The sequence below is a fragment of the Indicator indicator genome, chromosome 2 (genome assembly GCF_027791375.1).
Source record: "Indicator indicator isolate 239-I01 chromosome 2, UM_Iind_1.1, whole genome shotgun sequence".
Lineage (NCBI taxonomy): Eukaryota > Metazoa > Chordata > Aves > Piciformes > Indicatoridae > Indicator > Indicator indicator.
In genome coordinates, this window is record NC_072011.1 from 50,560,651 (window position 1) to 50,704,829 (window position 144,179).

Below are 144,179 nucleotides of genomic sequence, written 5' to 3' on the forward strand. Positions count from 1 at the left end.
GTATTGAGAATTATATACTCATTAAATTTTTACAAAAGCCTTTTAAAAGCATGGTAGGTGTAAATACATATAAATGTTTCACAGCATAGTTAAATGTATATTATTATTTAAAAATTTTCAGCTATATCTTAAACTAATTTCCTAGCATTTGTTTTTCTAGATGGAAAAAAAATCTTTTTATGTCATCACATAAAATAATGTTTTATAAATAAGATGTCTGGGATACTTCAGCATGTCTAGACTAGAGAGTTGGTCTAGATTATTTCATTGGAACTACTTATGGAGTAAATGGTGAATACAGAAAGACTGAAAGTGCAGTCCACAGTATTTGTCTCTTCATTTACCCTTTTGCCTCAATTGACAAGGCATCAGAAAAATTGCTTCCTCTCTGCAGATGTGTCTTAAGTAGTTTGTTTAAGAGGTTTTACTGAGAGAGTCTGGTTTCAGCAAGTGAGAACTGTGTGCTGTCTTGTCTAGATTACTTGATCTCATACATCACTCTGAAGCAGATGTCCTTCAAAGAGAGTAAGGAGTGTGTCATGATATGCCCTGATTTGCCAGCAGCAAGGTTACTAAATTCCCCTTCTGAAGCTTGCAGCTACGAAAATTTCAGAGGGAAGGTTGGGTAGAGTTTGCATGGCAGCTGGTTCAAGATACGCCAGGCTGTCTCCATTCTCCCAGGTCAAGAAGACTTTGCAATGCCACCTTATCTGGTTTGAGCTTCCAGGGTTAAAACCCACTGGACAGAATTATAGGTTACCCCCTCTTCCCCTCCCTCTCTCCCTGTAGGGAAAAGATAGGCAAGGAAAGGTAAAAGGGTAAACAAAAAGACCTGCACCTAATTGGAAGTGAAAAAAAATATTTTCAACAAAAAAATAAAAGGCATTAAGGCAAAAGGGATGTACATAGATATAAGGGAAGGGAAGTAGATACAGAAATATATACAAAACCAGAATTGTCAATGGGATTAGGCTGGCTATGTGGCAAAGCAGCTCCCAGCCAGCAAGAAGCTCCCCACCACACAGCAAAAGTGAGAGAGAACTCTCCAGAATTTCCTGCCTCTTAAGTAGAGGGTATGCAGGGCAGGGAATAACATGATCCGTTGTCACCCCTGGGTGGCATTTTCTACCCTAGGGTCCAGCAGTCAACCCTTAACCTACAACATCCCCATTGTTCAGAGCCAACATCCTAAAAAGTCCTTCACCTCTTTATTCTATTTCATTTCCTGCAACAGTCATTTATCAAATTAGGAACTATCTCTGTATGATAATCAGTGGAGTCCAGGTTGCAGGTCATTCTTTATCTCAGCCGTCTTTCCGGGCAGTTTGTGTCTCAGGTACAGGTTGGTCTAGGTTGTGTCCAAGCAGGTCAGGAATGTGGGGGAAATCAGGAAACTGTCCTTTCTCTCAGCAGGTGAGATGATACAGGTCTCTCTGCCTACCTAGGTCAGGTTTCTTTGTCCACCTGAGGCTATTTTTTTTCTAGCCCACCCCTCCTGGGCTGAGCTTAACCTAGCACATAGGGGAAGGGGGTTTTGGAGCACCCTAGAACAAAGAGTCAGGGGCCCACTGGGCTAAAAACAGTTCACCTTGTTGTTTCCAGTCCAAGTTTATTTGGGAGACTTTAGCAGCTAAATCTGCCTGGTGGTTGTGTTGACATTCTTCAGTGTCTCTGCTTTTAGGTATATGTGCATCTATGTGTTGTACCTTTACTAGCAGTTTGTCCAGACAGGTAGCAATGTCTTGTTACAGGTCAGCAGCTCAGGCCACTTCTCCTGTTCAGCTATGTCCAAGGCCAGTTGGGTGGCTTTTACCTTTGCAAATTGGCTTGACTTACCTTCTCCACCCCTTGCTTTTGCAACTCTCTGTGTAGGACTCCAAACAGCAGCTTTCCATCTCTGCTTACTTCCTACAAGATGGCAGGATCCGTCTGTAAACAAAGCATAGTTCTTTTCGTTATCAGAAAGATCATTATTTGGGGGCACTTCCTCAGCACAAGTTACAGTTTCTTCTGGCGGCATTCCAAAGTCTATAACTTTTGGCAAGTTGGTAATCACGCCCACAATGCCAGGGCATTCGAGGCTCCCCATTCAAGCTTGCTGGGTTATCAGACCCATCCACTTACGCCAAGTGGCATCTGTTGCATGGTGTGGAGATGCACCTTTCCCTTTAAACATCCAGGACAGGACTGGTAGTCTGGGTGCCAGAAGGAGCTGTGACTTGGTTCAAATCACCTCAGAAGCACCTAGAACTCCCTCATAGGCAGACAGAATTTCCTTTTCTGCTGGAGTGTAATTGGTCTGTGAGCCTTTATATGCCCAGCTTCAGAATCCAAGTGGGTGACCTTGTGTCTCCCCTAGTGCCTTCAGCCATAGGCTCCAGGTCAGACCATTTTCACTGGCAGCAGTATAAAGTACTGTTGTGAAATGTAAATTCTCGACGAAAATAAGCAGCAGAGATATTTATAAAGGTTTAATAAATATTTATTAACACTATATTACAAGTGATATACAATTGGTATTTACAGGTTCTAGTATTCAGTCAGAAAGAATCAATTCTGCAGAATGTATATATACAGGCAATTTAAATGATTTGAGGAAATCTATATGTTTAGAACGTGAAACTAAATTGGAGTGAGGTAGCGAGGGGAGGGGGGGTGAGTGCTTGTCGGGAATCGGCAAACCCACAAACAGGCAGTTTGCACAAACTGCCCCAGAAACTCTAGGAAGAAATATTTGGTTTACTCACTAACTGAAGAAATTTCTCGAGATTCTTTTCTTGATACTGTTTTATATTCCCGGAAATCGTAGCACGGATGTATCGTAATAACACGATTGAAATGGCGCCAACCGCGTGGTGCCGTGCTGTGTGGTAGGGCTTCTCTCGGAACAAAGGGTCCTGGAAGATTACCGGTGAATACCGGAGGCTTTGCAAGTCAGTTCGCTGAGTGCGCTGTGTAAACAAGCTTGCCGCTCCAGGGGAAAACCCTTGTCGCTGCGGTCACAGGATACGGCCAAAGCGGCTCCTCTGCGAAGCTGGGGCGACCCTTTCCACGATCTTAGGGAGATCGGCTGGGGAGGTGTGATGGTTTGAAACTGTCTTTTTAATTTTTTTCCTTGCAAAGTTCAAAACAGAGAAAGTGAAAGAGTGTAAATAAGTCACTATTGGGTGTAAGAAAGCAAAATAACGATTGTTCTAAACACTTCCATTGGATAGATAGAAATGTTTAAGAACTATTACCCAAAACAAAGTAGGCACTCTGCACATTCTGCGTTCGGCAGTGGGGGCAGTTGCTGGGCTGTCTGGCTGCTGTTTCTTCTTCTCTTCTGGCTGAAGATAACACGTACTGACCTTGGCAGCTAAGTTAACAACTTTCTGCTTAACTAACTCTGCTTCTCTGTCCAGGGGGGTCTGGGGGGAAGCTCCTGGGAGAGAGAGAGGCCCCTCTGGGAGGGTCCCCTTGGGGGGAAGCAAAGGGAGATCGGTTGTGTTTTTCTGTTGATTGTATATATTTCTAAATGTTGTGAATTTTGTATATTTGTACATATTCATTGCATTTCTCTGGTTGTAAATACAGCCTTCATTTGCTTCCAGACTGGGCTAGCCTGGTTATTGTCGGTGGGGGAGGGAATTTCAGCTCACACTGACACAGGAGGGTGCCGGTCCTTTGGGCAGAAGCGGCGACTTGCGGCAATGCACTCGAACCCTGCTGGTTCGAGTCCCGGGCAAAAGCGGATCTCTCGGCAGCAGAAGGCATGAGGCAAACACGGGCACGCACACGGGAACAGGCGCGGGTATAAACACGGAGTACCGAACATGGATACCGGGCACGGAACACGAGTTTACCAAAACAACCCCTATTTAACATTTGCCGCACAGACACTGGTCCAGTGAGCATCCTTGTTAAACAGAGCAATTGACCAATGAAATTATGTTTCACCAAATATAATGTGAGCATAACTTTTGAACAAAGCCAGCATGGGCATGTCGCCTGAGTGCCATTGTCCCAAATGACCCAGGAAATTGTCTTACTCAGACAAAGTGGTGCCCAGACTTCCCCCCCAACTCCAGAGGGGAGAGGGGGTTCCAGCTGGACATGTAGGCTCACGTCCTGTCACTTTAAGGACATAGCCTTGGGCATAGGCATCATTCACCACAAGTACATTCTTAATTTCTGGTCCAGTTCAGACAGGTCCCAAAGCCTGTCTGGGACTATTTCTCGTTTTATCTGGTCAAAGGCTTCTTGTTGCTCAGGTCCCCATTCAAAATTATTTCTCTTTTGGGTTACGTCCTAGAGAGGTTTCACAATTTGACTATATCTGGGAATGTGCACTCTCCAAAATCCTACCACCCCCAAGAAGGCTTGTGTTTCCTTCTTGTTAGTGGGTTGTACCATGGTAGCTATCTTATTCACCACATCCAGAGGGATGTAACGATGACCATCTTGCCACGAAAATCCCCAAAATTGGATTTTTTTGGCAGGCCCCTTTACCTTGCTTCTCTTTATAGCAAAATTGGCTTCCAACAGAATATCAATTATCTTCTTACACTTCTCAAAGACTTTCTCTGCAGAGTTAACCCATACAATGATGTCATCAATATACTGCAGATGTTCTGGAGCTCCACCCTTCTCCAGTGCAGTCTGGATCATTCCATGGCAGATTGTCAGATTGTTTCCACCCCTGGGGCAATTGATTCCAGGTGTACTGGATGCCATTCCAGGTGAAAGCAAATTGCAGTCTGCATTCTTCTGTGATGAGAACAGAGAAGAAAATGTTAGCAATGTCTATTGTGGCATACCATTTAGCCTCCTTGGCTTCCAGTTTATACTGGAGTTCCAATATGTCTGGTACAGCTGTGCTGATCGGAGGTATGACTTCATTCAGGCCATGGTAAGCTATTGTCAGCCTCCATTTCCCATCTGGACTGTTGAAGGGTGAGTCTTGTGGATGACCTTCTGACTCTCTAGTTGATGGGTCAATTGATGTATGGGGAGCAGGGAGTCTCTATTGGTTCGGTATTGCCTGCAGCATACAGTATGAGAAGCAATTGGTAGTTTCACATCCTGCACCTTGTGCAGGCCCACTACAGAAGGGTCGTCTGAAAGGTTGGGTCTAGTAGACAGCTGGTCTCCACCTTCAGTCTCCACAGCTGCTATGGCAAAAGCCCACTTATTCTCTTTTGGGTCCTTAAAGTTTCCCTCCCACAGAAAGTCAATACCAAGGATGCAAGGAGCATTGGGACCAGTCACTATGGTGTGTTTTTCCTAGTCATTCCCAGTCAGGCTTATTTCAGTTTGCAATGTAGTCAACTCTTGGGACCCTCCTGTAATTCCTGATATGGTTATGGATTCTGCCCCTCTATGACTCGAAGGTATCAGGGTGCATTGTGCCCCTGCGTCCACTAGGCCTTCGTACTTTTGTACTTCTAAAGTGCCAGGCCATCTAACAAATACATCCCAGTAGACTCTTGTTATCCCTCTCCTCCTCCTGGCTGGAGGCAGGGCCCCCCTAACGTTGAGCATGGCATCTGCACGTAACACATGGACTTGTGTCACTGCCAGAGCCATCTCTTCTATTTACATTTGTTTCTGAGGGCCATCTACATGGTTGAATGGAATTTCCTTGGGAAACTGAGGCGGCCACTCTCTCCTAGAAGAATTACCTGTATTGTTGCCACCTTGCAGTTCCCTTACTCTCACCCAGAGAGCAGAGATGGGTTGGCCATGCCACCTGTCCATGTTTTCGTCATGGTCACATAAGATTCTCCACAGTGACCCTCATGTTTGCCCTTGTCTAGCTTGAATTGGTCTCCTAGGAGGATGTCTATTTCTAATGGCTGAGACATGAATCCATTCAGAAGGAGAAGGGGAGGTGTTATTCCCCTTCTCCAATCTGGACATGGATGCCTTCAGCTCCTTTATGTCTTCAGCTGTAGCCTCTATGGCTGAGACCAACACAGAACATGAAACATTGTCTTCAAATTGCCTTAGTTGGTTGGCCAAGTCGCTGACACTAGGGGGGGTTTCCTCCATCTCCTCCCAATGTATGAGCATATGTAGGAGGAGCACAATAAATAAGTTTCTTTAAGAGAGACCTCTGCATAGGGATCTCATCAGTCTCCAAAGGGAGCTGACTATCTCCATAAATTACTTCTCTCACAGCCATCTCTCTTAAATACTTAATACTCTGCTCTGTGATGATCCACTTTGAAGGGTGCCACACCATATCATCTTTGGAAGGATAACAATGTTTTTCATCAGCAAGAAGACATGCCCAGAGGGTGTGGATTCCATCAAGCCTTCCTACATGCTTATCAATACCCCCATCTCTGGACATGGATCCCAGCTGTTTGGCTTCTCTGTTTTCAAGTTTGAGGGTCTCTGCACCTCTATCCCAACATCTTAACAGCCAGGCCATTAAAGATTCGCCATCCCCCCTTGTAAAGTCTTGCCCCACATGCCTCAGCTCCTTTCTGGGAATAGACATTGTTATTACCTCTCTGTCTGAATCACTGCCATCTGCTGGTCATTTCTGAGAAGTGCTTGGTCCCTGAGAAGTACTTGGACTCTAAGAAGTGCCTTCTTCCACTTCATTGTCTGAGTCATTTTTAACCGGCCTGTTTTTCAGTCTTTTTCTGCCAGTGACTGGAACGAGGCAAGCTGCAGCAGAAGCAATTAGGGACAGGGAAGACATGGCCAGAATGGCAGGAGTAGCCCGGACTGCCGCTGCAGTACTGGCGCCACCACTGCCGTCAGCGAGGAAAGCAGCCCCACCACCCGCAGCTGGAGCTGTGCAAGCCTTGGCAGAAACTGCAGCAGCACTGCTGCCGCTGCTGGCACAGCAAGCCACGCCAGAAGCAGCTGCAGCCAAAACTATGTCCCCCCATGCTGTTGCCGGGAGGGGAGCGGGGGGAAGCCTGTGTCCCCCCTGCTGCCTTTGTCACTACTGTGCCGTTTCTGCCGTTGGGGAGAGGAAGCCCTTAAGCTAATACCCACCAAAGCATAAAGTTAGAAAGACATTCAAGCATAGGGAAAAAAATGCATAATGCCAACTCTCCCTGAAACCATCTGCCTCTGGGAGGCCAAATTAGTAGTAAATCTTATTAGCAAAGTTCCCCCTGTGGCTGGCACCCATGAAATGCATCTCAAGGAGGTGCCCAGGCAAACCCTTCAGCCATTGCATCCTGCAATTAACAATACACCAAAACACATGGAATAACACAGAGGAAATCAGCCACTTACAAAAGAATAAACTGAAACCATGAAATGTCAGAGTCAGCAGAAATTGCAGTTTGATTTTTAACTTCCATTTTTTTTTTCCCAACCAAAGAAGATATTGTTTTGTATTCAAGCCCCACATTTATAGGGCAGCAATTAATTCTGTCCTGGTTTGAGCTTCCAGGGCTAAAACCCACTGGACAGAATTATAGGTTACCCTCTCTTCTCCTCCCTCTTCCTCTGTAGGGAGAAGATAGGCAGGGTGTGATGGTTTGAAACTGTCTTTTTAATTTTTCCTTGCAAAGTTCGGAACAGAGAAAGTGAAAGAGTGTAAATAAGTCACTATTGGGTGTAAGAAAGCAAAATAACGATTGTTCTAAACACTTCCATTGGATAAATAGAAATGTTTAAGAACTATTACCCAAAACAAAGTAGGCATTCAGCACATTCTGCGTTCGGCAGTGGGGGCAGTTGCTGGGCTGTCTGGCTGCTGTTTCTTCTTCTCTTCTGGCTGAAGATAACACGTACTGACCTTGGCAGCTAAGTTAACAACTTTCTGCTTAACTAACTCTGCTTCTCTGTCCAGGGGGGTCTGGGGGGAAGCTCCTGGGAGAGAGAGGACCCTTTGGGAGGGTGCCCTTGGGGGGAAGCAAAGGGAGATCGGTTGTGCTTTTCTGTTGATTGTATATATTTCTAAATGTTGTGAAGTTTCTATATTTGTACATATTCATTGCATTTCATCGTAGATTTTAGACTCTGCTTGTAAATACAGTCTTCATTTGCTTCCAGACTGAGCTAGCCTGGTTATTGTCGGTGGGGGGGGGAATTTCAGCTCACACTGACACACAGGGAAAGGTGAAAGGGTAAAAAAAAAAAAGACTTGAACCTAATTGGAAGTCAAAAAAAGTAATTAAAAATTTTAAAAGGCATTAAGGCCTTTTAAAGGGATGTACATAGATATCAGGGAAGGGAAATAGATACAGAAATATATACAAAACCAGAATTGTCAATGGGATTAGGCTGGCCATGTGGCAAAGCAGCTCCCAGCCAGCAAGAGGCTCCCCACCACACAGCAAAAGTGAAAGTGAGAGAGAACTCTCCAGAATTTCCTGCCTCTTAAATAGAGGGTATGCAGGGCAGGGAATAGCATGATCCGTTGTCACCCCTGGGTGGCATTTTCCACCCTAGGGTCCAGCAGTTAACCCTTAACCTACAACATCCCCATTGTTCAGAGCCAACATCCTAAAAAGTCCCTCACCAGCTTTCTTGTAGGCCCCCTTCAGATATTGGAAGGCCACAATAAGGTGTCCTTGGAGCCTTCTCTTCTCCAGACTGAACAACCCCAACCCTCTCAGCCTGTCTTCATGGGAGAACTCATGCTCAGTTTCTTCCCTTGGAGCAATTAGACATGCTGACACATGAAGAAAACACCTGGTAGCCTCTTCTGGGCCAGAAGCCAGGATTACTTTGTGCCTAGCATGCAAAGTAGAGCTTGCAAAAATCCTCTCCCTCAGGGATCCATGGGGCAAGAGTTACTTTGTTTAGGAAGCTTTGTGCAAGCCTATGCTCTGAGCAGGTTTCATGCCTGAGTGGGTAGCAGGTAACATCTGTGGAAACCAAGAGTTGACAGATAAAATGAATGTGAGACTGACCTTCAGATTATATGGGAGACTGTAGTGATAATGGAAAACTGTATTGTGGGCGTACGGGAAAAGCAGGCTGGGAAGCCACCTATGAGAGTGAAAGGAGGAGTGTGATTAATAAACATGTATCTGAGGGTCAGTAGGATGTGGGAAGGGAAGTAAATCATGTAAACATCTTCTAATAAATTAGAGCTTGCTTACAGGGTGATGTCATTTGTTCACCTCTGGCAAGTGACCACCTCTCCCCAAACTTGTATGAGTTTGTATTTCAGCACAGCGCTGTGGGGATTTGTCTGGCTTGACCCTGAGATATCGGAAGTGATGGTCCCTGCAAACATCAGCCTCACAATTGTGCTACAGGCAGGGCAGCAGGCAGAACTGCTGTGAAAACAATTTGGTGTCAAGATACCTTGCTTAGTAGCAAGATGGAGGACTGAAAACATGATTCAACAGAGAAAACAATTTAAAAGGAGCCCATTGAATGAGCATGTTCAAGGATGGTAATTCCCCAGCTACTTAAGAGCACCAACAGCATGGCTTTGTCTCCATCTGCAAAAAGTTCATTGATGTGACCTGCATGGTGGCTAGATTCACATAACCTGCCTAATGCAAGACTGAAGCTAACAGTCTCCTCAAAAACTCTAGCTCTGCTTTCAATCTCAATGCCACCAAAACAATGAAGGAACTTATTAGAAAGACATACCCTAGAGAAATTAATTATGCTTAGGCATTAGAAGGGCCTGAAAAACAAATGCCTGCCAGTGACACGGTTGTGAAGATCTTGTGAGAATAACAGGGGATTTAATAAATGTTTTTAAATATCTGAGGGCTGGGAGTCAAGAGTAAGGGTACAGGCTCTTCTCCATTGCACCCTGTGATAGGACAAGGGGTAATGGATATAAACTACAGCACAAGAGGTTCCACCTCAACGTGAGGAGGAACTTCTTCACTGTGAGGATCACAGAGCACTGGAACAGGATCCCCAGAAGGGTTGTGGAGTCAAGACCCATCTGGATGCATTCCTGTGTGACCTGGACTAGATTCTATGGTCCTGCTCTGGCAGGGGCGTTGGACTTGGTGGTCTCTGGAGGTCCCTTCCAACCTCTAACATCCTGTGATCCTGTGATCCTATTTAAATGAAAGAAGGCTAGATATAAAGAGAATGCAAATAACTCCACTTTTATTCCAGGCATTCAAAGAAGCAGGTGCAGACAGAGGGAAACATCTGGACTCCAGCGGCAACCAGTGGTGTCAGTCCCTCTTAGAATGGACCTCCAGGTGAGATGGTGGCCTCACTGGAAGCAGCAACAAAGCTCTCAGCTGGACATAGTAGATTCTGGTGTGGGCTCTAGGAGAATTGTTTTGTAAAAAAAACAGGTAAGAATTATGAGCAGAAGAGAATTTCTTACGCACTTTCATGGATTATATTTTTGAGGGCTTGAATATTTTTTGAACTATTTTTTGTTTTGTTTTGTTGGGTTTTTTTCAAAGTTTTTTTCTATGTAAGCAAAGGCTATATATAGATAAGGATGAAATCTCAGGTTTTTTACCCGTAATTGCTTCGGATATTACAAAATAATTGCATACAACCCTGCCCCCACTATCCACCCTTCATATACATCTTACTACTTCTTTCAAGTGGATTTCTCCCAGCATACAAGAGTGGGATCTGAGGGCGAATTGGTTGGATTTGAGAACTGTATGCGGAGAAATAAATTTTTTAACCTCCTTTATGCATTGTTCTTTTGCTGGCCAGCTCTGACCCTTTACCTCCTACTTTCCATCAGATTCTCTCTATTTCTTGTCACTGTGGCCTTTTTTCTATGCAGCTTTCCCATTACGGCCATTGGATCTGCACAAGAAGGCTCATAGCTAGGACTGTACTAAAAAGCCAGGTTCATTACATACAAGGAAAGATAGGAATAGCATGGAAAAAATTATCTGTGCAACATGTGGAATTTCAGCATTTCCATTCACATTGTGATCTGATTTATCTGGCTCCCTTGATGATTGTCTCTTTTATTGGGCTGTTTTCCAGCAGTAATGACTACTGTGAGCCTTTTGTAAACTTCTTTCAAGACCTAACATATGTTTTCCTGTTTCTGCAATTATAAATAATGATTTATAACTCTTGCTTTTCCAGCACAAAACACTACACCCTAAGTATCACATTAATACAAATACTCATACTGAGCATCTTGAGGTTCAAAGAAACACTGTTTTGTGAACATGTTACCCACACTATGGATAAGGATGGCTGAAATGCTGGGAACTACCCGGAGCAAAACCACACCGAAGCTCCCTCAGTGTATAGTCCGGGAGCCACAGGGTCCAGGACATCAAATCACCCTTCCTAGGGTGTACAACAGCCTCAGCAGTGAATTTAGCAACTTGCCTCTGTTTCAGCCTCAGGACAGTCACCTCACATGCCACAAAAATAGTAGCCTAACGAGTCACTTGTGTGCACAGGAGGTAAAAAAAGAGTCATAAATCAGATTTTTCTCCACCTGTTACTCAAATAATATGGTACAGCTGTTTCATTACATCGTTACTCAGGAGAGTCTCTGTACACACCACACAGTTACAAGTACAAGGATGAGCAAAAACATAAGCTACAGTGCATAAACATACCTCTTATCTCTACACAATAACTGGTACAACCAGACATCTTCATGCTTGTAGTGAAACTTAACTGCTTCTGAGGAAAGAAAAGAAAAAAGAACCCAAGAAAGCCATGTTTCATATCACTGAGCAACATGGAAGAAAGAATGGGCCAGGAAATAAGTTTTTTAACCATCTGAAAGTACTTCCATCATTTAGGCAAATAGAATATGCTTATATAAAGGGAATTTGCCTTTTGTGTCTCATATTCCTGAAGATTGAAAGAGTATGGCTGGTCCAGGATTGGGCAGCAGACTGTACAGCGAATACCAGATTGAATTGTCTGCATCAAAAGTAACTTATTCTTCCTTCTTAACACTACAAGGTAAGCTTGTTGCTTTTGTTTAGGCTAGCAGGCATAGATTTTGGGGAAGGTATCAATACTGAACTTTTATTAATGTAAATTATACATTTTAAACAATATTTTTCATTTGAAGACATGCATTGTGAGATCAATAATAATTTGAATATTTTATTCTGCCATTTTTTTGTTCCAAATGGCATATGAATTATACATTTTGGTTTAACAGGCAACCTCTGAGGACACCATTAACCCATATGTTCTTGTAGCAATTAGCTTTTGTTTGCTATGGATGTATTTCAATACTTGCTATTTGAAGTAGAAGGCTGTAGGAAGTCTGCCCAGTTAAGGAAAATCCCAGCCAAAATAAAGATTTGTTAGAAAAGCAGATGCCAAGCAAAATCAGTTTTTCATGCTGTCCACATCTCAAAACACTTCTCAATGATTGCCCATAACCTTTCTCTTTGTTAGGTCACCTGCTTGAGACAGACCTCGGCTTACCAGTTTGTGCTGAAGCATGCACAGAGCTCTTCAGTTCTGTCTGGAATAAGCTGGAAGCCTTAACTCCACACTTTTGAAAGTATTAACTTCATTTTTTTGAAGGAAGCATGAAAGTACAGATTACTGTCTCTGGTTCCCTTTAAAGTTTCCAAGCACGGTGAATTGACTTCTGGCAGTGAACTATTGAAACTACAGTAATAAATACAGCGAATTTCCAAATCTGTGATGTTTTGCTTGTGTTGATTGCTCTCTGTGATGACTTTAAAGGTGTTATCTGAAGTCTCCATGGTCTAATTAGTATCTGAGTGTCCCTTCCTGAGCATTGGGTGAATCACTCATCATTGCCAGGAAGACTTCAAGTATTTAGGAGGGGTTCAGCAGGACCTCTCCTGTTACTGTCATTTGAGGAGGAGTGGATCAGTGAGCCCTGAAGCAGGTAGAGGAACCAACATGAAAAGGCTATGCTGGACCTTGTTCTCACCAATAGAGAAGGGTTGGTGACCATTGTGAGGCTCAGGGATAACCTTGGCTGCAGTGACCATAAAGCAATAGAATTTAAGATCCTCAGAGCAATTAGGTGGATGTATCCCAAGCTAACAACCCTGGACTTTAGGCATGCAGACTTTGAATGCTTCAGGGATCCGCTGGCCAAAATATCATGGGACAAAGCCCTAGTGGAAAGAGGGGCCCAGGACAGCTGGTCAGTATTCAAGGATCACCTTCTCCATGCCCAGGAGCAAAGTATCCCCACAAAGAGGAAAGCAAGAAAGAATGTTAGGAGACCTGCCTGGATGAGCAAGGAGTTCCTGGACACACTGTCACACAAAAAGAAACTCTACAAGGAGAGGAAGAAAGGACAGCTAGAATGGGGGGGTGTATAATGAAGCTGCCTGAGCAGCAAGAGACCTGGTTAGAAAAGCTAACGCTCAGTTAGAATTAAATCTAGCCAGGGAGATCAAGGGGAACAGTAAAAATTTCTATAGGTATATTAATGGTAAAAAGAAGACTAGGGAAGGTGTGGGCCCCCTCAGAAAGGAAACAGGGGAGCTGGTGACAAGAGATATGGAGAAGGCTGAGGTTCTCAATGGCTTCTTTACCTCAGTCTTCACTGGCAAGGGCTCCAGCTGCACTCCTGAAGTAACAGAAGATAATGGCAGGGACTGGAAGAAGGAACTGCCCATTGTGAGTGAAGGACAGATTTCTGACCATCTGAAGAAACTGAAAGTGTTCAAGTCCATGGGACCTGATGAGATACACCCACGGGTGCTGAGGGAACTGGTGGATGAGGTTGATAAACCACTCTCTATTATATTCCAAAAGTCATTGCAGTCTGGGGAGGTCCCCACTGACTGGAAAAAGAAAAACATGACTCCCATTTTCAAAAAGGGAAAGAAGGATGACCCAGGGAACTATAGACCAGTCAGTCTCACCTCTGTGCCTGGTAAGATCATGGAGCAGATCCTCCTGGAGACACTGCTGAGACAGAAGAATAACAAAGAGGTGATTTGGTACGATCTTTGTTGGCGACATGAACAGTGGCATTGAGTGCACCCTCAGCAAGTTTGCTGATAACACCAAGCTGTGTGGTGCAGCAGACACGCTCGAGGGAAGGGATGCCATCCAGAGGAACCTAGACAGGCTGGAGAGGTTGGCCCACGACAACTTCATGAGGTTCAACAAGACCAAATGCAAGGTTCTGCATCTGTATCGGGGCAATCCCAAGCACTGATACAGGCTGGGCAGGGACTGGCTTGAGAGCAGCCCTGAAGAAAAGGACTTGGGGTGCTGGTGGATGAGAAGCTCAACAGGAGCCAGCAGTGTGCACTTGCAGCCCAGAAAGCCAATCACATCCTGGGCTGAATCAAGAGAAGCATAGCCAGCAGGTCAAGGGAGGTGATTCTCCTCCTCTGCTCTGCTCTGGTGAGATCCCACATGGAGTACTGCGTCCAGTTCTGGAGCCACTATTACAGGAAAGATATGGACCTGCTGGAATACATCCAGAGAAGGGCCATGAGGATGATCAGAGGGCTGGAGCACCTCTCCTGTGAGGGCAGACTGAAAGAGTTGGGGCTGTTCAGTCTGGAGAAGTCTCTGAAGAGACCTTATTGTGGCCTTCCAGTATCTTAAAGAGGCCTACAAGAAAGCTGGGGAGGGACTTTGTATGGTGTCTGGTAGTGATAGGACTAGGGGGAAATGGAAAAAAAATAGAAATGGGTAGATTCAGATTAGCTGTCAGGAAGAAGTTTTTCACCATGAGGGTGGTGAGACACTGGAACAGTTTGCCCAGGGAGGTGGTTGAGGCCCCATCCCTGGAGGTGTTTAAGGCCAGGCTGGATGTGGGTCTGGGCAACCTGATCTAGTATGAGGTGTCTCTGCCCACAGCAGGGGGGTTGGAACTAGATGATCCTTTAGGTCCCTTCCAACCCTAACAATTCTATGATTCTATGTGCTGCATGGACTATGTCACTATTTGTATTTCTGGTTACCAGGAAGCACTCTAGCATATACAATGATATGGTTTTGCTACATCTGCATGTTAATTAAATTAAATTAATGGATACTCAGCCCATCATCTGTACTCCTGAATATAAGCTTCCCAATATCCAGAGCAACATCAAGCTTCTATCTGCTATGGGCAGGTTTACTATTTCTTGTCCTATTAATTGCACTGCAGAACATATTTCACTGTATATCTTCATGATCCATAGACCTGATGAAAAATTCTTTTTCACTTTATCTAGAATGTCACTCTGTCATCACTAACAAGAAATAGTTTCAAGCTTGTTTGTCTGGAATTAACTTCAGGATGTCAGATAAATACATCTTCCAAACTATCTTGTATTTCCTATGTGAGTATTGGAGGAGTCAATGAGTTGTAGTAATGTGCTCTGCAAGGTTATGGGATATTTTGTCAAGAAGCCAGGAGAGATGTTATTTCAGTGCTATGGCTTATGGCACAAAAATTCTTAACAGGCTTTTCCAGGAAACAGCTTTTTTTGTCTACTTTGTGGCCAGAAGAGAGAGTAGCCCCCAGGGATAATTGCCTTCCTCTTTTCCCCTTACACGTTCCCCCTTCACCTGTAAGGTTAGGAGCAATGCAAACAACCAGGCCTGCTTTAGGAAGACCTTATTTACCATCTCATCTCCAGATCACTGCAGTAGCACCTGGATGGGCCAGGAAAGGTCCATTGCAAAAACCTATTAGCATAGGGAAAAGTACCAGTTTGATACAGCTTTTGTATTTACTCAATTAAAAGATGCATATGTGTGGTGCTGAGGGATATTGTTTAGCACCAGACTTGGCAGACTTAAATAATGGTTGGACTCACTGATCTGAAAGATCTTCCTGAAGTGATTTTATGATTCTATTCTATGATTCCATTAAGAAACCTCTAATATTCCAGGATCTCAAACAGTAAATGAACAGCACCCATGGTACCTTGCAGCAGCTGATGACCAAAATCAGAGGTTTCAGTGAATTAAAACAAAAATAAATTATGATTATTATTTTTGACAGATGCCTTCCTCCTGGGCTGATGTCTTTGCGCTCCCCTCGGGACTGGCCAGCCATGCTGCTGGCAGCCACTAGAGGATGCCCCCAGGGCACTCTGGAGGCAGCAGCAGCAGCAGCAGGTCAGGTGGGTTTGGGCCAGGGCATAGACTCTTGGTTCTTCTCCCAGGGCTGCTCCTTCCTCACCTGCAGCATTAGCACCCACGCCTTCACACACCTACAGGTTCATTTTACATTGCTTGAGGTTGCCTGAGGCTAATTTTGTCTGCAGTGGGTGGTGAGCCAGTGCAGGAATTTCCCCAAAAGCTTTGAACCTCTGCAGGGTGAGGGGAGGAGCAGGAGGTAGTGTTTCAAAGTGTGTAGAACTTCTAAAGCATTGGAAAGAGCAACAGCCCAGCATCCGTGCTTGCCTGAAACAGCATGTGCTGTACGGAGGAAGGCCACCACTGAAGGAGGAAGTGGCATCCCTCCTTTTCTGCCCACTACAGCATGAAAGCAGAGCCGGGCTGCAGGTCCCTCAGCAGACCCTAAGGACCTCAGGGGTGCCTCCCTTTCCCTGGTTAGTGAACACAGCCTGAGGGTTCCTCCCCAGTTGCTGGGTCAAATTCCTCCCTGGTGTAAGCTCCTGATTCCCCTCGGGCAGCCCTGCTCCCTTCCTAGGCTCCATGATTATCCAGTAAGCTGACCACGTCAGCTCCCTTTTTATAAAAGCATCTCTAGATCTCAGCCAAGAGTTTATTTGTTGAGTTTCTCTGAACTTTTCCTTTCTCCTTGCCTCCTGCCAAGGCCTAGAGATGGTACAAGCCCTGGAAGTAAATACAAAATGCCAAGCTTAGCTTTTTTAAGGTCACCGTAAACTGCGTGCTTATCTGCTTCCAGAATGTATAAGCCACAGATGTCATGTTGGGTCAGCCCAGAAGGATAAGGACTTGAAAGGTGGTTTTGGCTGTAAATATGAATAAATCAGGATCATGTAGGGGAAGTATGTTCTTGTATTCAAATAGCCTTTTATAATGTCAGACCTCTCCTTTTCCCTTAAAGGATCCATGTTCTTCTGGCAGCAAAGATCTTTTTATATCTCTGGGTTTTCACACTCTGCCCAGCAGCCTATCATAGGAAAGCACAAATCTACTAAATAGTAAAATGAGGGATTATTTCCACTCATCTGTTGACAGACATTTCTCCAAATTGGATCAAATGATTAAAGGTATTAGAATGACGTCTTGCAGATTGAGATCAAACCATTTGAAACCTTGAGACTGTTTCTCCTTTGCTTGGAAGGAACCACCAGAAATAGTTGTAGGTGCTAATTTCCCATTATTCTCACTAATGTGAAATTGTTAATTGGGATCTTTGAATATTTTACTTGCTTGAATCCTAACTGGGGGAGCTCAAGATGAAAGGACCGTGCAGTGGCTTGCTTCCCATCATGCTGTTTGGGGTCTCTTCCAATGCCTGAATGGTTCTTCCTCAAGTTGCTTACAACAAGAAGAGGGGTCCAGGCTGTGAAATATTCCAACATCTCACATTACGAAGATGGCACTGCTGAAAGTCAAATTCAATCAGAAGAAACGGGTAAAACTAGCACAGGGGCTATGGCTCATGAACTGGTTTTCGGTGTTTGCTGGAATCCTTGTTTTTAGCATGGGGCTGTTCCTCAAAATTGAACTCCGGAAGCGAAGTGAAGTGATGGACAATTCTGAAAGCCATTTTGTGCCCAATTCTTTGATATTGATGGGTATATTATCCTGCGCCTTCAATGGTTTTGCTGGCAAAATTTGTTACGATTCTCTGGATCCCGCTAAATTTGCCAAGTGGAAGCCTTTGCTGAAACCTTACCTGGCATTGTGTTTCTTCTTTAACATACTCCTTTTCTTTGTTGCTCTGATTTGCTTCCTCATGCGGGGCTCTCTGGAGAGCACGCTGGCACAGGGGCTCAAGAATGGTATGAAGTTCTACCGGGACACAGACACCCCTGGAAGATGCTTCATGAAGAAGACCATTGACATGCTTCAGATTGAGTTCAAATGCTGTGGGAACAGCGGCTTCAAAGATTGGTTTGAAATTCAGTGGATCAGCAACAGATATCTGGACTTCAGCTCCAAAGAAGTGAAAGAGTAAGTGACTTAGTGGGGCTTCTCTAGTGTAGTATCATTATTTTATCAGCATTATACTAAAGAAATGTATATCCCAGCAAACACTAACTGGAAGGGGGTTCGTATCAATTGGGTTTTCTCTCTACTCTTGCTCACGAAGCATCCCAAGTGATCAGGTAGTTTGCTTCCTCCCCTGACAAATTCCTCTAACATTATCCAGAACATAAAAATATAAAGTATCAAAATACAAGCCACACATACCTACTACCAAAACCAACAGGAAAGTATCAGAACTTCACTTGAATAGTGAAGATTTAAGAAATTTTGAAATAGTGAATTGTTGGTGGATAGAAAGTGAAGGTCTAGGAAATCTTCCTAAAGCACATTTCAATGCAACTTATTAAGTTCCTAAAAAAAGAATTCCCTGTATGTATACAGTTGATACCAATTTTAATAGAAACAGTAATGCTTTACCAGTAACTTGGGAGGGTTAATTTTTTATTACTATTTTTATTTTTGCTGAATGGATTACTTCAGTGCTGTGACAACATTGTCAACATCTGTTGATCTTCCTACCTTTTCACAGAATCCCTTACAACCAAATGCATTTCAAATTCTCCTCTGTCTAAAAACATGCTTAATAGCAACATATTTCAATATATATACTTGTGCCACATTTTTTTAAAACCTCATATGAAAACAGCCCTGGTTTCTTCTATACAAAACAGAACAGACTGTTGACCAGAAACACCTTAATACCTCTGATGTCAGTGCCTAAAGATGCAGTAATCTCAAAATCAGGTTAGGTCCAGTAAGCACAAGTGAAAAATAAACATGAGAACAAACAAACTTTTGAAATTAAAAAATGAGCACTAAGCAAAAATACCCACAATATTTTAAAATATTAACCACTGGGTGAAGAGGTCATTAGTGTTCTTTAGAAACTTAATTCATTAATATTCAGACTCTCTGGTTGCACAAAGGGTCTTGTAAACTGGAAGCAATCTGAGTTTTAAGTATACTGCCTTAACTAAAAATGTCTGAAGTAATTTTGGAAAAAGCTTTGTGTATCTCTAGTGACCCTGCCTGGCAGTGTAAATGGTATTTCACCTTTTTGTCTCTCTGCACATCGTTTTGATTGGTTGGGTGGTCAGGTTGTTTTTGCAATTCTGAACTAGAACTTTGTAGTGTTACAGACTCAACCTATTGCACTGTGGGGTTCTAACAAATACATTCACTATTTAACAAGATAGTATTCACATTGAGAAGTTCTGTCCATGGGTATAAATAACTACTGGAAAACATAACAAGTTCACCTTGCCAGTATTATATGGAGATTTGAGAGCAGTAACTTAATCCAGCAGCAGAGGAAGGGCAAAGCACAGAGAGAAAATGAGGTTATATTGTCCTTAATAAACACTATCTTGTTTGTGGCTGAGACTCAGGGCAATTTCTTTGTATGACTGAGGCAGGAAGTAGGGCATTAAAAATCCATAAATGGATGTTGATGAGTAAATTAAAGGTTTGAACCATCAGTGGTTCACAATCTCTTCTCACGTTCCTAGTGGGATATTCTGGGCCCTTTGAAGTCAGTAGCAAAATTCTTCCTAATTCCAGGGAAAGTGGAAGTCCATCCTCAGCACTTTGTAGAGCAAAGGAATGATCTAATCTCTCTGAAAACAATGGCACATTTACACATCAATGGAAATTAGACCAAACTCTGAGCACACTCCACATTTAGAGGTGAGACCTCAGCTGCATTTGGTGTTTAGATATATTTAGGTCAGAGCATGAAGTGAAATTTTGGTTCAGCAGGCTCTTGCAATCATCTCTCTATGGTACAGCTTTTAAATATCTACAAGCTACAAGCAACTCAGATTTTTTTTTTCACTTTTCTAGATCACTGATGATCATTCTGTCATTTTCTATGCAAAATGGCATTTTTTAGAGTTGCAGTCCTCTTATTATAGTTTTGGTTTGTTTTTGTTTTTTTGCAGTGCCAGATATATGTATTTTGCAGATATACTTCTAAGAGTGTCACATCTAAACACCTCCTAAGACAACAAAATAAAGGGCACAGACTCAAATGAACAATAGTTGGTGAGATACTGCAAGGACTCAGAAATTTTTCAACATTCTGATGCTGAAGCATGTTTCATGTTTTAAGTACTGGCTACCTTCCCAAGCCAAGAATAAATGCATATCCCTTTCCTGGAGCTATTATCATCAAAGAGGAGCTATTAGATTTACTGGATCAATGGCTTAACTGGATACGGTGGGTCCTAACACTGTTATGGGTCCTCTTCCAAGCTCAGGTCACTTCCAGCTTCTCTCTTACACCCTTACTATACTGTGATCACTCTCTTCTGACTGCCCTTCCTGAACTTTCTCTCTGCAACTCATTTAAAAATTAATGTCTTTGAAGTAGCGACCCAAGAGGGCACATTTCCATCATGAAGAGCTAATTATAGACCCAAGGTAGCCTTGACATAGAGAAGGATTTCAGAAAGGAGAAATACTCAGGACAAACACTGCTGTATAATCAGGAGATGCAAAGAAATGACATGGCCAGGAGGCAATGGAAAATCTGTGTTGCCTTTGCTTTCCTTTCTCATGCCAGTTTGCTCCAGTGTGTCTTTATATGCGTGTGTTGTATTCATGCTTCCTTCTGCCCTTGCCCATAGTCGGATCAAAAGCAATGTGGATGGAAGGTACTTGGTGGACGGCGTCCCTTTCAGCTGCTGCAACCCCAGCTCCCCAAGACCCTGCATCCAGTACCAGGTCACCAACAACTCAGCTCACTACAGCTACGACTACCAAACGGAGGAGCTGAACCTCTGGCGCCGTGGCTGCCGAGAAGCCCTCCTGCAATACTACAGCAGCATGATGAGCTCTATGGGTGCTGTTGTCCTCCTCGTCTGGCTTTTTGAGGTAACCCTCCTCCCTCAGCTCTGCTTTGCTGAAGTGCCAGTTCCAGGGGACAGTGTTTTTCAGCGTGGACTTTTGAGTTAAAAGATCATATCTATTTAAAATAAACTGTTTGCCACTGTTCGTTGGCTGAGAGAACACCTAATAGTGATCATCTGTGTAAGGCATGAAAGGTCTCAGGCTGCAGACGCATCTGGGAAGCATGAGGTTTGGGTTAGATTACAGAACCCTCCCTTCAGAGCAAGGGGTCAGAGTCTCAACTCTCTCACAGCAAGAGGGAAAAAGGGACTGATTTTCTTCCAAATGCAGAGCAAAACAGATGCTAATACAGCCCAGAGAAGATGCTTGTGGGCACCACAACGCAAAGTGCAGCTTTGCTGGTAAAATACCGTTCATTTGATGTGAGGAAACAGTGTCCTTCTGTTCTGGGAGACGGCCAGTTTTCTAGCTGGGGTGTTTAATCAACACTAATATGAAGGGAGCTTGGGCTGGCAGTGGCACGAGGGCTGGCATGTGAGGTGCTGGATATGGAAGTAGGGCAGGACTAGATGGCAAACAGAGAGAGTGCAGCTCACTGTGAGACATGGAGAGCAGCAGATCCTTTCTAACCCTGGAAATGGCTGCTGAAAATGGCATTGCCTATGTTAAATAATTTAGCCAGCTTTAAAAAAATTCAGATAAATGGAAATTTTAAAAAATATTCATTATATTTCAATAAAAGCACTGGCCTACATCCTTCTGGGAGTGAGGATGCTTTTTAGAAGATAAACACCTACCCAAATAATCTGTGAACTCAAAAAATCACCATAAAGTTATTTCATGGTGTATTATTTAAAAATAACTTTACTGCACAGCTGGGAAATTAACTACCTCCTTGAAGTGTTCATATTCTGGTAAGAAAAGAAAGAGAAACTCCTGTCTCAGCCTTGATTCAAATGAAAGTTCTGAAAGAGAGAAGAATTTCAACTGTATAAGAAAATCAGAAGGAAATTTTTAAACTGTGCAGGAAAATGCACTGAAATACTAATGCCAGCTGTGAAAAGTCATGATTGGGAGCCTATCTCTGCTGACTCGTAGGAGATTAATGACAGTGGCATGTCAACATTAACAGTAGTGATAAAAATACAGTTTATGTTCTAACTCTTCAAACTATAGTTAGTTGTTTTTGTTTTTTTTCGACTTGTGGCATAATGAGAAATACAATCTTCTCTTTTCTTCGTTGTCTTTCAAAATACAAGGCAAGCTTTTTTTTTTTTTTTCAGGCAATTAGATACTTGGGGCAAAACTTTAAAGAAATACGACAATCTTCAGTTGTATTAATCCGCTCTCCTGAATATTTATGACTTCCTTGGTATTCTACTAGTTCTGGGTCTCAAACTCCATCTGCTTTGAAGGCAGACTTTGAAGGGAGGAAGCAAAGCAAGAACCAAATACTAATTTTGTCCCCTTTGAAATATAACTACTTTCTCTAAGTTGCAGTCAGTGTAGGAAACAGTTTTATACTGAGTAGAAATGCAGCAGAGGCCCTGACTCCTGGCCAAGGCAAGATGTGGGTCTGACTAGTGTGTGACCCAGTGGGCTTCTGGCTCCATGCTCCCCATTTTCCCTTTGACTGTCTTGCTGAGAAGTTAAAGGAAAGTTCAAAAGCAAAGGAGCAGCCTGATTTGCTTTGCACATAGAGCTGCTGTGAACTCAGGCCAAGTGGCATGGCCACAGCATCTGCCCAGCAAAGCCCTTCTGGGAGCCAGCTGAGGACTATCCCAGCTGGGTGGGTGGTATTGAGGTGGGGAAGTGAGGACAGAGCATGGAGGGAAACACTAACTGCAGCTGTTACTTTGAACTGTGGAAAAATGCAACATGCCAAATGGGTGCAGGAACCTCAGGGAAGGCCTTGTAGGTTTAACATTTCTATATTCAATGCAAGAAAGACCAAACCTATTTTGAAGCATCAAAATTTCTGTTTGGAAAAAAAAAGCAGCATGTCATATTTTCTGGAAATATGCTATTATCCACATGTTGCTTTTACTAGCAAAAGCTGTAGGCTTCCCATGATTGATAACCAGTCATGAGAGTGACAGAAAAAGATCACACCCTGCTCTAGCTAAGCCGCCTCAGGGTAAACCCTGGCAAACAGATGGGTTTTGCTGCAGAAGGTCAATTAGAGCAAGCTTGGCTGTCTTCTTGACCTGCCTTGGGCAGCAAAGAGGAAATGGGGGGTTCAAGGGTGCTCTGAATGAAACATTCAGGGAGGGCAGTAGCTGGTTCCTGAGATGCTCCCTGTCCTTCACCTGCATGTGTGGCTCTCAATAGATTACAGTCACTGACTGCAGTGGATGAGACCCTGACATTCATCTTAGATATGGTGTCGCAGAGGGAGCCCAGCACCGAGCTCCAGGAGGTGGGAACCCAGGAAAGCTATGAGACACGATCTGAAGGTGCATTGCACATCATGTGCTGAAGAGTAAACTCTCTGGTGTACTAAATACTAGGAGTGAACTCCTGATTATCCTGAAAGCAGCCCACAGGCAGCAGGGACCCTCCAGAAGGACACAGTTTGATCTACTGGCACAGAGTGAGGGGCTGAGCATGCAGTGGTGCAGGGAGGTGCACCAACCCAGCCCGCCCATAGCTAGCTCTTGAGAAACACTTGTTCTTCCTGCCACTTTAAAGTTGATGTAAAATGACAGGAGTTTGCATGACTGTTTGTCCATTGGCTAGGGGAAATCATCACTCAGCAAGACTGGGCTAGCTTTGGGACCCTCATGGCCAAGCCTTCTCTGATGGATTGTAATTAAGCACAGGTCTACAGACTGGTTGAGGCTGAAAAGGACTCTTGTCCACAACCCCCTGCTCAAGCAGGGGCACCTGGAGCTGGTGGTTCAGAATCATGTCCAGATGGCTTTTGAGTAGCTCCGCGGAGGAACCTGGGCAACCTGTCCCAGTGCTCGCTCACCCTCACAGTAAAGAAGTGTCTCCTGACATTCAAACAGAAGTTCCTGTGTTTCAGTTTGTGCACACAACCTCTTGTCCTGCTGCTGGACACCACTTAAAAGAGCCTGGCTCCATCTTCTTTGCATCCTCCCTTCGGGTACTTGCACACATTGATGAGAATCCCCTTGAGCCATCTGTTCTCCAGGCTGAACATTCCCAGATCTCTCAGCCTTTTCATACAGAAGGGGCGCTCTGATCTCTTCATCACCTCAGTAGCCCTTTATTGGACTCCTCTCAGTAATCCTACATCCCTCTTGTGCTGAGGAACCCAGAACCCAGACACAGCACTCCTGCTGTGGTCTCACAAGTGCTGAGTAAAATGATAGGATCACCTTCCCCAACCTGCTGTCAGTGCTTTGTCTAACATAACCCAGGATACCATTCACCTTCATTGACGCTGCTGCTGCCTCACGTTCAACTCGGTGTCCACTATGACCACAAAGCCCTTTACTGCCAAGCTGCTTTCATCCAGTCATACCCAGACTATACTGGTGTGGGGGAGTGTTCCTTCCCTGGTGAAGATGAACTGATGGTCCAAGTATAGAGCAACATGGAGGCCATCTTTTGCATCCAGACCTATTAATCTTCACTTGCAACAGACACTAATATGGAGGATATTGGTCTTGTGACTGAAAGCAGCAAAACTGGAGCTCAGATTGAAAGGAAGATGTTGAAGGTTTTAAATCCCAAGGCTAGTGTGTCACTTCTTATGAGTTTTGTAGAATAGTGGTTGAGCTGATTTAAGTCATCATAACATTGGGTAGATCCACAACAAAATGAGACTTCTTCCATATCCAGGGGCAGCAGAAACTCAAAGGAGAACCAAGGTGTTGCAAAATATGTAGTCCTATGCTAAACAGGATGAAAATTTGCCTTTGGATATGGAAGCATTTGATGAAGCTTGTTTGTTTGATCAATATTTTTTCCTTTCCTGGTCTTGAATGAAGGCAAAGAAGCATGAACATCTGAAAATTTTGAGAGTAACCAATGGTAATTTCAATCTTCTAAGAGTTTCCAAACACTGATCATACATAAACAGGATGGCCAAGGTAGATAGGGTAATGAATGGTCCACAAAGTATACGCCTGAGCAGTCCCATGAGTCAAAAAGACATATGTGAATTTTGCTGTTGGCCATGTGATGTAGCCAAATCCCAAATCTAAATGTGCCCAGGTGCCTGATGCTGTAATACTACATGACAGTTTGCAAGCTTTCTTCATCTCTAGTTCAAAAGCTTCAACAAAGAGCAGCACATTTCAGATGCAGGGAAGCTTTCCATGTGGCCTCAGCTGTGTCACCAGGTAGGCATTCCACTGGGATGTAGAACTTTTGAGCCATTAGGGTTTAGGATGACCAGAGGTAATCACTTCCTTGGGAATTTGTATAGAGAAGCATCATACTTCCCTTAGAGAACAAATCCTATGAGGTTGTAAACAACAATAAGTGGCCTCAATCTTAGTTTTCTATCTATCACACAAAAGACTAAACTGGTCCTGCTGTGGTCCCATCCTTAGCAGCTGTTCTACCACCTCCCTCTTCTGGGCACTGTCTTTCTCTCCTTCACAGATGAATCACTTTTCTTCAAAAGCACCACAATGGTGGAAGTCAGATTGTTCTGAAGGGTGGCAGAAGGCAGGAGACTGGCTAAAAACATTCTTTCCCTCTGGAGGCAGGTTTGGGTTGTTGCCAGTATCAGGGGTGTTACACCAGCATAATGCAGTAGAAAAAGTCTGGGCCAGGACTGCTGGGATTGCTAAGTATTGTATTAGAAATATAAATTTGTTTTAGATGGAGCCAGTGACAGACACAGACCACCTGCTCCCTTCTTTTCCTTATTTGCACCTACCTATATAAAAGCAAAATCAAGATTTGAAGTAGTCAAGTTGATGGTTCAAATCCTACTGCTGCTCTGCTCTGCACAGATGCCAATTCATGAATACATTTCCTTGGTCAGATTAATGGACATAATAAACATATTAAGGTCAATGTGAAGTGAAAATATTTAGAGTTAAAACTGAGAGGATAGCATTGCACATATAAAGAGCCTTATGGATATCTAGTGCACAGGGGCAGTGGTTTCATTAAAATTTCCCAGGAGGCACCAACTCTGTGAAAGGATGTGGGGACAAGCTCCTTGTGCACATGGCCACATTAAGCTGCTGTTCCTTCAGCAGCCAGCACATACTTTTTTGTAAGTTGATGCATCCACTTATTGCTTATCAACCATCACACTTCCCATGGTGCTCATGAATTCAGACCTCCACCCTCTCCTTTCTGACTTGTGAAGGAACATTTTCCCCCCACCAGCTGTCCCTCATCCCTCCTGGCCCTCTCAAGGAGGAAGGCTGTTCAGTATCTCCTCTTGTGTGAAGAGGCTGTTTGGTGCCTAGGGCTTTTTGCTCAAGCTACCAGCCTGGGCTGCTGATAGCAGCAGATAGTGAAAGATGTAGACAAGGGTATAAAGTTCACCTGATGCTCTTTGTCTTTTCCATTGCATGATACAGATGTCTGTGATGGTTGGCTTGCGTCTCCTGCACACCTCTCTAGAAAGCATTCCGAATCCTGAAGACCCTGAATGTGAAAGCGAAGGGTGGGTCCTGGAGAACAGCCTGAAGGACACTTTCAAGTCTGCACTGGAGAATTTAAAAAAGATTGGTAAGTTCAATCAGGTGGAAGCAGGCACCGAAGGGGCCGAAGGAGAAGAAGGTGGGAAGACACAAACTGTTGCAACAGTCAGTTGAGCTTCTAATTGATGTGGACTTTTTATCAAAGAGGAATAAAAAAAAAAACAAAAACTGAGAATTGAGAATATCTATGTTTCCAAAGCTATGTATCAACCATCAGAATACACATTTCTACACATGCAAGTTTTTTGTGTATGGGAGTATACAATATAGTGCACCTTGGGAGAGCACACTTATCCACATTAATACGGTGAGTACACCATATTAATATCTTCTTGGGGAAGCACCCCACTTGTTTTCATCAGGAACAGTGAATTTAAAATAAACTAAAATTCCTAGCATCATGCAGTGACCCATTCCATCATATTTTGAAATTAAAAGTGGAATTTGGAAATTTTTTTCCCCTCAAGTTGTTTTTCAGCATACTTTATATACTTCAATTGTTTTTCTGGGGAGTAACATGGCTAGAAGTCAAAGTAAAAAGGATTTCCAGAATTGTATATAACTTAGTATACAGGTATTTTTACAAGCCTCTCATACCATGTGATTTTTGTTCATGTGCTCCACAATGGTACTTTCTGCTGTATTCTTAAGATGTACATAGAACAAAATGCAAACCTCATGCTGAGAATGTACGCATCAAGCAAAAACTGTAATTTAATGAAACAGCACAAGCATCATGGAAACATTAAGGTAAGAATGATGTGGTTTGTTTCCCAGCGTGTTTTCAGCATGTATATCTTCAATGAGTGTGTTGTAGACTCATGCTTCGCCTTGTATTTAAACAAGCAGAAGCTTAGAAGATTCCTCTTGTAACAGGTGGAATTGATGATGTGAGCATGTGCTTGTTATGGTAATTCTGGACATTTTAAAAAGTGTGTAATCTCAGAGCTTGCTCCAGAGTATTCAAGCCCAACTATTAAAAAAACCCCAAAAAAACAAACAACAAAATACCAAAAAGCTACCTAGAATTAACACTTCAAATGTTTTCCAGGGTGCTAGAAAATGGATAACCATTCATCTGCAAGTACATCAAGCCTCAAACTTAGAGGCCAGGGAAAAGTAAGTTTAAATCAGCCCCCAGTGTATGAATTTTACAAGTTTTGTTTTTCTTTATCAGTGATAAGGGTACCCTCCATTATATTTTTTTAAGTCAAAGGGAAGGTACATTTTGCCTATGTTTCATCTCTCCAAACATATTGTCATAGAATCATAGAATGCAAGGTTGGGAGAGACCTCAAGGATCATCTGGTCCAACCTTTCTAGTTAATAGTATAATTTAAATGAGATGGCCCAGCACCCTGTCAAGCTGAGTGTTAAAAACTGTGCAATGTAAGGGAATTCACTGGTCCCCCTGGGAGATTATTGCACTAATTGTTGTCATGGTGAAAAATTTTCTTCTGGAGTCCAAGAAGTGGGAGGACCCTGTTCTCATATACAAAGTTGGAATAAAACATGGAAAGAGTTTGCTGTGGTGCATGGCCTCTAGTAAGAACAGAGAATCATCTTGAGTTTATCTGCAGCTGCCAGATATTTGAAACTAAGGGGAAAAAAAGCCTAAGAGAGCAAGCCCAACCTCCAGATGCAGACATCTCAATACTTCAGCTACAAGCCAGGCACAACACTTACTTTTTATCCTGGTTGTGCAAAACCTCTAGTTCTCTGCAGTATACCTGAGTCTTCTCAGTGAGTTCCTTCCACCTGGCTGGTGGTTGATCTTCAAACAAAGCCATGTTTGCAACTGCTTGATCATTGCATAGCCTCTTAGTTTTCACTCTTAATCACTTGTATACTTGGCCCAGCAGCACTCAGCTCCTCCATCTTTTATTCAAACTCCTGATAGGATGGACAGACCAGTTCACAGCAGGACAGGCAAGGGGACATGTCTGTACATCAAGCTGTAGTCTACATCTCAACGGCCAGGCTGTTCCAGGCCATCCATCTGCATACAAGATGTGATTGTGACAGGTATTTGTGGCATCCTTTCACTTTTTCAAGGCTGGTCAAAGGTTTTAACTTCAATTACAATACTGAATCAAAAAGTCAACTCTGTTCTTTTGTGAATAAGACTGACTAGAACAAGGGCACTAACATAAAAGCCAACCTGCTACTCACCACAGCCTATCGTCTACTGCTTTGCTGAGGGACACTCTGCATGGCAGAACTGTACAAACCAGACCAACTCCTTCCTTCTCAGTAAGACAGCGCTGCAACAGCTGCTCCTTCCAGTTGGTCCATTAGGGAAGAACAGGATTGTGGATGACACATGATGTGGCCACATATATCAGAGAAGATCTTTCCAGTGGACTCACACATGGATAGAAGCTGTGTTACAAGGATTAATACAGTTTTTTCCTTGTGAGGCTTCAGTGTGCTGTGATCTGTACCAGTTACTTGACTAGACATCTGATTTTACAAAGACATCTAGATGACTGCCCTAGAAATCTGTTTTAGACCACTGATTTAGCCAGGACTCTCCAATTATTTGTGGTCTCTATTTTTTTTTCCCAGTCTCTATTTTTTTTTCCCCAGTCTATTGCTATAGTGACATAGTAAATTGTCAAGTTATTATTTCAATGCCACACTGGAGAAGCCAGTTCCTATAGCAAGGGTATCATGGTATTTAGGCAGGTAAAGAGACCGTCTAAGACAGGTTTATGAAGACTAGCACTGGAATCCAGATTTTATACAAATAAGAATAGTGTATATGCTAGTGCTGTCTAAAATAAGGCCTCCTGGTTAATGAAGATCTTTGTAAAATCTTATGATCAAGATTGTAACATGACTGCTTTGTAAAATATTACATGTAATATATAATTTGTCTAATCTTACATATACTTTGTGACATTGCAAATGCTGTTGTAGATGAAGATATCTCTGCTGCCTGCAAATGTAATTGTAGGTATTAAAAATTATATTGCAAGTAAAGACCTATTTAAAGAAAATGTTTAAATATATACAATACAGATTTCTTGAATTTGCCTTGCTGCTGACTTTTTTGCTTCTGAATTAATTTTTTTGGACCTGCTTTATGCATTCCTATAGGTGGGAAGATTTCCCCCCCCCTATATAATGCTCTAAGGGAAAGCAAACCTTCCTCACGTGCCCAGTTAAGCTCAGGAGGAGCAAATGGACCCCCCTAAATCACTTGCCTGTTACTAGAAATGGAATGTGCTGGACCACTTCAGTAACATTCCTTTGTAGTACACAGGAATTAAAACTTCACAGGCCTTAACTTCCAGATGTGCTCAACAAGTGAAACCACCAGCATCCTCCTCACTATCTTTGACAATCAGCTAAACTGGGTTTATACCCTTTCCCCCCCCACCATTTAAATCAAACTTGTACCAAAATTTCAAAGGAAAGCATTGTTGTTATTTTAAGTTTAAGTCTAAAGCTCACGTAGTCAAATCCACCTGCAGCAATCCAACAAATTCGAGAGCCGTGCCCTGATTGTCAAACTAATAAACTTCAGAAGGATATGAGCTTAATTCACACAAACCAGGCCACTTCTTTTTAGGTAACTCCATACGGATTACCGGCTTAAATCCAAGTACCCAGATCTGAAAGCCAGAGCCAGCCCAAGGCTCTGAAGTGTCAGCTTTTAAGAAATACAATTTATTTCTTAAATTACAAAGAACGTTCTACTTCACTGATGACATTTATTTCAGGGGACACAGAATGTTCACTAAAGTGCTTTAAAGGAGGAAATATAAACAGCTTCCTTAAAGCTATTAATTCCTAAGTAGCCTTAATACAATGGATAAGATTAGCCTCCACGTATTACATGAGCTTGGATATTTTGTAACACCAGCGTGCAGCTTAGCAAAGAGCATGGGAACGCTATATCGGGCTCATAGGCACCACGCACCTCCTGGCTAATGGTCAGGGAAGATTTTCAAGGCTGACAAAAAGAAAAAAGGATCCCAGCAAAACAGTTACGTATTTCCACCTCATTTGTTTGGTTTGTAAAATAAACGCAAACACTGTTCTTACCATAATCAATGTAAACTGGGTATGGATCACAAATGCTTATCCAGACAAAAAAAAACAAAACCAAAACAAAGCCCCCCAAAAACCCAAAGAGCTTTATTGAGATTAGTTAATTAAGAGATAAGGGGCCAGGAAAATAGAATGATGTCATGTGATAACAGCCCCCTGTGGGGAGACAAAGGCTTAGGCAAGTTTATTTCTGGTAGCAGCAGTGCAGCTATCTCAAATCCTCAAACCTCAAGTACTGTGTATGTGGAACTTTTTTTTAATATTAGAAAAAACAACAAATAAACAAACCAACCCAACCCAACATATCAGGCCTACAATGACTGACTGAAACATTGACTTAGCAAAGCACCTCTCTCAAAGCACCTGCATTTGCTGATCCTGTGTCACTTCACAGGTGTTACTGAATTTTGATTCAATGCACATTTGTGAGGTGGAACAGCTGGAGAAAATTCTGGCATAGAGCTCAGCTTTGTGGGCTCTCCACTGTGCACACAAGCTCTGCAGCACCCTACCTTGGAGAGCACACCTTTGTTTTGCAGCCTTCCCCTCACATGCACTGCTGGAAGAAAGGCTGAGCAGTATTCCCACCTCCCATCCCACCAGCCTCTTCCAAAGAAGCACAACAGAATAAGTCTTGCCTGATTAGCTTGTGTTTACTAAAAACACAGTGCATTAAAATTAGTCAGTTACATTCAGTATGAGGTGTATTTCCTCACTGAGAACTGTTTGTTCTCAAAGACATTTTTCCCAGAGCAAAGGGTGGTATGGGAATCAAAGGTACCAGGCAAACTCCACAAAAGGAGGACCAAAGGGCAGGTCTGCAGTTTGTGATCTGAAGGCACACCACCTCATCAGGCAACCAAGCCTCCACACATTTTTACATCATGTTCCCAGGAAAAAGAGTCAAGTATCACAAATCCTCCCCTTTACTCTGCTTTTGTGAGACCCCACCTTGAATACTGCATCCAGTTCTGGTGTCCCCATCACAAGAAGGACACACAGCTGTTGGAGTGAGTCCAGAAGAGGGCCACAAAGATGATCCAAGGGCTGGAACACGTCTCCTATGAGGATAGGCTGAGGGAGCCAGGGTTATTCAGCCTAGAGAAGACTGTGGTGAACCTACAAGAAGGCTGGAGAGGGACTTTTCATATGGGTGTCTAGCAATAGGACAAGGGGGAGTGGTTTTAAGCTGAGGGAGAGTAGGTTTAGACTGGATCTCAGGAAGCAGTTCTTCAGTGTGAGGGTAGTAAGACTCCAGGGAATCTCCTCCCTGGGGATGTTCAGGGCCAGGTTGGATGAGGCCTTGAGCAGCTGAGTGTAGATGAGGCATCCCTGCCCATAGCAGGGAGGTTGGAGTATGATCTCTAAGGTCTCTTTCAACCTAAGCTATTATATGATTCTATGAAATCAGAAATACAGACACAGGCATGGGAAACCTGGTAAGGCATGACTGCAGCTGGAGAAGTGATGAAAAGAGATAAAGCAGTGAGTCTGAGACACAGTTGCCCAGACTGACAGTCTTAGTAAGAGGGTGAACATTAAGTTTAATTCTTAAAAAACAAACATGAAGTTTAATTCATGAAATACACACACCATAGAACTCTTTGAAATACACAATGATACAGAATTGAACAGCAGTATCAAAACACTGCCATCCTTCTGAGCTGTGCACCTCTCCAGTTGGAGACACACTGAGTCTACTTTCCAGGCAGCAACACCAGTAAATACAAACTGGAAGGAGATCACTTTCTGTATTTATCTGTTCCATGACACATAGTGCCCAGCTGCAAAGCTTTCCTTTTGAAAATTGCTTTTTCCCTTCCCAGCTGCCCACATAGCATGGCTCTTCCTCAGGCTTTTGCAAATAGGTGTGAGTTTTTCCCATTTACACACGTGCTTGTTCCAACACAAATAACAGAGTGGAGTTAGAGGTGAAAACAACAGGTAAAAAATACAAACAATGACAAGGTGAATTCACGAGTTCATATGAATGAATCTTTCATTGATTGTTTAAATTAAACAAGAACAGAAATAACATGGATTCCATAATGATGCTGTAGGCATATTTGAAGTGAGCTATACAGCATTTCTTGTTTTCACCTGGAAGTTTAAATGTAATTAGGAACTAAAATTTAAGCTTATTCTCTACTTGTCTTGTTTTTAAGAGTACTTCAAATTGTTATGCCCAGATTTCAAAGAACTACTCTGCAGGATGTCCTCAACACCAGTGAGACAAATGACTTTCTGCTCCCTTCCTCTTTGCAAGCTGGTGCTCAACCAGGAGTGCTGCTCATGCAGGTGTGTGTTCCCAGTCCCATACCCTCCTCAGATATTTCACCACTAGGTCTGTCACTGGTGAAGACTTAGAAGTGGATCCTGAAGCTCTGAGAGCAGGAAACAACCCCACCCCCCTTTCACTACAAGTCCCTACTGTTGCAGCCCTGGGAAACCATGCACACCTCACCAGCCATTCCCTGGGTAGGGCTTCCCACCCTAAGCTTATGCTCCAATGCAATGAAGCAACCACATGGTTTCTTGATGATGTATATGGACATGACACCTTTCAATTCCTGCATAACTTTTACTCCACATTTGCCCAACAATTTGAATTGCTACTCACACTGAAATGTTTTATTTAAATATTTCACATATATTGATTTTAACAGCAGTTACTCCCAGTTGAACACTGGGTGCTTCAAGTGCCACACATGTTGCTATCCCATAGCATTTACCCCTCCATTACAACAAAACAAGTAAAATAAAAAAACTCAAACCAATCAAACCCTCAAAATTCCTTATTTTAATCTCCATCCTGTTGAAACTGGCAGTAGAGACAGCAGAAGCTTAAAGTCTACACTGTGAGGTAGTACACAGAAAAAGAAAATATAACACAAGGTACTTGGTTTCAGAGCTCACACCATGTTCTGAGCACTTTATGGATTACCAATGCTTGACATGGAAAGATTTATAATGCACAGATGGGATGCCTGACTGGTTCAGTAGCATTAAATTGATGCCAAACAATTATGCAGATTTTTTTTCCCCTTCAGTGTACTTTGTGCCAAATTGTACATTAATTCCAAAAGTCTATGCCACAATCATTGCAAGAAAATGGAGGTTCCTTGGAGCTGTCTTTATGGGGAGCAAGTATTACCTCTCTAATGTAGGTGTATCTGATTAGAAGACACCTGTGAATTACATCAGTGAACATACTGCAGATCTTGTTTCCTTCATTATTTTTACATAATGTTTTCTCTCATTTATTAATACTCTTTAGCACTCTCCATATTTAAAGTACTGCAAGTACAGAAATATGTGCCATATATTATTCCTCAAACGTGGCTGATTTCAAATCAACACCTTGGTTTTACAAGGCACTAAAACATCCTGCAATGGCCTGCACAGATGCCATCTACTAACCTGAGCACATCTGTCCCACTCTGCCCAGGACTGACTGGCCAGTCTGCCTTTACTTCCAGGATCCTACACAAGGGACACACTGGAAAACTTACCACCTCCAAGCTCATGCTGTCTGGAAAGGGACTGAAAATAATCACAAACTGATGAAAAAGTAACATTTAATCACTGCTGTCAAGGAGATGAGGATCAGTACTCACCTTTTCTTGACTCCTACACCATGCACACTGTGAAAGGCCCCTCCTCTTTTTTTTTTTTTCTCCAAAAGTGTTTGACAAATCTCTATATCAAGAACAAAGACATACGTTTTGGCATCTAATATTTGCATGCCAGAAGAGAGGGAATACGGCAGAACAGAGGGGAAAAAATAGAGGGTAAAAATGCAGTAGCCTCCAGATAAGAATGTGCAAAGCAGTTTTTATACTAGGTACAAAGATTTGTATAAGAAATATTAAAGCTGCTGTCAATGAAGCATGAATAGAAATGTACACGTATGAAACAGCAGAAGACACAAGTGAGCAAGCCTCTGAAGAGCAACATGTATGGATAAACAGACATCTGAATGACAGAAAGAAAGTGGGTAGATGCTGAGAAACGTGTTGTTTAAACTCAGCCCAAGAAACTTGAGCTCCAAATGGCCACAATACAGTTGACTTCTCTGAAGCAGACCAGTACTTTGGTAAGAAGAAGGAGAAAACAAGGTTACAGCATGTTGCTTGTGCCATTCCTCTTTGTACCATTATAGTGACAAGGCACCCCAAAGCAAGAAAACAGGCAGCTGTCCTGATTTGAGTTTCCAGGGCAAAAACCCACAGGACAGAATGTAGGTTACTCACCTCTCTCCCTCCCTCTCCCCCAGTAGGGAAAAGATAGGCAGGGGAAGGTGAAAGAGATGAACAAAAAGACTTGCACAGAACTGGAAGCTAAGAAAGCAATTTTAACAAAAACAAACAAACAAACAAACAAACAAAAAAAAAACAACCAACCACCACTGAAGTAGAAGGTATTAAGGGACAAGGGATGTACAGAGGTATCAGGAAAAGGAATAGATACAGATATACACAAAACCAGATCAGCAGTGGATTAGGCCCAACCACATGGCAAACAGCTCCCAGCCAGCAAAACCTCCCCAACAGGCAGGAAAGCAAAAGCAAGAGAGCTTGCCAATGTTCCAGCCCCTTAAATAGAAGGTAGGTAGGAAAGGGAAGGGAATAACATGATCCGGTGCCTTTCCCTGGGTCGGGTTTTCCACCCACCAGGACTGAGTTCCACCTTAGAGGCCAGCAGTTAACCCTTAAGCCACAACAGCAACCTTATTTAAGATGTATGAAAGGTGAAGCAGGATATGGAGGCAAATTATGGCACCACAGTTACTGCTGAATCCCAGTGGGTATAAAGGACCTTTCCAAAAACCAGCTTGCCATCACCAACCAAGTGGCATGTAAGGAGGACCCAGCAGCCATTGCTTTTGTCCTCTGCAGAACATAGTGCTGGCCAGACCACTTGGACCCTTGTACCTTTGTGGCTGTGGGTGTAAATGTGCAGGTGGACACTGAACTCAAGCTGAAGCAAGACGATGCTTCACAGAATCACATACAGCATAACAGCATGGCTTGAGTCAGAAGGGACCTTAAAGACCACCTGGGTTCCAATCCCCTTGCCATGTGCAGGGACACTTCCTATTAATCCAGGCTCATCCAGCCTGGTCTTAAACACTTCCAGTGACAAGGCATCCACAATTTCTCTGGGCAACCTGTTACAGTGTCTCACCACCCTCACAGTAAAGAGCTTCTTCCTAATGTCTAATCTAAATCCACCCTGCTCTAGTTTAAAACCATTCCCCCTTGTCTTGTCACCATAAGCCCTTATATATTATAAGTCCATCTCCATCTATCTGTAGCCTCCTTCAGGTACTACAATGTCTCCCCAGAGCCTTCTCTCCTCCAGGATGATAGACCCCTCTCCTTCAGCCTGTCCTTGTAGGAGAGGTGCTCCAGCCTTCTGATCATCTTTGCAGTCCTCCTCTGGACCCTCTCCAACAGATCTAGGTCATGTTTCAGTACAAAGCTTCCACCTATCACCATAAATACTCAGCTACTTCTCTGGGCCAGTAGGCAACAGGATGTTCCTGTTCAATAGAATGGAGGGGTCCTTAAATGATCAGAGGGGTAAAACACATGCTCAGCAGTGGGATTCACAGGGCCCCGCTTTATAAAACTGAACTATTTCACTGTAGTTTGTTCATGTATTAGCCTGTTACATGTTTAACAAAATACATACCCATTAATACAAGGTAAAACAAACAAAAAACCAACAGAAAAATCCGTATTAGCTCAGTACAGATGCATGAAAGTTACACTTGAATTAGCCAGTAAGACAAAACTGCCTCTCCCCAAGCAGAACCAGGAATCACACTTTGATCCTTGCTAGCCTCAGAATAAAATAGATAATAATAAAAGCCTTTCTCCTTCTTACTGGAAAAAGCTGCCTTACAGTTTAAAAGCACAGCTCTGCAAGACTTTCAGTCAGGCCTTGATGGGCTTTCCAGTGGATGACCATTCAGAGACTGGTCTAGGGGCAAGCACCAGCCTAGGATCAAGAACCAGTCAAGCCTAAGATCTCCAACCACCCACCTGATGGGGAGTTTTTCACCATCCCAACAGTTCAAAGTTCCATGATAGCAAGTGCCCAAACTGCATGGGCACTGCTGGTTGGCAGCAAGCAGAGGCAAAGTGGCTCCAGTTCCTGGGCATGCCTCCTTACTTGAGCCAGTTTCAGCATGTGTATGCCGGGGATGTAGAGATGTGGGTCTGTACTGGTTTGAGGCCAGCCAGAACATCTCTTGCCCCGAAAGGGACAAAAGAATGACACACGCAAACGGATTGGAGAGTGATGGAAAAAGTTAAAATGGAAAAACGAATTGGTGAAGCTACAGAAAACTACAAACTACAAAGCATAGTGGAAAAGAACATCCTAAAGCATACAGAATCCCCTCACAGGATTCCCAAAAGCTTCCCAGTCCTCCCTTCCTCCCACCTGAGGGTCTACCCAACCCCTCAGGGCTCTTCCTTCCCCCCCCTCCTACTGCTAGGCAAGTCTCAGGCTGGCCAGGTCCGAGACTGCCTCCCCCTCCATTCTCCTCCTGGCATTAGGCCTAGTCAGGCCTAAGAGGCCTTGAGGATACTCCCCTGGCATTACCTGATAAGAGAGGACATCTCCCATGGGAGCAGAGGGAAGAAAGAGGAAGAGAATGACTCTGCAGATGGCCTTATAGGGCGCAGGATTTATGGGTAGAAATACGCCATTTCCTGTGTCCACCCCTCTGGGTGGGCACCCAGGACACCAGAGGTGTATCTCATGTAGCAGTGGCAGGGGGCACCCAGCCTAAACTGCCACAGGGTCACAGGCTCCCTGATGGTCATCACTCCTTGAGCACCCAGAAGCATTCCTGCAGAAGGCAAGCCTTGATAATAACTGAATCCAGTTGTGTTCCCACAAAATCTCCAGCCTTCTCTATGCAGGATGAAATGGGACTCTGGAATCTTCAGCATAAGGAGCTGAGGAAGTGAACAGCTAATGACAGAGAACTGGATGCCTTCCTTAGAAAATTTTCTTTTATTGCCAGTTATGACCCTACTCTCATCAAGATGCAACATCAGATACATAGTGGTCCTGGCTCCTCAAAAACAGAGCAGGGTGCACTATGAAAATATGAAGATCAGAAAACCCATAGAAGCCCCCAAAAGATCAACCAAAATTGTTCTTGCTCTTTTATCTCTCTGTCCTGGTCATGCACAAGATGATTCAACTCTTCTAGTTTAAAGGCCTGTTTCCCTTTTGCTTCTTTATAAACAAAAGCTGCTGTAAAACCACTTTCCCTGTACAATGGTGTCCTACTTTAGAAAACACTCTTACAAGTAGTCTGGGGAGACGTAGACTAGATAGATTGTAAAGTGGACAGAAATGTGGATGGATTTTCAGGCTCAGAGGGCAGCAACGAACAATTGGAAATGGACCAGCTACAAGCGACATTCCCCAGGAGGCTGACATTCAAGCCAAAACTATTTAATACTGTCATATTTAACTGATATAATCAATCTCAACAATGAAATGAAAACATGGAGCAAATATGTGGTAGTTTAAGGCTATGCCTTTAAAATTTTTCACAAATCTTGAGCAGAAAGTAGTAAAAATGTAAATAAATCACTATTGGGTATAAAAAGGAAAATGACTACTCCAAACAATTCCATTGGAGTGATATCTCCCATAAGATTTGGTTCCCAAAACAAACCCTAGTTCTGTTCTGTTCTTCTCTTCTTGCTTCTTCCCTGGGGATATAATAACCAGCTTATTGACCTTGGCTGCATCACTTTTATTTTTAGCTAAGTCTAACATATCTCTGCTTCTTTCTCTCTTCCCTTTGTACAGGGGGGTCAGGGAGGGGGAGGCAGGGAAGCAGCTTCCGTAGTCTTTGACCAGAGGGGTTCTTGTGCTGTTTTGTTAATTGTAAACACCTGTAAATATTGTAAATACTCTATATTTGTACATATTCATTGCATTTCATTGTAGATTGTAGTTTGGCTTGTAAATACTCCATTTGCTTCCAAACTGAGCTAGTCTGGTAAAGTTAATGTTGGGGGTGAATTTTCAACCCACCACACAATACTTCTCAACAAAGATGAAACAAACAGAAGGGTTCAAAGGACAGTCCAGAGGCAAATTGCTTTACTCAGGACTCTACTGTGAAGAGATCTAAGATGCAACTTTTGTGCAGTTTAATTTTCCAGATAGGAAAACAGCTGGGATTTTGTGCTGAAGGTATCTGTACAGTAGGTCAAGCACCCAACTTCTCCTCTACATATTCAGCTCAAGAAAATCATCACAACATTGGAGTTTCTAAACAAAACACTGAAATAAATTAGCATAAAATAAAATGCACTTGAGACACCAGGGCTGGAATGCAAGAGCTGGTAGGGCTTTATATCAAATGTAAAAGCACAGAAAAGGGTCTGTGTAGCTGCAGATGCAATGTCCACTGTCTATTTAACTGCACTGTGCAGTAACATATTGAACCCTTCAGTCCAGGTTGTTCCCACTGCTAGAATGGAAAATGAAGCCCAAATTTACTTTTAGGCATCAGCATGAAGACTAGTTGGTGGGACATAGAAGGAAGTTATAAGGGATTGGGGAAGAGCTGAAGACATAAAAAGGTTCAGAATGCATGAGCACTTCACCTCAGCCAGCAATAACAATAACATTACAGATTAAGTACTTGGACAGCTGTGGGGAGCACTGGCTTCTTGGCACAAGTCAGAAGGCATCAGGTGTTACCTTGTTTACGTACTTTACTAGAGTAAGAAAGTGCCTACTATGGCAAATTCTGGGGAGTACAAAGTGTTACTCTGAAGAACAGAATGGAAAAAAAATTACCTACGGGAACCTCAAGCCTCATGTCTTTATAAAATGCAATTTGCAATCCTTTAAATAGACTATTAGACTTTTTGGTGAAGGTCAGAAAAGGTTTAGCCGACTGAAGCAAATGACACTAATAATATAATCATCTTACATTTATAGCCGGGGAACTGCAGATGTTGCACATCCAAGTATTTCTGTTAGCTTGTGATTAACAAGGTGACACATTAGAAGGAACAAGCTCAGCAAAAATCTGAAACCAACATTTAAAAACTACTTATTGAAAGTTAACACCCAAAGCATTTACTGGATGCTTCCAGCTTTGTTTTGTATTGTGTTATGATGGTTTCTGGTTTGGGGATTGTGTGTTGGGATTTTTTTGGTATTTGTTTTTTGGTTGGTTGGTTGTGTTCTTGTTGTTTGTTTTGTTTGATTTTGTTTGTTTTTTTCTCCCTCCAAACACATAATACATTCTAGATTGTCTACATAATCCATAAATATTAAAGTTATAGCCAACTTTTTACAGATATTCTTCCCCTGATATTGAAACTGTGTTATATATAACTATTTCCACATTAATAAATACATGCAAAACAAATCAGAAGATAGAAGTCTTGAGTAAAGAATTACTGAATTGCAAAAATATGATAAATTGTGTACTTAGCAATTATTTGTGGTCATAAATTTACCAACCTATTCAACCTTGCATCTTCTGACTCTGATCCTGGAGGGAAAAAATCCTTCTTGCTGTCAATATTTTGCTTTGCACAGAGAAATCTGTCAGTATGACTAATTATCTTTAATATTATGCTTATAGGAAAAGAGTTCTTTGATGTAGTTACACATCATTTGTGTGTATATGGCGCACAGCTTAAGCAAGACTCACTGAAAAGGAACAGTAATGTCACCAAAAAAGTGTGATTTCTAAGTATCACACAAAGAAAATTGTTTCTGTATCAACCAGCTTAAGTAGGGAATGGCAGCAATGAAGTATTAATATAATTTTTTCCTGCAACTTTCTTGCATGACTCTCAGTAGAGAGTCAGCAATATGAAAATGATTCAGTCTGACAGGTAATAGAGACAAGAGTAGTCTGTACTGTTTTTAAGAAAAGGAAATCAACATTAGCCAAGTTTCTTTATTTCATACTTCACATCTTCACTCAATACTGTTACTGAATGTTTGAAAAATTGTCCTGTACACCATGAATATACAAAATTATCTGAAGCATTAAATCTGTAAAAATAGAAACAATTAGGTCAGTGTAACTGAAGACATGGCTGACAGTGAAGTGAAGGGATTGCTTATCTGGGCTGAAAATGTAGTCAGAAAGAGATTTAACTAGAAGAACCACAGATTATTAAGGAAACAGAATATATAAATTAGGATGTTACTAATTTGTCGGAAGATAGGAGAGATAAAGGTAATGGATTTTATTTTAAATCAGTAAGCATAATGTCACTTTTTAGAGACACCTTGGTGGTCTAATTACATACAACTAGAAAATTCATTGCCTTTAGGCACCCTCATATCAAGTGCAAATCTGCGCAGTTACAGAATATATTTATAAAATATACTATATGCAAACATTTTTACAGAGCTTTAATTCAAGCCAGAAAGTAAATATACTCAATGAGACAACAGAAAAAAAAAAAGAAAAAAAAACAACTAAAAGAATCACTGCAAAAATATGTGACTATGGCCCTTCAAAGCCAGAGGAAACCACTCAGTTCGTCTGCAACAAAAAGGAGATGGGATTTGCACCTTTAAAGTTGACCGTTAGAAATGAAGAAAATATCCTCTGTGCTTCTGCAAATGAACACAAAATTTAGCTTTCATGACATCTCACTTATTGTCATTATCTTAAAATATCTTCTAAAGCACAACGTCAACCCTTGAATACTAATAACCAGTCATGTAATTGAAAGTGAAAGGATTTCCCAGCTAAATTCAAATTACAAACTACATAATTCTAAGGAGTGCAATGCTCTGGAAAAAGCTTTAAATTAAATTCTTTTACTTGTAAAGCTAGTGTTAGGTTTTTTTGTTAAAAAACAACTGAAAGCAAGAACGCTGCCAGAGTACAAATGACAGAATCATTTTAGGTAACACCAAGTGAAAGAGTGAATTATCCACCGATGCACAGAAACATCCATTTGCTACATTATTTGCTTCCTTACTTCATTCCTTTGCATGTACACACAGCTTAAGTATTAAAATGCGGAATAATAAATAAAACGGCTCAGATTACTAGCAAGGGGTGAAACACAATCCAGAATTGTGCTCTATCTAGTTTCTGTTTCAGCAGTCTTTTTTCTCTTACAGTTTTAAGAAAAATCATAGTCAGACTTCCAAAAAGAGTCATTTTTTTTTATCAGTTTTGTCAGAAACTCAAGGTCATTTGCTCAGGTTTATAACACAAGACATTTATGTGAAGGAAGCACAGTGCAAATTATATGACTAATAAAACTTGCCTACATAGAAAGAAGTTTACTTGATTAATGTTAAGTGGTATCTTCATGAAATATATTGTAAAACAAAGTTTAAATAATAGGACTGGGTTTGTGTTTTATTGTTGGTGTTTGCTTGTTTTCTCCTCAGCTTTTTTTTTTTTCTAATCCCTCCTTTGAAAATCTTACTGAGTTACAAAAATCTTTAATAAAGTTCCAGTCTTCAGTAGAGAACCATTATAAATGCTGCCAATCAATGCCAACTAGTGTTTGATTTGCTTCTTGTGCATGTCCAATTTCCTCTGTGATACTGTGCTGCTGCCAGAGTTTTTGAATCTTTTTAAATCGTTCTCTGCACAGATGTAAGGGATTCCCACGTCTGAAAAGATGATAACAACTTATCAGAAATTATAAAATATTGCAGCTAAGCAGAAACACTCAAATGAAACATATGAAATATTAGATAACCCTTTAATGCTATTCTTCTTAGAACAAATCAACAGGTATCTGGAATAGTAAACTGGAGTGCTACTTTGTCTGGCCTCCTGCGCTTACTGTTCAACAGCACTGATCCAGCCGTTGGGAATCTCATGCACAGACATCTAAACTCGGGTTGTCAGCAATCCTTCCATGCTGACCTAGTTCATATTCTAAGATTGTGACCAGTTTCAGAAGGAGCAAGCATTAACAGATACAGAAGCACTATCAGGTCCCCAAACTGTCTCTGGTTCCAATGAGAGTAAGAGATGAGATAAAGAACTACCACATTTAATCAAATTATCTCATACCATTTTCACTTGCTATTAAAGTAACACAGATTCTACAAATAAGTGTTCTACATACAAATAACACTTTCAGTCTTAGTTTCCAAGGAACTTCATAGATGCTAAAATGATTTAAGTTTTCACACCTCAAGACAACTGTTTATAACCTGGAGAAGTTCTTCCATTGAATATTTTTAACCTAAAAACACATACTAGCATTAAGACGTGTGTAGGTACCAGATCCACTGGCAGGATCAAAATATAGTATTATGTATAAATGTGACAGAAAATGTATTGTATAAACCAGACAGCTTTAGAATTTTTCTCTCTTTACAATATGTGTATTTTAAATATTTACCTGAGTCCCTGGTCAGTCTCTCCATAGTCATCGAGATAAGGAGGAGGATAAAAGCAGCCCTTTGTTTTTCCAGCTAAAAATAACACCTGGCATTCTCGTACTCTACAAAGAAATGCAGAGGAGATTTTAGGCATTGATTTTTAGGTAAATAGTTTCTCCTATTTTCATAGGCACTGCTTTCCCAATTCCCACCTACTTCCATTTTGTATAATCTACATGTGTAGGTTTTCAAAAGGCACTTTTGGTGGGGTTTTTTGGTTGGATTTTAGTTGTTTGTTCGGGTGTTCTTATTTTGGTTTGATTTTTGGATTTTTGTTTGTTTTAACTAAAGATCTTACTCTCTTTCTGTTACAAATCCTTGGTGGGAGTTAAAAACAATGTAGTTTCATGTCATATTATTTGCAGTCTGTGTAAAATACCAGATGTAGTCATAGCAAGAAAATAAAATCTTTGCCAAAGCCAAAAACAGACATACAACCTTTCCTTGTATGCTGGAAGACAACTAGGTTGTTATGTTTTCAACAGTAAAGAAGCAATCAAGGTTTTACCTTCATTGTTTTGGAATATTTGAATGCAATAAATGTAGAGAGAATAAATTAACTTTTGAAATTCAAATTCCTTTGATACTTTATCTTAAAGGAAAAACAGTCTCTGAACCTTATACTAAAGTATAAGGAAGATGAATACACTCTAGTTTTTAGGAAACCCTGTTATTAATAAATCACTGCCTTTAAAAACCACTTCTGCAATCTCATATATAGAACTACTCATTTCATGTGTACACACACCATCCAACCTAGCAACCTAAGTAGCGTTATTAATTTCCTTACCTGAGGAATATGCCTACTCCAGAACCACAAGTGTATGTATGTGCAGTACAGGCTCCAACATCTTCTCCTTCTAATTCAGTTTGACAACAGTAACTCTGAGAACAGAGCATGGTCCCACACACAAGGCACAACGTTGGGGCTCTGCTTTTATCACCACCTGATTTCGGACACCTTTTGTTAAGAAAAAAAATAAATTCATATGTATTACCTCCAATGGTAAAAAGACTGAAAGCACTTTTGAAGATTTACACAGTTAACAGTTATAAAACCTTACAATTTACGTTTCACTGAAATACATGGCAGGTTTGCTGGAAGAGATGACAATTAACACGTGCCATTAACTTTATGATTCTATAAACCACTTAGAGGCTTTCTGTGTTAGAGGTTTCCTAGTTAATCAAAAGGGGCAGAAGACTTTAGTGGTCCTTGCTATAAATGCATAAAACTTACGAGAAATTGGATGCTTGGTTAATGAGGCAGCTGTAGTCATCTGGAAGGTCTATTAATTTGTTGGATTCTCGTGCATAGCTAGAATAAAACAGTAAAATTAACCACTGGTATTTCACTGAGTAGTACATAATGTGTTCAAACTTATTCATGTTTTCCTGACTCATCTAAACAGCATTTGTGAGAAATTATTTTTCTTTGCAATTCAGAGAGCAAAACAGTAGCACATAAAAAAAAGGAACCCACATCTTTCAACTAGATCACCTCCAGTTTTCTTAGCCATATTTTTTATGAATTTGAGAAAACACACAGGCAGAAAGTCATAAAAATGCACGTCATGTGGGCATCTTTAGCAAAATCTCATGATGAGGTCACCACAGGTTTAACTGACTATTTGTTCTGCTTCTTTAACAGTTTTCTTTGTGTTTTCCTTTTGTCACTAGTATTGAACTGGAAAACAGCCTGACTCTTAAGTTCAGAGAACTTGTATCCTGAAGAGAATTAAATATTCATGCAATGAAAAAGACTTATTTAATATTTCTACCTTTAGAAATAATAAATGGTTAAAAGTTGTTTGGTTTTGCAGTGTTTTGTTGGTTTGAGGTTTTTTTTGCAGATGCTATACACTACATTTTCATAAACTTCAACTAGGAGTAATGAAGATTAGATCGTGACAATGTAAACAGAGGTTTTTAACAGAAGCAACATAGAGGAACATGCTGAGAGAAAACAAAACCAAAAAAATCATTGTTGATTTAGACAATCTTGGGAAGAGCAGTTAAGAATCAGCAAAAAGAACATACTCTAAAAAATTCCAATAATCACCCATAACAGGAAATCAATGATGCAGCTGGAGTAGTCCTATTGTGTAAGAAATTCTGTTAATAGCCTGGTGTTATTTGTGTTTGTCACCTAGTCTTACTGTATGTACAATATTGCAACATGGATTTTATGTATTTCAGCGCAAGAGCAAGGATATATTTAATGACAGCACTTTGAACCTCATACTCAATTATTTGGATAATTTATAACCACTATTTTTACTCAGACTTCACAAAGGAAAACACTTCAAATGCTTTTCTATGTACACTAAGTATTAAATGTGTTCTAGATTTAAAATAATTGCTTATTAAGTAGAAATGCATGAAGAGACTTCTTTAAAAAGTCAATTTAAAAAGCTCTTCAGTGCTTGGTATTTTTAAACAAAGGTTACATATATGTATGTCTTTTAGAGCTGCATGTCTTCCTAATCAGAAGGTATAAATCCACTATAGGAAATATGAGAAGAAATATTATGGCTTCTGATTACTGCACATCCATCTGAATGAGACTGTAGTATTTCATCTTGAACTTAAAATCTACAAATTTAAGCAAAATCTCACTTTTCTTACAAAAATCCCCCAAATCCCCTTTGCTTAACACTTAATATATTTGTCATTCAATAAAGCAGAACTGATAATTATAAGCACCCTTTAAGAAAACTGCAACATTAAAGTTGATCCCATTTTGGCTTAGAATTTTTCCATGTTTACCTGATAGCATGCCTCTTGCCTTCCAGATATCTTTTTACTTCCTTGTTACTGCACCACCTACAAACAAAAACAAAAAACAAAACAAACAAAGCAACAACAAAAAAACCCAAAACAAAACCAACAAGCTTTTAACTTCAATGTATGATAATTCCCATAAACAAATAGCAAAAAATCCACAATATATCTATTCAATAACCTCTACAACCAAAATTATTTCTTTCCAAAACACTTTTTTTACAATGCTTTTCAAAGTCTACAATTCAATACGATATATATGTACTCCTGGGAAAACACTTGCATTAATCTCTAATGCAGGATTCTTTATTGTATTTAAAATAAGCATGAAAACATGACTTACCTTTCTATTAATGTGTTCATAACCTCACTATTTTCTTGAAAAAGGCAAGTGAGGTTGTTTGGCAAGGAAAGGTAGCTACATAAGTGTTCAAACTGGTTTGTTCCATTTACTGTAAAAACAAACAAGGTATAATTTTCAAGGTTATGTATTTTTTTTAAATTACATTATCTACAATAAATGAAATACAGCTTTAAATAATGGGACATCTATCCTTTCTTAAAAGCAATGCAACAAATCCTGTATTCACTCAGACTCAGAAATGCAGAAACTGAGAATGCCTACAATGCCAGTCTCTGCCAGACCACCAAATCCATACGAGTCTATTGGTTTGACTCCCTGGGCCTCTGCCTTCCCAGCTTTCAAGACCAAGTGTACCATACCTCTTCCACAGCACAGCCTCTTTAGCTCCCGAATAAAGGAGCAAGGAGAACTACAATAAAAACTGTGCTCACTTCCTTCTCATGTCCAAGTGATTCCTGTTTCACAACAGCCACTAAAAGACGAGAGAAAAGCAATACAGGCCAGTTGTGGGGTAAGTGGGTCCTGGGGCAGGGAGTGGGAAGGGAAAGCAAAATATCCAATGCCATGGCCATCATCAGGATATCCCTCAGTAGCAGGGACCTGCAGGGCCATCCAAACACCTAAGACTTAAGGACTGTTTAAAAAAAAAAAAAAAAAAAAAAAAAAAAAAAGTGAAGCAACAGCTTCCTTCTTCCATCTCCTACAACCAGCTCTCTAAAGGCCCATAGATCTACTGTCCGAAAGTACATCTGCACTTTGTACCTCATCTTTAGAGTATCTGTAACAAAGAACTCAAGTGGTCACTACTACTCATCTAGACTGTGAACTTGAAAAACCTTGTTGAATAAAAATTGAAGTTCAGGAATAAAGTTTTTTTTTCCTTTTGGCCCAAACACTTTAAAAAAAAAAAATTAAACACAATTTGTCAAACAGCTGTGTGTTGTGGAAATATTGTACAACAAGTACCAATTCACAAAGATACCCATGACAAGAGACAACTGTTGTTCTTGTGTCAGCTCAGCACCAAGCATCAGACCTTGTTTTAAACGTGGGAATCCTGAATTGTGGACCTACTTATTATTAACATCTTCAGATTTACATTCTATCCCTACATCCACCATATGTGGAGGACAGAAAAGTATGTTATTAACATGGATTCTTTGGGGTGTAACATAGTTTGGGGTATTTACAGAAAGATATTAGTTATTACCAGATGCAAATTCATACAAAATCAATGCAAGCAAAAGCAGGTCTCAGTTGAAAATAATAAGTAACAAGATATTCAAAATTATCAAATTTTCACTTTGTAATAGAAACCCATAAATTTCTATTTTAAATAATTACCACAGCGTTTGCTTCTATATTAGAAATGCATTTTTAAACTGATTTTTTTTTCCTTTTTCATTATGCAGATATGATTCTGCAGCAGTTACATTTCATTCAATCAGCATCTTCAGAGAAGACAGTTTAAATGCAGTTTATTTTGTCCCTAAATGTTTGTCTCGAAAGGCTGATTTAATACAAAGCAGACAGTACCTTGCAATTCAGAGGGTGCTGGAACTCCATTTAAATAATGGAAAAACAAAGCAGAACATCTCAGGAAAGGCATGATTCCAGCTTTTAGATTCCTCCACAGGTGCCAGCCTGAGGAAATTTCTTTCAAGGCACTTAAGAGAACATAATAAAAAAGTTTTCTTTTATTTAATCATCCCAGTTTAAGACCTATATTTAGTAAGATTCTCCTGGAGGCACTACTAAGACAGAAGAATAGTGAAGAGGTGATTTGGTACAGTCAGCATGGGTTTACCAAGGGCAAATCCTGCCTGACAAACCTGGTGGCCTGCTATGACAAGGTCACAACATTAACAGATGAGGGGAGAGCAACTGATGTCATTTACCTGGACCTGAGCAAAGCCTTCGACACTGTCCCACACCACATCCTGGCCTCCAAACTGGTGACACATGGGTTTGATGGGTGGACCACAAGATGGATAAAGAACTGGCTTGATGGCCGCACCCAAAGAGTGGCTGTCAATGGCTCCATGTCCCAGTGGAGGCCAGTGACAAGTGGAGTCCCTCAGGGCTCAGTCCTGGGACCAGTCTTGTTCAACATCTTTGTCGGTGACATGGACAGTGGCATTGCATTGAGTGCACCTTCAGCAAGTTTGCTGATGACACCAAGCTGCGTGGTGCAGCAGACACCCTGGAGGGAAGGGATCCATCCAGAGGGACCTTGACAGGCTGGAGAGGTGGGCACAAGCCAACCTCCTCAGGTTCAACAAGACAAAGTTCAGGGTCCTGCATCTGGGTCAAGGCAATCCCAAGCACAAATACAGGCTGGGTAGTGACTGGCTGGAAAGCAGCCCTGAAGAAAGGGACTTGGGGGTGCTGGTGGACGAGAAGCTCAAGATGAGCTGTCAATGTGCACTTGCAGCCCAGAAAGCCAACCAGAGCCTGGGCTGCATCAGGAGAAGCGTGGCCAGCATGTCAAGGGAGGTGATTCTCCCCCTCTACTCAGCTCTGGTGAGACCCCACCTGAAGTACTGCGTCCAGTTCTGGAGCCCCTATTACAAGAGGGATATGGACATGCTGGAACGTGTCCAGAGAAGGGCCACCAGGATGATCAGAGGGCTGGAGCACCTCTCCTATGAGGAGAGACTGAAAGAGTTGGGGCTGTTCAGTCTGGAGAAGAGAAGGCTCCGAGGTGACCTTCTTGTGGCTTTCCACTATCTGAAGGGGGCCTACAAGAAAGCTGGGGAGGGACTTTTTAGGCTATCAGGTAGTGATAGGACTAGGGGGAATGGAATAAAGCTGGAAGTGGGGAGATTCAGGCTGGACATGAGGAAGAAGTTCTTCACCATGAGAGTGGTGAGAGCCTGGAATGGGTTGTCCAGGGAGGTGGTTGAGGCCCCATCCCTGGAGGTGTGTCAGGCCAGGCTGGATGAGGCTCTGGCCAGCCTGATCTAGTGTGAGGTGTCCCTGCCCATGGCAGGGGGGTTGGAACTAGATGATCCTTGTGGTCCCTTCCAACCCTGACTGATTCTATGTTTCTAAGTCTTCACTCATAATTCATATTAAATTACTTTAGTTGAAACAAGCATTATGGAAAGTGCTTATTTCAAAGCTAACTCCAAGAAAAACAACACAGATTCATAAAAATGTAATCAATTGAAACAGTAAATTAAGGGAAACTTTGCATAGACATTTCAGAACTTAAGAAGTTTTCTGTAATCAGACACTACCATTTCCAGATTCTACACATCTGCAAAGGGACTGGAAAAAACTGTTCCAGAACATAACCTTCATGAGCAGGTATCTTTATGAGCACAGAGCAATTTATAGGAACAGTTACTTGAAAACTCAGCCTAGAAGTAGTGGATAAAAACAAGATGTAAGAATTAAAGTTAGAAGTCTCATCTTTGACAGCACTAGTATACAGAACTCAGTCAGTAGTTACTGTTGAGTTTGAAAGGGATAAAGTATTATATAATTTTAGCAAAAGACTGCACTTTTACCTTCCTGTACACTGGCAAAGAAATTTATACAGTGTAAGCACAGCTACTTCCTCTTCAGTGTTAGCGTTTTCCTGATCCATGCCATTCTCTTCTGAAAAAGAAAGAAATAACCAAGGTACTTCATATGTATGTCATTACTCCATTTATACAGCAAAAACATAATTTTTCAAGTTTTGAGAAAAAAGCCAAAAGACCAAAACTAAGTGAAACATTCCACCATATGATGTATACAGTATGATGTACTGGAAAAAAAGCTTTCTGCTGCACATCTTATGTGGTAAGTATATGCTATTGTCAGCTCCAGAGATGTGTTGGTTTGTTTCGTTGGTTAGATCTCCTAATACACTTGAAGTTCTTGGCTTTTGGCATGTCACACCTCACCCAGTTCTTCTTGCCAGAAAATACACTGATTCTTTACTTTGCTAACTGCAGCTTATTCATCATGCAATGCCTAAGCCATATCCCTGCAATAAACACTTTCAGGCACTGCTACATTAGCTGGAAAGAGGCTCTGCTACATTACCTTGAAAGTTAGGATCATGACTAGCTATGCTCCAAAAATCCTTCAGTGTCAAGCAATAAGGACAAAAGACTGAACTTTCATGAGTACAGTTCATCAATACTTTCTATGGGCTGAGAGTACCAACAATCTTATTTTACAACTGCCAATGGAATACATTTACCGATAGCACCTCAGTGCTTCTCAAGAACAGAGTGGAGGAATCATTTCAAAAACAGTTGAAAGAAAGGTGCATTACCTGTTGATGAGGTAAGTAAAATTTGTATTGTGTGTGCCATAGTAACAAGATGAAACAGGTGAAGATCTCCGGCGCCAAGACTGACCCCTGAAAAATCCTGACAATGTATAGCAGGGAAAGAGAGCACCAAGCTTACCTGTAAAAGAAAATAAGAAAGATGGTATTTTCCCTTTTCTTTTTGAATCTTCCCATTTCCTTGGCTCATGCTGCAACCATACACTTTGAAGGCAGCATCTCTCATGGCTAATTTTTCAGCTAATTAGCCAGACGTTATTTATGTGAATGAAATTATGAACTATCAGGAGGGGCTTAGGGTGTGTGTGTTCTATTTTTCTGTTTATGGTTTGTTGGGAGGGTTTGTTTTCAGTTTTTTGTTTAGTTTTAGGTTTTGTTTGGGGTATTTTTAAAAATCTGTTTTATTTTTTATTTTTGGTTTTTTATGTTGTTATTTCATTAGCTTTTTGTTCATTTGAGGTTTTGGGGAACGCTTATTGGGTTGTTTGGTTTGGCTTTTGTTTGGGTTTTTATACTACCCAAAGTAGTATACATCCTACCTCATTTTCCCCTCTTTTATCTGTAGGTAAGAATACTTGAAATTAAAAAAGTCTTTAAATTGCATTAAGTAGGAAGGGAAAATTACTAAAAGCCAGAACATTTCAAAAGGTTCCTAAACCAGCGTAAAGAGAAGGTTTCCAATTAAGTTTTTACAATCAAAAGATTGTTTATATGTATTATGGAATACTTACCAATAAATGAAACATGTCAATATCAAGTATGCAAGGAAGATTTCCATTTTTTTCATTAGGCACCAGTGCTGAGTATTTTAGAAAGAGAAATAAATTAATTGACTAGTTATATATGAAAAGATTTTAGTGTACTTCAGTTACAAAATGAGAGCAATCTCCCTCATTTATGCTTAGAATACTTAAAACACAAATGCACCTGTTTCAGCCAGAAAGGTGTGAATTCAAAGTTGTTCAACATTATTGGAAAAGACGCTTACCTGCTTGACTATATTGCATTAAAACGAAACAAAAATAACTAGAACAAACTAAGTTTAAGAAAACCAAAACCATGCAAAACACCACAAAATTTCAATCTAGTTGCTAGCAGTATTTTCTGTTCTGCTTCACACACAAAATGGCTCAATCATTACTGCTACAAAATGATGCCAATTAAGTTCTTCCTCGTAAAGGTACCAACTGTTTTCTGAAATCAATGGCATCAATTCTACTAGTAATTTCAGTATATGAATACACTTTTAAGTTTCCCTCCTCTACTAACCCATTTTATAACACCCTTTCCTCCCATGGGTAATCACTGTATTAGACTGAACTTCAGACTTTTCATCTCTATGTGTAAATGCTTCAAGCTTAGAAAACGTGTTGGCTGTTCTATTTCAAATTCTTAAAATACAATATTACTTAAGAAGTCCTGTCTTACCACAAATCCTACTTTTGAAAGACAGTCTGCAGATATATTATAGACCTCTGAAAATATCCTACTTCCTTTCAATACTGTATTAATCGTTATCTTCTCCTCTTTAAGATTCCAGCATATCACTTGCCTTTTTATGAAGGACCATGCTTCCTTTTCCTTTGCTCTAGGTATCCTTCTAAAAGCAGCAATATAAATGCTGTCTTCGAAGAATCAAGAGAACTCCTTCATAACAAAATATCCATGGCTCTCTTAAAAATGTATCTTGGAACTACAGATTGAAGGAAAAGTCTTTTTTTTGTACAGCATGGTGTAATATGTACTGGCACAGATGTGAAAGTGCCAGTTTTCAGTCCATTATATAAACCCACTCTATGAAACAATCTTCTTAGATTAATCTGTAATTAAAACTAACAATCATTTTATAAGCATTTTTCTGTATCTGCATCTTTGAAAAACAGCATAAGGTGTTGAACTTACATGCTAAAAGAGTAGAAAAATGACCCTGTACTGCTGAAAGAGATGAAACTGTCCAGTGAGCTGCTGCAAATCTTGTTAATGATGTAAGGCAGTCATCCTTTGAAAACAAACAAGAAACATTGCCACAGTTAGTAAAGTTACTTAATATGAAAAGGTCTTTTCACCTACAGGTCCCTCAGCTGCAGTTAATGGGAGCAGTTTGAGTGTGTATATACACACATATATACACACACATACAGGTAAAGCCAAATACACATACAGCACACACACAAGGTATATGACAGATTCATGTTTATGCAAATATTCAAGTTTCCTACAGTATTCTAATTTTGACTTTTACCATAAGAAACCTTGACCTTACTAAACTACACATTGATTTAAAAAAAGGTTTGCTAGATTTGATTTTTAAATAGATTAATAACCAGATATTGATTGACTAAACAGTGGGATCCAGCAAGTAAAACTATCAAATAACCATAATTTAAACTTCAGATATTCTGCATTAAAGATGCACAGTCCTCTCTTTTTTTCACCAATTCAGAGAACTGCTACTTGATCCTTACCTGTCGACAAGGTAAATGACCAAATAATGGTTTATCTTCATCGGCTAATATTCGTTCTGAAATAAAAAAGAAAAATAAAAAAATCCCAAATATTTCAATGCTCTGAATTTAACTAAATTCTGAAATTCACATATAAAAGAGAGCAAAATGAACGCATTAGTACCTATAGCCTGTATTGTGTAAGCACAGCTTCCCCAGCACATTATAGGTACACGTGGGTCTTCTTCATTTGGATGAACTTTCAAGCCTACTTTATAAGTTGCCGTACCAAAAGTTGTCAACATCTCTTTTATGCTCTCAGAGTAAGGATTCCTAAAACAAAGAAAAGAGTATTACTAATTCATTATGATATCCACTAGCAGCATACTACTCTTAATAATGAACATTCACCCCATGCATTCCCAATTATTATGATTATTTCATGGAAATCAGTTCTATTTTTTAGTGTTAAGAACATCCATTATTCAAAGATAATATAGTTCAGCCTAAATAGAGAACTGTGTGACTGATAGATCTGTCAGCAGCTGGGACAGGTGTCTTGTATGCAGCTGGCAGACCTATGTCTGTACCATGTAATGAAATGTATTACTTTCTCCTCAAGTGATGAAAGGGTAGAGTCATACAAACACACTACAAGAACTGAAATTGCACACTAACATACTCTCCATTTCAGAGTCTTCCCTCATGTTTTAGTGGTATTAGTGCCAACTTGTAATGATGAATCCTTCATCCAGTTACAAGTAATGGGGAAACAAAGCTTAATCCTGATGTTGAAGCTGATACAACTACAGCATCTTTTCTGCCTATCCACTTACCACATCCACCTCTGAAATTCTACTGCACTTCTTACTACTTGTCAGCTGGACTTCAATACCGTATCAGCCAAATCAACTTTTCTAATTAAAGCAAAACTCATGTATATGCCTTAATGACTGAGACCTTATAGCACAAAAGTTACGTCTATCTTCATGTTACCATTTAATGACTTAAGATGTAAACACATACTTCGGTTTGAAATTTGGTCTAAATCCTTCTGGCAATTGCAGCTGATCCATTTTTTCTGAATTACCAGAGCTGCCTGTATGAACAAGAAGTAATAAAAACTGATTATTCACCTATACATATTTCTTTACATCATAAAATGGTGCAGGAACACACCAACAGAAACTGAAATTCTAAGCTGTTGTCACCATCTCTGAACTCTGCTGTGATAGAGCCAAAATACTTGTTCTGTTCCATAAACAGTATAACATTTTCACATACAAATACAGACATTTCTTCAGACTTACTTGCACAGTCTTCATCTTGAAGTAAATACAGTGCTTTTATTTGCTGAGATACTGTTTTGACCCACTGAGCGAGGTTTGGTTGGCCTGAAAAGTCTAACCTGTCCAAAAACACATATAACAGAATACATATGTTACTAAAAAACAAACTGTATACAAAAATTATTTCATAGGCATCCCAGGTTCTTCTATTTCTCAACAGGCTCTTTCTCTACTGTCCACGTATTTCTCCATGCTCAATTATTCTCCTGTAGGTCCTACACTTTACTGTCCTTTCATGGTCTAAATTCCATACTAGACAACAACCACGGAAGATCCATAAACCAAAGTAAGCATGCAGGTAATCCATTCAAAGTTATCAAGACAGAAGATAACAAACATTGTGAAAGAGGGTTTTGGGGGATGGCTTATTACCTGTTAAATAAACCTCTTGGTGGAGGAAGCAGAGGAATAACAGTGTTGCTTAAGCATTCACAAAGAGGGCAAAGGAATTCACCATTTTCTACATCGTAACTTGTGTGCACTCGTAATCTTTGCTGTCTTCGTTGTTCTTTTGCTTGGACAGCATCAAAATACCTAGAAAAGAGTAAGATATTAGTTGCATGTTATTAGAATGTTATTTTCACATACAAATTAAAGAATTGTCATGAAGACACTGTTTTGCCTTTTCCAAGAAAACTTCTACCCTCTGACTGGAAGTATTACCAACTGCAGGCTACCCTCAGTGATTGGCAGCCAAAATCTCTCAAGATGCTGAAATTCTCTGGGTTGTTAAATCACATTTAAGTCTGAACTTCAGCAATTTCCGCTTAGGAAGAAAAAGGCTAGGGGAATAAGTAGAGAGAAAGATGAAGGATTAAAGAAAAAAAATTCCTCACTTTTACATAAGATTTTAAGGGGAGGTGCCATGACTATTATTCATGTCCATATTCCATTACAGGCAGCAACTGGAAAAACTGGTGGCTATTCTCTGAATACACAAAATAACAAAATTAACTGCTTTGATAAATATACTGCTATTCCAGAAGCCTCTGAGAAGGCATGCTCTGTCATAATAAAAGTTGTTTGAATACAGACAACTAAAAACAGGAGTTACTGGCAAACACACAAGACTGTATGCGAGCTGCAAAGTAAGATGAACGCATCTTCAGTGAGCAATGGTGTCAGAGACTACAAATGAAAGCTGCACATGGTTATGGCTGCAGAAAATCTGGGAGCTCCTCACAGCCTTCACACGCAAGGCAGAATTTGAAATCAGGTGTTTTAAGAACAGAGCAAAAGACCAACGCAATGGCCTAAACAAAGCCAGGGGCTTGAATTGTTTTCATTTGTCACATGGCACTGGAACCACATAGCACTAAGCATGTTTTCACCCCTCAAAAAAAAAAAAAAAGGTAAATAGTTTTCTAAAAAAGAAAAATTAAAAAACCAACAAAACCAAAACAACCAACAAAAAAAAAGCCAAATAAACAAAAACAAACAAAGAAACAAAACCCAAAAAAAACTCTTTTAAGATAAGAACAAAAGGCTAACACTGAGTTTATGCTTTCAATCTAAACATGGAAGAATTAAGAGTGCAAAGAATGCACCATCATTTAAAACTCTGGTAGAGAGAACAAGCAGCATCTATTACTGAACTGCAAAAAGAACTCCAAAAATCTAAGCTTCACAGTACAAACAATATGTGCAACAAAGGGCATCGTGCATACAGATAAACAACCTAAGGAAATGAAAGCTGCCATGTGTGGCTTTGGATATTTCTTTACCAAGATGACAGATAGTAAATTAAAATTATTTTGAACATGTTTACAGTATGTATGATTTCTACTTATTTTTTCCCCAACAAACTGTTTTAAACGCTTCATGAAATTCCTCCCTTTTTTTTCCCCCACATTTACTACATTGCAGTAATTTTGCCATGAAAATTAATGGCATGAGGCAAACAATGATATGATATGATATGCTATTTGAACTAGCTTTTTTACCTTTGCCAACAATGAGCATGCATAATATGTCCACAGCTACCCGTGTGTGTTCCACATGACAGATCAGGGTGCATGAATAACGGGTCATACTTTTCTGTATTTAAAATAAAACAAAACAACTTTGAAATAAACATTTACTAAAATACTTACTTGCAGATAAATTTTACCACGTTTGTGTCATTATTAGCTTTATCACAAAAGTATAACTACTTTGAGCACAAGATACATTGCTAATCTACAACAGCTTCTGTAGATCATTTACACATATTACACAATTTTGAGTATATTGTGCTGTACTTAGACTTTAAAACAAACTGGTAAAAGTCCCCATGATCTACCTGCAGTTTGGGTAGTTCAGTACTATTGAACAATGTTTAAGAACTTCAGTCTTCAGAGTGAGAGAGCAAAATGATTCAGTGCAGAAATAATCTACATGTTTATGTAGAATGCAGATTCACAAGGTTACCTAAATCCAAGTATTTATTACCACTAAGAAGTGTTTCAGATCGTGTAACTGAGAGGAAGGAAACTTACCTATTCTGCTTTTACAGCACTACATCCACACCGCCTCTCTCTTGAATACTACAGGAACAGTTTAAGAATAAACACTTCTGATTTTAAAGGGTTTTTAACTGTTACAAAGAATTTGTCATAAATGGCTAGCAGAGGAGTTAATATTAGACAATGTTTGAAGTGTTTAGAATACACATTTCTACCTCACTAAAAATATGGGAGTTTTGCTGCTGATTACAATGATGTCATTCACAATTATACAGTTAACATTTAGAAGGTGATGCCACTGTCACAGAAGAAAGCGAGTGGTTATTGCAGTGACTCCAACATTCATTAAAGACAACCAGGAACACTACTTACCAGGATCAGGAGTAATTTTGTTTCTATTTTTAGACAACACAGTTGATCGTTGAATAAAGGCTGCCAAGACCATAGCCCTGCTGTTCACTTTAACTTCTTGTTCCTCCTGACACAATATACACATAACAACTTGTCTCTGTTCAGATACTCTAGTTTGTTCTGGTCCCAAGGCTGTGAGTTTTGCATCTGAAATTACAGGGCTAGAATATTCAAAAATACTAGTGAGCAAATTTTTAAAACATTGCAAATAAAATAAATATTTAAAATCTGATATTAATAAGCTTTCTAGCTTTACATTAAATGTTGACAAAAAATAGTTACTGCATTTATACAACAATTCCTATGCCCATAGAAACAGAACATATTTCACAGAAAAAAACCATCATACCCTCCCCAAAAATTAACCACACCAGTTTAACACAGAAACCGTATCTGTGACAATCCATCATCAGCATCCCTCAGTAGCCTCACAAATTCTGAAAACACTCCACTTAAAAATTTATGAACATGCTGCAGTTCATATTTCCAACTATATGCATATTTTCTTACAGATCTTCAGACACATAATCAACCTTTTCAAATTTACTATGTATAATAGCATAGTCCCTTGAGTATTGTCAAGCATTTACTCTATGACTTCATAAAAAAAAATTATTTGCCTGCTTAGGTTGACAACTATGATGATGGGATGAGTGAGGAACCAGTATTTATCCTATCATCTTAAAGAGGGGAGGAAAGCACTCAATTTACTGGTCCTTTTCTGGTCTCAAAAACGTATCAGTAGTTTTCCATCGAGACCAAAAAATGGCACTTGAAGATAGGAAAATGGGACAATCTGGTGTAAAAGTTAAAGGAAAAAAATATACACAGATTCCTTTACCTATTTTCGTTCACTCCAGAGGTCGAAGTATCTAGCTCCTCCAAAGTTTGCTGAAAGAGTTCTTTGTTTTCATTGATGAAGTGCCGTTGCATCTCAGACATCTGGGCCATGATTTTTTCCCGACGCAATCTGGCAATCTCAGCTTTTCGCTTCCTTTCAGCCTTGTCTTTATCACGTGAACTCTGAAATTGTGTTGCTGAGTCAGTCACTGATAAAATCGTGTTGCCAGAGAATTTATTTTAGCTACTGCTATGAGTTACTAACCTCCGAACAGCAAAAATTTCATAAAAAGACAAAAGGAAAGTCTACCAAAAAGTTATTTTGTGCCCTTTTTACCTCATGTTCAATACTGGTAGAACTGCAGATCCAGAACTGTACTCCTCCTTAAGCTTTAACTGTTTTGTTTTTCTCTTTCCTTTGAGCATTCATAAGATTAAAAAGTAAGTAAAGGACAGTGCTGCTCTTCCTCCATATGAGTTATATTCCTAAATGCATTGCAGTGCTCTAAGATGACATTGTAAATACTACACAAAGAGTAGCATTTTGAGCTAAATGAACTAGCAGATCTTATCTGGAATGACCTGCATGGCAAAAATACAGATACCATTTCTTGTAACCACTTCCCAAGGAGTCTCAAATGATGGGAAGAGCAGAATCATGAAGTGCAATAAACAGCCCTAAGGAGCAAACTTGCAAAAAGTTTGGAGACTACAATATATAAAGCAAATTAAAACAGCCCAGGGACTCTTCCAATCAGTCTTTCAAACAAATGAGTTTGTTTGAAATCTATAAGCTGAGTGACAAAATTCCTGAAATCACTAATGTTGCCTGTCTAATTTAGAGCTGCAATCAGAAATACAGTCTTTGCAAGTCACAAGCAGATTGGTTTAACATCAACTAACTGTTTCAGCTTGTTTTTACCTCCTCCATAATAGTTCCTTCTGTTTCAGCCACAGGACTTGGAGAAGAGCTTTCTCTTAGTTTCTTAATAGCATTAAAAGTCTGCAACAAGAAAGAAAAACAAAAATTCTTCGTGACAAGTGAATGTAACTATGTGTATGAATGTGTATACCATCAAGACGGTCAGATAATACAACCGTGTTAGATTCCAGAAGAAGAAAAAGTAGGTATAACAAATCACAACTTGGAAATAATTAGGAAAGGGTTTTTTTTTTAAAAAGTAATTTTTCCATGATTCTCATTAAGTTATAAAAAAAAAACTTTACCTTCAATATCCATCTGATCATGTCCTTGTGCACTTCAAGATGAGGTGCATTTTGCAGTGTTTCCAGCATAGCTAGTATACTAGGGGAATTGTTGGGTGCTTCTCCTGGTCCTGAGAAAAACATTACAACAACAGACTACACTGTTAGCCTGACAAACTAATCATTCAGTAACATTGAAAACAACAAACCCCACCACCTCACACTTTCATCAGCGGAAAACTTGAACGAATAGGCATCATACCCAACTTTCATTGCCCCCTCCACAAGAATTTTCATGAACATTCTCTAAACTGTGAAAAGTAAGACAAAATAGCTCTAAAAGTCTTACTCACTCCCTATCTTCTTACATGTGCTCCTGGTGGTTTTCATCTTGGGAGCTGCCACATACAACCACCAGTATTTTATTTTCCACTGATTTAAAATGAAATTGTCTTAGCAACTTTTCATGTCTTAGCAAAAATAGAGGCACTAGTCAGAACATATGAAGGAGAGTCAAGAATTAAAAATGTAACCTTTTTTTTTCCCCCCATTGTAGCATCTGATTATGTACAGCAATCTTTGAGATGCTTAAGATACTTAAGATACTTAAGATGCTTAAAGATATTGAGAATCAGATTTACTAGGAGCTGAAATTCAACTTCCAGATTTCTCTTCTAAAAGAGGCCTTTAGCAGTATTACTACTAGTATAGAGTCAACATGTATGTAAAGCACATGTCTATCGTCAAATCGGTAAAATCATGACAGAAAACCAAATATATCTTTTTGGCTAATACTATGTTAGAAGAATGAAATACGAGATACTGGCATTTTCAGTTATTTAAAATTTGCTATAGACTTGTAAAGAAAGGCATACTTGATATTTTCTGAGTGAAGGTAAATGTTACAACATTCTCCTCGCTGAGATTCTCCAGATGCTGTTTTTCTTCTTGTAGTGCCATTCCAAGCAAATGTAAAACCTAGGTAAATTTTTTTTATTATTAATTATTTATTTTCTTAAATAATGCACAGTCTCTCTGTATACAATTTGGAAGTCACACAATAAAATCATATAATGAGAATACATTTGAACTTATTTCTATATGCACACAATTTCAAACCCACATCACACAAGATTAACAGTGTTTGTTTACAAATTCTTAAAACATTACCAGCTAAAAAATACATTATGCCATTTATATGATTCTGTCTTATCTAGTGAGAGAGCAGTGAGTGCTTCTTAGCTTTCTCCCTAGCAATTGCCATGTTATTATCACAAGTCTCTGGACAGAAGCATGATACACTCGAAATCCTGTTTACATGCAAATTTTAACTGACAAATATTAAAATAATTAAAATAAATTATTCTAGCACTCTATTAACACATTTCACAACAAAGCTAACTTTTAAGTTGTTAAAATATTATAATCCCCTTCAATTTAAAATCTGAAATTATTCTGTTTGGCACTAAAATAGTCTGAATGGCATTTTTAAAGATGAAACACTTAAATCTCAGTGGTAAAGTCATGTTGAATTAACTACTTTTGCCACCCTATACAAACTGGGGTTGATCAAGACAAAAAACATTACTGAGTGCCTGGAACTAATACAAACCCATGTAAGGACAGAATAATCACGAGAAAATCTGCAGCAGAATTGGAACGCAACAGTCTTAAAATATCTACATGAAAAAATGGTAAAACCTGATTTGAATCTTTCAGAGTATTTTTAGATTTATTTTAATAAGTATCAGTCAGTATTTCCTCAGTCATATCAAAGTCTCATCAGGTATGAGCCACCTCTTCCAGGTGTCACATATCAACTTTTGCATGGCACTTCCAAGGCAAGATTGGTTAACTTGGGAAAGATGCAGTGCAACTGCACGGCACCAGTGAATACAAAGAGCCACGAGTTTCCGAGCAAGGTCCCTAATGAATTGCGTATTCTGGAGAACAACACAGAAGTAGTCAAATGGCTGAATATGTTTTAGTTGAGTTTCAAATAAATAAAAATCTTATTCTATTCACACATTCTCACATTACCTAAACATAACTACACTATTCAGTTTGTTATGATTTATAATACCAATATATTGTTCTATTTTCATCTTTTCCCGTGTTATACAGAATTGCTTTTTTTAATTTAAACTTAACTGTAGAAGGCAATGCACACTCAGTAAGACTGAATGTCGGGGGTGGGGGGGGAATCAATACTCTGTTTCAAAGCTGAAATTTCATTGCAAAATGTTATTTAAAAATCCATTAATATTTTTGAGAAGTTTGAGTTTGGATACTAAAACAACAACTGACTAATATGAATCACCCCTTTGATAGATTTCACCACTTTTTTCTGTACACCCCAGAAAATGACCATCATGGGCAACCAAATCTCCAGTAATCCGCCAGGTTTCTAAAGATCATTGTAAACAGTAAGGATAAAACCTCTCAGCTGAGTTTCCCAAAGTTGAAGAAATTTCAAGTCAGAAAATTCTTTTCTGTACTTTCATGATCTCTTTTCTAAAGTGATTTAGCCTAAATTAAAACTAATCAAAGAAACATGAAGAAAAGGTCAATGTGCTTTACTTAATATGCAACAACTCAAAACTGGTTCTCTACCACAATAAGCATTATTTCAACTAATTCAAGCAGAATTCGTCCCTTGTGTGCACTCCATTAGAAATTTACCTCTGTCTTCTATTCACTTTTAAAAATAAACTGCAGTCAGTAGTTTCCCTAGTCCTCTGTATCAGAAGAGACCATAAAATATATATTCCTTCCTTTAGCATAAGAGTAATTTTTAACAAGGAAACATACCCTTTGCAGCATGGACTCTGACCAGGCATAGCCATTGTGTTCTACTGCCCACTGCAATATGGTTCCCATAATGCACAGCATGACATCAGACTGCAGAATATTAACCAGACTTGCAAAAAGTGGGCAGAAAGGAGGAAGAGCTGGCGGTGGAAGAGCTGAAAGAGAAATGTGTGCTTGACATTCCAGCACCTCTAAAAATTTGCAGCACCCACATAAAATGTCTGACTTTCAAACAGCTTAACAGCTTAAAGAAGTAAAACAGCATACAATTGCTTGATCAACAGTATTAGGGGTAACTAGCTCTAACATTCTCCATGATTTTCATGTTACAAAAGCCAAAGGAATAAGCCCTTCAGAATGCTGGTTCCATGACAAATCAGATTCCTGTCCATAAGGGAAATTGGTACATTTTCAACCACTTTCTTCTGGCTAGCTCAAGTACAGAACACTAGCCCAAGTATCGGGGCAATACGTTTTTTTTTTTTTAACAAGTGCTTTCTTTTCTCCAAAAGAGAAATACCTGTATCTTCTCTGTTCTGTCTTCTCAGCTTTCTTTGAGCTTCCTCCGCCTGAAACAGAAGAATAATGCCACTATTACTCAAAATCTGTACAAAAAATAAAGCCAATTAAAAAAAATTCACATTTTGTGCTATTGTTACCATTTGGGGGTTGGTGATTTTCTTCCTTTCCCCCCCCCCCCTTTTTTTCCCCAACCTTAAATAAAACAAGAAAGCTTTTACATTTTTTTCAGTTTGTCTTACGTTCATCTCGTAATGCATCCTCAAAATTAATCTTTCATCTTGAGCCGCTCTGGATTCTTTTTCTAACATAAAACTGTAGGAGAAGTTTGAGCTAAAATGCTAATTTCCATAAATGTGAGCATACAGACAGATGTTTAAATGCTTTCAGTTAAATAAGACATAAGAGAATCCACAAACAAGCTCAAAAAGGCCCACCGATTTCAGCAGCACTGTACAATAGCACAGAAATCACTGCAAAATCCTGGGCAAATTTTGCTAACAATCTCAACTAAGTTAACGTTTAAAAGTTAATTTTTACCCAGCTGACAAGACTTCTTCACATAATTAAGCTTTGGGAAAAAAGTAAAGCCTGGAAGATACACAACGGAACCCAGAAAGTTAAGTTAAATGGTTACCTTTGATTGCTCTGCCCTTGAAAAGTGATAGAAATACAGATTGAAGTTCTTGGCACATTCTGGTTTTAATTCATACAGCCCTCTACCTGTTAATCCAGGCTTCCTACAAAGTAAAAAAAAAAAAAAAAAGGGGAAAAAATATATAAAACCTTACGTTCGTTGGTTATTAACACATGAGCATAAATGGTAAAATAGAACAGCTAAAACCCACTACTCCCTACTGTTACTTGATTTCTACAATGTCTATTAAGAATCATGCATGAGGAAAGCCATGGGAAAACATCACAACCCATCCCCCTTTTTTCTATTATTTGTTTCACTAATTTCTGTATTTCAACTTTAATAATGGGATATTAGAATGAAGGGAAACATACTTGAAGCATGCTACTTCTTCAATCACACTTTCCATTCCTGTCTCTCTGTTCTCCTACATTGAATGAAAAGGCAAGACAGTGTGTTACTGTAGTTCTTGGGTTAAACACATTCAAAATATGATATAACACTAAGTGAGTAATAAGAATGCAAAATGAATGTAGTACTAAGTCATTTTATTGACACTAAAGAGAATAGTAAAACACATATTCAGGAATACCATCAAAAGTATTTTTTAAAAAATCGTGCCATTTTAAGGGCATTTTCTTTTCCCGCTGCCATAATGAACTTGAACGTAACAACAAAAGAAGTAAATTCTAAGTTAGTTCACTCAGTGTATCTTAGGAATATACTGTCAATATTTCTGGACCTTTAAAATTTAAAAAAAAAAAAAAAATATATATATATATATATATGTTAAAGAGACAAGTAACTGAAAAATGTTAGCAGCAAAGCAGCTGGGGAAACCAACTTAAATATACAACATTATTTCATACACAAATTACCTTTTAATATTCCCATCCCTTCCTGTGATACATATCCACAACACTTAACAGACCAGGGAAAAAGAATTTAAGACTGACAACAATTTTCAACTAACTTAAATCCTAGTTTGTTCTTTCATCCAACCTTATTTCCTAAAAAAATTAATCATAATGCTCACCAAACAACTTGGAAAGTCAAATTTTAAGGTTTAAAAATATTTAGAACATAATAATATTTTAGAATTTATCACTAAAAGTACTACTAATATAGTAAAAAGATGAACTTTTGAATTTTGACAGTCAAAAGAAAAACTTTAAAAAACTTTGCTATCCTACAAACCCACTCATACCAAAAAATCGAGATCAAGGTTTCCCTCCACGCAAAGAATACATTTGTATTACACAAGTCATTATACTGTGGTTGATTCCATGTCTTTTCAATTGTTGGTAGGTTCTGAAATATAACAGCTTATATTTCTGGATAGCTCTGACAAGCCACTTCCATGTCTATTCAGGGTTTACAAGCAGACTGCAGAGAATGCCACCCAGATGGCCTGATAAGCAACAGTATTAAAAACAGAAGAGATGAAGTTTTCTGCCTCTGCAGTATCTTGTTTCTTCTTCTACAGCTCTTCCCTTCCTTCTCTATAACTATTCATCTGCAGTCATGCTAACCTTGCTCTTAACATAACCATGTTGTTCCCATTCCACATCGAGTGGCAGAAAACTATGTAAGAAAACCTTTCAGCAATCAATCAGCCTTATAAAGCTGGAAGTTGCCTTTTTTTTCTTCCCCTTTCCCAAGTTACTTACATCTTCAGGTAACGCCTTCACCAATTCACTGTGAGCCATTGGCCTGATGCTCAGCTGATGGATAATCTCTCGTTTGATTTCATCTGTTGCATTTACCTGTCCTATTCCAGGACTGAATCTTTCACCTGTAAAAATTGAATAAACTTTTTTTTTTTTTTTTTTAGAATTTTAAACATTTATTTATCTTATTTTGCAGATTAAAAGACTAGAAAAATATACCTCTTCTGTGAAATCTTGTGGTCACCCTGTAGTGTTTCAAAGTTTATTACAGAAATCTAAGCTAGATTAAATGTTTTTCTCGTTGGAAAGAAGTCCAAACTATAGGAAGTTCAAAACAGAACCAAATTTCAGATCACACTAAGAAGGCTTATTGAAGACCATTAAAAATATTAATCTTTTTAATTACTTAAATGTATTCAGAACTTACCCACAATCATTATAATGAGGTATAGCATCTCTTCTATAAGAGTGTTGTTTTGTTGAACAACATCCTAAATTAAAATAAACAAAAAAAGAATTTAAATTTTTTAATTAAGGGTAAAATAATTAGTCCATGTGCTGAAAAATGTTTTTAGAGTGCTTCAAAACACACCCTGCTTTCTTTCTTGTCACTCCCAAATCGAACTACACTGAAATGTAATCACAACTGCCTTAAAATTCTTAAGTAATGCAAAGATTATCGTCACAGAATCATAGAATGTTAGGGGCTGGCAAGGACCTCAAAAGATCATCTAGTCCAACCCCCCCTGCCAGAGCAGGATCATTTATACCGGGTCACACAGGTATGCATCCAGGCAGGTTTTTGAATATCTCCAGAGAGGGAGACTCCACAACCCCCCTGCACAGCCTGTTCCAGTGTTCACCTTCACAGTGAAAAAATTTTTCCTCATGCTTCCATGGAACTTCCTATGCCTCAGCTTCCACCCATTGCCACTTGTCTTGTCATTGGGCATTACCAAGAAGAGCCTGACTCCATCCTGTTGACACTCACCCTTTACATATTTATACACATTACTGAGGTCACCCCTTAGTCTCCTCCTCTCCAAGCTAAAGAGCCCCAGCTCCCTCAGTCTCTCCTCATAAGGAAGATGTTCCACTCCCTTAATCATTTTTGTGGCTCTGCATTGCACTCTTTCAAGCAGTTCCCTGTCCTTCCTGAACTGAGGGGCCCAGAACTGGACACAATACTCCAGATGAAGCCTCCCCAGGGCAGAGTAGAGTGTCATCAGCAAACTTGCTGACAGTGCACTCTGTTTCCTCATCCAGGCCATTGATGAATATATTGAATAGCACTGGCCTCAGTACTGACCCTGAAGGACTACACTAGATATGTCTCCAACTAGACTGTCCCATTGACCACAACTCTCTTCCCTTCAACCAGTTCTCAATCCACCTCACTACCTGATCATCCAGACCACACTTTCTCAGTTTAGCTGTGAGGATGCTATGGGAGACAGTGTCAAATGCTTTACTGAAATCAAGATAGACCATATCCACTGCTCTACCATCACCAGCTCACCTGGTTATGTCCTCATAAAAGGCTATCAGGTTGGTCAGACACAACTTCCCTTTCATAAAATGACTGTTCCTAATGACCCTCTTGTCCAAGATGTGCTTAAGGATAGTGCCAAGGGTAAGTTGCTCCATTACCTTTCCAGGGATGGAGATGAGGCTGACCAGTCTATAGTTACCTGGGTCCTCCTTCATACCCTTTTTGAAGATTGGAGTGATGTTTGTCTTCCTCCAGTCTTCAGGCTCCTCTCCTGTCTGCCATGACTTACCAAATGTAGTGGAGAGTGGTCTGGCAACAACCTCCACCAGGTCCCTCAACACCCGTGGGTGCATGCCATCAGGACCCATGGATTTATGGATATACAGATTGCTTAACTGTTCCTTAACCCAGTCCTCAAAAACTAAGGAAAACTCCTTTGTCATGCCTTCTGTGGCAATGCATCCAAAACCTGTCCCCCCACACTATGGAGTCAGGGAAGTGGGTGAGGTTAGGAAGTGTGGGAAGAGGGATAAGGAGGGTGGTGTCAGCTGACACCTGAGCCCCTTTCCCCAAGTCACATGTCAGGGCAGAGCCTGGGGCCAGCACAATGCAGAACCTGATGCCAGTCAGTTTCTTGCCCTTTTTTGGGCATTTGGAATATGATCAGTGGCATTTGCAACACCGGACATTTGGCCCATGAGCTAATATAAAATGGGTTTGCTAGAGAGCACTGAAGGCTCTTCCTAGGATTTCCTCCCCCAACACGTGTGGACTACACTCTGCAGTCCAGAAGGATTCCTTGAGAAACAGACACACTAGGAGGACTACCCACAACTGGAACCAGGGTTGCGAGTATATTTGGCAGCTTCTTTTGTTAGTAAGAGCAATATACTGCTCTTGGATTCTATCATTTTCCAAATACTGATCTTCAACCATTTGTACCCATTCCTGTACTCTGGAGATATTGTGCAACCGAGCAGCGAACCTGTAAATAATATTCTATAAATTTGTATATAAGTTACACAGGTGGTGGACTTTCTAAATTAATAAAATAAATTATATTTTGCCTATTTCCCACCTGCATCCCTTTATCCATAACAACTTCATCTGATGCCTCAGGGGTCTGGGACTCCTGAGGACAGTCTCCAGCAGTACAGATGGAGATGAAGGCAGCATTTAGTAACTCCACCTTCTTTGAGTCCTCTGTCACTAAGGCACCCACCTCCTTCAGCAGTGGGCCTCCAATGCCTTTGGTGTTAGTTTTTCCTGCAATGTATTTGAAGAAGCCCTTTCTGTTGTCCTTGATCTCCTTTGCGAGGTTGAACTCCAAGGAAGCTTTAGCTTTCCTAGTTACCTCCCTACATATTCTGACAACAGTCTTACACTCTTCCCAAGTGGCCAGCCCCTCCTTCCATGATCTGTCAACTCTCTTCTTCCACTTGAATTTGCTCAGCAGTTCCTTACTTCACCATGCAGGTCTCCTGGCTCCCTTTCTCTATTTCCTACTTGTTGGAATGCTCAGATCTTGAGCTTGGAAGAAGAGGTCCTTGAATGTTAGCCATCTATCATGGGTTCCTTTGCCTTCAAGTAGCCTGTCCCATGAGATTTCCCCTAGCAATTGCTTGAGAAGGCCAAAGTTGGCCCTGCTGAAGTCCAAGGTTGTGATCCTGCTTGATATTCTGTTCCTGCCAGACAACATCCTGAACTCCACCATCTTGCGACTGCTGCAGCCAAGGCTGCCCTCAACTTTTCACTGCTTCAACCAGACCCTCCTTGTTAGCGAGTGTCAGGTCCAGTAACGCTCCTTTCCTAGTTGGCTCATCCACCATTTGCATCAAGAAGTTATCATCGATGCACTGGAGGAACCTCCTGGATTGTGGATGGCTGGCTGAGTAGGCCTTCCAAAAATATCTGGATAGTTAAAATACCCCATGAGAACTACAGCCTGCAACTGTGAGGCTGCTGTCAAATGCCTGTAGCAGGCCTCATCCTGATCAGGTGGTCTGTAATGAACACCCGCAACTGTATCAGTCATGCTAGTCTGCCCCTTAATTCACACCCACAAACTCTCAAGTTGCCTCTCATCCACCCTTGGACAGAACTCAATACGTTCTAGTTGCTCCCTCAGTTTCAGACATTTACCAGTTTGACGTGTAAAACTATTTATGTGTATTTTGAGCTGGTCAAACAAAACAGGATAGGTTTTGCTTTTTATATCAAGAAATAGCATAGTGCTTGGTACAATAGCATCTGATACACTTTTGAAAACAAAATTGCAGATTTTCTATTACAATAGTACATAAAATACCTTGTTAGTATTTTCTGTGCTGAATCTTTTGCCATAGTCTGGAGTACTAAATATCTGATAAAGCTCAAAGCGACTCAGCATTATCATCAAGAAGTGATTTGGATCCATCATAGACACACCAGTCTATTAAAGACAAATGAACATTATTATGAACAGAAAATAAATTGGGTGTTACTATAACATGTTAGTAAATTCGTATACAATGTTCACAGTATATTATTTATGAAATTCATTCCTCTACCATGGGTACGAAGATTTCACTTAAGTTTACTTTCTGAGGACTTCAACAACACAAGTGACAGCATGTTTCACAAGCAGATCCTACGCTTATCAATAATTTCCAATGCCCTTTTATTAAATATAAAATACTTCTATCTCCAATACTCTAAATAACATTCAGTAAAAGACTTACGGTTCGTTGGTTTTATCTCTACAATGCTGTTCCTGCTGGCTCAACTTTTAAAAGGCATAATAACACTTAGTATAGTATATCAAGATTTTTGAAACAAATTCTAATCCTCAAAACAGAGGCTGAAGACTTCACCAAGACTTCTCAAACCTTCTTGGGAAGAATACTAGTAATGTTTAATTTTATTCACAAACATTTACTCCTATTTCTGAAAACAACTAGTCAAAGCTTTTTCTGTTTGTTAAATAATGTATCTAAATTACCCAATTACAAGTATTTGTGGGTTTACTATCTCTAATGGGACTACCTTTAAGACAGTCATTTCAATGAGAACTGAAGGATATATACCCAAATGGGCAGCTGAAGATGATCAAGCCTCAGATAAAAATGTCTGAAAGCAGAAGTAACTCAGGACATAGACATCATATTGGATATTGCTAAGTCTAGGTAACAGTTAGTTTTGATGTCTAGGTGAATTACACAGTCTGAGCTGCAAATTTTAGCTGTTGTCACTCTCAACATAGAAGTAAGATCTCTCCTAAAGGAAACAAAACAAGCAAGCAAACAAACAAAAAAAAAGAGCAAACAAAACCCAAACAAAACCCCAAGCAATCAAAAAAATTCTTTATAAGGTACCACTTCCTCTCCAGCATTTTAGATGCCAACTTGAAAGGCAGGAGAAGAGGCAACACATACACCGAGTCCATTACTGAGGATCCACAGACTCACATATGTAGCATTAACATACTGGTCACACAAAAGATTCTGCACTTTTCACAGTATATTTAAAAAAAACCCAAGAATTAGAACAACAAACTAGTTCCTTTACAAATTATCCCATAAAGACATGGATACAATAAAAAGAAAAAATAGAATTCCTTCCACAAAAATTAACCTTTTTTCCTTGTCATGAAATGGTTTTCATGAAGCTAAAAACAAATGCACACATATCCTGAAAACAGGGGGCAAAAATGCAAACTGGTACCTGAAGCATTACAATGTCCTTGTCAAACATCTCCCTCCTGCACTTCACATTATGATAGTAATAAATCTGAAACAAAAAACCAAACAACAATATTTAATAAACATCACATTTAATCTTCATTATTGAAAAATAAACTTTGTTATATAGCATTAAAAAACAAAAATGAATCTGACTTGAAAAAATTATACAAATATGTATTTGTATGCAAAAAAACTTTTCATATAACAAAGCAAACAGCTGCTAGCTGGGTTGTATTGATCTAATGTCTAGATTGCATATATTTCGGATGAAAAATATTCTGCACCTCTTTGGGCTATGTTCTAAAGTATTTACTTTGAAATTCACAGGATAGGAAGTCCTTGAAGTTGGAGAAATGTTCTTTCTTTGCTTTGTGAATTGCTCTTTAATTATCTGAGAAAATCTTTCAGGAACTGCCAGTTTCAGAAAAATGTTGAGACTGTGATAGAAACACAGCAAACTCCTCACAGAACCAAATTCTATTTCTGTTGTACTTTGTGTCTTGCTGAGAAAATCACTTTAGATGATCACCCTGGTGGGTAGCACCAACCCATTTTATAGATGTTTCAAGCACAACAACTAAGACCTAATTCTTACAAACACAGAGAGTGTAAGTTTAGAAATGGATGGAGATACTCCGTAAGTGTGAAAGAAATGAGAGACAAAACCCAAGAAAGACAGTTCTACGTGGGTTCTAATGCTTCTGTGTAGTCCTCAGATGTCAATTACTTTATAAACAGTATAAACAGATTAATGGTGCAGATTTTTGTATTTGAGACATGAAAGTGATGAATGCATTACTGAAGATACACAGATCCAACTCTGCACTTCATGCTGCTGTTGGACAGTATATAGTATAAAGGCTACAACTCATTAGCTGCTTCACACTACAGCTATACACACAGAACTTCACTAAGCACTGTAGCACTCCTGAAACGAAAAAGCAACTCCTGACCAAGAAATCAAAGATGAATTTAAAAACACAAATATTCAAATGATATGAGTGCTGATATAAAGGCCTACCTCACATCGCCTTCCATAAGATTTAAGTGAAACTTGAAATGAATACAGAAAGGGGAGATTTGGAGGTCCAAAATTATCTTGGGGAAGTTATCAAAAACCAGTGATTCTACAGCTAGTATGTACTTACCTGATTAACAAGAGAAAACCCATTTCTTCTCCACATCCCTGCGTGCACTTGGGCACATAGGACTAGGCATCGTAGAGGATGTTCTATTAACATAGGTGGGCTAAGTTCACTCTGCATGAAGAAGATGCATTTTTTTGATGTATCAAGAGAAAACAAAAGAAAAAGGGATTGAAATGAAGGAGGAAGACATCTCTAATCATTAAAATATTTTGGCATTACAAAAGAGGAGCAAATCCAACATAGGTATTACACAAGTTTAGTGAGCCTATCCACAACCTACCCAATTGCTAACCAACCTTGCATTCTTCTGTCTTTGCTCCACAGAACACTTCACAAGCATTTTAGTTTGTTCTTAAAGACAGGAGAGGTTTCATATCTTAAAACACCAACATTATCAATCTAAACACACTTTTTGCTTGCTTTCAAAAGACACAGATTTTTTTTTTTTCCTCCTAATTGTTCTCTCCTCTTTTAGTTTATCTTATTCTTTTTTAACTCTTCCTTAACATGCAGGAAGGAAGAAACGGCTAGGGAAGAAAATTAGAACCTAGGCCAAGGAGAAGGAATGAGATGCTGCCAGGAGTTCCTAAAAGCAGTTTCTACTAAATGATGTTAACCCATGAAGAACAAAATACAAACCTTAAACCTTAGTCTTAAGAGAGAAATACTGATTGCTTATGCACCAGTCATGAATACCTATTAATCTTTTAAGAGATGATTTTGTCTACTAAACAATCTCTCTGAATTCATAACAAAAAGGTCCTTTTATTTAATACACACTTGTATGACCAACTATTTGATGTTCAACATTTATTATATTTAATTAATATGCTATGTTTAATTACATACCAGGGGTAGCAGCTCTGGAAACTTATATGCCACTTCAGTCTTACTCAGCAAAACATGCAAGCCTACATAAACACATAAAACACATATATAAAATATCGTGTGTAATATTATGTTAATTCTAATAAGGCAAAAATGGTTATCTAATTTACTATGGGATTATTTTCTGCAGCTAGCTACAAGTCTGCAGATTATCACCCTGGAGCTACACAGTGCTTTCCTGATGAGACATATTTACAAAGCATACATTTTAGAAGAATTAAAGTGTTCTCATTTTATTTGTCTAAAACTTGTGCTTCAGGTGAGATTTTTGCTTAAAGACTGCAATATCTAAAGTTATTTCTCCTTGATCTGCATAGTATTTTACCTAAGAATTACCTTTATATTTTGATTATCTATGAATTTATTTTTATCACGATTTGTGTAATCTAAAAACTTGACAACCTTTTTCCAGCATAAGTTTTGAAAAAAGTAGGCATAATATAAAGATACAGATTAATTTTCTGATTAAATTAGTCTGATAAATCTGATCTCTAACAGAATGTTGATTAGCCCATTCAATCTGACACCTAAACATATTTCAGAACTGCCAACTGCAGTCTGTATTTTGTTGCCCCCCCCCCGTTTTTTTTTATCACTCAAGTGGCATAAACAACAATAAATGTCTACAAAACAATCCAGTGACAAATTCAGAAGGATGAGACAATCTCTCCAAGGCCTGAAATAACTTCTTCAATGCTCAGGAACATTTTGCCTAGAGGCTATCAAACAGCTCGAAAGTGCTCCAAACACGTATCAAATTTAGACGTTTTTAATTTCCTGAAATATCTGTAAATGAGTTCGTACCTGCAAGTAAACGAGAAACTGGGAGATGAATGCTAACTTTTTCCTGAGAAACACAGTATCTGATGGTCTCAACTGAATGTCCACACATGCTGAGAACAATAGGCTGTTCTCCATCAGTAAAACCACTATGACACTGCATCAACACAGTCAGGCATTTCTTGTAAGCTTCAATTAACACTTTTTCCTGAAAGAAAGATTGCAGTTTACAGAGGTCATAAGAAAAAAAAAAAAAAACAAACCCACAACCAACAAAAAGGCCACAAACAACCAACCCAGAGCTCTGCAAAATAATACAGTCAGCATAAATAAATCAGCAAATGTTAAGTTACAGAATCCAACAAAAGGAGACGAATTAAGTGGGACACAGACTGCAAAATTAATACTGGTTACTCCCCAGTTTTGGGTTTTTATTTCCTGTAACTGAAGAAACCACATGAAGTTTAATAAGGACAAGTGCAAGGTCTTACATCCGGGGAGAAATAACAACATGCATCAGCTCCACAGAGAAAGACCTTGGAGTGCAGGTACACAACAAGTTCTCCATGGAACAACAATGTGCTCTTGTGGCCAAGAGAGCCAGTGGGATCCTGGGATGTATCAAGAAAGGTGTGTCCAGCAGGTCTAAGGGAGTTCTTCTACCTCTCTACTCGGCCCTGCTGAGACCACACCTGGAATACTGTGTTCAGTTTTGGGCTCCCCTGTTCAAGAGAGACAGGGAACTGCTGGAGAGAATCCAATGGAGAGCCACAAGGATGATTAGGGGACTTGAGCATCTCCCCTATGAAGAGAGACTGAGAGCCCTGGGGCTGTTTAGTCTGGAGAAGACTGAGAGGGGATATGATCAAAGTCTATAAATATCTGAGCGGTGGGTATCAAGTGGAGGGGGCCAGGCTCTTTTCGGTGGTTCACAGTGATAAGACAAGGAACAATGGGTTCAAACATGAACATAGAAGATTTCACCTCAACATGAGGAGAAACTTCTTTACAGTGAGGGTGACAGAGCACTGGAACAGGCTGCCCAGGGGCTTGTGGAGTCTCCTTCTCTGGAGACTTTCAAAACCCACGTGGATGCAATCCTGTGCAGACTACCCTAAGTGATCCTGCTGATCACTGGAGGTGATGATCTCTTGAAGTCCCTTCCAACCTCTGATATACTATGACACTGGGTTACTATGGGAACTTTCTAAGAAATGATAATGCTAGGGTAGTAAAACCTTAACTACCAGTGACAGATTGAAGCCAGCTTGAACGTCCAAATAGTCTGCAATCACTTGCTCTAGGGACATATTTTACCACGTTGAAATTCAGTACTCAAACTTGAAATGCAGAATAGAAACCTGATCTATAACCAGGCAGCATTTGGTAGATCCAAGGCCCACTTCTCAGTTCTCTCTTCTCTGAAAATTACAACCTGATAGTATTGCAATGATCATAACTTTCAGGTGGGTGACAGAACTCACTCCCCAATAGTTTTTAAAGAGCTTAAGAACATTCTTATAAATTGGTTGGTCCAAGTCAAAAAAACTGTGTTTAAATACAAAAAAGATTTGCACTTGCTCAGAGAAGACGATCTTGGCTTATGTGTTTAGCTTAATTGTTACACATGTTAATGTTTGGATTTTTATCACAACATGAAAAAACAATTCAGAAGCAACTTACATCTAATGCACACCAGTCCTGCATCATTGAAATAACAAGTGTTAATTTCATCTGCAATGTAAATGCTGCTTCCCATTCTGGTTCCATTTCTATGTGTTGCCCTACTTGACGAGTTATTGGATCCATACCCTAGAACAAAGAATTATGCATTTCAGCAATATATCACTTAAATATGTTGAGTACTAGCGTAAGTGTTGAGACTGGTTACCTGTCCCTATAAATATACTGTTGCTACAACAGGAAAAAAGAAGTTTGGGAGACCATATGAAAAGGAATTATGCACATCAAGACAATAACAAGAAAACAAAACAGAAATTGGAAAAGAGGTACGAGGACACAGAAGGGTTTGGATGTGAGCTCTATTTATTCTTAACACCTGCAGAGATTTCAGTATCACAAGCAGTACAACAACATTTGCCTAGATATATCTTACACAAACATTTTTAGTTTTTAACATATTTTCTGTCATGAGTTGGCACGTGAGTTGGCAGAGCTTGTTGAAAGGGCTTTAAACTAGGCTTGAAGAGGGAGGGGGTTAAAAACATGCACTAGAGAGGAGCCTAAGGATAACCTTCAGTCTGCCATTTCACTTGAAGTGGGAGATGACAATATCAAAAATTTCTGTGGCAAGTGGCAGAATGATACACCAGGGTTGGAAGGATAGGGTGATAGTAAAGGCCTCCAAACTGTTCCACTGAAGCATGCTGTGAACACTGCAGCAAGGTCTTACAGAGCTGAATCAAGAGCCTCTGAGGTAATAGAAGACAGAAGAATAGTGAAGAGGTGATTGGGTACAGTCAGCATAGGTTTACCAAGGGCAAATCCTGCCTGACAAACCTGGTGGCCTGCTATGACAAGGTCACAACATTAATAGATGAGGGGAGAGCAACTGATGTCATTTACCTGGACCTGAGCAAAGCCTTCGACACTGTCCCACACCACATCCTGGCCTCCAAACTGGTGACACATGGGTTTGATGGGTGGACCACAAGATGGATAAAGAACTGGCTTGATGGCCACACCCAAAGAGTGGCTGTCAATGGCTCCATGTCCCAGTGGAGGCCAGTGACAAGTGGAGTCCCTCAGGGATCAGTCTTGGGTCCAGTCTTGTTCAGCATCTTTGTTGGTGACATGGACAGTGGCAGTGAGTGCACCCTCAGCAAGTTTGCTGATGACACCAGGCTGTGTGGTGCAGCAGACACCCTGGAGGGAAGGGATGCCATCCAGAGGGACCCTGACTGGCTGGAGAGGTGGGCCCATGACAACCTCATGAGGTTCAACAAGACCAAGTGCAGGGTCCTGCATCTGAGTCGAGGCAATCCCAAGCACAAATACAGGCTGGGCAGTGACTGGCTGGAAAGCAGCCCTGAGGAAAGGGACTTGGGGGTGCTGGCGGACGAGAAGCTCAAGATGAGCTGTCAGTGTGCACTTGCAGCCCAGAAAGCCAACCAGAGCCTGGGCTGCATCAAGAGAAATGTGGCCAGCACGTCAAGGGAGGTGATTCTCCCCCTCTACTCAGCTCTGGTGAGACCCCACCTGAAGTATTGCGTCCAGTTCTGGAGCCCCTATTACAAGAGGGATATGGACATGCTGGAACGTGTCCAGAGAAGGGCCACCAGGATGATCAGAGGGCTGGAGCACCTCTCCTATGAGGACAGACTGAAAGAGTTGGGGCTGTTCAGTCTGGAGAAGAGAAGGCTCCGAGGTGACCTTGTTGTGGCTTTCCAGTATCTGAAGGGGGCCTACAAGAAAGCTGGGGAGGGACTTTTTAGGATATCAGGTAGTGATAGGACTAGGGGGAATGGAATAAAGCTGGAAGTGGGGAGATTCAGGCTGGACGTGAGGAAGAAGTTCTTCACCATGAGAGTGGTGAGAGCCTGGAATGGGTTGTCCAGGGAGGTGGTTGAGGCCTCATCCCTGGAGGTGTTTAAGGTCAGGCTGGATGAGACTCTGGCCAGGCTGATCTAGTGCGAGGTGTCCCTGCCCATGGCAGGGGGGTTGGAACTAGATGATCCTTGTGGTCCCTTCCAACCCTGACTGATTCTATGATTCTAATACGAGGCAGGAGGGTAGCTGCCACAAAGCACCATGGGGAACAGTGGTGTGCCCATGGTTCCTACTAGTTCTAGGAAGTGGGACATGGCCAGCAGACTGGCTGAAACGTCTCTACACCAATGCACACAGCATGGACAACAAATAAGAGGAGTTGGAAGTTACCCTGTTACAGGAAATCTACGACATAGTGGCAGTTACAGAAATCTGGTGGGATGAATCCTACGACTGTGTGGCTATCGATGACTACAAGCTGTTCAGAGGAGACAGGAGAGAAGGAGTGGAGGTGTTTCCCCCTATGTAAAGAAGTTGGAGTGTGAAGAGTTGTCACTAAAGAATAGCCATGAGCAGGTTTAAAGCTTATGGGTAGGTATTAGGGATCAGGACAAGGGGAACCTTGTGGTAGGAGTCTACTACAGGCTGCCCAATCAAGCGAAGCCTATTGATGAAGCCTTCTTACTCCAGCTTGAGGCATCGCAATCCCAGGCTCTCATCCTTCTGGGGGATTTTCACCACCTTGACGTCTGTTGAAAAAGCAGCATGGCTGGTTGCAGGCAATCCAGAGGCTCCTAGAGTGCTCAGACAGCAATTTCTTAAGAAATTAACAGCCTGACCTGAGTAGATGCATTGTTGGACCTGTTGGTCACAAATGCAAGTGAAGTCATCAGGGATGTCAAAGGCAGCCTGGGCTGCACTGATCCTATGCTAGTGCAGTTCACTGTCCTAAGGGATATGAAGCCTATAAGAAACATAGTTAGGACTAAATTTTAGGAAAGCAAACTTCCAGCTTTTCAAGGAGTTAGTAAAAAATTGGGCAAGGAAGGCAAGAGACCACCATGGTTGAGCCGTGACCTGCTGGTCAAACTAAAGGGCAAGTTGGGGCTACACAGGAAATGGGAGAAGGGACAGGTATCCTGGAAAGAGTATAGGGGCATTGCCCGGCTATGTAGGGATGAGGTCAGGAAGGCCAAGGCACAGCTGGAACTGAACTTGGCAGGATGTAAAGAAAAACAAGATTTCTACAGGTACATTAACCAGAAAAGAAGGGTTAAAGAAAGCATCTCCTGCTGATGAGCAACAGTGGGGAACTTGTATCAACGGACAAGAAGACAGAGATTCTAAACAACTTTTTTCCTTTGTCTTCACTGGCAACCCCTCTCCTTGTTGCTCTCATGTTGATGGACCAAAAGTTGGAGACCAGGGTGACATGTTTCCTCCCACTGTAAGTGAAGACAAGGTGCGGGATCAGCTGAGGAACCTAAAGATAGACAAGTCCATGGGACCTGATGAAATGCTTCCTAGCTTTACTAGGGTTCAGTCCTGCCTGACCAACCTCATTGATTTCTATGATAAAGGGACTACGTCATTGGGTAAGGGATGACCTATGGATGTGATCTATCTGGATTGCTGCAAGGCCTTTGACACGGTCACCCACAACATCCTGCTTGCCAAGTTGGAGACAGATGGATTTGATAAGTAGACTGTTCAGTGGCTGAGGAACTAGCTGGATGGTCACATCCAGAGGGTGGTACCCAATGGCTTGAAGCCCAGATGGAGAGTGTGCCAAGTGGTGTCCCTCAGGGGTCTGTACTGGGACCTGTACTGTTTAACGTTTTTATCAATGACATAGACAGTGGGATTGGATGCACTATCAGCAGGTTAGCAGATGACACCAAGCTGTATTGATGTTGTTGATACACCAGAAGGACAGGACATTATCCAGAAGGAGCTGGACAGGCTGGAGAGGTGGGCCCAGGTGAACCTCATGAAGTGCAACAAGAGCAATTGCAGGGTTCTGCACCTGGGCCAGAACAATCCTCACTATCAATACAGACTGGGGGATGAGGTGTTAGAAAGCAGCTCTGTGGAAAAGGATTTGGGGGTGCTGATGGATGAGAAGCTGGACATGAGCAGGCAGCGTGAGCTTGCAGCCCAGAATGCAAATCACATCCTGGGCTGCATCAAAAGATGCGTTGCCAGCAGATCCAGAGCGAAGTACCACTTTGCTCTGCTCTGGTGAGACCTCACCTGGTGTACTGTGTACAGGGCTGGAGCCCTCAGTATAGGAAGGACATGGACCTGATGGAGAGGATCCAGAGTAGGGCCACAGAAATGGTTGGGAGTTGGAGCACCTACAAGGATAGGCTGGGGGAGCTGGGGTTGTTCAGCCTGGAGAGGAGGAGGCTACCTAGAGACACAATAGCAGCCTTCCACTACCTGAAGGGGGCCTACAGGAAGGATGGAGAAACACTGTTTGCAAAGGCATATAGTGATAGGACGAGGGGCAATGGCTTCAAAGTGAAGAAGTGCAGATTTAGATTGGATATCAGGAAGAAGTTCTTTACTATGAGGGTGGTGGAACACTGGAACAGGTTGCCCAGGGAGGTGGTAGAGGCCCCTTCGCTGAAGATATTCAAAGTGAGGGTCGACGAGGCCCTGGGCAACATGGTCTAGTTGAGGATGTCCCTGCTGACTGCGGGAAGGTTGAACTAGATGACTAGTTCAACTTCTGCCCTGGACCGTTCTATGATTCCATGATTCTAAAGACTACATCAAGAGCTATATAATCCTCAATATGAGAAGCAACTCTGCTGACATTTAAGTAGTAACTGGAGGTTTCACTACCAGTCAGTAACATACACAAGACTTCCCTCACAATCATCTTGCCTGCATCTGCAACTGTAGAATATGTCCCAAATTATTTTTTTCTTTTTAAACCACTTTTCCATTTTGTTGTCCTCTACAAAAAATCATAATGAAAAAACCTAGGTGAGATATTGTTTCAGGAAAACATCATGTCTCCAGAAGTTATACTGGACCAAGGTTATAAAATGGGGAGTATGGTAAATTTCTTCCTTTTTTTATATCATGATAGCTAACTTCTTGCTTTAATTTTGCAAAAAGCTGTAATTCAGATTTACATACCTGCATACATTTGAGTAATTCCAAGAAGGCATCAAAACCCTCTAGGAACTTTTCTCTCAAAGTGTCTGACCATTCAGTTGGCTTACTTATCAAGACATACCTGGGTACATTAGAAAGATGCAAGTGTTAATTTTATGTATTTTTTTTTCCTCCCCAATTAATCAAATCAGCAGATCAAATAGTTGATAAACTTACTTGAGATCCAAAATAAGGCTCTGAACACGCCTGAATTTGAAAGCCTGCAGAGCAGTGTAGCGTTCAAACTGAAACCTGCCCTGGATATCACGGTGCCTTAAGTGGTCCATAAAAGTTTTGATGATAGTGGTCATGAGATTTTCTTCTGTTATTAGCATTCGCGCCTATGCCAAAGTACATTGAAATTTGCTGTAATTAACAAACACAGCTAACAAGAGTGTCACACTGCACCATCTATGAAAAGTTTATAAATGAAGTTTATAAAATACATAGACTTTTCCCCAAAGTAGTTACATCAATAACTAAAACATAAGAACATATCAAAAGCCAATCTTCCACACATTCGCAGAAGAAAAAAGTAACATAGACTGAAATCATCACAATCAAGATCTCTTTTTTCAGATGCCTTCTGTACAAAAGTCTGACATGGCTAGGCTCCTGGTAACCTATATCATTATGACAAAACATATGTCATTATGTATCTTACAATTAACTTGTACCTCTCTTTAAATACGTGTTGTCTCCTTTTAAGCATGAGTCCTTTAAGGGAGTGAGAGCTCTTGTGTTTTCTGTTTACAAACCGTCAAGCACTGTGAACAAAACATCTTCTGAACTGCTAATGAACTGTACAGTGCAATTTCCATATGGAAATTACATGCAATTACTTGATTCCCTTCAAGGGCTACTGTCTATATCTATGTGTTGGAGGAAACAAATCAACAGGCATTGCAAAATATGATGAATACTGCCTTCCAAACCCAACCCCACAACAGAGTAAGGGAACTAAAAGGTTATTGTTACTTCTACTTAGGAGTTCTTCCAGAATTTCCCCCCTCTGTTGGTTCTCCAAGGTAAGTAAGATCACTCTTGCAGTTCTCAGATCTCAAAAAGATTTTATGTGACTGGTAGATTTAAGAAGATTGGACATTCTCATCTACCAAAACAACACTGGTTATAGAGCTTCTGGGTTCTAGAGTTGCTAGTGATAGTCCAAAATACAGTTTCTAAAATGCTATTGACTGCAAGGGAAAAATAAATTAAAAAAAAAATCTAATGGTTAACATTTAATACAGAAACAAATTAAAGTAATATCACCACTAACACAGCCACCCATCCTCCCTCAAACCAGAAAATCTCAGTTATGTAAGACCTCAAACCCTTAAATTACTAAGATCAGTTTGAAAATGTAACTGGGGGTGGTGGGGTGGTTTTATATTGCTCAACTTATTCAGTTAAGAATGAATAGCTCCAAATACATATAAAAATAATTCCAAATTTATATGCTAAGAGCTTATCATAATTACTTCTATGTCATCAGTCTACAAAAGAGTCAAAACCAATTTGCCGTATTTTTTTGCAGGCTTTTGACAGAAAACATGTAAAAGGCACACTGCAATTATATTCCTCTAAAGAAACGTTTGAAGTTCTTTTCTAAAGGACATATATTTAATATGCATATTCAACTGCCTCATCTGCTAAAGGAGAAAAATACTATAGCCATTTGAATAATACTAGTTGGCTAAATCTAACTGTAATAATGGCAACACTCTTATTGAGAGCATCAAAATTAAAAAGAGGTAATGCAACATTGTCATTAACCATGAAAACAAAATCCTGAGGTCTTGCTGAATCCTTATGACTAACATACACCCATAGGAAACTGAAAAACAACTTGGTTCATTATTGTAACTACTACTGAATTTTGGAGCTCGATTAAGCTGATTACTTTTCTTGCCAGTACAGTTCCAAAGTTTAATTTGTCTAGTCTGTAATATAAGCAAAGATAAATTTATTTGGAGCCTGGAGCATAAAAAGACATTTCCTAAAGAAACTTCAGCTAGTGAAGGACCAGCAGAACTAGTCAGCTGGGAGAAACAACATTGCCTGAAACAATGTAACAAAAGCTAACTGAAATAACACATCTGAGCCTGGAAGTAGGAAATATCATGGATCATTTATAAAACTGGACCAGAAAGGTATACTCTGAAACAGTGCAAACCACAACAGATTTATACAAACAGTAACTATATCCTGGTATGATGAGGAGTGGAAATGTTATGTGTATGTTTCCAAATAAACATCCACGTACTTTTCTAAAATTAGTAGAAGAAAAAGGTAAAAAGAAATCCAAAAATACCTAGCCCACTCTGGGAAGCCAGACTTAAACTCTGCTATGCCGAATGCTTTAATTTCTAAACCCTTTGCAATGTGTGCAAACAGTCTGACTGCTGTGCAGCAGCAGCGCCCTGCATTTCCGCAATCACGTTAAAGAAACCTGCAGTCTTGAATCAAGAACTTTGAGTGGCTTTTAATAAATAAAGATTTCCTTTTTCGGTTGTTTTTTTTTTTGTTTTGTTTTTTAGTACTTACAAGAGAAGGCACTGTGAATATCTGTATCGAGAGGTCAGCAATTGAGAACTCTCTGTCGTGGTCATCTTTCATAAAATCACTCTGCAATCGCTCATAGTTCTATTAAGAAGGAGGCAAAAAAAGGCAAGGAGTGCCAACTATCAGTTTTTAAAAGAAAGACAGGCACTACTCACCAGAGTAGGTACAGTGAAGAGTTGGACAGACAGAGCAGCCACCGATACTGCCCGTTCGTGATCATCCTCCATATAATCTCTCTGCAACTGCCGGTAATTCTAAACAACAAGGGGAAATTCACCTCTAATCCACACTGACCTGATTTTTTAATTTAAATGTCTGCTCTGGGAAACTTTAATGCCAGGATAAAGGGAAGAGTAGCTCTTATGGATTATTATATAGGTATTTTGAACAAAGAATGTGACAACTTAATCTGCTCGCATGTGAGATCTACTCACTCATTTTCACCATAAAAGACTGTTTTATTTTCTACTAAAAAAAAAAAAAATGTCTTCAGCAGAGTGAGCATAATTTCGCAGTGCTGATTTAAAACATTTCAGATACTAATTACTGCAGAAATACTAATCAGCATAACTGAACTTCAGAAGTATTTCTAACAGCTCACATCTCAACAATGAGAAGCGATTAGCTATTAAGAAGTGGCAGCAAGCCTAGCTGACGGTGAAGACCAAAACATCCTAACTGCTTTAGTTCTGTGGAGCCTGGAAAGCCCATTTTCCTCCCAGGAGATGAGATGCCATTATAACTAATATTTTGAAGACAGTTATCAAGTAGTCAGCATTTCATTTCAATTTTTTACTTTCATCAAAAGTGGAAATAATTCTGGGTAACAGTTCTTTTGAAGCACTGTATGCTAACTAAGCTCTCTTTGCTAAGCAGTGTAAGTATTTAATAGCTTTTTGTAAGAAAGATACTTACTCTTGCAAAGCGGATAGCAAAAAGTTTCTTGTATTTCAAATCCATAAGTAGACTGCTCATGAATAATTGGTGATACACATTTCTAGCTCCTTTAAAGAAAAAAAGAATAAAATATTGCATGCCACTATTTTCTGTCAACATATTATGGAAACATTTAGAAAAGTAAACTTCTACAGAAGGAGGTAAGTGTGCACTTCAGAGCAGGTTTATTAAGTCTGTGAGGTGATAGCAAAGGATGAAGAACACAAACCAAAATTCTTCAATCAGCATTATTTATTACTCTTGTATAAGATAACATTGTGTTGCTGAATGAGGATAGAACTCTATTCCTCCCTAGGATAAACAGAGGATTTGGAAGGTCCACAGTAAAAAAAGAGGAAAAACAAAAACCAAAACCAAAACAAACCAACCAAAAAACAACAAAAACCCAACAAACAAAAAAAACCCATACTATTATGAAAAGTCTTGGGAACTGCAATAACATTTGATAGTTGGGAACAACCTTGCAAAATAATCAGCTTAGTGATTTCTGAATTTGTAGGCTGTTAAGAGCAGCATCCCAAAAAATATTATCAGTACAAACAAGAACAGACTGTATGGGTCAGTATGGGTGTAGAGGAGAGCCACAAAGATGAGAGGCCTGGAGCATCTCTCCTGTGGAGACCGGGTGAGGGAATGAGGGCTGTTCAGTCTGGACAGAAGGCTCTGGGAAGACCTTATAGCAGTGTTTCAATTTCTGAAGAGGACCTACAGTAAGGCTGGGGAAGGACTGCTTAGAAGGGCTTGTAGCGACAGTATGAAAGGCAATGGCTTCAAACTGAAGCAGAGTAGATTTAGGTTGGACATAAGGAAGTCCTTTATAATGAGAGTGATAGAATACTGGAACAGGCTGCCCTGGGATGTGGTTGAGGCCCCATTCCTGGAGCCATTCAAGATCAGATCTGATGCCGCCCTGAGCAGCCTGATCTAGGTGGAGGTGTCCCTGCTTGATGCAGGGTGGTTGGGCAAGATGACCTTTGAAGGTTCCTTCCAGCCCAATGCAATCTGTGAATCTGTACATAGTTTGAAAATTCATGCACATATGTGCCATTTCTTTCTGTAGGTCACTTTTTAAGCCAAAAGCCATTCCTTAATGCACTATGGAGTACATGAACAATAGAGAAATATTGATGTTGAAATAGAGATGCTAAAGTTACTCCTTGCTTACATGAAAGGCACCATCATAACAAAACCTGTATTAAAAACATTGCAATGGTCCACAAAAGCAGTACCTTTCACATTATAAAATTTGTGGTTATATATTACATCTGCCTTTCACCTCACTTCTTTCTTTCTTTCACTGCTGCACCAAGAAGTTCCCAAGACAGAACACAAAGATATTACTATTCTCCAGAAGTTCTGTACCTCAGAACAGAAAACGACAAGAGATACTGCAAAGAGAGTAGCAATGCTCAAAATACTACATTCATATTTAAATAAAGAAAGGACATGCACAATGCATCACACTCTGCGTTCTCTTTGTTCTCTTTCTTATACACCCTTTAAGGATATCAACCCAGACACAGAATCTGTGAGGGAAAAGAAATTAACTACTTACACTTCCTCAAAATCTCAACTTTCTAGCAAAATCAAATATATCAATAAGGTTTTAAAATTTTAAGGGCTCTAAGTAACAAAACAGTAGTTTTCACTGAATGTTCTCATGACACTTAAGAATATCTCATGAATACAAACAAAAGTTGAAGTAGAAAATCTCTGATCTATCCCTTAAAAAGAGGCACTTTGGTAGATATGATATGAATGTTGATATCCTATACAGCAGACAAAGCTCAAATCACTCAAGTCTTAGTTTCAGACTACTTTGAAAAATTAAGACATAAAGCAAACCCCATCTCCAAATGGTCTCCTTGTGCTCCTGTCTTCAATATATTTTAAGTGCATCATTAAGGGAGAAATTATAACAAGTCAGGCAATTCTGTCTAAAATATACCACAGTAAAAATGCTCAAACACTAGCAGATACAGTAAAGGAAAACTTTTAAGTTCTTAGCATTCTTCAGCATTTTCCAGAAGTTTGAGAAAACTCACCTTTCCACAGTTTAGAATCATACAGCATCAGATTATCCACAAGAGAAGAATTATCACCATCTGGCCCCTCCTGTAAACCAACCTGACACAATATTCGACGAAGGCCATCTTAATGAAGATAAATGATGTAAGTTAGTTATAGTTCAAATGCAAGCTTGTACATTATTTTGACAGACTAGAACTTTCATAAGACACAGGAGAAGTTACAGAGCCCTCTTTTCCTTGATACTGTTCATGTTTTGCCAATAGAAGCAAATATTTTAAACACCTTGCAAGTTTCTCAGTAACTTTATGGAAAAATAGGAGACTTGTGAAAACTGACCACATCATTTTTTTCAAAGTTATCAAATAAAAACACGTTTTCCCAAAAGTCTTGCCGGCTTACTAATATAAGAAATAATATACAGCAGGCTAATTTTCTAGCTTATATTTGTCTTGCTTGTAGTGCTAACAAAAGGAAAATATAATTAATATATGAAAAGACTCATGAGATTTTTTTACACTGTTTTTTTACTGGCTACTGTTATTTTAACACTTCTCTACATATTTTTTCTAATGGAAAGCAGTAATAATTGTTATTACATAAATGTGTAAGTTGCTATATGCTTGCAGAGCAGACAAGCCTGCATCTGCAACAGCACACCATATAAGCATGGTCATATTAACAAGGTTCAGCCCAGATTTGTACTGCAGGTAGTGTATATTCACTACAACTATATGACAAACGCATTAGCCCTTATTTCCGCACGTTGCTCAGTCATCTCAGCTTCTTAGGCAAAGCTGGCAGTGGATTAGTGCCATGTATACTATTCCATACAGCTTAGTGTCATGTATACATTCTGTGAATGTATACATATCCTGTGAAGCCCTGCAGCAGTTGGAGTTTTTTTGCCTTGCAGAGTTCACTTGAATTACTGTTATGAAAGTTAACTGTGTTGCTCAACAAATACCAAACATGCTTATTCCTGAACAATTGACATATGCTAGCAAGGATGTGGTAGTCAAGTCCATGACAAAGTTGCACGGTAAGGCTTTTCCTTTTATTCACTGACAAGAGTTTGACATTCATTTCATAGCAATCATTCAGCCTAATTTTTTTGGCACAGCAGAAGACCTCTTCACCTGCCAAGTGCCCCTTGGTCAGGGCCATTTAAGTGTAACTACCTACACAGTGCAATTCTATCACTCCATGTTACAGATGAATAGTAACATTCTGTTTGAAAGACAAAGCAGAACCAAGATGCTTGGGTGTGCTTGTTGAAAAGCTAAGGAAAACCATGTTTTTCAAAAGTCCATTTTACAAAACCAGACGCCAGAAAATACTACAAGACCGTGTCCCAAGGCGTGTAAGGCATTTCAAGTAGTTGAGCGTGTAGGCCACAAACAAAATGTTATCAAACACTTTTGCCCTTCTGAACTATAAAGGACACTGCATTTAAAATAAACTCTTCAGAATTTCAAAAACACCACACACAAATGAAACTACAAATGCAATGCTTTCATCTGTAACCTGATACTCCATTAATATATTACAGTTGCAAAAAAACTAATTTGAATTTAGTGCTGTAAACTAGTGACTTCAGCACCTGGCACAAATGACATGGTACAAAATTGGGCTTAAAAAAAGAAATGAGAAAAAGAGTGCCTGGCTACATGTTACACTGAAAGGAAAAATTATCTCAGAAATTAAACATCTTCATCTCTCTTTATTATTTGCCATCAACACTAGCAAAATGCAACCTTAACTTTTCAAAAGCTGGATTTACTGTCTTTAAAAATTAACATACAAACTACTTATCTTTCAAAAATGGCAACATGACATATGCCTGAAATCTTGGCTAGTTTTTCAACTATCAGTCTAAAACATGCAGCGTCTAAAGTAATCTTGCACCTAAGCAGAACATACAAAGCAGTATCACTGCTGAGTGTGCTTTGCCAGTAATTCTTACTAACATTTACAGGTACATAGAGCGCACAGTGCCTCGGGAACTGTATCTATGTTTCTAGGTATCAGCAGTTTGACACATTTTCCTTTTATTTTTCCTCATGCTCCACATTTTCGCAACCTTATGATTCACCAGGATAAAGGAGAAACCAAGTCAAAACAAACAGAGCTGTTCCATAAAAATTGCGTGCATCTTGATTCCTTTGAAGAAATCTTGTTCTAAATAACTGATTCATACTTGGCTTCTATACTTAACCCAAAAACTCCACCCATCCTTGCCTTTTCTGTTGTCCTACTTAGCCAAATGTCTGAAGCAATCACTTGCATCAGCATTCATCAAATTACTTCTGAATAATTTTCTTTTATCTAATCAGGTTATTTTCAGTTTACTGCATTCGTTTCAGACAAACTAGGGACTAAAAAAATAGCTTGTTGGCATACTGCATTTGACTGCAATTCTCAGCTTCTGTTCAACACCAACTGAACAGAAAACAGTATACAAGAACACTAGGACCAGTAGCACCTTGATATGAAAGTTAGAACAGCACTCCAATAAGAGAAACAGAACCAAGTCTGACAGGTGATTAATAGCTTTGGCTTACACTACATATGTGAAATAGGCAAACAAAATTGCTTCAGAAATTCAGCTTGCCTCACAAATATTCTCTAACTTATCTCAAGAGAGTTGAAGTTTGCCCACCTGAATATCCAATAACACTGCCAAGCCAAGTTAGAAGCTTCAAACCAAAGCTCTGATGGGCAACAAGAGATGAATGCATAACTTGTACTTTCAATGGTTTTGTCTGACGACTGGTATTTCTCTTTAAAAAAAAAAAAAAGAAGAAAAAAGGTAATGCATATTCAAGTGAAGACTATAAAATGTTTTTCTGTACAGAAACGGAGTCTCCTTCTCTTGAGACTTTCAAAACCCACCTGGATGCATTTCTATGTGGCCTGCCTTAGGTGATCGTGCTTTGGCAGGGGGGCGGACTAGACGATCTAGAGGTCCCTTTCAACCTCTAACATTGTGATTCCTATTATTAATTTAAATAACTTGTAATGTTAATAAATATTCTAATTACTAACACCTACATAGGGATAAACCAAAACCAAGAACATATTTACCCTATTAATATTTGAAGGCTTTTATTATGCAATATCAACATATTTAGGTCTCCTGGTCTCTTTTCCACTCCTGGCCTCTTATCACTGTATACACTGATCTGCTGCATTCTACTGATAAGCAATCCCATGCACAACCTGACAGCTGTGCATATTTGTTTCTCACAACACGAGGTACAAGTCATACAGCAGTCCAGCAAGTAAAGAAACTCTTTAGCCATGTACTATTTTCAAAAAGCTACAAATTAAAGACAGAGTTAAAGCAAGAATTAAAGTATTTTCCTTCAACTCTGTGTTAGAAACCCTAATAGTTAAGACATTACACATAAAAGTCATTTGTTGACTGCATAGGTGGCAAGTTAAAAATGTTGCACAACTTTATCTTTAAAGATGTTAATGTTTTCAAGATACCTTAAATAGTTTCAAGACTAAAACTCTAGTTGCAGTATTTGCTTTTCAGTGGTAGCAGCATTATACATGAACTAATTATTTCACATGATTAAGAACTGCACTGCAGTAGTTTTAGAATACACGTATCATTCTCATGTTCTTACATGGAAGAACACTAATACATAGGTATTATGTATATATATACACACACATGCAAAATGAAAGTGTATCTGTAGCAACACCTATAGCTGTGGCTGTGAAAGACAAACTTCATACTATAGAAGAAAAACCGAAGTAATTGAATATCAGTGATCTGAACTGGCACACAATTCTAAGATTTTATTTCAAGTTCCTGTACAAATTCTGCTTTCTGAAGGAAAAAGTTGTCTAGGAATTTCTTTTTAGGAAATTATTTTAGTAGAAAAAATAAACAAGACAACAAACAGAGCACAAACCTATATTTTGATACCTCTTCTGTGCATATTGTAAACAGTTGGTCCAGTACTTTGTATTATTAAAATATAAAGAGTCATTATGGTTTTATCAGAAAATCGTGCAGCAAACTCTTTTTGATTAAGGCGAATAAGTAGATAATATTACTTACCACTATTACTGATTTTGCTTGATCACAGTACTGAAAGTCTCCATATCGAACGGACCTACGCCCCTTAAATTTGTAAAGGAGTAACATTACCACCAGCTTCTAAACAAGAAGTTCAAATACTGTGGTTTACATTAGTATGAAAGATACAGTAAAACTTTCAGATGCACATTAACCACTCTATGCTGTTTTTTACTTTTTGAAGTACCGTATAGAATTACATACTTGGATTTCCAAGTACTTTTTAAAATAAAATAAAATTATAATCATATAAGCTGTTACCTGATACATTAAATTTTCTCTGTTTAACGTTACTTTCAAGATCTAACCATCACACTTCTTTTATTTAAAATACTGAAAACTTATCTTTAGCACTAATGTGGCAAGTTTTGGGAGATTTTAAAAATTTTAAAAAGCAGATATTAAAGCTAATTGGTCTATTAAACATACAACTAAAGCACTTGGTTTATTTCAAAACTGGAAGGTTTCTAATCTTTCTATATTGTCAGTACATGCATTAAAATAGTTGATTCAATTTATAGTGTATTACAGACAGAATAGCTCACTGAGATTTTAGATCTGGTCTGATGCCAAATCATTGTTTCTTTTACATACACACACATGCATATGTATATAGTTATACACATATACATTGATGTATGTATTTAGAAGTAGGACAGGGATTAACAGCAGGGAAAAAGTCTCCAAAGTGCATCCTACAATACACAGCATATGCTCAAGTCACCGTATATATATATATATACTCAGGGATCAGACAGAAATCTTAAGGTTACTGACATGACAAAAATAATTAAGAGTTACATTCAGCACACAGCAATTGTCAACTAGTTGTTCTTTCCAAACACTGTATGAAACGCTTTACCACTTCCTGCCATTATCATCTGACAATTGCAAACAAGTTCTGAATTTTTAAAACCAGATAAACAGTTCATGAGCATCATAACAAAAGCAATTATTGATTTTATCTTTCACAGTTGACTGGCATTACTTTGAGAAGTATTTCTCAATCTTTGAGCACATATAGGGGCTCTTTCAATGTCAGCTCCCTGGTATACAGTAAGGGATGAGCTAAAGCTGCTGCCTGTCTTGGACAGAGGAGTGAGAGACACCCTGCTATCTACACTCCCAAGACTGACTGGAATGCAATTACACTGAAACATATATTCAATATTAGGTCTGATTTGGACTGGCCAAAGAGTTCAGACATTTTATGGTGACCTGACACACAGTGCTCAATCACATTAATCACACCCTTTGGGAAAACAAACAGCAGTAAGTGTAGTCATATAAAATAAACACTAGGGTAAGTATAACCAAAAACTCTAGCAGTTAATTGACTTACATCTCTATCTACCGTTGTTGCAAAACCAATCGCTTCCTTCTGTGTGCAGTTGACAGCCTTCTGAAGAGTATAAATAACTTGTTCATAGGTATGGACTTCATCATTAAACAGCATGCAGTAGTAAGTGTCACTCTTCTCACTTCAAAGCAAGGATTGAATTTGGATAATCCAAAGTAATGTAATTAAAAAAAAAAACCAAAACAAAACCAACTTCTAGTTTAACAAAGTTTTCCCACAAGCAAGACAACTCAAACTGGCCTTCCTTTGCTACACATGAATATCTGTCAGCAATGTGAAAAGGACTGACCATCCCCAGCTTTTACAGGAATTAATATTACACAAAGGTCTATTAGACAGCAAAAACTTGGCAGACTCTTAAAAAGCCCAAACTTCACAATCTTCAAAACCACAACTTACTAAGCTTACACAGATTCAGTGTAATCTCTCAATTCCCATTGTTTATTTACACAGCATTCTTACTCTGACAACCAAAGATACTAACAAGACGTCACGAATTCTTGATAACTGTATACTTAAACATTCTGTAATGCTTCAAAGTTTGTAATAAGTGGATCATAAAAAGTACAAAATACCTTTGCCATCAGAATTTCAGTAACTTTGATCATAAATTAAATTGCCACTTCATCTAGGATACTGTGTTTTCTAATACTTCCCTTTCAATATTAAGAAAACAAAGGTATCACAAAATTATTCTTTCATCATTGCTATGCAGAGAAATGGGCTGTATAATCACAGAAGTAAAAAATATGAGAAAAACAAATCTATTAAAATTATTTTAGTCCACTGTCTACAAAATATTCCTAACAATTTTAGAAAAGGCAAAAAAGATACTTAAAATCAGATTTTGCATTTACTGTTGTAAATATCTGCAAGCCTTTAAAATGCAGAAGACAAATACTATACTTACCTCATTTCTAGGCCAGGCAATTCATTTTCCTTTTCCCATGTTAAAATATCTACCGCATATTTAAATGTGATGGCAAAAATATTATAAGCTCTTGCTACCATATCTTCTGGTAAGTGTACAAGAGGATCCTAGAAAATAAATATAACAGCATTCGAGAAATTAAATGACACTCAAAACAAACTGTTGAATTTGCACCTCTGACAAAGACGTAAACCTCTTTTAATGACTACATTTGAAAGGAACAGAGTCAATAGTAATTCTGGGTTTCCCCTCCCCCCCCATTTTCACTCCAATCACTTAAGTGGTAATCTAACATTCAGTACCTAAATATTAACTTGCCTTTGATCATCCACTTAAAATTTTCAAACACTTCTCCATTTTCACTTTCACCTTTTCCACTTCTGCACGCCTTCTAAGATAGTTCTTTGTCAGAACTTTTAACCTCAGCATTATTAAAATCTGCTCTTTCGTGAGGCCTTCAAAAACAGTTTGAAATCACTATATCCACTTACCAAAACTAGTAAACTGCAGAACACAAACTATGCAGCTATTGTCTTGATTTATATGCAGCACACTTTTAGAGGTAGAAGTCTTACGTATCCAAGCTTATACAACATCCAGCACACTGGGATCAGAATTTATGGAGGACACCTCTTACATGCTGCATTATATGAATAATTGAATGCTTAAATCTAACCAGTATTTTATAGTCATCTCCCCATATCTCAACTCTTGTTTACAGACAGGTGCTGCTGCAGGTGGAAGAGCTGAAATAAGGAGGGAGAGGAAAAGAAGTGCTGCCTTAGTCTACAAAAATCAGAGAGACTACTTTCTTGAGTAGCAAATAAGAACCACTGCCAACTCTGAATCAGGCAGTACACCACTGCCATTTCCTTCCAATCCATTTCAAGGGATACGTGGGAGAATTGAGAACAAAAATCCTCTTCTCTGAAAGGATTCTACTTCTAACATTTCAAATTTCTTGACATTCAGAAGAAATAGTCCCTCTTCTACAAAGCTGGAAAGGGAACATGGCATGCTTCGTAGGTGACCTGGACATATACCATCCATTGAGTCACTGACTCAATTTATCATTTTGTATTTTGCAGTGCACATAACCGTTAGCCAATGAAAATATTTAACAGTATTTCAATTTCTATTTTAGGATTACCTAATACCAAATTCTTTTTCACTACAGTTTATGTGGTATCAAAACTGCCACAATAATCTTCTCAGAACTTAAGTCTGTATTGCCCACAGGAGGCCCTTGACAGTCAGCACTTCACCCATACTAGAAAAAGTTCATACACATCCACTCCAATTCTTTGAGAATATATGAAGTTTAACAGGAATGTTAACAACTGCCATTTCTCTCTTTGCTTCCTTTAAAACTTATCTAGAGTATAGAAAACTGCCAGTCACCAAGATCAAAGACAAATCTTAAGCAGCAGCACTGCCTCCATTCCCAGCACCGTCAAAGACATATCTGGGCAAGACAGAAAACAGACTCCAATAACACTCAACAAACGATCCTGGATCTACCTCAAAACCAACACTGCGTAACATAAGATGTCTCAGTCTCCTTCATTCATAGAAGAAACACAAAGCCTTCTCAGTATCTTAATTTTTCTGTCTGTCACTATGTGACACCTTTGGACACAAAAGTAGCAGTCCACCCAAGATTTCATAACAAGAGTTTTCTAAGGCTGCTGGCTAATGCAGACTGGCATGTAGATCAAGTGGCAAGTACATGCAGCAGTGCTAGAGTCTTCAGGTTGAGATAGTGAGAACAGGTATCAGCAGGGCCGCTGTCACTGCAAATACAGTTATAGTTGCTTCACTTGAACCACCAGATCAGCAAAATAACTACAAATATTTGGCTTACATTTTCCCTTAAAAAAAACCTCACAGAAATTGATAAGTACAGCTAGACAGAAACCAAAATATCCATACTCATTCCTGAAATGATCACATCTTATACTCTTCCCTTAGTATCTGTTAAGGACAGAATACTCCTCTAGTTTCCACTAACTTAAGACAGTAATACTTCCCACACCAAAGATAGTATCTGCAATCTTAAATGGCACTGATCATTTTTTTTCCCTTCACAGATGTGTTAAATTTCCTTTTGAGCATATATAAGCTTTTAACGATGTTCTGTAACAGATAGTCCCACAGCCTGAAATCATACTGTTAAGAAGTAGCATGCCTTTTTGCACGCCCAAGTTATCCCATAAGAAATGATGAAAGTATGTTCTCTACTTACTTTCTCCATACAAACAAGCTTTTACAGATCTCTACTTTCTATCTCCATTACAGCTTTGCTGTAACAGCAAATTATTTTGATTTAAAATCTGTGCACTTTATTTAAGTAAAAGCATATGCTGCACACAGCTTAATTTGGCTTCTTCATGATTCTACAAAGATTATTTTTTTCCTCACGTGGCAGACTCCCTCTACCTTTTCAGAGTAAGAAGGAGAAAAAGAAATAGAACTGGAGCTGCAGAGGCAACCAAAAACATGCAAAAGGAAGCCTTCAAGTAGAAAACGTCATTCTAAATAACTCCTTAAATTAGAACACTTTGTGTAGCACACTGTGATTCAAATATTACTATTGAATTTCATCCTCTCACATATGGCATAGATGACTAAAAATAACCTCATACGATTTTATATATATATATATATATATATATATACACACACATATATATATATAAAAAACAATGCCTCAATTGCTATTACCTCTTCTTCCGCAGTCTCTGAAGTGTTAAGTTCATGCTTTTGACAGTAAGGACCTTCTTTCCAAGCTTCTGTATCACCACAGTCACAGAAACCTCCTCCACCTGATGTTGTCATCTAAAATTATTTAAAAATCAAAACAGTCCATGTAAACATGCACATACATATGTGCACATTACGAACTGAGAAGTCCTAGCTGAACTGCAAAACCACAGTCAATCACAATACCCGATAGCTTTAGCTAGTACCATGCTAAAATAGCAGTGAAACCATGTTTGCTTCTATGATGGCTGAAAGCTCATCTAATTAATCTGTCTCCACAGAAAATTTAAAATAAATAAAATCTTCAAACACCCCCATTTTGCCCCACCTGAAGGCTGTGAGTTCTTCCTGGCTTTCAATTTGTCTGAATCTATTTGCAATGTCATCCATATAATTTCAAATTCTCACATTTGTAATCTGAGCAAAGCTAAACCATTTCATATAGCACTATTATACAGTGAGTAAAAAATGTGCTCTTTACAGTAAAAGGAGTTTACAAACAAAACTTAAAATAGTTCAGATAAGTCTTAGTAAGCAAAGGGGGAAAAAAAAAGTAAAGATATAATTTATACTGATTCAATAAAATTTATTTTAAAGCTAGGACCATCTCAAATTAATCAGTGTAGTACAACTCTTTTGGAAGCACAACTATTAACTTGATTCATAGAATCCAGATTTACAAAAAGGCTGCTATGGTAGTTTTCTCTTTGATTCTTAGTTTAAAAACACTCCAAAGGCTTCTTGATTTTGTTTGTAGGGTTTTTCTGAACTAATCTGCACTACTAATAGCAATATATTACTAAAAAACCCAGCAACTACAGATCTTGTTTTCCATTTTAGCTTTAAGAACAAACAAAAATCCAGCTGCTGTACAAAGTCTGATACCTCAAGGCATTTAAAGGAAGTAAGTTTCAAATAAAAGTGGTTTCTTAACAAAGGTTTTTCAATACCATTAAAAAAAAAAAAAAAATCAAACATCAAGGTCAAGGCAAGTCAAACTAGTGCTGTAAAAGTCACTAAAGCACATATGTTAAAAATACCATTCTCATATTTGTAAGCTTAACTGTTGTGCATAAAATTTAATTACTTGATATTTTGAAGTGTTAACTTTCAGAATTTACATTTACATCAAAACACTCAATTTTTTGTAAGATTTCTACAGAAATAGTTTCAAACTTTGTGCTGATCCAACATCTTGAAGTTAAGTATATATTCTTAAACTTTAAACAAGGAGTTTCATACACAGAATTATTAATGACTAGATCACACATTCCAGCAGTATTACTAACCCTGTATCGGTGCTCTCTGTGAATACTGCCAAGAAAGCACTCCATGCATAACACACAAGTTGGGTCAACTGCACAGTCTCTGAAAACAGCAACAAAACAGAGGGGGGGGGAAGGAAAAAGCATTAAACAAATGAGTCTGCCTTTAATTACAATTTTACAAGAGGTGATTTTAAAGTATCACCAATACAAACCTTCTGCCTTACACCTATGTTATATTGAAAGACGAAAGGGATGACTTCCAACAAGGTGGAAACAAATGAAGAAAAAGAGACGCGGCGGGGGGAGGGGGGGGAAGTTTGCTCTCTTACCAGAAGAGGCTTTAAAATGTTGTTTGGACAGCACTTATATTTGGGCAGTATAGGCACTGCCTCCAAGAGGTGAGACAAGGATATAAGTAAACAGATGAATTACAGAACACAGTACAGACAGGTAAACAAGCAAGTTCTTCAAGTACAGAGTACAAGTATTAACAATCTCCGGCAATCAGAAAAGACATTTTTTTCACTGGACACTATAAAGAAAGACAGCACACAACAGATTAGATTAAACCTCTGCTTCTAGATGCAGAGGTCAAAGAAATTTCCTCAGCCAGGAGATCAGAGACTGTAATAAAGTCCTGTCTGCTAGCACTGCTAGGCAGGATGGTATGAGTAGCAACAGACTAAAACTCAACCTATGACAATTAGATAGCAGTAGTATTCCTAGAAAAAGTGCTAAACAAATGAATGAGACAATTATGCATTATATTTCACTGCCTCCCTGAGAAACACTGAAAAATGCATAAGCCTAGGTAATGCAACTGACTTCAAGGCATCTTAAGAGTCAGGTTTTGCAATGTAAAAATAAGCACCATGAAAAGTAATGTGTTATGATCTATCAAGACAATAATTCTGAAAAACATCTTATTTTTTTCAAAAGGAAACAACAGAGAGCCTATGAAATGTTACTAGCGAGAATTCTCTTAATTTCATTTCACCAAATAAATTAAACCAGGTAATCACTGAAGATAACCAGGCAACCATGACTCACTATGCATAAAATACTATTTTCTCCAGAGGAGCTACTAAAGATGAAAATATCAAAGCAAAATCACACAAAGCTGTTCTGACAGAGTAATTTATGTTTGTGGCTTTTTGTCATTGTTGTTCATTAAAAAAAAAAATAGTCAAAACCCACTTACTGGAACAATATGCACACAGAACTGAGTAGATTGGTTTGAAAACATTAGGTACTGATTCTTCAGAGCCATAAAGGTGTGGCAATATACTTACAACCTTAGTACCATTCTCCAAGTAATTTCTCAGACAAATAAAGGTGCTTATACCTAAAGCAGAGGCAGACCTGTAGGCTTCACAGCTCCACAGACATGTCACTGCTTATAATGTATTTCATGAGCTCAGAAAACAATTCTTTTCTGTATCCTACAAAAGTTTAAATTAATTTATTATTTTTCATTATCAGCTGGAAGTCAAAGAAAATTAAGACACAAGAAACATTAAAAATTTCAGTACTTTAAAAAGTTCAGTACTTTATTGAAAGAAGACGAAATTCCACCCTGATAGCAACAGCAAAAATATTCTGTATTCACTGTTGACCCTGATACAAGTAGAAGACTGCACAACCTACCTACATATCCTTTCTAGCATGAGTGACGTTATGATTGTATTACTGTATTTAAATATTATTTTTCCTGAAACAAAGACCTTGAATATGAAAAGTACATTTACTCACTCTCTAAATTCCACACCACTGGATTGCATTATTCTGTATTTTCAGAGTATTCTCAAGTATATTCTTCACATATTGAGTTGCTGGTCTTGAAAAAGTAAGTGTTCACAAGAAATTAACAACCTCCCACAGTTTTTGTTAGTCTATAGGAGGAGTATTTGATCACTAACATACTACTTCTAGGCTGCAATGTAATTTGACTTGAATTAAAACACTAGTTATGAGGTTTGGGGTTTTAGTTATTTGGAACAAGATTTCATGAAAAGGTATTAGAATTTCCACAGATTATTTTTCTGTACAGTCTTCAGCATCCCCAGATCTTTCCACTTTCTCACAGGTGTGAAGGAAGAACCTAAGAACACCTGAGAGAAGATGGGAGTTTTCTTACTGGTTGAAAGTATTTAAAGTATCCACCAGTTTAATCTCATCCCTCTCAAGAGAGGAGCTCTCAAAACACGTCCAAAACTACCTATTATAACTGGTCATTCAAACAAAATGCAGTAGAGGAATCTTGCTGAGTTAAGTATCAGCCAATAAAGCCAATAAGGTAACATCGCTTCTAGAAAAAGAGAGCACTAGAGAGTAAAATTCTCAACAATCATTCACTCCTTGTAAATAAACAGGATGAAAACCCAGGAAAAAAAAAAATCTTGAAACAAGACAGACATTTCTTCCATCACTCCACCAAACGTTCAAGTGACTGAGAGAGTGGTAGAGCCCATACAAATTAAGAAGAATCTGGGAGAGAGGCCTAAAATACAGGATCAACACTAGAATCTGACACTGAACACCTCAATTATATGCACATACCCCTGCCTGCTTACTTCTAACTAAAACTCTTCAATCACACTGATGGTTCATGCCAATCTTTTTTAAATCTTGCATTTCTTTTGTACAGAGAACACTCTATATTATAATAATTACTAATTTTTCATTTACAAATCTACACTCTTAATTTCCCCTGGTCCCACTAGTCATGAAACACTGCAAGGTTATTTAAAAAAAAATATAGCTGGGTTATTAATGTTTCACTAGGACAGTATATTCTTACTGAAGAATGACCCCCAACTTCACAGAATACAAATACTTCATAACTGAATTACCTGCAAGAATATGTAGGCTCTCCCACTTTAAAAACACGGCCACAGAGATGGGAAGGTTTGTTCGCTTGCTCAAGCTTTGGGAAACCAAACGCAGGATCTTCACCACAAAGATACCATTCCATTGGTCCCAGCAAAATGTGTTGTGCCAGCATGTCTTCTCTTTGTGGGGCAGGGTTAGGACCTCTGCAGTAAATTTTTGGTACATAATAGGCCAGATGCTGGTATACTTCTTTCTGAAGGTCATTTGCCTGCAGCCATTTCTTTTAAAGTAAAAGGAATGAGAATGCAAATTGTTAATATATAAACCCACAAAATTGTTAATTAATAAACCCAAAGTTCTATCCATCAAGATAACTATTCCTAAACCAAAAATCCAAAACTACAGTGCCAAACTATAAAGTCATGCTTCCTTCTACGAGTTAAATCCAGACAATCACAGAAGACAGACATCAGGAACGGAGTAATTTGTTTTCCTGCTTGTACATTTTACCCTTTTGCCATGCAAAATTCTTTTAAAAAACACAGGATTTAAGAGACTAAATTCTTTAACGTTTCCCTCTGGGATGCATAACCAGTAATTTCTAGGATAAGGCCTAGACTATGCTGATTGCATTTGTTTGGGATGTAGACTAATGATGACAGCGGGTGACACAGAGGAGCAGTGGAAGCCTGGAGTTGGCAAGGAACAGGCAAAGACAAAAAGTACAAGGAGAACGGCCAACACAGCATTAGTTAACGTTCTCTCTTACTTAAATTCAACAAATTACCTACAAAAACGAGGAGATTTTGGGTTCTCCTAACACCAAAATAACTTATCTGAATTACTATTTCAAGTATGATGTTAGATCTGTGAATTCTTGCACTGGCGTGGCAAGGTTTTGGGAGCAACAGGACTACAAGGATGGCTCAATGGAGAAAGGAGCCCACCCTGGAGCACATTTGTTGGCAGGAATTGTGGCCCTGTGGAAGGGACACATGGTGAAGCAGTCTATGAAGAACAGTAGCCCAGTGGAGAAGTTCAGAGGACTGTCTCCCATGGGAGGGGCCTCACACTGGAACAGGGGAACAGTTTGAGGAGTCCTCTCCCAGAGGAGGAAGGAGCAGCACAGACGTGATGAACTGACTGCAACCCCTATTCCCTGTCCCCTCTGCCTGCTGTGGGGGAGGAGGGAGAAAAAATCAGAAGTGAAGCTAAACCCTGAAGAATGGCAGGTGGGGAAACATGTTTTGAAGATTTGGCTGTAGTTCCCATTATCCTACTCTGATTTGATTGGTAACAATTACTTTCACCCAAGTCAAGTCCGTTTTGCCCATAGTGGTAACTGGTGAACGATGTCTCCCAATCTTTATCTTGACTCACAAGTCGTCTGTTGTATTTTCTTTGCTTTGTCCAACTGAGGAAAGAAGTGTTAGAGCAGCTTTGGTGGGCACATGTGTCCAGCCAGGGTCAACCCAACCATTAACTGTGAAAAACAATGTTGACAGAATTTTTAAAAGTCACCAAACTACTGAACCTACTATCACAGGATATATCTGGTTGGAAGAGACCTCAAGGATCATCCAGTCCAACTCTTGACTCAGCACTAAATCATGTCCCTAAGCGCCAGGTCCACACACTTGAACACCCCCAGGGATGACGACTCCATCACTGCCCTTTCAGTGAAGAATTTCCTTATGTGCAGCCTAATCCTCACCTGGCCACTGAAAAACTTCACAGCTCTTTTTAGGGTTTTCTCCCTTGTATACACACACAGAGTCAAAAAAAAAATCCTTTAGGGGCAACACTTTTAAATTTCTGTCTTGTGGATTACAATTTTGTAAAGGTTTATGCTGTAAATTAAGGCTGCAAGGTTTTTGTAACAAACAAATGGCAGCAAGCACATAGTGCAAGTGTGCATTGATTAAATCCTGTGTTACATAAACATCCTTAGTATGCCATTTCTCATTGTAAATATGACAACCAGATACCCTTTGGCAACTTCAGAAAAAATTCAAAATCAACCTAAAACTGTACATGAAACTCAAGAATTAATTATTCCATAGAATCATAGAATCAATCAGGTTGGAAGAGACCTCCAAGATCATTCAGTCCAACCGATCACCCAGCCCTAAGCAATCAACTAGACCATGGCACTAAGTGCCTCACCCAGTCTCCTCTTGAACGTCTCCAGTGATGGCAACACCACCACCTCCCTGGGCAGCCCATTCCAATGGGCAATCACACTCTTTGTGAAGAGCTTCCTCCTAATATCCAGCCTATACCTCCCCTGGCACAACTTGAGACTGTGTCCTCTTGTTCTGCTGCTGGTTGCCTGGGAGAAGAGACCAACCCCCACCTGGCTACAGCCTCCCTTCAGGTAGTTGTAGACAGCAATGAGGTCACCCCTGAGCCTCCTCTTCTCCAGGCTAAACAATCCCAGCTCCCTCAGCCTCTCCTCATAGGTTTGTGTTCCAGGCCCCTCACCAGCTTCACTGCCCTTCTCTGGGCATGTTCCAGTACCTCAACATCCCTCTTGAATTGAGGAGCCCAAAATAAATTGGTTTGGTAATCAAATGTAACAGCCTGATTTACTCTAAATCTTTTATGACTTAAAGAATTTATGTTTGAGACAACACAGTTGTAGTAAGTTCTTCAGGATACAGACATCAGCAAAGCATTTGTGCCATTTAAGAATGATTGCATTTTTGCCCTTTTAAAAAACAAACAAACAAAAAAACCAAACCAAAACAAAAAAAAACCCACAATGTTGTACTATTTTCCATTACTGGAATATGTTTTCTAAAGCAGACCTTCATATTAAAATAACCAACTTGTCAGCATAGCTCTTAGAATAATAATCTTTCCTCACTTCCCTTTCCCTAAGTTTATTTCTTAAAATCACAATCTATCTACTAAATCTTTCTGTATTTTCTAGCTTTGATGGTCAAAGACCAGATTTTTTCCTAAGGAAGTCCACAGGAAAAGGTTGCCAAAAAAAGCCATATCCAACAATCTAAAAGTTCACAGATAATCTTCCCAATCTCACCAGGATTCAAAGAATCCACACAACAATGAAAAGATGTAAAGTTCTCATTATTAAGAATTTTTTCTTTTTAACTTTCCCTCTTGTCCTTTAATCATTTGTGCCAAATATCTACTACAGCCAGGAACTGACCCAATCACAGTGAAACAATCATTTAATAACATTTTCAGATTATTTTCTAGGACATACATTAGTTACTATGTCTGCATTTTTCTCAGCAAAATACCTTTTAATTTCAGCTTTTTAATTTAGTGGTACATTACTAATTTCTAGAAAATACACAGTGCATGTTAGGTACACTACAAGCTCAGACAAATACCTAGCCAGAGAAAATTCTTGCTCCTCAAGCAAACAGCTTTCCCATCCCCAAAATTCTGGGAGTAGTTGCCTGCAAGTTAGGGATGGTAACACTGAAAATCATTGCACCTTAATTTCTTTGTGGAACCAGTTCTAGACACATAATTGTGCATACAGTTTTGAAAATCAGATTCTGGCTAAAAGAATAACAGAAGGAACTACAGGCTGCTTAGGACAGGGAAACGCATCACCCTGAGTGGTACCCCTAAGGCAACTCACAGTGCTGTTGTGCATGTAAAAACTGTTGCTAGATATACATACAAATGCATACATACATACGTCGCACTGCCTTTCTAAATTGATACTCAGGAGGCAATGAACTGCAGCAAGACTATTCAGAACTTCGGAATTTGTTCTTTAACAAAAGCACTTCATGTTTAGGCAAGTTTCCCATTCATATTTGTCTGTCTTCTAAGCTGAAATCACACAGAAGAAAACCTAACATTCTACTAATCCAATAGAGGTTTTTATTAAAAAGGAAAGTGTATTCCTGTTCACTTCCTCCCCTCTCAGACTTACTCTCTTGCATCAATTTTTGACTGCCTTGAACAAAAAATCTCACATCAAATAATATTTTATGTAAGTAAATACCTAATGCTCTATCAGGGTTTCTACTAAATCCACATCCAAGTAAGACATTCCAAGGAAACAAAATGCACAACACAAATAAGCCATCAAACAACTCAGTTTAGCGTTCCAAAAGCTAAACAGTGTAATTTATTATATTCTTAATTATACAAATAAGCATTTGCCATGTAGGCTCATATTCTGATACAGTTATTTTATTGTTTTGATTGTTGTTCCTTAGAAATTTATCCTTAAGTTTGTTGCTATGAGGAATTGAAGTTTAAAGTGATATAACAACTGCTTTGGACTGATATTTGTTTTATTAATATCGGGCTATCAGCACAGTAATGCTACCATTAAAGGAGGGAGAAAAACAATGCTAAAACGTTGTTTACCTATGCATTGAGGCAGTACCAGCAGCATTTAGTTGCTAGCACACTGTAGATTTGAAAGTGATAGATCTCTGAAATATAGCTGGTGTTGGTGATGACAGAGGATAAAAATCAGAAAAAATTAGCTAAATTTCAAGATAGCACTTGTACCTATAGTGAGAGCCTAAATGTGTTCCACTTGGTGCACACCTCCCTTTGGTTTATCTATGATATGACCCAAAAAACCCCAATTGCTACTCACACAGCCAAAGTAGTTTGGGCTCAGCTTGGGCTACTTTATTAAGTGTTTGATGGAATTACTGGGTTTGCTGTTGAAGGGAAGGAAGACAAATCCTGGAGCTAAACTAGTTTGGATATAGCTAACTATGCCCATCTGCCCATCTAATTATACCTTTTCGCCTGCACTGCAGGTATAATCAGCATAACCTGAGGATTATCTAAATTATAACATTGTCTTTTATTTTCTTTTGGAAAGCAGCCAGCGTAGTTGTCATTGAGATACACACAGGCAGCTATTCAAGGTCTTATCCTAAAGTCCTGCATGTGAGGAGTCCCAACATTTTAACATATATACCCAGTTCCTCAAATGGACAAACGTCTACAAGATCCGACACCTATGTCAGACCTCACTTCCCTTTCTACTACTCCTCAAAAAAGTAGGAAAAAATAGATAAACAAAAGTCAATTATTTCAAGTATCACATTGACTTCACTAATACTTACTCTACAGGCATCTCATTCTCATAATTCTAAAGTGCAAGCTTTTGCCAGGACTGCGTATTAAATATTAGAGAGGAAAGGAGAACCTTCTAAAGAAAATTCAACACTACGAAGCGTAGTTGAGGGACAAACAGCGGAGAGGGGGGAAGGGATCTTCTCAAGTCCATGCATGATTGCCAGCAGAGAGATGTGAAAAGGCTGCAAAGCAAGTAGGAGAACTAAACTCCTCAGCTGTTCGCCTCCTCCCGTCGCCAGCGTTTGCGCCGCCAACTCCGACGAGGGACGGGGAATCGCGGCCGCCCTCGGCAGGGGCTGACCGCGTCTAGGCGCCTTGTTGGTGAGCCACCTGCGCCAGCCAGAACAACAGGAAAAGCTGGCTGCTCGCTGCCACCGATTTCGGCTGCTGCAACAGCGGAGCTAGCGACAACAGCAGGCTAAGGCCAGGAAGAGGCGCCGCTGCCAGCCAGGGGTGCCATCAATAACCCGCTCTGGCAGCGAGACCCCTTCACGGAGAGTCTGCTAGCACCCCGCCCCCGGGCACAGCCTCGCCCCGGATACAAGAGCGGCCCCTCGCCCTCGCGGCTTCACGGCCCGCCGGGCAGGCCAATGCCGCCCGCCGGCCTCGCAGCTCTCGCTCCTTCCTCCCCCAAGCACTTCTCGCCCTTCCGCCGCAGTCCCGCTGCCTCACCACGGCGATCTCCTCGGCAGAGCACTCCATCAGGCTCCTGTCAATGGCCTGCACCTCCGCCTCCAAATCCGCCGCCATCTTCGAACGCAGCCCCCGCACCGCCGAGGCAGGCAAAGACACCCGGAACCGGGCCCGTCCGGCCCGGGGAAACCACTTCCGCCCCGCCTCCACCCGGCACGTTACCGCCCAAAGGCGCCTCTCCGCCAGCGGGGCCTGCTGGGAGTTGTAGTCTTGTCCCCGGCGCGCCTCCGCTGGTCGGGGACGGTGTCTCGTGCTCAGGGCTGTGGTGCGGGACATTGCGAAGGCCCAACCTGGAGGCGAGGAGAGTGGGAGGCGGCCGGAGACGGGGCACATGGTGGTTTGACCTCTTCGTCTTCACCAGGGTGAAGCGATGCCCGCGGCAGGGGCCAGCTTTGGACTCGCTGGCAAAGTCAGGCGCACGCGGCTGGAGCCCGCTATTCCCTCACCGGCCCGGCTTGTCAGAGGGGCCTGCGGGAGAGAGGGCAGCAAGGGCTTCCAGGGAGGCCCTCTTAGCACTTGACATGGGTGGAAAAAACAAAGGTCCTGGGTAAATTATGTGATTCTGGCAACTACGGCTTTAAGTCAAATGTTACTAAGTAGCAGAAGCTATAAAATCCTCCTGCTGGGCAGTCCTCAATCCCTGGCTCCTACGGGGGCCACACATGATCCAAGCTGTAGTGTCATAGCTCAGCCTCACTAATTCAGGTAAGCCTTCAGGTCACCACCAACAAAACCAGCAAACAGTCACCTTCTGTAACTCTATTTCAGTTAACACAGGCTCTGCTGCTTACAAGGTCTTTCAAAAAACCTGTTGTACCACTGTTGCACCCACAGGCCTGTGTGTGTGTTGGTGCTGCACCACTGTAATTACAGTTGGGCCAAAAAAGCCAGCAGAAATGTCTAACTTTGTGTGGATGGCCACATGGCACCTAAGCACCTGCACAATCCATGGGCTTCACAATTCCATAGCTTACTCGGAATTTTTGTGTAGATCGAAGCATCATGCACAAACTAAATATTTCCACCTCTCACTCTCTGTCAGCCTTCATAGAGATAAGGACCCACTCTGCAGGAGCCTACTCTGGCAAATCCTGCTGAGGAAGTTTCTGCTCTGGACATTTTACCACCCCCAAAGTTAGAAACTGCATGGGAGGGGAATAAACTGGAAGGGAAGACAAACTGAGTTATAACTGCCCGAAGTACTAATTGAAGGTGGCCATGAATATTGTCTTTGCCAAACAGGATTAATTTACAACAAAACCATGCATTAAAAGTGAGTTCAAATTCACCACTTATATTCCTTAATTTTTCAGCATTTACTTGGTGGCTATCCATAGTTGGTCTTTCCCTTTTTTTGTCTCCTTTTTTCCTTCCTTCTCTCCATTCTCCCCTGAACTAATAATTTAAATAGTGTTTTACTCAAGGGAGATACATTTTCTGGTGTCTGTTCAAGCAGTAATAAATACATCTATGGCCATATATTAATATAAGGAAGAAGGTGGTATGCTCTGCAAGAGATTTAACGTTCCCTGCATCAGGGGGCAGCAGTGCACATTCGTGTATCAGTCATACTGCGTAAACACTTGATTCTGAAACCTCAAGGGTTTTTAAATTGTCGCATTTACTGTTTTGGGGAGTTCTGGGGAATTTGGAGATAAGAGAACGTCTGAAAAGACTGATTCTAAGAATTGAAAAAGATGGGTTTAGCCAGGCCTGAGGAAATCATAGGATGGTAAAACAATCTTTCAGAAAATTATTTTCACCTCCTAATATTCTAAGAATAAGCATAATTTCCTTTTGTCTGAGTGTACCCTTTCTATATGCAGGGTACATCTTTTTCCGTATTTATTTTTGTATAGCTTGCCACTTTTTGAGTAATAGTTTTTAGAACATGGAAAATAATTATATATTCCTTAGAAGATCAGTAAAGCCCACACTGCTTCTCATTCATGTGCTGTTGATGCCTAAGGAATAGAGATCATGACACTCCTTTGGAGGAAGGCAGAGGGTGAAAAAAAAAGCTGTGTGATTTAATTATCCTCCTTCTGGGCTGCATGAAAATGTTAGAAAAATCCTGGAGTTTGGTAATGTGAAAGGTGTCTTATTTTACATAGAAAGGTGAGTAACCCAAGCCATTATTTCCATACAAACATAACTTCCTGGGTATAGTTTTTTTATAACTTTAGGTAGAATTTTCCATAACTTTTAGACTGTGTCATCAACTTCATAAGCAAAGATACTATTCAAATTCAGGAACAATAATTAAGGTTGAGTAGACTGCCTTTATCTTCTGCCAAAAAGCCTAACTCTTCTGAGGTTTATTGTCAGATAGAAATTAAAGAAAAGAAATCTAGAGAATTTAATATTTCAACAGGGTTAGGAGTAGTAGGTTAGTAGTAAACCTTTCCCTGCTTTATGTGATACATATCTGGGTCTCACCTCACTGTATGTCAGTACATAAGATAGCCCACAAAATGCTATATACTGTGGTTATGAATGATGTCATACATCCTATATCAGCTGACTTAATCTGTGTAACCACTACTCGTCATTAAAAATGAAACAAAACAACAACAACAAAATACACATACGCCTCACAAACAAAACAAAATGCTACTTTGACTGGGGTCAGTTAACTTGATTAGGTTCCAGTATTTTTAATAAATGCTGTATCCATTAAAACTGCAATATAAATAATCATAATTGAGCAAATATTAATTATTACAGTGGAGACTGATGTTTTCCTTTCAAAAAACTCTTTCAGAAGCTTCTAATGAAACAGGATCTTTCACACTAGAAGACTGCCTCTCAATGCCAGCCCAACAGAAGTTACCAGTGGTGTCAAGCTGAAGTTCAGCTATGTTGAAGTATAAGGGGCTTCCAGGAGAGTATGCTCCAAAGAGGTGCTCTTCTTACAGAAATTATCATCTTGGCTGAGTGCTGCTTGAATGTAATTATCTTCAAGGCCTGTTGCATTTGCGAACAGGAATGGATGAAATCATAAGGCAAAGGAACCTTGGAGGGAATTTTTAAGTGTCTGGTTTGCTGGCCTGTTCACTGTACCTTAGATGAAGTCAATATCACTGTATTAATTTGAATATTAAAAAGACACATATTGCAAATCTAGACTTCAGGGCTAGATGTCTTCTTTATAGACTCATAAAAATAAAATGCTGTTTAATTTTCCCCACACTGATGGATTTTTCTGGAAATCATTAGGATAGGCAAGTCTTGTGGAGAGGATTCAGAAATCTTTCTATTCTCAGTGATTAAGTTCCTCTTCTGGTATATTTAAAATATATTTTTTAAGCATTTATTTCCTTTTCTGCTCTCTAAAACAAGCTGCAGTTATGACTTAATTTCAAAGTTTAACTATTAAAGCAAATGATCAGCATTTTGCTGCATTAAGTCAGTGTTACTTACCTATATCTAAGATGATTACCCTGCAAAAACATTTGTATCTCTTTAATCTTCCCTAAGCAAGCAACCATGTCTACCAAATAAAGCATGCATCTAAATTTAGGGTTATATTTTCAACAACAGTATTTTTGATAAAACAGTTTGCTTAGCAGATACTGAATGACTAAAGTAGTTATTTTTACATTGCAAATATAATTTTTAAAGCCATTATCATTTACATGGTTTCCCTCCCTTCCTCTCCAGTGCTGGATGAGGTAGGTTTATAGCCACCATCTCCTACATTGTCTTCAGATAAATTCAGATGGTAATTCTTTTATTTCTGTACTGCCAATTTCAATGATAAATTATGCTGACCGAAATAGAATTTTGCCTGTGATAATGTTAATTAAAAGATGAATTGTGAATGAGGTGAACAATGACACTCAGTACTTGGTGGATTGATAAGACATAGTTCACTAAGCAAGACATTATTCAGAACAAAAGAGCACATGGTAATCTGCAAACACAGGTTATTTTTAGGAATTCAGTTCAGAATTAGAGTATTAAAAATACTATCTGACAAACTGTGGGCAATTCTTTGTTCCTTGGAGGTACAAGTGCTATAATATCAGCCCTTTTAGCAATAAATCAGGATAATCTCATTACTTCACCCTGCATTGTCTTTGCATGGTTTTATACTGTAGGTGTACAATATTCAAAACACAATGTCAAGAAAAGTGATTAAAGAAAGATACTAAAACCAGAGCATATTGCATAATAGCCGTGAACATAGGAGACATCATGGAAAGCATAAAGGTACTGTGGCCATCTTCCTATCTGGCGAATGCTCTCTGTAAGTCTAACAAAGGCAGTTACATAACTGATTTTTATTGCATTAGGCAACAGCAATATTGCTAAGCAAACCAATGTGTAGAATTAGAAAGCTTCTTCCACAGTGGAAATGAATAAAAAACACAGAGGAAGGGTTTTCACTTAATATCCAGTAAGAGAGCAGGGCAAGTGGGTGTGTATCTTCATTAGTGGATCATGTCAGGGTGACAACATGATTTATTCTCATCACGCAGCGTCTTAGAAAAAATACAGTGCAAACTCAGTCTGTGATCATTTCACTGCTTTCTGTAGTGTGAAACATCAACAGTATAGAGCTCATGCTGGTAAATTAAAATGCCAGCCTCTAAAAGAGATTTAATGGAAGCTAAGATAATAGTCAGTAATGAGTTGTTCAGGAGAAAAAAATTAACGTGGGAGCAAAGGGGAAAAAATACCCTAAAATGTGCCTAATCTAATTTGTTTTCACTGTAAATTCAGAGCACTGCTAGTGTATATTTAGACATAGGAAGTTAATACAAAGAGGTCTGTGAACTGATACTGAGAAAGCCCTAAATTTTGGTGCATGGGTGGTCAGATTTGACACCTAGGAAGGTGCAAGCACAGCTTTAAAGTCTTGCTGTAGTTAACACCCTTCCTTCATGCTTATTCACTGATACCAATGAACATATAGGCTTATGTTGCAACCTTTCCCTTAGCAGGCCTTTCTTTTGCGTGACCGAATATTTTTTCAAGCTTGAACAAACTTAATTATCCTTGAGACTTCTGCACTAGTATTTGTGTGACAAACAAAGTGATAGGAAGGAGGTTATATAGACAGGCAGCCACCCATGTGAAGTATAACTGTGTATCCTACACTACTATAGGACCAGACTTTTAAACCCCTGCAATAAGAAAGAGTAGTCATGGTATTTAGCATTACATCATCTGAAGCACAAGAAAGTGTATTGCCAAAGTTCAGAGAGCTAAACCTGTTTTAATGGGTGTAGGATATGGTGGAATTAGATTGGTTAAGCAGTGCTGCTACAACAGAAGAGGACCTTCTGAGTCATGACCGCTTTGGTGGCTGCCTTTGCAGGAGTCTTGGTCTTGAGCAGAAGAAAAAAATCTTGCTTTTCCATATTTGCTGCACTAGGTGGCAATACGCTGCACAGGCATGGCAATGCAGAAGTCCTCTGCTGCTGCTTCCACTCCTAGCCCTCACCAGCTCCCACTCGCTCCAGTCTGCAACCGGAAGGGTGTGGGTGGTGGGACTGGAGGAGCCATCCAACTTCTGATTTCTTTCTCTCAAATCAGGCTTTAACTGCTTACTGACTGGTACTTGGGAAAATTCAAGACATTTTTGGAATGAGTCAGGTGTTAGAAGACAAGAAATGTGCTGTGATGTGCCTGAGGGCCATGGATAGGGCCTTGGGTGGTAGGAGTGAGAGAAGACAGAGGGAAGCAGGACCGGCTGAGGAATCACCTGCAGAGCTGGTGGCAGGACTACCACAGCTCGGTCATCCTTTGGCAGAAGAAACTGGAGCAACCACCTCTAGCAAGGTGCACCTATAGCAATTCAGACGAGCTTCTGGGTGTCATGAACTGCTGGACACTGCAATGGTGCCACTCTATGACATTGCTGATAGAGACAACAACTGACACTGAACTGCTGGAGGAAGAGTTCTTGCCTCCATCTGAAACCACATTTATGTGCAGTTATGTGGGGGACGCATAGAGGAAATGGGAACATGCAGCCCACAAGCAAAGACAAGGTGGATGAAAGATTTATCTGGGAATATGAAAATGCTTTGAACAAGCAAATGAACTCTTCTTCTTTTCCCCTTCATTCGCATAACAGAGCAATTTTAAATTAGAACAGGTTGTAACAGATTTAATTTAGATCACCATGGTGCCTAGTGTAATGCTACATCATTTTCTAGTTTATCTTTTCCTGTGATTTTAAAGGGCTAAACTCTTTTAAATTGTGAATTTGTGATAGAATGTATGGCTGCTAGACAGTCCTAACCAATTAGAAATTTTTTTTACTGCACCGTGATTAATTTTGTTAGATAAAACTACTGAAATATAACTGAAGGTAGAAATAAAATGCATTTACGTGCTGTACAATCATGATTTACTCCTCAGAGATGCATTTAACGCTGTCTCCAGCAGAACAGCTTCATCCATTTTCCAAACATTCATTTGTTTATTTCAAGATTAGTCTCAGTTATAAACAGACACTAAATCACCTCCAGGCCCTAATACATTGTAATGAAGTATTGTAAACCATGTAGTATGTTGGTTTAAACAGTGTAATCAGAAAGCAACAAAACCATTTTCTCCTGGCTCTTGCTGGCTCCCTGACTTCTTCTGTCTGTTCAAAGAAAAGTTCTTTTTAGTCTGTAAATGTCAAGGTCAATCAGAGGTCAAGTTTGTGCTTTTGAGCCGTGGTTCCTTTCAGGTTATTGGCTTTGTTTTATTACTGAAAGAAGCCATCCATTTTGGCATATAGAGCAAAGAAGTCATGTAATCCTATTAAATAAAAAACCAACATGTACAAATAATGGTGAAGGTTTGACAATTGCACAAAAGCCCCATTTTTCTGCCCATAGTTAAGCCCGTGCTGAGTAATTAATGGTCCTTCTATGAGCCTGTCTTCACTGGGAAAACTGCCTAACTAGTTTTCAAAACACTCGCTTGAAAACTGGTTACAAGCTCAGCTAAATGTCCCTTTCAGGCAAGCTGGCGTCTTTCTACTGCGATGCTCAGGAGTGGGAGGGGGCAGAAGAGGCTAACTGTCACCTTCTATCTCACAACAGAAAATGGCACAGAAGCAGACAGGCACAATCCAAGGCAGAGGATTTTTGGAAGCAGAGAGCATTAAATTAACAAGGAAGAAGGAGGGAAGCATCTGTAGAGAATTAAAGATAAAAGGAGGTACTTTAAGTTATTAGAAAGTAAACTCACTTTGTTGACAATAGAGAGAAGGAGCAGAAAGCCAGGGTTACAGCACGCAAGTTGAGATGTAACTGGATCATTATGTACTGGGCACAAAATCCAAGACAAAAAATTAACTACAAATATCTCACTGATTTCCTTATGAAGAATGTTTATGCATAGTGCAAGGTCAGTAGAAGAAAAAAAAATAGGCAGAGGAAACGAGGTATAAACAGAGGTTAAAATGGAGTAAAGAAATGTAAAGAAAACTGTCTTCACAGTCGTACCTAATGTAAAGAAAACTGTCTTCACTGTGGTATCTAACCAAGGAAAAATGCTGAGGATTTTTGTGTTCAATTAATTGTGATCAGATGTAAACTACAGGATTGCATCACTGTTGGTTCTACTTGTCACTTTGTTGAGGGCAGTCAACTACAGTGGATGGAAACTCCTGAAGCTGTGCAAAACCCAGTTTTCATAAGCAACATTCATAACATTATTTTCACATCTCTCAGACAAGCATATAGCTTATCACAACCTTAATATCTCTGCTGGCAAACCAAAACATTACCATTCTAGAGCCTATGCAAGCATATGAAGTGACTGGATCTATTACTAATAAAAAGAGATGAGCTGATTTAGAGTGCAGATAGCAATTGCAGATAAGATGAACTGCATGAAATGTAGGCGGGAGCTGCAGAAATGAACACCAAAGCAGACATACAATTGAATGTAATAAACATTACAGAAGTGGAAATGGGAAACAGAAATCTACATTACCCAGATTGTAAAACAAGCCTTACGAAAAGCCAGACAGTAAAAGCTTCCAGCCTATTATATTGCAAGGTCAGAGAGACAACAAAGATGCTTGAAGCTTAAGTGTGGAACAGGTCCAAGATCTTCAGATCTTTTAATAGGAAGGGAAAAATACTGGCACATCATTGGGGAAGGACCTCCACACAGGACTGCTCTTTAAACAGACTCAGCAAGAATGGCCTCTAATGGCACAGTCTTAAAACAAATCTGGCAGGAGCTTCTCTCAGTCCTGCGTTTGCCCTTTGGCTTGAGCATATTTTAAGAAGGCCATGGCTTAGTACGAATAATTAGGACTGAATTTATTTTTTTGTCTTCCTTTGTTCACAGCACATCACTGAAGTAGTGCAAAGAAAGTGAAACACACCCACAACTCCTCTTCTGGGGATTTCCTCAACTGATACACCATCAATGTATAATTAGCTCCTTTGCCACTCTCTGGGGTGCAGAGGAATTATCAGTGTCTCAATCTTCAGCTAGATTAGTCAGCTGATGTGGTACTCAAAACAAAAATCCATGAAGCTGTAACTGTCTCAAGAGGGTTTAGAGGAGACGTTCACATGATAAGAGGCCATAGAAATTGTGAAATACATACCCAGAGAAGTGCAAATGCATGCCTCCTTATTGTTAGAATTTCTGAATAAAGAGAAATGGATTCTGCAGACCAACACATTAACTGAAGTAAATGTCAATTTGAGAAAGCTCTTTCTCCTCCCTAGATGTGATTCCCCATATTTCTTCAACATTTTCTATCAAGCTAGCAATGTTGTGGGTACTGCAGACTAAGAGATGAACATTCTGGTCCCTAGGTTATCCAGTTATCACTGGGGGATTCCCAGGGAGCTCTCAGATACATGAAGAAAAATCGGTATTAAAGATGAGTAGAAGAAAACTTTGGAGACTCTCATAGCAAAATTCTACATGTTAGTGACCTAGAAGTGAGTCTTGTTTTTTCCCTCTGAAAACAATCTTATTCTTAATTTGCACTATTATTTCACTTCTCAACAGAACAGACCTGAAAGTCTGAGACCTTTAGTGTAATAGACTGTTTCAGCCTGCATCTGAAGCACTACACATAGATTGTTTTGGAGACACTCTGCTTAATTTCCCAGCTTCCATATTTGTTTGGAGACTTGCAGGCCATTTGAATGGGATGGAGATAGTTTCTTCACCTCTAGAATCAAAATTTGTCCATCAGAAAGCATGTTATAAGACTCAGCACATTTATCTGTCCCTGGATTTACTTGTCATCTGCTGCACTGGATGAAAAACTCTCATCTATAAAGCAAATTGCTTTTCCTTTACTATCAATTTTGTTAACCTGCTTTACAGGGATCCCTTGCAGTTCTCTGTCTCACTGCAGCTATATAGCAACTCCACCACATTTTCTGCTTTCTGTTTTTCAGTCCAGCTCTTACCTCCTTAAATGTTTTGGAGCCACTAAAAAAAAAACACTGACACAGAAATGTAAATGTGCTTGTCTTCTACTGTAAGTGCATTTTCATCACTGTAAAAACGTGAAATGATACAGGTTATTTAAATTTGATGTTGTAAAGTGCCTTACAACACTATAAACAGAGTGCACTGTACATATAATCAACATACAAAATGAGCCTAGCCATGGCTCAAGGCAAGACCTTATCACTCTCTACAACTACCTGATTGGAGGTTGTAGAGATGGGTGTTGGTCTTTTCTCCCAAGTAAGAAGCAATAGGACAAGAGGAAACAGCCTAAAGTTGAAGCGGGAGAGGTTTAAAGTAGACATTAGGAAAAAATCTTCACTGGAAGGGTTGGTAAGCATTAAACAGGCTGCCCAGGGAGTCACCATCCCCAGAGGTGTTTAAAAAGACATGTAGGTATGATGTCTAGTGGTGGACTTGGCTTTGTTAGGTTAAAAGTTGGACTTCATGATCTTAAAGGTCTTCTCCAACCTCAACAATTCTGTGTTAGTTAATAGCATTTTTTAAAATCATAACAGCGATATCCTTGCATTTAAAATATCTATCTGCCTACTCTCACATATGCAAGGAACAAATAAGTAAGAAGAAGTGAGAACAAGAAGTAACTGATATATATGACTATAAGACTTGTAGAAAAATTCAGGTTACAATTCTGAATTGGAAAGTTTAGACCAGAAGATGTGGATGGTTGTTTTCTTTTAAAGTCCTTCAATAAACCGTACACAAAGTACATTCAACTCTGCATAAAATAAGCAAAATAATTTGCTTCTGTAACAAGGAGCAGGGAATAGAAAGCTGAGAAACTGCTTAAAGAAATCCAGTAAAAAGTACAAAGACTTAGGAGACTTGGTTTCATACTTTAGCTCTGCAGCTACTTTCCTGGATGACACTGGACCACTGCTGTCCCCTAGTTTACCCATGGAGACATTTTTGGTCCTTAATTGTAAGATCTTCTCAGATCTACTTATACAAAAAGCTGTAACAGAGGGAGTGGTTTTACAGTTTAGAATAGCTCAAAACACACCATCCACTTAAAATCTGGAAATTATTTAAAAAAAAGAAAAGATGAGATTTTCACTTCTGTTAGTTTCAGAAAGATACCAGAGTTTTATGTTTATGTATTTGTAATGTATGTAATATAATTGTAATGTATGTAATATAAGTTATATAATATGTATATGATATACACACTTGAAAATTTATAAATACATATGTTAGTGTATTTTATAAAATAAAATAAAACATTTCCTCTTCTCCAGCATGTGAAAAAAACACACAGACTGGAGCACTGCTCACTAAGACGTGATCCTGCAAGATGGTCCACATCACTGTGTCTCTTGCACACACATGTATATGCCCACAGAGGCATCCTGACAGCATGATAATATAAGTGGTTCTTCCAAAAGGAACAGGAACTGCAACAGATCAAATGAAGCAGGAATGTCCCCTTTAGAGCTCCCAATGTCTCCAGCTCATCTTCCTCTCTAGGGCTCACACACAGTTGCAAGATAGTAATAGTGTCATTGAAAAAAAACCTGTCATCACTATTTCTAACATGCCTGTTAACTTCTTCATCAAAACATTCCCAAGCACTTTCACAGGCTTTAATTTGCTTCAGGACATCCCTGCAAAGTGGCAGAGCATCTCCTGTGTGCCTAGCTGCAGGGAGATACAGGAAGGTCCAAGGTGGGTCTCACTGAGAGCTACCTTGAGGAGCTGTCATCTAGCAGCACCTAGCTCCACCAGCAACAGGCCAGAGCCAGGCAGTTCACATGGGCTGTACTGGAGGAACACCTCAGTGACTGACTCATAGACAGGCAGCTCTAAGCTTTGTTAAAAAATTCCTGAGAGTCAAGCTGAGAGAAAACCAGTGCTTGTGGACTTCCAGAGCTGACCACGGTGCAAACAGCAATGAGGGTTCACTTTTCCTTTTTATTTTTTTGGGTTTGTTGCCTGGACTGACCTTCTTAAAGAACATCTTACCTGCTAGATGAGACAGCAGCCATGGCTTCATGACAATGAAAGGCAATTTAAACTGGTACAGCTGCAAGTCCTGTCCTTGAACATCCAACCTTGCCTCCTTTTCTGTTACTCATCTGGCTGACTCGGTGAAGCAATTTCAGGGAAAAATTACAGAGGGTTTGTGGCAGCACTGGGAAGTGATCTTGCTGTCTGCGGGAGCAGTGAGCGTCAGTGTTGGGTGCAACCAGGAGGCAAAATGATGTAGCTGGAGGCAGTAGCTTGCAAAGGCAACAGTAGGGCCTTAGCCATGGTCATTTACTTTGGGTTTAGCCTTCATGGAAAGACACCCAGTGGGCAGCACTGTCACCATCAGTCTGAGCGACAGCAGCATGCTTTCATACTCTTCTATCCTTGGCACATTTTCTGCACCATTCCTTATACTGTGCAATCAGTAAACTGATCTCACTGAAAATAAATCATCAAAAATAAAAGTATTAGATTCAGATTTAATATTAGGAAGAAATTCTTCACTATGAGGGTGGTGAGACACTGGAACAGGTTGCTTAGGGAAGTGGTAGAAGCTCCATCCTTGGAGGTTTTTAAGGCCAGGCTGGGTGTGGCTCTGGACAGCCTGATCTCGTGTGAGGTGTCCCTGCCCATGACAGAGGGGTTGGAACTAAGTAATCCTTGAGGTCCCTTCCAACCCTAACAATTCTATGATTCTTTTTCAGTATTAGTTTTCAAATGGTGGCAGCACAGGCTGAGATCAGATTAGGCTGCTCATATCTGGTATCAGAGCAGCCATTTCACTGAACGAGAGACAATTCAGATCAGCAAAGCTTCATTGCTGTTTGTCTGACACAGGCCTATTCCTCATCCAGGTGGAGGGAGCAGGCAAAGGAAAGTACTCAGTAGTTCACAGTAGCTGGGGTCCTCATGCATTTCTGCTAAAAATTATTCAGCTCATTTTCAACCTTGGCCATTTTTCCTAACTTGAAAAGGATGTGGTAAGAAGTGTCACCAAAGAGCACAAGCTGGTTTATCCTGGAAGCTCCCAATGTCCTGAGCTTCCTGGGAAGAGCACCTGAAAGGAAGAAACACTGTACTTGAATGTACATGAAGGCAAGAAGCACCAAGGCCAAAGAGAGGTTGCTAATCTTACCTTTGAACAAAGCAGAGATGCACAGTCTCTTGACGACAGGGACACCTGGACTCATATACTTGCCAATTCCTGAGCCAATCCATTGCCAACTGTCATTTATTCTTTTTATGTACAAGTATGCAGGATGCTGTAGGTATTTCCCTTGTGATGCACAAGGAATGTGATCACAGAAAACATGTTTAGCTTTTTAAACTATTCTGACTCTACTAGTGTCACTCCTGTAAAGACCCAGTATTTCTTATTTATCTAACAGGAAAGATACTGACTGAATCCAAGGGATTCAATGACACCAAACATGTTTAGAAGGGAAAGAACCAGCTCACAAATGTAAACGAAAACCCAAACATTTAGCCAAGAAGTGATCAGTAACTACATAAGCACAACTGATAGCAGAGGACTTACTAGCCATTTCTTGAAATCTCCATAATGACTTTTTAAAACTATTATTCTGGAAAATAAACTTTGACTAAGCAGGTTATAATCTCAAATACTACAGTTCACATTATGTAGGATGTCAGATTGTGAGACTGACATGCTTCTAATCCTACATCCTGTATCAGTATGCTATATGGCTCAAAAGAACCCTATTAAAACTAAGCCCGTCAGTTTACCAACTTGGATAATTAAGGTGGTCCGATTATTATTTTTTTAAGATAACACACACAATTCCAAAAAACCCTGGATGGACACCTGCATTTTGGCTGCTGTGACTTTGGACAGTAAAATAGATGTGATTCATCAAGGGTTTTATTTTAACAATTCCAGCTGTTGAAGAAGAGTGTGTTCCTTTCTACCATAGTCATACCCTGTTTTCTTCATCGTTGTCTTTCTTGGAAGCCCACAAATTCAAGGAAAAACCTTCTAATGAAAGCTAAGAGGTTTGGTAATATAATGACACAGCATTATTAGTATTTTCATTCCTTTGTCAGAAAGGAATGAACCAGGAGGATGATCAGAGACATCTATCACTTCTAAACTTCAGTAATTCTTTAATTTCTAAAACAGCTCCACATAGAAAAATTAAAATTAATTAATCTCTTAAAAAAAATCTGACAAAGCAAAGGCAGTTACCTCAAGATAATTTCTGCTTTTCTGTTGTTTATAAGTGGTGGGAGGCTTCAGCAGCCAACTGAGCCACCCTGGCAGTTTGCTGCTGCTGCAAGTGGTGCCTCCCCAGTTCCCTCCCAAGCCTCTTGTGCTGACCCTGGCACCTAACTGACCTCTGAGGAGTTCACCAAAATGGCAGCAAATTAACTCAGATGAGGAGTAGTCTTCTGGATAAACCAGCACAGCAGGGCAAGCCAGTGGGCAGAGAAGAGAGTGACGTCTCCCTCTTCTGACAGCAGCAAGCGGGCGGCCCGGCCAGCCACGATCTCAGCCCAGTTGCCATTGCTGAAAGGTCCTTCACCAAGTCTGTAGGACTGCTAATACTGCAAATAATGATTTGTGAATGATTTGTTATTCAAAACCGGGAAGCCTGATAATCTTGAAGCTTGATAAAATTGAAGATAAGAAGGATCAGGAAAACAGAGAACATAAATTAGGCTTTGTGCTTTTGATGGAGACCAATTAATAAATTTCAGGGTAAGCACGAAGAACACAGTGTGGCTATAGCCAGCCTGACAGTTTTGGTGAAGCATTGGCCAAAGCTAATAGTTTAGCTATTTCAGAAGAGTTTTGGCTGGCTAAACTTGCTATGTCAAAGTAAGTATGTCAGAATGCTGCTTGATGATCCTTTGTTAAAATTTAAATTATACATTCATTTCTGTTTTGAGAGTTACAGCACAAAGTTGTAAGTTACAAGTAAATCAAGCGTCATTGTGCTGATTCAACACAGATTCGTTTGTATTGATTAGTTGGACAAGTTGAGATGCCAAGACACACCTAGAAAGTGTGTTAAAATCCATCGCTTATTTTCAAAGGTCATTTTGGAAATCACAAATAATATGGGCTATGCTGGGTTTCAGACTGGACACAGAAAATGGAGGCAAGGCACACATTGAGTTGTGGTTTTAATTCTATTTTCAACATAGCTCACATGACTTAGGACTCTAGCAAGCAAACAAGCCCACCATCGAATCCAAAACTCAGCATAGATTCTGTAGCTCAGCACAGAGAAGTTACAGTATCTGAATGGCATTTTTCACTCCAGTAAAATTAGAAAATTATTAGCTGGCTGGGAAAAAGAAAAAGAACGCTTTTCTCAACGTTTTAAACAACTGAGACCTTTGCGTATAGTACAAGAGAGTTTAGTAGCCAACGGGTGGTATCATACTTTTTCACTCCTGCTCTAATCTACACCATAAATCAACACAATCTCATAAAAGGTTACATTATTAAGAACAGTGGCCCAACAGAAGTGTCACGCAACCAGAAAACCAGGATGACCATAAAAAGAAAATGAGTCTGCTAGTAACCATTGGAATGTAAGGCTGCATCACAAATGCCAACACCAAAGACCTTTTCCTGCTCCAAATATAAGCCTTTTGGGTTTTTTTGTTTGTTTGTTTGTTTTGTTTTCTCCCCTGAAGGCAGAAGTAGGCCCTATAACCACCACTATTTCAATTTCTCTCTATCCTGCCATGGTTTCTTAGAGTAACTTGTTTGTCATTGCCCATGAGCTTAAGCAGGGTGCTCATTAAGCTGTATGGATCACAGACCTGTCCCCAAGATGCAAAATCCTTCCCTGCAAGAGAATATTTTGGTGCAATCTAATGCAAATTCTGAGCTCAAGGGAGGAAGGACTGGTGAGTGATTTCACCAAAATATTTCTGTAGAATTATAAAAAGAAAGGCAGAAAGAAAGAAAGGCAGAAAGGAAGCAAGGCAGAAAGGAAGAAAGAAAGAGAGAAAGAAAGAAAGAGAGAAAGGAAGAAAGAAAGAAAGCCAGAAAGAAAGAAAGGCAGAAAGGAAGCAAGGCAGAAAGGAAGAAAGAAAGAGAGAAAGAAAGAAAGAGAGAAAGGAAGAAATGAAGAAAGAAAGGAAGAAAGAAAGAAAGAAAGAAAGAAAGAAAGAAAGAAAGAAAGAAAGAAAGAAAGAAAGAAAGAAAGAAAGAAAGAAAGAGAAATGAAAGAAAGAAAAAGAAAGGAAAGAAAGAAAAAGAAAGAAAGGAAAGAAAGAAAGAAAGAAAGAAAGAAAGAAAGAAAGAAAGAAAGAAAGAAAGAAAGAAAGAAAAAAGAAAAAAGAAAAAGAAAAAAGAAAGAAGAAGGAAAGAATGAAAGAAGGAAAGAAAAAGAAAGAAAGAAAGAAAGAAAGAAAGAAAGAAAGAAAGAAAGAAAGAAAGAAAGAAAGAAAGAGAAAGAAAGAAAGAAAGAAAGAAAAAGAAAGAAAAGAAAGAAATAAATATAGAAAGACAGACAGAAAGACAGGCAGAAAGGCAAAAAGAAAGCAAGCCAGAATGGCAGAAAGGCAGAAAGAAAGAAAGGCAGAAATGCAGAAAGAAAGGAAAGAAGGAAAGAAAAGGAAAGAAAGAAAAAGAAAGAAAAGAAAAAGAAAGAAAGAAAGAAAGAAAGAAAGAAAGAAAGAAAGAAAGAAAGAAAGAAAGAAAGAAAGAAAGAAAGAAAGAAAGAAAGAAAGAAAGAAAGAAAAAGAAAGAAAGAAAGAAAGAAAGAAAGAAAGAAAGAAAGAAAGAAAGAAAAGGAGAGATAATTTAAAACTCCCAGTGTCAGAGAGCAGTGATCACAGCAGCAAGTTCCTACAAGGCTCGTTCTATGAGAGAAATTACTTCCAAATTAATCCAAAGCGCAGGAGCATCCCTGAAGACGGCGGCAGCACCAGGAGCCTTTCGCCCCACAGGGCAGGAAACCTCCGAACGCGCCTCTACCGCAGAGACTTTTCTCCTCCGTCGCCCCGGGGATGAGGGAGGCCCCGCCGCAGCTCCCGCCGCCTGCTGCCCCGATTGCCCCCGGCCCCGAAACAGCTCCTCCGGCTCCGCATGACACCCCCCTGCCACCCTCAGGTCCTCGGCAGCGAGTGGACACCCCCCCCCCAATGTCCCTCTCCCCCAGCCCCTGGCGGCGGGACCCCCCTGCTCAGCCTCAGGGCCCGCGGCGCCGCTGTCACCCTCCGGTGCCGCCACCCGGGCGGGAGCGAGAGCCGGCTCCGGCCCCACCGCCCTGCGGCATGCAGCGGCGGCAGCGGCGGGATTCGGCGGCAGCGGCGGGATCCCGCGGAACCCACTTGCCCGCCTCCCGCCGACCCGCGGCCCCGGCCGCGACGGGAGCCGTTGACAGGTCGCTGACTGTGGCCCCGGCACCTGCGCTACGCTGGCCGCCCTTAGAGGAGGGGCTGCCGGCGAGACCGCGGCGCAGCGGATCGGGAGGCGGGAGACGGCGGCGGCTCACGGGCAGCGGCGGGCCCTGGGGGCGGTGGGCGCCCCTCGCCCCGCCGCGGGGCCGGGCTGCCGCGGCGCCGCCGACACCTTACTTCCTGCTTCGCTACCCAGGGCCAGACCCATCGCGGCGGAGGGATCCCGCCGCCTCCCGCAGCCTCCTCCCCCTTCTGCTTCCCCCCCCTCGCTTCTGCAAGAAAATTTGACAGCGATTTGCTGACATCGGATTTTTTTTTTTAATTTTTTTTCTTTTTTTTTTTTTTTTTTCATCACGGACGCGGCAAAGGCAGCACGGCGGGAGGGGGAGGCCGTGCCGGAGGTAAGTGCCGGTTCCCGGAGCCTCCCACAGCGCGGGGCAGGTGGGGGTGCAGGGGCCCCGGCCCGCGCCCCGCCCCGCCCCGCTCCATGTGCCGCTGCTGGGGTGGGTGCCTGGTAGCGGGGCCGGGGCCGGGGCCGGGCCAGGGGGGAGTATGTTTTCTGGCGGAGCGATATTTGTTTACAGGATAAGCGCCGTGCTGTAAGTGAAGTAGGATCGAGCTCGGGCAGCTCTCTAATAAATTAATATCGCAATAGCTCCCTTCTTGCCCACACCGACATAAGCCCCGCGCCTGGCTCCGCCGCAGCCTGCACCGGGCTCCTGCGCTTGCACTTGTTGCAGACTTCAGGCCAGGTAGGCGAATGGTTCGCAAGTTTCATTTTTGCAGGAGCTGGGGCTGCGATGAAAGGAAAAAAAAAGAAAAAAAAGGGGGGGGGGGAGGGGGGTGGTAAAAAAAAGTTTGCAGTTCACTTTCACTCTGCAGCGCCGAGTAGGCGAGGCCCAGCCGGCTCTCTCCTCCTCCTCCTCACCGATCGCCTGTATCCGCCGGCTGGGCGCGGGGACGACGACAACGACGACGACGACGAAGGGGGGGGCGGTTTGGAAGCAGGCTGGGGGCGGGCGCGGCAGCGGGGCACTGCCCGGTACCTGCCCGGCGCGGGCGGGAGGGGTGGGCGCGGGGCGCGACGGACCGGTTCCTGGGCGCCCCACCGCGGCGCTGCTGCCAGGTCCCAGGCGCTGCGCCGTGCCGCGCCGGAGAGGAGAGGCGGGGAAGGGCGGCACGGCGGGGCTTGCCGCGGAAGTTGTCCGAGCGGCGGTCCCGCGGTCCGCGCCACGGCCTCAGGCACCAGTTGCCGGCCCACGCGTGGTCGCTCCCCACGGCGCGTTAGCCGGCGGCGCGGTCGGCGTGGTCTCGGTGTCAGTCGGTGTTAGCCAGAAGGCAGTCCGGGGCTCGATTTTGGAGCCCTTCCCTGCGGCCGGGTAGCACTGCCTGCCGGCTGAGACCCGATTCTGGAGAAATGTGGATTTCACCATCGTTTCCGCGGGAGAGGAACGTGCAGTGGACTGGGCGCTGCCGGGGTGCAGAAGTGCTTAATTTTTCTGGCCCGTCAAAATATGGGAGGGGGGTGACGATCAGAAACTCTTAGCCAGATGTTTAAATACTAGAGAGGTAATTTGCAAGTAAAAATAATTGGCAGCCAATTAATAAATGGATAGTGTCTACTCATCCTTCTGCTGACTTTTTAGAGTGGCTTTCACATCTTCTGGTCCACTAGCCAGGCATGACTACTTGAGATGTGAACTTAATGTGGTTGCTACCTTTGTCCAGTAAATTCTGACCTGTACTTGGCTGTCCCACTGCATCCACACTGGTTGCAATTCAGGTAGTTCCTGGTGATGTTCATAGATTTTTGCAGGCTACTGTTATAGCAGCAAACTAAACATTCATCTGTTTATGGAAAATGTTGCAAATGCTTAACTGCATGATTGATGTTTTAAGCAGGTAACCAACGGGGGTGATTTTATGTCTTTGACAGCTATAATTTTACTGTAAGGATGGGAAAAGGGGAGAGGTCACCTTCCAACCTTGGGCCTGGCCTGCCAGGCTGCTCAGTAGGGCCACGGTGCCACATGTACCTGTCCTGACTGGAGTACTGGCCCACAGGGCTGCCCCTGGGGACCTGCCCCCTGCCCTTGCTCAAGGTACAGTGTTGTGATGAAGTAACCCATCTTTACAACATTGGTGTATGCGTGAACTGTGCCTGTGTACTGTACATGCACCTGTTTGCTGTGATCATAATTCTATGTGGTGATCTTGTTGGATTGTTCAACTGGATCAGAATGATCCATTTCCTTAATAAGACACATCTAGTTAGAAAGAATCCATTTCAGTTTGATACCTGCTGAATTGACAGGGTGTGACGTGCCCTGGCTGGTATGTTGCCTTTTTTCCTAAGGCTTGTGCAAAGCACGTGTTTAACAACAAAAGTGCTGCTTCACCAATGCTTTATGTATGCATATGTTTAAAACTTAGAGAAATGATTTTTCTTATGAAGAAAATGTGTTGTTTGCCTTTTTCATCTATAAGCAATAGTCTGATATACTTTGGAAAAATCTAAGGCTTAAATATAGCCTACACAAAAGTTTTAGTGCAAGTAAGGACTCTTATGATCTATTCCACTACCACTGATAAGGACTTGGGAGACTCCATTGGGGAGCTGAGCAGCATTGTTGGTGTGGTAGTCAAACGAGTGTGTTTTGGAAAACAAAAAAAAAGCTCAAATTCAAGTAATGGACTTCACTGTGGAAGTTGGCCTGAGCAAAGAGTAGAAAATCAGCCTCTCTGGGTGAAACAGTAAGCCAGAGCTTATCATGCTCCCACCAACATACATTCTGCCATTGCCATTATTCCACTAGGGAAAGGAATGAGGCTGGGGGTATGTGAGTAGGCACGTTGCCTCCCACATAGGCTAACACAAGCATAAATAAACCTCAGCAAACTCTCTACCTAATACTGACTCATGTTGTATTTGGGTAGACTGAAAGTCTCCATGTCTTATCCATTTAATTTTCTCAACCTTTATGTTGCTGCTGAAGACCTGCCTCTGAGAATACTCCAGCATGCATTGAAGACTAAAGCAAGTCCTCATGATTCTGGGTTTGTTATGGTTTTGGGTAGCACTTAATTAGCCTAGGTAGGAAAAAGGAATTCCTAAATTTTAAACTCAGAACTCTGCTACTTCTTCTGGCCATTTTAATTCTTCCAATGATATTAGTGAAGCTTGCCATTATAAATTTAGCTTGTAACTTGACAGGGAGTATGAGAAAAATACAAGAGCAGTCCTCTAATGTACTGTAGGTTTCCTAAAGCAGCGAGATTATACTTTGCTGTGTATATTTTAATCTTATCATATTCTTTTGTTTGTTCTAATGAAGTCAGGAATATGTTGTTCAAGAACTTTGTTGGCAAGTATTCGAGGAGGCTCTTCTCTTCCTTTCCCAATACTGTAATAGGACAGTAGTAAGCTAAAGAAGGGCCCTTTGATCTGTAAGGTCATTGTGAGATTCTGGTTCTGGATGGATTGTGTCTCCTTAGGATGTGTCATAATAACTTATGAGGTGAGGCAGTTTCATTTCAGCTTCCTTAGAAATACAGATTTCTTTTTGTTTTTTAAAAAGCAAGCAGTGTTTGACTGATACAAAATAATTGTTGATACGGAAACAATTTGTTTCCTCTCCTTGTCTTTTTTTGATGCCACATAGCTTCCACGGAGACAGTGGTTGAACTCGATGATCTTAACGGTCTTTTCCAACTGGAATGATTCTATGAAACTAAAAAAAAAAAGAAGGCAGCAAATTCCATATGTTTTGCCAAATATGAAATTTGAAAACGTCTTCTTAACTTGGCCAGCTCTGGGAAACCTATTATTGTAATCAGTTGTGGGGCTGTGAGGGGAAATCAGGCCTTCTAAGATAAAGACAAAAATAGTGCATTCAAAAGTATTTTAAGAAAGGCGTCTCTTCCTTCCAAGGCTAGGTCTGAGCATGGTTTTCAAAAAGGTAGCAACAATTTTATCAGTTTTAATTTGTTCTTTAACTCTTCACTTGAAACCAAACAGATTTAAGAGATCCACTGAATTTGCTTTTGAGCAGCATGCATTTATATGCTAAGTTATCTTCTAGGTCTTGGGGGATTTTTTCCCGTTACATCTGGAGATGCTGAGAATGGGCTCTTGCACCACCATCTCCTTGCTGTTGCAAGGTAGGGTGCAACTCAGCATGGCCAGGAGTACAAAGTAGGTAAGATGGGCAGTCAGCAAGTCAAATCAGCACTAGTTCTTCCTGGATATTGGTTTCTATGGGCAGAAGCAAGAGTATTTTTGACAGTGGTTTATTTTCTCTCTTTCTCGCTTGGTCTTGTCACTCCTTGGTGTTGAGTGTGCAGGTTCACCTAGCCCTGCTTGAAACAGCAGTTAAAAGAAAAAAAGGGAAAAACTGGAAAATGTGCTCAGGTTACAACCTGCTGCTGCAGAAACTGGAAGGCAAATACATAATTTACGTTACTTTCTTCTTGAGAGGATAATGGTTTGGGGAATGCCCTACTGCCCTATAACAGGGATTTTTTTTTTTTTTTAGTTTAAACTCTGTTTTAGAGTGGAGATGTTGCAGGGTTTTGGAGGGGTTGTGTAGCACTGGGCATATTTTGAGGTCTGTGTGAAGTGAATCTTGTGGTTTCAGCTTACTCTAACAAAGAGTAATGTGTCTCACACAAACAGCCCACCTAAGTTTTCATAGTTGGGTGATGATTTGCTCTGGAAAGACCCGAAGTCCTGATATGTTGCAGACTCAAAGAGTGGTTGATTTTTAAATTTTTTAAAAAAACATTTTAAATTTGGTTTATCTCCAATTTATGGTTCACATTTTGTTAGAATTTCACACAAATCACTGATCTTCAGGTTGCCATCCATTGGTTGCCTGGGCTGGTGTAGGTCACTTTCTTTCCAGGCACATGGCCGCAAGTGCTGAGTTTTCCTACCCCGCAAATCCTGGGCCTTATCACAAGTTTTCTGTCTTTTAAGTTTAGCAAGAAAATGATTTCTGTATTTCCCCTCTCTCCCTTCATCAACTAACTGCTCATGGTAGGAATTTGGATAGAGCCTGCATTGTGATATGTCCTTGAAGTGCAGTGCTACAAGGTTTTGGTTTGTGCTTTGTTTTTTTTTTTTTTTTTCTTTAGGCTTCATTGCATCTATAGCAGATCAAGATTGCTGTATATGGTTGGGTTTTGTTTCGGTTTGGTTTTGATATTTGTTCTATTTCATTTATAAAAAATCTCATGTTTGGCAATGAAGAAGATCTCAGACTCAGGTACTGAAACCTCCAGTTAACCCTGGAGTTTTAAGGCTGCAAAAATATAGAATGGGGAAAGATTGCTCCAGAAAAACAAGTGTAAGTTTAAGTGATTAGCAGCTTTTTAAAAAAGGCCCCTGATAGAGAATTTTGTTCATACTGGCTGAAACAGACCTTGCCAAAGCTCCTGAAGGACTATTTGAGGTGCAGAATTTGTATTGGATACTTTAAGTGAATATCAAATCCTAAATGAATTGAGCATAGGACTATGGGAAAAAAACCCAACAACAAATGACCCAACCTTGTGTGCAAGTGACTATTAAGTTTAAATTTGATAGTGGCTGAAGTTCTCAGTCTTTATACAAAAAAAACCAACAACCAAACCAAACCAAACCTACAGCAAATAACAAAAAACCACCAACCCAAAAGTTTTTTAACTCTTAGTTGGCCACAAAAGATGCTGTACAGACCCATTTTTGTGTTTGTTCTCTACCCTCACCCACCCAACCCCCTGGCCCCATTTTCATTGATGGGGAAGTTTCATTTCCTTTATTTATATATTTTTAGTGTATCTGTGTTTGGGATGGGTGTTGGGGAGAATAGGAGGGAAGTCTGTGTAATAGCTTTTATATTTAAAAGAAACAGAAATAGCGAATGCTGATGTGTTTAGAAATGACCTTAAATACATTCTCCCCTTTAAACTAAAAATATTGGTAAAAAAGTGCGTTTTAGGGGACTGAGAGGTTTTGCAACACTTCTGTGTGGGCAAGAGTACCATCTGAACTTCCAGTTGTGCTAGCAGAAAAGCGTTTTCCCCAGTATTGTCGTGTTTCATGTGCCAAATCAGAACTAGAAATGCCTTTTCCTGGAAGGAAGGATTATGCCAATTATATCTATATTAGTAAGAGGGGTTTTAAATTTTTTAATTTTTTTTTTTTTAATTTTAAACTTGATCTAAATTGTAACAACTTTAGTTTTCTTAACAGAATACACATTACAATCCTGGTAAATACTGACTAGTTTTGGACTGGTCAGTAGGGTGAACCGTGCTGTGCTATGGTACAAATGCATATGGGCACTCTCACGAGAGCCTGATTTTAGGTGGCTCCTACTGAAATGAATGCTCACAGATCTTTGCATAAATTTAAATAGCCTTCTGCTCTGCATACAGAATTGAGTACAATTTATTGGTGAGCAGGAAATATGAAGTATGTTATTCATATGGCATGATATTTTTTCATCAAAGAGGAAATATACTTTAATTTTGAATACAGTTTTTAAATTATGAGGATTAGGAAATACTGCATTATAAATCTATGAAAGTCTGGAGGCATAAGATGCTATCAATACTAGTTTTAATCAGAAACTAAAAACAATTTACTGATTTTAACAATGTAGCAGTGCATGAAGAAGGAGCAGTTAAGTGAAGTGAGGCTTCTTTGGCAAGAGTCTGTAGCTGTTGGGTGTTAGAGTAGGACTGCTGCTGGCTGTGCTGGCTGGCTGGACTTGTACCGCCTGTGCTTCGTCTCTGCTGCTACCCTGCTGTCTCTGCTGGTGGAGATGTCCTGGTGGATGATTACATTTGTACCAGAAAAAAAATGCTTAGCTAGTAAATAGTGATGTTGTTATTTCCTGGGAAAATCTGCTACTTAATTGCTTTTGTAATGATTGTAAGATCTGCATTGATAGCAACAATAACATTGCATTAAATAAGAAAATGAATGCTGACCAGTCTTTAAATGGTTCACATCTGTCACAAGTATGAATACTTAAAGATCCTAAATAACTGAACTGAGCTTTCTTTTTCCCAAAATGTAGGCTGCCAAACCCTAAAAAATTTAGGAAAGTGACTAAGAGTTCTGAAATAACCTTCCAGTTCCTTTTGTTTTTTTATCTGTACTCTGATGTTTTGTTTTGTCCTAATCATCAAAGCTTGCCTTACCTTGCAGACAGGTGGTGATATTTGAGTTGGCTAGATGTGACTTCAGGCAGGGAGAAAGCTACATGTTTCACTCTTTCTAGAGGCTGAAAGCATCACCTTTGCAATGACTCCGAGGTCTCAGTGGGATTTCAAGTAGCCACGAGCTCTGTGACTGTTACCAAAGCTGTGTCTGTGGAGCCTGGGAGGAGGTTCTGTCACTTGAACTGCAAGTGTACATCACCTTAGCTCAGCATTGAGCACAACATTTTGTTGCTGCTTGTGCCCCTGATAAAATGGGGGGAAGTGGGCAAAAGCAGTTGAGACGGCTTGTGTTTTGTTTTTTTTTGTTTGTTTGTTTGTTATGTTTTTTTTTTTTTGGTGGTGTTTTTTTTTTTTTTTACTTTTCAAAAGCTCATATTCAGCGCTGCAAAGAAACCCCTACATATTTTGTTGAATCAAAAGATACGGTTAATGTTAAGCTACATCAAGTGGTGCAACTTTGCAGGGACATTGATACTCCAACTGTCTCTATGGTCTGCCACGCAATTCAAATTCAAGCAAAGGTCTCCCATGTGGTTATTTGCATGTGCCCTCCTATCTCTGTTTTGTATCTGCAATTTCAGTATGTGCTTCCCAGAATTATTTTTGTTCATTTCCAATATTTCTTCAAAGGTAACTGGCAAAATCTGACAGGCTGGTTGTGATTTTTATGGCAGTAGAAGATAGACAGCTTTTATCTTATTGTTAAATTAATTTTCTTCATGTGTGGGCTGGGTGTGTAGTGTGTTGATTTAGTTTTTATTGATCAGTGTAAAAACATGAATTCAGCATCACAGCAATGATAATAAGTACTTGCAGTGATACTGTAATGAGTTCCTGGCAAAAATAGGGCAGAAAACCATCTCAGAGACTGATGTGCTTTAGTGGTGAGATGCTGAATCAGGATACTTTTTTATATAAAAGGATTGAGTAAAGCTGTTTGAAGTTCTAACTTTTCTTTGGCAACACGATTGCTGCGAGCAGTAGCATGCCAAGCAGGGCAGGATGCAGTCTTTTCCGTAGGCATTTGAGCATCAGAAATGAAATTCTTGCCTCTGTCTTTCACTCTCCTGATCTCACGAAGATAAGACAGATTGTGAGAACCAGGTATCTGCTTTGGTAGAGAGTGTCTCTGTATGTGGGCAGTGAAGCACTAATTATGTTTCAGTGCTTGTCTACAGGAATGCCCTGTGAACCATCCACATGTGTTTCAATACCCTGCATGGCAAAGCATCAGGTACAGAGCTGGGTAAGTGAATAGAGGTTTCTAAGTTAGAAGACAATTTATGTCTGGAAAAGTGCAATTCATACTCATAAGTACGTTAAACCCATGTTTCTGAGTATCTCCATTGAAAGGTGGCAATAATTCCTTTAAGCCAAGATGTTTGCAGAAGTGCAGGCAGGCAGATTATCTCTCTTTTTCCCATTGATGTTGTGTATTTCCAAGACTGGAAGAGGCTCTGTGGCTGTGGTCATGAACAGTAATTCTCCCTCTTTTTTTTTTTCTTTTTTTTTTTCTTTTATTCCCCCCCCCTTTTTTTTTTCTTTCAGATAATCTTGTTTTATGCTGTCAGAATTCAGTAAATTGGTACCTGAGCTGCTTGGATTGTGATGAAAAAGTACTGCTATTGCCTGCATGTGTTTGGTGAAAACAGAAAATGAAAAGCAAAATTTCTCTGAAGTGAGGAAAAAAATAGCTTTTTTAGAACTATGAAATGTTGAAAAAGCTGGTTCATAATGAACTTTAATCCTTTTAAAAAGTTGCTGCTATTATAATAAAAAAGCATGAATAAGAGAATATGCCTTGCAGGTGAAATGAAAAAAGGCTTCACCATTTATATACTTGAAAACCAAAGATGCATTGCAGAGGATGAATTTTACCCTTCCTTTTGCTTGTTGTAAAACATTGGTCTTTGAAGTTAAAAACAGCTTTAGATTTGAAGACATAATATGCCTGAAAAGGGAGGTGCACAGAAAAAAGACACTGGGTTATGTGCTGTTTTGTTAATGAAAAAAGAGTAAGTTAAGCCAAATGTGTCTGCTTACATAGTAAGGTACTGCTTAGTATGTAAGGGGATGGTAGAATAAGGTCCTTGCAGATCCTTGTTTGAACAATTTCCAACTTTCAGCAGAACTTTTAATCTGGATGTTAAATGCACATATATAAACGATAGACCCATTCCATAGAATTAGGATAATTTATGGAAGGAGTAATACTTTCATGCTGGAAGTCTGTCAGCATGCGATCTCTAGGCTAACTACTTGATCATTAGTTAAAGTAGAGGTTCATTAAAATAACATGGGCTCATCTGGTTTTAAAGCCTAGCTCTTAGCCAGTAGGCAGTGGTCCAAAACTAATAAGGTTGCAGAACAGACGTTCTGGTAGTGGCACATAGATTACTACATAAAGCCGGTTGATGGAAAGGCTTCTGTTGGGTTAAGCATGCTCTGTGTTGGGCCAGATTTTTCAATTTGTAGTAATCTGTACCAATGCCTGCTCGTACAGTACTCAGTTGAACTGCTTATGTGACTGCAGGAAGGTGCAAGGTTGGGTCTGTATGAGAATGCAGCTTTTTGCTGTAATTATTTTACTTTGTGATAATTGTGTACCTCTAGTTGAAGAATCATAATTGCAAAGTGGATAATAGGCTTCAATAATGTAAAGAAAATCCTTAAATTTAAGCACTGTGCTATCCTTAGAATAAATAAGTTTTTCAATTTTCAGATAGACCTCTTAGTTTCAGGTTATTTCTGCAAAATCTGTACTGCTAATTATGTGAATTGCAAGAAACGAAAAGAAGAGACAAAAGAGTGGGGTATCTTAATTTAGTCTTCAGCAAATGCCAAGTCATATGTGGCCTTTCCAGCTATCTATAGTATGTGGCTGTGTTGTTCTGCTACAGCTTTTGTTACCAGTAAACCAGATCGCTTAAATGGGGTGTTTCTCGCAGTCTTTGTGTGATCAGATTGCCAAATGTTGTATCTGGGCATTTTTTCCAGTAGTAGGATCAGTTTATGCCTCCTAGAGACTCTCTTCCTGCAGTGCTCCTTTCTCACATACACGGAAGATGGGTGCTGAACAAAAATGTTAAAATGTAGGGGTTGTTCGGTTGTATGTTGTTGTGTGGTTTTGGTGGCTTTTTTTTTTCCTATTTTTTTTTAATTAACTTGTTCTTATGCTGCTGTGTAGACAAGTCCATGGTTTTTAGGTCAATCCTGTACAATAGCAGTAAGTTTTTGTACCTGCACCTATTACCTATTAAGGCAATAAGAATCTCTCTGAATGAAGAGAAGGCAGATTTCAGATCTGCCTGCAGATCAGGGAGGGAGGAGAATGGAAGAAGCAGTGTTCAAATCAATGAACAAACTTTCAAGCTGACTCAGTGATGCTCATACAGTATATGCTGTAAAGATTAGTCACCACTTACTGTAAATCTTTCTTTATGGTGCTTAGTGGGCATGTGCCTCTGTCAAGCTGCAGTTAGTGAGCTTTGTAGACTGGGAATGCAGGTAAACACTATTTTCACACTGTTTTCACATTGAATAACAGCAATAAGACCAAATAAAACCTGAAGACTTGTAAGTTACTGAGCTAAAAGCAAAAGAAATCTTCTCGTTGTCTCATGATACTGCTATCTTAATCTCTGAAACCAGCAGGAAAGTGAATAAATTATGCAACAACTTTTTTTTATTATTTAGAAACCTGTGCTTACATGTTGTTCTGCCCTGTCCTGTGCAGGTTGGTTTGATTTTCTTTTTTCTTTTTTTTATATCGTGTAGGTTTCAATCTGCATTTGTGTAAAACGCCAATTTACATAATGGTAACAGAATAACAATTACAGGGGAGGATATTCATCTGTTGAAAACACTATTTTCATTTGCCAAGCAGAAACTTAAGGAAAATTACCCTCCAGGCTGAATATTCTCATAGATGTTCTCAAGTTCTGAAAGTATTTACTGGCATAATAGGTATGCATAACACTTAAAGCCAAGTTTGTATTAAGGATTTACTTTTTCGGGGGGGAAAGTGTTTGGTTTCTTTAAATTATGATTTTTTTAAAAAATAACATTTTGTAAAAATAAAAAATTATTCTGCAGCCTTTTCTGAGTTACCCACATTCAGTAAGTTTGTTGGTGGTTTGTTTTTTTTTTTTTTTTTGGTGGGGGTATTTTTGTTTGGTTGGTTTTTTTTGTACTTTCAGACTTTTCTCTCAGTAGTTTCTTCTCTCTTAGCTGAAGTTTATTTTTGTATCGATACATCTGAACAGTTTTTATAATTCTTAGACGCCTGTTCTCTCTGACCTTCACCTGTTTTGCTTGGTTTGTGTAATCTATCCTTAGAGAATTGTTAATTTCAGCCATAATCACCCCGAAAGTCCTGTAGAGTTGTTACAGCAAGATTATTATTATTTTTGATAGTTTGTTTAAAATTTCTTCCTTCAAAATAAAAAAAAACCCAACAAACAACAAAAACAAACCCAGATACCTTGTTGAAGAGTGAGAACCAGACTCTCCTGGCTCTGTTGGGTGGGATGGGGTTGAGGCCTGCATGCCCCTGCAAGTGGTTTGGCTTGCTACTCTCCCAGCGATCTGATCCTGTTACAGGCTTTGAGTATTCTAAGGAGCATGAATGAAAGCCAAAAGCATTATTAAGTTTTTGGGCTATCTCACACAGTTTACATGAAATGGGGGCCAAGCAGGCTTTTGGTTGGTTTGTTTTTTTTTTTTTTTTTCATTTGAGTAGCCTTTATGTGGAAATGACATCCCAGCTTATTTCAGCCATGGTGAATTCAGAGGTTTTTATCTTCCATGTAGGGCTATTAACTCAGTATAGCTCTGTGCTCTGAGTTTTTCCTTGCTGACTGTGGCATATTGGTAAGTCCATCGTAAATGATCTGAATTTTGTATGATGAAGAGAAATAAAGACCTGATCTAAAGCCTTTTGAAATAGATGAGAATGTAACTTCATTGCTGTGCACATGAACAGGACTGGGTGACCTCCTAACGCCATGTTATTCCCTGCACAAGCAAGCAAGGTATGGTGCGTTGCTTTTTGGTAGATTAGTGACCAGGTTTGGAGTTTGCTGCAGCTTATTGTCACATGGGGCTGTCCTCTCAGTCTTGAAGGTTGAAACTGCCTGCCCTTGTGAGACTGATTAGGTTTGTGAAATAAAACTCTTAGGTTGTTCCTGCATGCAAAGCTGAGCTCCGTTACAAGGGCTTGGAGAGCGTGCCCTGTCTCTGCCAGAAACACCAAGGTTCTGGGGCTGCCCTTCTGGGATTGATACTGGGGCTGCAGCTGTGGCAAAGTGTGAAATGGAGTCATAGAGGTTTTCTTTGAGAGCTTGAGGAGCTGGGAAGAGGGAAACAGAATTAAAATTAAAGTTGATGTTTTGAAAAGTTGATTGCTGCCTTTTTAAAATCATAAAGCAATTTTTAAGGTAAGTCACTTCCCAGAGGAAAAATAAATACATTAAGAAGAGAGAAGGGGAAAATACTATGTTGAATTTATGCATCTTAATGTAGCAGACTTCATACTGTGATGGTGATGGTACTAAATGTGCACAGAGACAAAGCAAAAAGATAACAATCATCCTGGCTCCAGCCATAATGTCCTATATGCAGAATGATTTTATTTATCTTAACTATTCTGGGAGGTCTGAGGCTGTGGAGAAGGGGCAGATTCAAACTACTTGAAACAAACAGCAAAACAAACCCACCTATCACCACAGTGGACATTGGAGAGATTTCCCTTCTCTTCCTGCCTCTACCCCAGAAGGAATTCAAGGATGCTTCTGTCTGTCTTCAGTAGGAAGGCTTGTGTGAAAACCTTTGGATCACTCTTAGCATGAGAAAGCAATGGACATCCATTCACACACTTTGTTGGAGTACTTTTTGTGGCTCCTCTTGTAGCTGTTGATGAGAAGGCAATGGAGGGAAAAGTTCTGAGGGACGCCCTGGGAGGGCTCCCAACAGGGGAGCTGGTGTTACCCTGTTTGTGTGTGTTTGAGCAGTAAGTCCTTGCACACACCGTGGAGGTGGCCTGTTGGAACACTGAGGAAATTACTTGTCCCTTTAAGAGCTTGCAAGGAGCGCTTCATCGCAGTAGTTACTTGTGTAGCCATATGCTATTCTTTTTTCTTACATATGTTCTCTGATAATTGTCAGTAGCAGGTGCCTGTGAGCCAAGGCAAAGCGGTATTTAAAAATCAGACTCATAATAGGAATAAAGAATTGCGTGAGCTTAATGCTGGAAAAAAAGACCAAGTTGAAAGTGTTGGCCTCTGAAGGTTGTATTCATGGCAGAGCAATAGCATGGTTGGTAGCAGTGCTGGTCCTTCAGCTCCACAGTTCAACTGCAGAGTTGTGACCTTTGAGGAGTCATTGGATGTAATTTTGGGTCTGTATGTGTGGTTTGGCTGAATCAAGGAAAAAACACCATCCCTGCATTGAACATGCGCTGCACCTCTGCTTGGTGACTTAGGTGGTATAGGCTGGTGGGAGATGTGACATGAAATCTCTAGTTTGATTTCTCCCATTCTTTGACCCCACCTTTGTTTGTTGATCATTCTGAGCTGTTGCATTTGTATTACTGGTTGCTGTTCCATTGCATGCATGTTTATTAGGTCCCCATTGGTTACTACTGTGATAGTAACAGTTGATGTTGAATCTCCTTCCATCATCTCAAGAGTAACTGCTGAGAGGAAGATCTGGGAAGACTCTGGATTTGAAAAAATGCAACTGTGTCCACTGAAAATAATTTTGGGGCACTGCATGGTTAGAATCCCATAGTATTCCTAATACTGCTGTCACGTCATCTTCACATCCTCACAAAGTGGGGAGTTGCCATTCCTTCTGTGTATCTGTTGGGGAATTTACAGCTGAGTGTAACAGATTTCTTGGAGACCAGCAATTCAGAAGTATTTTATATTTCAAATTGTTGTGGAAGGCATAATGTCCATCATTTTTCCTGTGTCGAGTTTGTTCGCTTGTTGATTTTCGGTTTTGTTTTGTTTTGTTTGCTTGGGTTTTTTTCATTTCTGTTAAAGGGCTAGTAAAATATAGAGCACATATGGAAATGGCAGACGTTGTTGGGTTTTTTACATTTTTTTTTGTTGTCCTTGTTTCTAAAATTAAGCACATGGGAGTTTGCAAGATCCTGCAAAGAATTGAAATGATAATGCACTGTCATATGTTCAAGGAGTCTTTTTAATCTAGTCACAATATATGTAATGAACAACATAGAGATCCAGATTTAAGAAAATACATTACAAAAAGGAGAGACAAACCGAACAGGATAAAAAGCAAAAGACAATCTAAATATCCATGATTGTACTTAACTATGATTAGATTTTGCTGCCAGCATTTTGTTGATTTCGTTGTTGTTGTTGTTGTCCTTCATATTCTTCCATGTGTAATTAAGTAACCTGTGGTATCAACTGTTCTTCCCATACCTTGCAAAATGTTGGTAAGTGGAAATTGGATTGTGTAACCAGAGTGGGTCCCTCTCTGTGTCAGAAAAATAAGTGTCTTTTTCATATCAGTGGGTTATGAAGCTGTTACACTTGCATCCATGCATATGGGTAGTAAGTTTTTATTCTGCTATTGTGTTTCTGTAGCACATTTCTGATCTGGGATGCAAGAGTAATGATCTCACAGCTTGACCACAAATGCTCTTGGTGATGTTTACATGGGCAGAGCTGGTTACAGAATTTATGTCAGTGGGACAGTATCCTGAGGAGCTGTCTGACACAGGACCCTGTAAGACTTGTCAACTATATTAACTTATGCTAGCTCTTGCTGTATGTACCATTAAAAAAAATCTTTCTTGATTGATTCTGCATCTCCAGAACCTAGACCTTGAACTACTACAAAACTTTTGGAGATAATTTTGATAGCATGTCTTATACTGCTTCAGAACAAGTGCTACTAAGTCAGACACTGAAGTCACGTTTATACTTAGTAACTGAAAAATATGTACAACACATCATATAACTGTGTATTATATTTTCTTAACTGTTTCTGACAGTGAATTTAATAAAGAGGTCTTGAGATTCTCTGTATGTGTGTACGGATACAAATACACACAGAGAGTGCAGGTCTGTAAAGCAAATGAACACAGGCATATATTGCAATATTGCAATTGTTTTCCCTTGGGGGTTTTGTTATTGTTGTCCCTATCACAAACTGTGAACCTGTGATTTTTCATGTACTATTCTTTGGCCCTCTCTGCTAGAGAGGCTCAATCTATCATGTTAAAAAAAATCAATAAAAAGTCTAGAGGTTTATTTATAAAGTAGAGCATAGAGAGAGGGTGCAAAAATTCCATTAAAATGGCAGTTTAGCACTAACTGCATCTCTTTGGGACTAAACTCCAATATTTTAAACTATTGAAATTGTTACAAGAGTGCTTTGAAAGTATCACAAATCACAGTAAAGCTTTCTAGTTGAAACTTGCCTTTATATAGTGCACTAGAACTCAGCTGATATATATATATATATTTGGAATGTCTGATGCTGCCCTCAAAACACCAGTTTAACATCCGTTTTAGAGCTTTATTATAGTTAATAATGTTACAGGCTTATGCTGAAGTAAAAATATGTGGATGTAAGAAGTCAGAATTTGTTTGCCTTCAGAGGTGTAAGTGTATGTATGTCTCTGTGCAGATGCAGCTCTGGGGGAATTAATTATTTCTAAGAAGTCTATAGGCTTCTAATGTAATTGATCAGGATTGCCTGGCTTGGCACATGCTACTTTGTTAGAGGAGCTTATAAATTCAAGTGGCTGTGGGTTATTTTATGGCACAGTAGTTTTCGTTAGTGATGTGTTGGTCATCTACTCCATGTTTTCTATCCAAAGAAATAAATGTGTCCCCCTGCTCATAAATGTAATGTTGAAGAGTTTATGAAATAGTATCTGTATTAAACCTCCCAAATATCAGAAGCAGTGTATCTGAAGTGTAAGTTTCACCTCCAGCCAGCATCTTTCTGACTTATTTTAATAGCTGAAGAAGATGGCTCTTGAACTTACTGACTTTTAAATACAAATGGCATTGTATGCTTTTGTGTTGTACAATCTTTTTTTCCTGGGATGACAAAAATAGTTTCTAGTGGAAATGCCTTTTATTTCTTTACTTCCAAAAATGCCCCCTCCTCCCCCTCTCAAAAAAAAAAAAAAAATTAACTCTTATTTGGTCCCAAACCAGGCTTTTCCATCTCCAGGAGACAGCGCAGACTGTTGGAGAGCATAGCTCTTGGTAGGAACTGTGGGAGCAGGCTACATAAATGAACATGACAGAAGGCAAAAGAGAAACTCCAACTCATCAAACATTTGTGTGTGGTATAAATATGCACCCTGTCACACAGTCATATCTGTGCATACGACTCAATAACTCAATCCATCATTCCTGCATTATTCATCCATCACTTTTTTCTTACTGAAACACAGCCTAGCTCTAGCTTATTTCTTGCTGTTGTTTCTTGCATACATTTTCATCTTCTCCTGGCTACATGAAGTTGGAGTAAAGTAAGGATCCCAGCAAGCTTAAAAAAAGAAAAGCTATTAACTTGGTCCTTTTATTGTTAATTAAAATCTGAAGTTTCAGAGGAAGGGATCTCACCTGTGTGATTATTATGTGGTTAAAAATCTGTGGAAGATTCATACCAGTGCTTGGGAAGTGGATATGTTAAAGGGAGATAATTAAAGCTTGGAAAAATACATATTATTCTAAGCAAAGACTACTAAAATCTGTTCCATAAGGTGCTTTTGAGTGTGAAAAGGGAAGACTTTAGTTGTGCTGTACAGCTCTGAGCCCAAATGCTAGTTAGCTTTCCTGCTTTTGAAAAAATAAGCCAGTGGTGTTAACGAGGATAAAGAAGAAGGGGGATCATTCAGGAAAATGGAGGGTCCTTTGAAACCATTACAGTCAGGAATCAGCCCACCAGAAACTGGGGGTTTAGGGGGGTCAGTTGGGTTTGGCCAAGTTGTGTTTGCTTCCAGCTGAGGTTGGATTCCCAGTTCAGCTTCTGCCTGGTGCCCCTCCTCCCAGGGTTCCTCCTTTTTCTTCCTCCTGGGTTTGCTTTGGTTGAGTAACAAGTGTTAGCTGTCTTGCGTTGTGGTGCTGGGTGATGTTGCTGTGCCCAGGTCTGTGCAAAATACCACAGGATATGGCAGGGAGGTTGATGGGAGGTGTGGGAAGAGGCAAATGAGGGGTGGTAATGCAGGCCAAAGTGTTAGACTGGGTCCCTTGAAGTAATTTGTTAGGTCAGGGTGCTGCAGTGGTGTGGATGTTGTCTGAGACTCTTTAGGAAGGGTGATGTCCCTGATGAGAAAGAAATGAGGATCTTCTCTTCTACTCTGGTTACCCTGTAGCTCTCAGAGCTGTTGTGGAAGTTAATCCCTGATTGTGTCTCTGTTGGCAGAGCAGCTGTCCACCAAGCTTTTAATGCCTTGTGTTTCAACCACTGGTTTCTGTTTCCCCCTATCCTCTTGGCAGTGAGCATGTTCTTGTTGTAGTAGGAGGCTTTTCTGCAGTTTCTCCCTCAGTTTTCCCAGGAGTCTCTGTGCTTTTGTTGCTCTGGGTGAGAGATGTAGAAGAGTGGGAAAAAGTAGATTTTTATGAAATATTTCTACTGGGGTAGGACTGCTGGGCTCTGTGTATGGCATCCTGTGGTGTGCTGCTGCTCTGAGGGTGTACTAGAACTGGGTCCTCTCTCAGTAGAACCACAGCTTTGCTCACCTCTGCATCTCTCAACAGTCAGGGCTGGATCCTGGGTTGCTATCTCTCCTCCTTTTCCTCCTGTGCCTGCATTGATAATGTCTTTACTCTTGCTGATGGGACATGGGATCAAAATACAGGGCCTGTTGGCTGTAGAGTCTCTCTCAGCAGCTTCTGAGGCCCAAACCCCTACTATATATGAGGTATGGTCATATTGAAAAGCTGGCAGGGTACTAGGACGAACAGTGGCCTCTGGAGCAAAACTTGGTGCTTGTCTCATTTCCCACGATGTTGACCATTTGCAGGTAGCAGTAAAATGTGTTTTTGTTGGTGAATATTAACCAGTTTTGGTGCTGACCTTAATGACAGCTGGCACATACTTTGTGTAATGAGTTCAATATGTTGGAGTGGTCCCTAAAATAAAACTGCTCAAGTTTGTCAAAGGGGTAGTTGCTGATTACTTTAGCTTCTAAAATGTCTTTGTAAAGAGTGTTGTCTTTTGCCAGCACTGCAGGATGAGTGCGATTGGACACTTTCATTTCACTGCATAGTCTTTGTGGAGTTTGGAGCATAGACCAGCTCCTAAAGAAATGGCCTGTTCCACCTAGCCTGTTTTTCTCATCACAGTGATTTGGGACATGATCATGTACCCTTTTCTTCATGTGGGAGGTGGGAAAAAGAGCCTTTTTTGTGGCTTGGCCAAAAAGAGGAGATGGTGTTTTAGGCTGTTCCAAGGTTTGTTTGGTGTTTTTATGAATGTGGATGTTCTGATGACCTTCCTGAGCTAAACAGGTAACATGTAGCTGCTGGTGGCTGGAAAGGACTGTTCTTCTGGAGGTCAAATCCCTTACAGGTTTGTGGTTTTACTTTTGTAACAAGTGTTCTCTGAAAGAAGACATTACCATTTAACCAAAATGGTGAAACCAGGTGCTTCTGGCTTTGAGGAATTTCTCTACCAGATCTTCTCCAGGTTGTGCATGAATGCCAAGCACTGGCCCTTCTCCTGTGCCTGGGGTTGAGCCTGCCATAGGTAAGGCAGGACCCTCTTGCTTCTTCTAATTTATTTTTTTCTTTTTTTGGTGGAAGGGAGGAAGTGGTAGATACCAGTCTTCCTCTCTCACATGTCCTTCCACACGCAACTTGCTGGCAGCCACACAAACTATCCCCTAGAGATGCTAACCATGAGTAATTTCCTGGCTTTTATTTTGAAAATGCAGTCATCAAAGTTGTGCACATCAGCTGGGGCAGGTTCCAGCCTCTTTTTTATATGAAAACCTAGAAAGCATACTTTTGGGAAGAGCTGTTGGAGGTGCAGTGGGGTTTCGGTTGGTGTTTGTTTGTGTTTTGTTGTTAGGGTTTTTTTGTTTGCTTCTTTGTTTTGGGATTTTTTTGTGATTTGAAGAAAACGAGGGCAGTAGTGAATGCTGAGAATTCTAACAGTTTATTTGGTGTACCTTGATTTCAAAATCGAGACTAAGTGTATTGGAAGTAGTAGATGCAAACTCTGCTATTTGTACGAATATTTTTGTTGGTATTATTTTGTGGACAGTGCTACTTATGTGACTGTGCTGTTGGTTAAAATTCCTTGAAAAAATATTTCAAGTAGTAGATGTATGAGCATGTGAATTTGCCCAATTCTTTATGTATTGTTTTCCCACCTATAAGAATGTTCAAATTAAGGAAAATATTAACTCTTTTCACCAAGTATTTACTACTCTAGCGGTAAGATTTCATGTTTTCTTGCATTGGGTGGTTTTTCTTTGAGACTTGTGTTTTGAAGAAGAATGCTAACTGAATAGAAATCTTTGCTTGAACTATTGATGATTTGGTAATGTAGAGTCAGATATTGTTTGTGCTACTTGTTTCAAAACAAACAAAGTCTAATATGCATTTCATATATATATATATACAACTGCAGATGTAGTAAAATACGAAGCACAGAGATGAACAATAAAGGTAAGCTGTAGTTGTGGTAGATGAACTGAACTAACAGATGCCTGGGGAAGTGAATTTAGAAAGACAAGAATTAGGACAGGTCCCTCCTTATCTGAGTAAGTCAGAAGTTGTAAACTAAGAAGAAGTAAATTTTTAAGGCTTGTACAAGTTCAGTATCTTAGAGCCATTTTTACCACATTTTGCATTTATAGGCAGAGCTATAAATAAAGGCAGAATGATTTTACTGAGCTCCATCAAGTTTGTGCAGATGGACGTCAGCCCAATGGCTTGTGGAGGTTGGCCTCACTTTCTCCTTGGCTGGAAAAGCCAACACACTTATTTGAAACTGTGGGGAAATTGGCTGGCCATTAATCTTAGATAATTAGATTCTTGATTGTTCAGATTTTGTTGTTGTTGTTGTGTGGTGTTTATTTGTTTGGGTTTTTGGTGTTTATTTGTTGTAATAAAATATTTTTTTTTCAGTCAGATTCTTTCTTAGGAATACCAGGAGAAATTAAGTAAGGAGTTTTCTGTTACCAGTCTTAGACCCAGTGTGTCACTCCAAGAAAGCAAAATACAGACACAGAAAGCTTTGCGGTTTGCTAAACGAAGTATGGAGGAAAGTAAAGTTTCTGCTGTTTCAGTGTGGGAACCAAGAGAGAAGCGACAGCATTGGCTCTACATTAGTTCAAAAACAGAGTTAAGAACTTCCTTAGGAACTCATCTTTCTTTGCAGGGAACTGTTTTTAGATTGCCTGGCTCTTCAGGAACTGGTTGATACCATTGAATCTCAGAGAAAAGTGAGAGAGTCAGTCAGTTATCTGAAATAATATTTTTGTTAAAGCCTCAGCATCAAATATTTGCAGTTTAAAAAAAAGAAACCAAATTTCTTATTTTTTTCCTTCTTTAAAATTGTCTTGAAATATCTGACAGCAAGTTATGAAATGGTTGTGACACTCGCTATCTTGTCTAAGGCTGTGTCAAGACTACACTCCAGGGAGTGCAATCATGCAATAAACAGACTAGTCATACATCTTAATTGCTGCATATTCCATTTAGATACTTTTTGAGGCCTTCTAGCATGGTTTCGCAGGATTGGGACCACCATTTTGCTGGTGACTCTTATCTTAACAGGGTAAAGGAAAATATAGCATGCATGTTCATAGAGACAGAGCAAATAAGAGGGCAGTACACCTTTTATTTTACCTCTTGGCAGTGCAGGTTTTATTGAATTGCTGTTGAAAGAGGTTTGGTGAGATGTAAAACAGAATTGTCTCAGCATTCTCTGATGATCTCATTACTGAAGTGCTACGATGCCAGTCCGGTGTTTCCTGGGTTAAGAAAAGTAAAGCCAGACAGCAGGAAGTGAAGATGTAAACTGCAGTTCTCAGAAGAGCAGGAAAATAATGACATCACTGTTTTTTTCAAACTTGGAACAATCTTTAAGTTATGTGAGTCTTTCAATCTTATCTATTTCATCAAGAAAAAAATTATATTTTTGTTGTGTTTGATGCAGTAACATTCTTAACTTTTTACAGTGGTAGTTTATGCAGATATGGTAACTGGTTTGAAATTGTGTTTATTTTATTACAGACCTGATTTGTTGAGAGGGAGTGGGAATTACAAATTTTAATAAATGTACTGGTAGTATCTTTTCTTTCACCTTGTTGATTTAAATATCTTTTTTGTTCATTTTTATGTGAAATCGGTGCCTGTTGTCCATTGAAATAGTAGTATGTGAGACAGTTGTTAATTCAGCATTTTGTATAGTAATCTATTTCAGGAAAAAAAAAGGCTCTGAGGCTTTTAGAAAAAAGTTTTTAAAAGTTCTGAAATCCCTAGAATCCCTCTATTTCTCCTGAAAATTTTATCTGTTGGTGTAATTATTTTCAAGAGGTTTTGCTGCTTTCAGAAAAAAGGTGATGCTCAGTGAATATCCTGGGCTAATACAGAAGCCTTTGTAGGATGTGCAGTGACCTACCTAAGAAACCCAAGAGAGATAGTGGCAACCTTTCTTAGTCTACATGTAAATGTACTATAGAAATGTTTTTCTATGCAAAGAATGTGAACCAGTTAGATTTTTGGAATTCATACCTATGTGGAAAATGGACTGTAAAAGAGATGCCTATTTCAAGCTACTTTTGATGAGTTCCAGACTAAGAAAATACTACAGCATATTAAATTATTAGGCATCTTTACTACAGTGTAAGGAAGATCCGTGGTGTAATTAAATGTAGCTGCAACCCAATTTAGAACTTGATAAATCCAGCATTATAGGGCCGAATTATAAGGGATACCTCATTATTTAATTGAAAAACTTTTTTTATTTGTTTGGTTTTGGTTTTGTTTTTGGTAGCCTGGTCTCTTTGGTTGAGCAGTGCTCTGTAGGAAGTGCTTTGGGCAAGATGTCTCTGCTGATCGTTTTTCAAGGGAGCTGTGCAGAATGAAGTCAGAATTAAGGATCACATCCTGGCAAGCCTTTCTTACCATGGGTGGTCACTGATTTCAAGTTAAATGCTTGCAGTCATCATGGCTCCGCTGGGTCAGAAATTTAGGTCTTCTTAAAAGCACAGACTTCTACTTTATTGTTAGCTATTACTTACAGTGTATATATAGTATCACTAGTGATACAAAATTTAGCTACACCAAAATTCAATGTGTGCTGCTTTCATTTCTTTTCTTCATTAAAAAGCCTCTATTCCTTGTTCCTTCATGCAAACCTCTTGATTGCCACTCACTTTAATCTCAAGCACACCATTGTATTTGGAGTATGACAATAGGGAACATCACAAAATCTCCATCATTTGCTCAGTTTAAGAAGTTTACTCAATTTTGAGTAGCAAATACCTCTATGGCTATCCTTTGAGAATGCTTGTGGTATTCTTATGCTGCAGTTCACAGGTTCTCAGTTGAGAAACAAAACTGGAAACAGAATAAGTTTGTGGATTTAACTGAACTGAAGAGCAAAGTTTTATCAGGAAATAGTGTTTATAGGAAAAAATAGCTTCTTGCTTGCAGAGTTTCTGTTTCTCCTGCTTCTGTGGCACACAAAGCAATCGATATTAAGCAATTTACATACATTTGTAACTACCACCATGTATGCACACATACAGGAGCATGTGACAAAGGCAAACAAAAATGCGGGGTTTGAGGAACCTTTTGTCCTCGTTCCTGGGAAAGAGAAGTCAGCTTCTTCCAGTGCTCTCTGGGTGTTAGCTGGCACCATGGCTCCACAAGTGCTCTTTCAGATATGTTGTGCCTACCACAATGGAGGAGCAAGGCATTGCTGGATGGCCTCTGTGGTCAGGTATAAGTAACAGATGGAGTGCTTACATTTAGGAGAATCTTATAATGAATACCTAAAATTACTTATGCTAAGTATAGCTTAAAAAGAGTTGCAGTTCCATGTATTTAATATACACTACATTATGTGCTCAGCTTCAACTATAAACTGTTTGCTGAGTTT

At 39.9% G+C, this 144,179-nt stretch overlaps 2 protein-coding genes across 7 annotated transcripts; one reads left to right on the forward strand and one right to left on the reverse strand.

Annotated features, from left to right (window-relative positions):
- Positions 1–17,371: 17,371 nt before the first annotated feature.
- Positions 17,372–26,591, forward strand: PRPH2 (peripherin 2). Its single transcript, XM_054399134.1, has 3 exons — positions 17,372–17,952; positions 20,616–20,862; positions 26,355–26,591. The coding sequence occupies exons 1-3, from the start codon at positions 17,372–17,374 to the stop codon at positions 26,589–26,591; spliced, it is 1,065 nt and encodes a 354-aa protein (XP_054255109.1).
- A 13,858-nt stretch (positions 26,592–40,449) lies between these two features.
- Positions 40,450–104,123, reverse strand: UBR2 (ubiquitin protein ligase E3 component n-recognin 2). Of its 6 annotated transcripts, XM_054398221.1 has the most exons (48): positions 104,019–104,123; positions 98,273–98,532; positions 95,442–95,520; positions 94,114–94,227; positions 91,369–91,496; positions 90,441–90,579; positions 89,081–89,143; positions 87,665–87,785; positions 85,020–85,127; positions 82,933–83,021; positions 82,000–82,098; positions 79,630–79,793; positions 79,435–79,534; positions 74,458–74,586; positions 72,799–72,982; positions 71,956–72,017; positions 71,107–71,217; positions 69,939–70,004; positions 68,545–68,667; positions 65,172–65,235; positions 64,745–64,869; positions 63,449–63,501; positions 63,075–63,177; positions 62,439–62,487; positions 61,919–62,073; positions 59,983–60,085; positions 59,129–59,238; positions 58,824–58,904; positions 57,903–58,084; positions 57,023–57,222; positions 56,150–56,243; positions 54,579–54,740; positions 54,164–54,265; positions 54,104–54,108; positions 53,884–53,956; positions 53,042–53,190; positions 52,879–52,934; positions 52,316–52,412; positions 51,145–51,212; positions 50,399–50,534; positions 49,641–49,731; positions 47,662–47,792; positions 46,105–46,213; positions 45,747–45,803; positions 44,218–44,295; positions 43,768–43,938; positions 42,938–43,039; positions 40,450–42,194 (listed from the first exon to the last, which is right to left on the reverse strand). In XM_054398221.1, exons 1-48 carry the CDS (start codon positions 104,094–104,096, stop codon positions 42,053–42,055), a joined length of 5,265 nt encoding a protein of 1,754 aa, XP_054254196.1. In that variant the 5' UTR covers positions 104,097–104,123; the 3' UTR covers positions 40,450–42,052. The 6 variants fall into 6 exon arrangements, with proteins under 6 accessions (XP_054254196.1, XP_054254153.1, XP_054254179.1 ...); XM_054398178.1 differs by lacking the exon at positions 54,104–54,108 and having other exon boundaries at positions 54,168–54,265; XM_054398204.1 differs by lacking the exon at positions 54,104–54,108 and having other exon boundaries at positions 53,884–53,952.
- Between the last annotated feature and the right edge of the window lie 40,056 nt (positions 104,124–144,179).

Excerpts from the sequence above, each read along its gene's own strand:
- PRPH2 (XM_054399134.1), top strand. The coding sequence starts at position 17,372 with ATGGCACTGCTGAAAGTCAAATTCAATCAGAAGAAACGGGTAAAACTA. Across the intron at positions 17,953-20,615 it reads AGCTCCAAAGAAGTGAAAGA|TCGGATCAAAAGCAATGTGG; the intron begins GTAAGTGACTTA and ends CCTTGCCCATAG. Across the intron at positions 20,863-26,354 it reads TCCTCGTCTGGCTTTTTGAG|ATGTCTGTGATGGTTGGCTT; the intron begins GTAACCCTCCTC and ends TGCATGATACAG.
- UBR2 (XM_054398196.1), bottom strand. The coding sequence starts at position 104,096 with ATGGCGGCGGATTTGGAGGCGGAGGTGCAGGCCATTGACAGGAGCCTG. Across the intron at positions 85,128-87,664 it reads CAGTGTTATTGGATATTCAG|ATGGCCTTCGTCGAATATTG; the intron begins GTGGGCAAACTT and ends ATCTTCATTAAG. Across the intron at positions 70,005-71,106 it reads GGTTTTCTCTTGTTAATCAG|ATTTATTACTATCATAATGT; the intron begins GTAAGTACATAC and ends TTTTTGTTTCAG.